Below are 133,511 nucleotides of genomic sequence, written 5' to 3' on the forward strand. Positions count from 1 at the left end.
ACAGAAGCCTATGCGGAGATTCCTTCTGTTCCCTCTGGACAAGAAATAAAAATATTTTCTTGTTCCCCGGATATACAGGGAAGTCGTGCCCTGGCCAAGGTCCCAACAGCCTCCATGCCACAGGAGCGGTGCTCCGAGCAGCCGCCTGATCCACCAGGTAAAGCACACACCTTTTACATCCCTAAAGAGGAGCAGATCTCCCCACCTGGCGATGAAAAGGAGCTTTCCCTGTGCACCCTGGCACCCAAGAGGGGTCAGGACCACCACCCTGCAGTGGTGGAAGGGATCCAGATGGCAGGAGAGCAGGTTGGTGATGTAGCCCTCGCCCTTAGCCCTGAGAGGTCCTCTATTAGTGAGGATCTGCTTGAGCAGCTGTCACAGGGCCACCGCCAGGTGCCCCTGGTGCAACATTCACAGGTTAGACAGGAGGTCCAGCTGGACGCTGAGACTACTGCGCTGTGGACACACCTGATCCCAGATGCCGATTCCCTCTGCTGTGACCCAGGGAACCTGCAGTCAGGTAACATTATTTCTCACAACTACCAGGTAGTGAGTGAGACTGACCTGATTGTTCCTGCCTCGACAGCAGGGTTGCCAACACACCCAGTCCCCCAGAAGGGACAGGGAATGAAAGCCGAGCCGGTTTTCTTACAGCCACCAGCTCAGTCTGTCAGTCTGAGTCTGACCAACAGTGGTTCACCCAGACTGGAGCTGGATGGTCAAGTCACCCGCCTGCCAGTGCAGGACATCGCAAAGAGGGGTGTCAGAATCCCCGCCTGCACTGACATGGGCCTGGTGGGTGATAGTAAGTTCAAAGACAATGAACTAGCTATCCCAGTGCTGGGGCAGCTCCCTGAACCCCTAGCGAGGGAAGGGGGGAGCGAGCAGGTGTCCTACACCTACCCCCAGCGAACGACTGTAAACATGCCGATAGAGGGATTCCTCAATCAGGAAGTGTGCAGGGTGGACCTGAACAGTGAGAATGGGGTAACAATCCCAGATCACTCAGGTGCTCCAGATGACCACTCAGCCGAGGGTCAGGCATGGTCCACCGCTGCACCGCCCCCTGCAGGGTTCCTAGAGCACAGGCATGAACAAATCGAAAAAGCAGATGCCCTGGAAAAGGAGGAGCAGCATCAGCAGCTGCGTCAGATCTCCTCAGATTTCCAGGATGTTGGTGCCCAAGATGCCACATGGCATACTGAGAAAGACACCATGTACACGCTGCGCCAGCTTAGAAAGGCGACAGTCACTCAGAAGGAGATGACTGGGATCAGCCACCCGAAAAGACTTTTGGGAGGACTGATTGCTGCCGCCACTGTTGCACGTTTGCTTTTTCTGGTAGGTTTGTGTGCTACTGGCACTCTCACCCTGACTGCCCCAAGAAGGCAGGTGTCAGAGATACCAGAGGGTAGTGACAGACTGTATCGACAGCATCAAAAGTTGGAAAGCTTAGGGAAAACCCTACAGGCAATTTCCTATGCAACAGGGTTAAACCTTATTCCCCAACCAGTGGACATGATTGTTGGTGTTATACAGTGGGTTTATGCTTGTGTGCAACAGGCCAGAATGTTGACACAAGACCTGTTAAGGGAGCTTAGTGCCACTGTAGCCAGTCTAACCACGGCACAATTCCCAACCCACTTGATTCCACTCTTCTCAGTAGAGGAGTGTGTGACATTAACCCCATCGTTCATAGCTCACCCAGAAGGCAAACCAAGATTGAATTCGGTTCCAAATCTTGAGATGGGAATGGCTACCAAAGCTATCCATTGGCTGTGTCTAAACGATTCACCAATGAAGGGTGTAAAGCTACTAACGAGCAGAGGAAGGTTAATGAACCCCATGAAGAGCAGGTGGGAAGTAAATGGCTGGTCAGCACACCACGTTTAACTGACACTGTGACTTGTGACAGGCATGATGCAGCTACCTAATAAAACAGTTCCTTTAAGTTCCTGAGGAGGCCATAGTACAGCATGGTAACTTAACACTGTACGGTCTAGAACCAGACAACATAAGACCAAACTTGAGGTCATGGATGCCTTCAGGTGCCACACTAAGGAATTGGATAGAAATCCAAGAAACAGTAAGCCCTGAAGAGGTACAGGTAGTTAGTTTGCTTTAATGGAACAAACCTCCAAACCACCCTAGCAGATACCCAACACAGGTGTTGTGGTTTATCGGGGGGCTGGGAACAGGAACTGTTGTTATTGTAACACTACTGCCGGGTAGCTGGATCATGACTGGATGTACTCTGAATGCTGTACTCTCACATCAAGATGTACTCCGGGTAGCATGAATGAGTCAAAGGTAGCATGCCAAAAGAAAGGAAGTGACTTCTCCCCAAATATCTACCACAGAGGTATCAGATATTGACAGTGAACTTCCTGATGTGTAATTCCTAGACTTAGATAATGTCTCCTACCGTTTTTATACATACTCCAGATGTTATTCATCCTGTTTGTATCCAATGCTGGTTCCGGTATGAATTCTCGAGGAGTAATGTAGACATTTAAGATTAATGTTCTAATGGCAAGGGACATCACTTAACTCTGTTTTGTTTTGAAGGCAACAACGCCTCAGGACCTCGTGACCTTCAAAAAGGGGGGATATGTAGCGGCGAGGCTTAATAATAAGGCAGAATTAAGTGTTTCTGAGCTTCCCAAATGAGGCCCCATTTCTCTGTTCATCTCTGTGGTGCAGCCACAGAGAAACTATTCATGCAAGATGATTTAAGGTTTCCTAGGACAGCTCCCAAAGGGGGATGCACTTAGCTAAGTCTGGCTATCATGATCAATGGTCATCCACTGGCGCCTATCAGTCTAGGGAGTGCCGGATGGACATCTGGACTGCATTACTAAGTGTCAGGACTAAGTGACTCATATCTCACCTTGATCAACCAATCAGGGACTGGTAGGGCTGAGTAACCCACGTGGGACTCTGATGCCCATGGAACTTTCAGCCAATCAACAAGCTGAAGTTCCTCCAGGTAAAAACAGGCAACACAGGCCTGGAGATTCAGATTCAACAAGACAGATTCAACAAGATTCAGATTCGGGAGATTCAGTAAGATTCTGGAGAGGATTCTGTGGACTGTTCTAAAGGGAATTCAAAGGAGAATTCCAGGGCAGGACGGCCCAGGAGCAGAAGGCTCCCAAGGGCAGGACATTCTCGCAGCGCGCCTCCTGACCATCCTGAGACTCAGCCCGGACAACCACGGAACGGCCAGTGTGTCCGAGTGCCAGAACTTTCCTTTGTTCTAAGAGTCTAGAGTGGAGGTTGCCAGAGAGTAACCAGCAGCAGGCCTCGTGAACAGGTCAGAACTGTGGACAGCTGAATCACCATTCAGAACTAGCTCTTCATCAGGAACGAACCGGTCCTCTTCCTGACTTGCTGGGATCCACAGTCATCTTTTCTCCTGTGCACAAACTTTGCTAGTTAAAGCCAACACTAACTAGCCGGTCAGTGAGCATCAGCAGCGCACCGTCGCAAGCCGCACAGCACAGCCTGGCACGGAGCCAGAGAGCGCGGATTGGACAGCAACAGCCTGCAACTGTTTCTTTGTGCCCGCAGGAGATCTGAATCCCCAGAAATTGGATGAGTATTCAACTTCAATGCATTACAGCTCGAGAATTCAATTGTTATCCCAACCAGTTGATATCAATTTAATTCCTAAGAGTTATGTACTTGTTTTGAGTATCTAATGTAGAAGTTATAACCAAGTTCATTTACGAAACGGTCTTAATGAATGATATACTGAACGTATGTCCTCTTGATGTGTAACACTTCGTAACTGATTGAATATATACCTTTTGTATTCTGATAACCCTCTCGATAAGATCTGTTAGGTTTACATGCATATTCTATGTATTAATAAATGTATCCTCGTGTATTAGTACCTGTGTGTGTGCGTTGTTTGAGTTATATCGCATGGTTGGATTCTAAAGCCATCAAAAGAATCAATTTTGTGATTTACTGCTACAATTAATAATTGTCTCAGTAAATGCCCAAACCCTACAGAACTGGTGCCTTCAGAGAGCCACTATGATTACATATTTGGCGTCCCTGAACGGCTATGAAACACTACACCTGCGATGGACTTACATAATGTACAGGGTTCATCCTGCCTCCTTCCTGTTGCTTGCCCATCTCTGGCTTCCTCACATCCCCATATTGGATAAAACAGATAGATGGATATTTTGATAAATGAGTTTGTTGCTCAATTAAATCATTATCTGTACCATATTCTATCAAATACTGTATAAATCTATCTCTAATCTAAAAGCTTACTGTATTTACTCAATGCCATATATTATACTAGTGAATGGCTGTAATTACACATGCATCAAATGTATTACCAATGGAGACTACACTGAGCTGTCCCTTGTGAGTAAATTATTATGCAATTAGTTACAGACTTACAGCATCAAATTGACTTTCATAATTCAATTTTGTGAAACTCCTTTTCACAAATATGGCATCTTTACAATTCATTTGCTAAATGAGTAGTATTGTTTGGCAAAATAAATATTTAAATTGGAAAACTACAAAATGTGATTTTTTTGGCAAGGTATTCTGCACACACAATGATTTACACTTTCTCCACACAAACCATTCCTTCTTCCATTAATGAGCAAAATCACTTCCACAAATAAACATATTTATACAATTTATAATAGGGACAGCATTATGTTCAACAAGTAAACATCATTGTCAAGGAGAAAGTTAAAGTGCAAATTTGTGTAGGGCATGTGGGGGTGTTCTAGTACAGTATGTGCTGTAAATGCTGTGATACGTCTGGGAAGGAGGAGACTACTTAGAGTGGTTTCTACAGGAATGAGGCACAAGGGTACTAAGAAAACAACAGGAAATAGGCATGTGTGTTTGGCTCACCACTGGGCCTGGAACTTTCATGAAGCAGTAACTCATTTGTGGTACTTGAGGCAAGTAAAGTACTATATGCAGGTAGAAAGAACATTCATTTTAAATATATGATGGGGGGCATAGATCACGGAGAAGCCATATGTTTACTTTAAGTGTTTATCTTGACTTGAAAGTGTCCACATCTAGGAAATATTGTAACCTATGAAAAAGGCAAAGGTAAACAGGTTAAATTAACTGAAAGGAAAGGTGCAGGATTATGAGATAAACACACAGTACCTTGCAAAAGTAACAAGACACTTGTGTAGTTTCCACATTTTTTGCTTTAAAGCTTGCAGCAATGACACTTTGAAGTAGCAATGAATATTTTTATATGCACAGCCTACTCCAAACATTTATAACAAAGTAAATAATAACTATGCACATAGATAATGGATTAATCTAAAGGAAAAGCATTCAAACCATTTTCTGTGGTAACCCTACATTAATTTAGGTGCACAAAATTACCTTAAATTAAGTATTACACAATTAATTAAGTATCATAATAGTGGTTCTCATGACTTCAAATAAAAACACTTGTCTATGTGAGATTCCTTGATCAGGTAATGAATTTCAAACAAAGACTCAACCATGAAGATAATGGAGCTTTCAAAGCAAGTCAGAAATTAAAGTAATTGAAAAGCAGAGATGTAGATCAGAAGTCTCTGATTATCCCTGGGAGCACGGTCTACTAAGTCATCAAGAAATGGAAGGCCCATTGTACCACCCAGACACTGTCTAGATCTTCTACTCAGCAAGCTACTGGAAAGCTTGTTAGGACTGAAGAAAAATTGGACAGAGCACAGTATTGGCAAATACTGTACTACAGGAAAACCTTTTTTCAGTCTGCTACAGACTTAGAAGCTAAAATTCACAAAAGGTGAAAGCTACATTGTAATGGCTTAAGAATAAGAATGTGAATGCCCTTAAGTGGGCCAGTCAAAGTCCTAACATGAATGTGATTAAGAAACTGTAGAAATACTTGATAGACACATAGCTACTGTTAGAGTGTTACAGTTCCAACATCCTGGCACCAGAGGGCACCCCAACCTCTAGTGCCTACTTCATCTGTGCAGCAGAGGCACAGATCAAGCAGATGGCAGTAACCAATCCCTGCTTGCACAGTGTCGCTACCTCACCATGCCTCCCCTCCCCAAACCTGTTTAAACCCTGCTCTTTGTTCAAGCTGTGCTTAGTATTGTTTTCAGCTCTTTGAGCCCTTGATCTAGCCTTTGCTGAATTCTTCCTGGACTCCTTGCCTGACTTTTGGATTTTGGCCAATTTCCTGACCTTAGCTTTTAGATTGTGTTGATACTAAATTTGTCTTCTGGCTTTGGACTTTCGCTCGCCTCTTGACGCTGGCCTTGGATTTCCCTAATTTTCCATTTTAGGAATTTTGTGACCTTGAAACCTGCTTAGTGTCCATTCCTTGTTTTCTGAGCTGTGGATCAGTTTAACATAGAGGTGCTATCCCACCCCAGCCACCAGAGGTGGGTAATAGATCCCCCTAGATGGTAGCCAAGCATGGGGGAAATCTGTCACATTAGCCCCCATGTAAATTGTTTTAAAGGCAGAGTCTGGACCTACAGTAAGTTGTTGTACAGTATTTTAACCACTTTAATGTTCACACGATCCTTTGACTGGACAAAGTTGTACCTTATGATTAAATAGCATTGGAATTCACCTTAATCCAGTTAATTCCATCTGGCAAGTTTTGAGCCTTTCCTTCTCTTTACCGGTGAGCTGACACAGAAACAACCAAGACTATTACTCCTTGAGAGCTTTCCTGCTCTCATAATCAACTTTAACCATATACAGTATGTCTAGTTGTCTCCCTACTCCCAGACAGCTCACTTCACAAGACAGCTCACCCTGGGAGTCTTCAACCTTCCACTACTAACTATCTCTAACCAGTCTTCACCCCATGAGACTTTTCCTCTGAAACTCCACTGGCTGTCTCACTCACCCTGAATGAATTATCCTCTCAGATTGCCCTGTTTGCTGCCTGGAAAAGACTGTCTCTTATTTTAATCAAAACCTTCTACAATGTGTTGGAACTTTCTCTGTGGACTCCAATAATTTTTCAAAGCTTTCCCTCTCCTTAATGTGGTAGTGTGCAGCTCACAGGAGACTGGACACAAGCAATCACTGGAGCAGGCATCAGTTGTGCACCCAGTTTCAGACCAGATAAATTAAAGCTGAACCAGGAAGCAGCAGGTGACAACCTGGAAAGGAAATCTGAGAACAAATTTTGCCAGGTCATAGCCTCAGCACCGCTGAAAACTTACAAAATCCAGTCTAAAGATTTTTTGCTTATGTTTTTCCTCTCTGCAATCTCAGCTTTAGTGATGAAGAGTGGCACTGATACTAATACAACAGCTTTTTGATGTCCAGCTTTTTTACAACTGTAACAGCCACCTGCTGCAGCACAGGTTGATTGTTTTTCCCAGCTTCAAGGCTTAAGAGCAATTTTGCTGCAATAGAACAGGCTACTTATTTTTACAGTAATTATTTTACAGTAGAGTAGAGGAGTTTATTGCTATATGTACATGTACATTGGAATTCTTATTCATGCTGTTCTCTCAGGTCATGCCCAATACAGCAGATGACACAGCACAACAGACAACACCAGGCAATCTAGGCAGTACAGTACATTACAAAACTGTACATAATATTTGCAAACAATAAATACATGGTAGAGAATAATAAATACATTGTAGTGAACAAGAATACAGGGAAAACCTAGTCAAAAGTGCCAAATGCAGAGGTGCATTAAGTCCTGAGGCATTGCATAGTTAGATGTTTATGATGCACAATGCCATAGAGTAGAAGCTGCTCTTAAGTCTGGTTGTCCATGCTTTAATGATGCGGTACCACTTGCGAGAGCGCAGGTGGGAGAACAGTTTGTGGCCAGGATGGTTGGGATCCTGAATGATGGATTGGGCTTTGTTGCAACAGCGGATGGTGTGAATCTCATCGATTGATGGTAAGTCACATCCAATAACCCCCTGTGCCAATGCCACAACCCTTTGCAGAGTGTCTTTGGCATGCATGGTAGTATTGCTGTACCACAGAGTGATACCACTAGTGACGACACTTTCTGTGGTGATGTGGTAAATGTTTATGAGTAGTTACTTCCCCATACTGTAACTGCATTTCTTTAGGTACCTCAGAAAGTGCAGGTGTTGTTGTGCCTTTTTCAGGCTGGCTACAGTGTTGTGAGACCAAGCCAAGTTAGTGGAGATCTGCAGTCTGAGGGTTGACTATTGATTGGGGTGTGACACCCCCTGGGTCTCCTGAAGTCAACAATGAGTTCTTTTGTCTTGTTAACATTCAGGGCTAGATTGTTGTCAGGGCATCTTCTTGTAAGATACTTCACCTCACTTCTATATGCAGGCACATCATCACATCATTGTTACTGATCAGCCAGATAACTGTGGAATCACCAGTGAATTTGATAATGTCGATGCTGCTGTATATGGCTGTACAGTCATAGGTGAAGAAGGAGTACAGCCTAGGGCTGAGACAGCAGTCTTGGGGACCTCCAGTGTTTAGGATTACTGTAGTTGAGATACTAGGACTGAGACAGCAGGAGATATTGTTGGCAATTTTCACCAGGTGAGGCCTGCCCATCATGAATTCTAGTATCCAACTGCAGATGGAGTTACAGTACATGAACCCAGATTCCTGAGTTTTGGGACCAGCTTGGTGGTAACGTTTATGTTAAAGGCCAAGCCGTAGTCTATAAACAGCATCCTAACATGAATGTCCAGCCTGTGTAAATGTTGTAGGGAATTATGTAGTGCTAGAGATACGGCATCATCAGCTCCAATTTGAGCACTAAGCGAACTGAGCGGGTCAAGGGAGTCTGGGATAGTGCAAAGGAATCATTCAAACCAGTTACCTTATTACTTCTTGGGCAGTGGCACGACTGCAGTTTTCTTGAAGCACTCTGGTATAACTGACAGAGACAGAGAGAGGTTAAAAATATCTATACTGTGTATACAGGAGATACTGTAGCTGGCCTGTACATGTTTTAAGGATACAAGGGGAGATACAGTCTGGACTGACTGCTTTCTGGGTTTTCACTCTCTTAAAAGCTCAACACACTTCGTGATTAGATCTGTGACACAAAGTCCCCTGGTTACAGTCTTGATAATGGGCTTGGTGTTATCAAAGCAGATGTAAAAGGTGTTCAGCTCATCTCAATAGGAAATACTGCTGGTATTGCCTTTATAGTTCATGACAGGCTGCAAGCCCTGCCACATGCGCCTTAAGTCACCCACAAGCTGTTTTTCTAATTTGTCCTTGTATTACTGTTTTGCCAGTTTGAAAGCCATGATAGAGACAGCTTCTGGATGCATTTTTTTGTATTTACAGATGACGCCATACAGCTGGCCGATTGCCACTTCAGCATAGTATGCAGGTAACTGCATACAGTATACAGGTCATTCTAACAGCCCAAAATTCCCTCGGTAGGTACAAAGGGGTGACATTATATAGTGAGTCCAGATTAGATGAGCAAGATTTGTAGAGGATTTCTATGTCAGTGCACCTGAAGCTACTAATAATACTAATCATATAATAATTTTAATCATCACTTACCAGTTTCAGAGCTGAAGACTGGCTGTGATATTCTTTCCCTCAACTGTTTAGTGACAGCCTTGGCCATATCGTAGGATGTCTATATATTTTTACTCCTACCCAGAGCTGTTATACTCATTAGCTTCAGAACTGAAGACTGGCCATGATATTTTTCCCTCAACTGTTTACACATTGGACTAGCCACTGGAACACTGACACAACCACAGCGATTGTCCTACAGCTACCCACACTGCCTCTGCTACACCCTATGCTGCCTTGGAAAAATCAACTACCTCACCTGTATACTACACCGGGTCCAAGTCATATGCTATAAATATCAGCTAATGAATTACTGTTTCACCTTAAATCTTACAGTATGTGTAGGGTGTCACAATATAAATAATATAAAGAAATTGATTATCCTTAGTATTTAACTGGAACTTCATACAAGTATTCAAAATCCTGGAAGATAATGACAACACTGACTCAGAGGGTGGCTTAAAAATGACCTTTTAGAAAATAATCAGTGGACCCAAGTTAAAATTAAGTGGATTTGCAAATCAGGGCAGAAAATAAGAGGCATTTATCATAAAATGAAATGGAGGTGTCTGGAAAAAGCTGCATGAGATCAAACGATCAATCAGTTATATTTAACCAAATAATTTGGGCCAAATTACTTTTTCCTATTTGAAACCTTATTATGTTCTTACGCTGTATGATTTCTAATTTAGTACTATTTGCTATTTGGGCTATAATACGAAACTAACTTTGAAGTTGTGTTAAAGATTTAAAAAATAAAAGTCCTCTAGGGGTCACAAAGCTGGTGAAGTACCCCTTATATTTATACGATAAAATAAGGATATGGGAGGAGATTTTAAAAACTGAGTAGCAGACAATCCCCAAGGGAAATGATGTGACACATTATACACTCATGATATATGCTAATTCAGGGAGGCTTGCTTGAAAATAATTGTTAAAATCTGCTTAATATTAGCGGAACCACAACAGGATTCTCTAGACTTATGCAGTAAGTTTGTTGGGAATTTCTGCCAGGGTTTACATTAGATCAAAATAATTAATTTAGACAGACATCTGGACCTTACAAATGAGTAAGCCTTCCAGTCTACATTTATAGTAATGAATCATACTGCAACCAGTATTGTGCTATTTACAACAGGATTTTATTGCAAAAACAGTTAATTGTGTGTGACATTGCATATAAAGAAACAGCTTAACTCAGTATTCCATTGTCTATATTGCTCAGTATGTATATCAACTTCTTCAGAACCAACAGTGAACGGAAGACGGAAATATAAGAGAAGTGCATTTAAAACAGATAACAGGAGGCACTTCATTACATAAAGGGTTTTGGGAGTCTGGAACAAGTTATAATGTTACTGTGTGTTGTTGAAGGCATTATCATTGCTTCTTCCAGGAAATACTGTAGATACTGTAGATATCAGAAATACTGATGAGATCCTTGGATTACATTGCTGCTAAAAAGTAAAAGAACTAGATGGGGCAAATATTGTTCTCTTATTTCCAGATTGTTGATATTGATCTATTTTGCTTTCTTAGTGTAGTGTGTGGTATGCATATATAATTAATCCTAGTCAACATTAGAAAGGAGGAGTCACTTGGTGTCAAAGTGGTTTGGGAGTGATGGACTTAACTCACTTTGGCATGGTTCCCGTAGCACAATTATTCACTTAGTCATGGTCAGTTCATCCAATGAAGACAGCTTTATATTGTAATAGTTTTGAATATAGTTGGACATTTTTAAAACGTATATGTATATTTTCTACAGCAGCAGTACAATTAGTACAGTAGAATAAAGCTAGTAAAACCTGAAAAAGTTAAAGTTTAATAGACTAAAGCTAGTAAAACCTTGTGCTGCTGAAGTTGGTTGACTAATGAAAGTTATTTTCTAGTATGTGTTTTCTCAACATTATGATATTTTGTGCTATTGCTTCAGTTTTAAGAGGACTGTGGGAAAAACATTTCAATGTGTTCTGATTATTTAATCATTTAAGTTATAGTAAATAAAGGGTTCTCGGTCATATACTGTACATCTTTAAAAATTGTGTAAGAACACAAAAAAACTAATTCACATACTAAGAGAAAAATACACCTCAAACTCTAGACAAATGTGATTTTTTCAGTACCAGCTATAGTAGGTACTTTGGGTAATTGAGTGGGATAACCAAATCTTTTCTGATCCGAGAAGATGTAGAATTAATGCAAAGTTTTTAAAAATTATTTAATTAAATGTATTGTTGAATTATGTACCCAGTTCTGAATACTTAAGTGTATACAATACACTAAAATATAATAAGTGGCAGTGTATTAGGTTATTTGCTGTAAAGAACAGTTTATTTTATAGATATATGCTAATAAAGAAATTAAGAAAGGCATGTATTATATGTGATATTACACAATACATGTTAAGCAAAAATGAAATATGTTTAGGTTAACATTAATTAACATGTTACATCTGTCAAAATGAATTATGAATGGTTTAATACTTAATGCAGTATGGCTTAATATTATACAGTTTATTTTATTAATCATTACTAAGAGCATTTGTAGATTTTTCAGGTCAGGTTTTCTATATAATTAAATCTCTGTTGAGTGGAATGAATTAAGAATTTAACTTTGTGTGTGTCCAGATGCTCCCAGTTTTTTCACTGTGCCTCCTGACATCAGAGCATGAATAATATTTCAGCACCCTCCCCTTTTCTATGGTAAAAAATAAGCCAACACAATCCAGATGGCCATTTAGAGTGTTAAATAGAACCGTTTTTGGATCACTTTCTGCTATTCAAACATTTTCTTTACAGCCCAGAAACAATTGATTTCACAGTTGATGTTGTAAGGGTATAAGTTTACCAAGTTTCTTCATGGAATATTTGCTTCAAGAACATTTAAGATTCTTTTTCCTGAATCAGTACTGACTACAACTGGTTGTAATGTTTTTACCTAAAATATATTTGTACTGTAATGGTGACAGATACCATATTAATATGATTACATTCCATATTAAAAAGCATATAATTAATTATTTAATTATTACTATATATGAAAGGAGCCTTGAAGATGTTTAAATTATTGTTAGTTGTAGCTGTTATTCATAGTCATACTTTAATGTATTTTACTCATTTTAGTAGAATGACTTAAAACTTATTTTCAATGACTTTGATAGGTCAACATGTAATAAACTGAATTGTGTTACTTTATTGCATTAATACCGAGAGTGGCTTGGTGCTGCTTTGAAGTTGGTGAATTGGCCACTGTGAAACATTTATCATTGCTCATGCAACAGCTTCAATAACCTCAACTTGCCACCTTCATGAACTCTAAACATGTAGTTCTCAAACTGCCTGTAGGGAAATGTAAGTGACCTGATATGGGAATTTCATAGTATAAAATCTACTAGAGTCATGTTCTTTAAACTTTAAAGTTTAGGCATGTTCCACAAGCTTAAACTTTAAAGACTTATTCAATCACACATTTGCACAAGCCAAAGATTGTAGATCCTGCATGTTATTTTTTATTTTTCCTTCTGTTTTTCTTTCTCTTTACTTATATGTTGTATTTTGCTCTTATTTCTGATTATTTCTAATTAATTTATGTTGCGTTCTTCAAGAAAAGAAAATCATTTTATTATTAGAATATTTTAGAATAACATTGTTAGTAATATTGTAAAACTACAGTAATTGTATTTTATTACGGTATCACTCAACAAAAACATGTTTTACAATGCTGGTAATGTTTAATGCTAGTAGAATAACAAAAAAAATCAGCTAGCTAAGCTGCGTCCTAAATAAGCCATGAATGTTGCTACTTACATTATTATTATTATTATTACTCCTGTTTGAATTATGCTAAGGAGAACACAATTTCATGCTGTAGGCACTTAATCCAGATTAAACCAGAGCCTTGTCTTAGTGAGTCATGAGTTCCCAAACTTACTATACCTTAATGATTAATTTTTAGAAAAAATCAACTAGCTCTGAAATTACTGAAAAAAAAGATAAAACCATAGATGGATTGTAAGCAATCAACAAGTGAATCCAGTTAATTTCAAACTGAGTTCAGAGATTACCCTTTTCTTAAAAAAAACTGTATGTACATTAAAGATAGAAAACAAAAGCACTTTATTAAGTTTCTCAACAAGGGGTTTCAACAGAATAAATCTTTAGTGCATAATCACAGAAAATGTATCTATGACATTATTTCTTTTGTTTTTTATGAATACTCATAGTGCGTGAAGGATATCATTATGTCTTGTACAGCTTTTTATAAATGTAATGTACCTATTTGCCTGGCAAACTGAAAATTACTTATCACATATAGTGTATACTGTAAATCATGTAAGATCTCTTACGAGATTGGAATTGTTTATTTCCTATTTATGTTAAGCAGTGTAGAAGCACATATTATATTTATAAGTTAAGATGTATACAGTATGTAAAATATTTGAGACTTGAATTATGAGTCACTGTTTAACTATGCATAAAAGCTCTCTTCAATTATGTATCTATTACATCTATTAACTGTTGGTTCGTTTTACCTGTTAAGACATTTTAATTGTCCATAAACAGGCTTTATTGAATAATAGACAATTTATTGTAATATAAATTTGAACAGTCAGAGTAGGAAATATTCTTGTTAAGTATCCATTCTTACTGTGGGGAACAGAACATTGCTAAATGGCTAACATAAACTATGAAAGTAAAAAACAATACAGTTCTAAATGTAACTCAGACATATTACGTACAGTTTCAAAAAAACTTAAACCATTTATCACTCTGTCTCTTGTATATATCCATCACACATCCAGTATAAAAAACAGAATGTTTGAGATCTTATTTTTATTGTTTTTCTTACAGTTTGAATTAATCTAAATATAGATAACCTTATCTAAACAAGATAATGCACAATATTAAAAGCAAAACAGTGTTGATTTTTAAACAAGAAAAACAATGATAGTTCAAGGTGAATATTTTGTTATTCAAGATAATCTTTTTAACTGTTTTACGATTTTCAACCTTGTTTCTTCTGAAGGTGAGATGGACGCAGCATCTCATGACAGCATTCCCTAAAAAAAACCTTATAAAAGTTTGTGAAACGTGCAGCCAGCTGACGTTGATCCAAATGTTCAGTTCATACAGTAGTATGCATGATAGCTAACACATTTCGCATTCTTTTTAGAAAGATTTAATGTACATATGATCCTAGATCTATGTTCTTTTGTGATGTAGTCCTTGCCTTTGCCTAAGATCTGAATATCAGTTTTGTACCTTTCACAGATCAAGTACAAATAACATAAACAGTAGACAACAGAAAGTTGGCAAGACAGATCAACATTAAATTCCTTTGGCAAAATATACATCACGGTATTTAAGAGGGTTGTAAAAAAGAAAAACAATTTCCTAAAAGAAAGGCATTAATATTGCATTTCAAAACAAAATTAATAGGAACAGTTCAGGAAAACTGAGAGTGAACATAATAGTTTGCTTAAAAGATTTATTCAAATCTGTAAAAGAAAACTGATTTACAATAAAAGATTCATGCTCTGTTTAAGTACTGTATATTAATGTACCACAAAGCAGGACATTGATGGGTTCTATAAAATACATAGACATATTTGACTGAAAAGGGATGTTTTCCAGAACATTAAGACACTATGTGTTCAGAAGTTGAACTTTCTTCAGAAGAAATGTATGTAAGCGGTCTGCAACTGGTGTTGCCAACATAACACCAATGCAGCTGAGCTCTTCTTAGAGTTGTTTTCACCAGATTATCCAGTGATTGAAAACTAGTGAAAGGCTTTCATTGACACAATATGGCAAACAAGGAGCAACTCCTTCTTTCCAGTTTATGTAGTCTTTTTATTTAAATGGATCTTACACAATGCCCAGGCTCTTCACAGCATCAAGACTCAACCAGAAGTTCAAAATCCAATTATGATGTACACCAGATCACTGGAATTACAACACCCCATTCTGTAGTTATCCATGATGCTGACCTTGAGACATAGCAAATCCTGGCATTCCTTTTTGATCTCTTTAAAGATATTCTTGGGCTTTGAGGCAAGTACACTGGTGCTCTCTTTTATCCATCTGAATCACTTTTGCACATGCAGTCACATTCTTCATGATGTTCCAATAGTACGTCTGTCATGGATTTTTGCCATCCTCTTCCCCCACTTCTATGTCTTAGTTGGAGAACCTAAAAGAGAACTTCAGCATTTAATCTATGTTTTATTTTAAATCTATGTTTTATTTTAAATCAATTTTAAATTGATTTATTATGATGTAGCAAATAAATAAAATGAATTCTATAATCTAAAATGAGGAAATAAACATTTGGTCATGGGAATCCAAAATCTCTGCCCAACATACAACAATCACATTGAAATACAATGATAAGTGACTAATAATTGCTTTTACTGTATTTAATTAGAAGGAAAGTTTCAAATTTAATATTGTACTTATTATTATTTTGCTAGAATTTCTGTTAGTTTAATGGTGATTTGCTTTATTTAAATGAGGAAAATAATGTACACCCTATATTTTTTATATTTTCTTATTATGATGTGGTTAAATGTGACTTGCCCAATAAACCATGCATCAGTTTATTTCTAAAAAAATATATTTCAGTACTTCTGTCACTGTGCTTTAAAATCAAATGCTGATTTACTGATTTTTTTCAGCTCAGTAGATAAGGACTAATGAGCTATTTTTTAAAATGTTTGCAGCAATCTCCTCAGCATACTCCGCAAATACACCGCAACCAAATCTCAATTGCCAGACCTTTCGGTAACAGTTACTGCAAATAAGTAACTGACTAAGATTTGTGCTGACTAAGAAACTTTGAGACATGTTAATTAAGATAAACAAGTAACCGTCCATCCATCTACTTTCTGATTGCTTCATCTAGTTCAGGGTCACGGGAGAGCTGAACCCTGTAGGATAAGCAACAGGCACAAGGCAGAATACATCCTGGTCAGAACTACAGCCCATCACAGGGCACACACAGACACAAGACAGACAGGCACACATTCATAGCAGGGCAAGTTTTTACAGAAGCCAATTAGCCTATCAATATTTATCTGGATTGTGGGAGGAAACCAGAACAGGCAGCAATGTTAACTGCTGGGCCACTGTGCCACCCAGCAAGTAACTACTTCATCTAAATAAAAAATAATTCAAGGGGAATAGAAAATTATAATAAATCCTCTTGATTTAGGTTCAGAATTATGCTTGATCAGAGCTTGAAAAAAATCAATCAAAGAGTACCTCATGGTATTTCTTGATGACCTTGGTGGGAACACACTGACATTCAAAGCAGTTCTGGGCACAGCAGGCACAGTTTCCGCCACATCGCTTGACCAGAAGACAGTTTGGCCAGAAGATGGTGTCAGTTCGCTTCAGTTCCTCACGGAGAGACACAGAAAAGTTGCGTGGGGTGCAGCTGTACAGTCTCACTTCTTCCCTCAATAGGTTAAGATCCACCACTGAAGACAAAGGTCGAAAATATTAAGACAGGAGGCTTGTGTTTCTTTATCTCTTCCTGGCAAAAGTACTGCATGTATTTATTTAAGATTTTAACATGAACATCATAACATGTCTACTGTAAAGTATCTTACATGATAAGATAAACTAAGCCAAGCCAGGTGTGCAGTAAGGAGATAATAAAGTAATTAATTTAGCTTTGACAGGTGTTTGTTTAAAATGTACAGAATTACACTGGTATGGAAATGGTTTGGGGTTACTTTTAAAAGTTTTGAAACCATAGAATAAAAAGTAAAACCCACTGTATACATAAACCAAAAACATCTCATTTTGAGAACTGTTTATAAGAAAAACGAAAATATTTATGTCTTTATGAGGCACAGATAGACTATCTTTATCAGCCATTTCTTCTTTGAAATGTTATTGTAGGGCCTCCCCTTAAGTAAAGAACTTTCAAAAGGCTTTGGAGTTTCTTAAAAGTTGTGCCAAATCCCAGTTCTTTTCCATGAGGTTAGACAAGACATACACAGGCCTTTTTCAAGTTTCTTGAACACAGAGTCCTTATCATCCATCCATTTTCTAACTGCTTTATCCAATAAAGGGTAGCAGGGGGAGCTGGAGCCTAACTTGGCAAGCAACAGGTGCAAAGGCAGGATACACCCTGCATGGGATGCCAGTCCATTGCAGGACACACACAAAAAAAACACGCACACACTCACACCATTTTCTCAGAAGCCAATTAACCTACCAGTATGTCTTTGTACTTAGGGAGGAAACCAGAGCACCTGGAGTACACCCATGTGAAGATGGGGAGAACATACAAACTCCACGCATATAGTACCCCAGGAACTGAACCCAGTGCCCCAGCAATGCTAACCACGGTGCCACCAAGTCGCCCCCAAGGACCAGTGTTCCGTTCAAAGAACCATTACTTACTTAATTGATCAATTACTTAAACATGCTTTTCTAATTTTTAAATAAGTGATTTAGGGTGACCTATAAGAATAACTGGATCAGGGATCTCCAGGACCAGTGTTGGAGACTTTGATGATAGCCAAATCAACTAATTTAATATGGACACATCTACAATATTGGACCACATCTCCACATAGTAAGTTTACATTTTGCATCTTCAATGCTTAGTTTACAGTTTTTGTAGTCATTCTAATCTTGCTAGTACTGTTCCATTTTTCAATAACAAAATAAAAGTACAACATGATCACTTTATTTATCCCACAGATGTCTCCAATTATTAAAATCGATTTGAATATTTAATAAGCACATAATTTGGAGAGGAATAATGATAATGGATCACTAGTAACAGAATACACAAGCAAAGAAAATCCTGGCTAAAGTATACAATATGAACAGCTCTTTGAACAAATTTATTTTTTTACTGAAACCAATTGATCTTATAAATATATGAATTCAAAGCACAAGATACAATTTCTTAAATGAACAGAAAAAAACATACTATACAAATTGTATCTGTTAATGGAACCGTCAAGATTTATACTGAGAGGAAGTCTTGTACCTCAGCCCAGCATCATTTTGACTGCCTTTTAATACACCTTAATCCTATATTTCTAAGTGCCTGGTCTTGAACCAGAAACTTTCTAGGAGCAAGTCCTCCACCTTAAACCCTTGGATTGTTAAACCACATACTTCTAGTTATTTTTAAGAATAAGTTTAAAGGTGCATAATAGAATAGAATATTAGAATATTGCATTTTCTTATTTTTATTCATAGTATTTTATAATTTTCAAACAATGATGGAGTAGTGATGCTAAAATGTTTGGGGTGTGCTAATGTTTTAAAGTAAAAATGTGCCTAAACTGTATTTCTCACCATCTTTGGAACAGTGGTAGTTCTGTTGTTTTACTTCCTGATCTGAACTAAACTCTACTGGGGAGGTCTTCCTGTAAACAGGATAATTTATCATCTTCATGGAAAATGACAGGAAAGAACTGATAGGCTCAAGAACAGAATAATGGCTATATGTAGAGCTCCAGGTTTATGTCATCTTTGCCTGCAATTAAACGTTTCATACATTGAAGCATTAAACGGAAAATCAAAATCACGGCATTTCTGGGTTTACTAGTGCTGGATATTGTTTTGAAAATGGAAACAGAGAAACAAACTCCCTTATTCCAATTTCAGTTACTAGCAAAGTGACCATCTGCTATAGTAACATAGAGTAATACAGATGAAGTAAAAAATATAATTATTATATAGAAAATAGTATATATAGAATGTAAATTATACAGATCTTGGTTCTTAATTACTAATTTATTTTTATCCTGATCTGGATTTCTTGCTTATATAAGTTCTACAAGAACCCCCTTTGTTTTATTCAACATGCAAGAATTAGCATTGACTCCCTAATGCTTATTTTAAAATCCATGAACATAAGAACGTTAACCATAGGCCTCTGTGATCCCGTGAGCATTGTTGAATGTACTGTATGCTGTGACCCTTATTACTAGACTGAGAAAAATGAGTTTTCATGATTGTAAGATATAGAACATGTACAGTAGATAGATCACAGGCCCAAAATAAATACAGTTAAATTGGGCAGCAAGAGTATTAGGACTGACCATGAAAAAAAGTACATTCAGAGAGGAAACAAAAGTTCCACGTCCAGTGTGTAACACTAAAGCAGCAGCTGTTGTCAATAAACTTTTCATTGTTTCACTCCAGTTCCAAGAGTAATCTTTCAACTGCATTTGGCACATCAAGCATATGGGAGTGTTCGCTGTAGATTTTCAGATAACGTATTCCTAGCTGATGAAAATAATTATACACCAGGGATAAGCCTTTGCTCAACTACATGAAAGCAGGATGATCTGGGAAGAAAAGGACTGAACCTGTTGGCAAGATGGTGCATCTAACTTTCTGGCTGCCTGGAGGATAAGCTATTGATTAGCATAGAAAACTTTAAAAATGAAGTTAAGAGGTCTCTCTTATTGTGAAATGAAACTGTTACAAATATTATGTGCCCTCATGACTATGGTCGTAGTATCCGCTAGTGAGAGTAAGCACTGGGCAGCAACATTAATAGGATAATTTGCTTTGCTTCTGATCTGATCTTCTTTACATGGTTATCTTCTTCTCTGACTCTCTCATGATACACAAGCAAAAGACTATTCACTCATGCACTTTTAGTGTCAGCAGATAACAGAAAAGTTACAGTACTTTCTTCTAGCTGATGAAGCAAAGACTGCTCAGTCTCAAGACTGGTGTAAACTGGTCTGACATCAGAGAAGAGATTACTTTTCAGCAAGTTCCTAATACAAACAAGCCCCTCACCAATCATCAGTATTCCTGGGGAGTCTTTACAAGAAATTAGATTTAAGTGGCATGTTATCTTAAAGGTCACAGACTTTTTTTTTACCAAAATCTGTTCAATTTCATATAACATTAACTCTATAAAAAATGCCATAAAAGCATCAACATAGAATGTAGGGATACAACACTCTTGAAAGACCAGTGTTAATACGGTATGTGGATGTAAGCTTAGCAAATACACGTATGTTAGTTGTGTGACATGGATGGAGTAGTTGGCAGTCACACCCAAACTACTTAAATAAATAGTAAATAGTACCATGCCACCAACAGTCTCATGACAGTTGCAAATAAAAAAAATGAAAGAAAGCATGCCCATTCATTGCAGGGCACATGGAAAAACAGACACATTTACTTATTAACCTACTTACCTATTAATTTGCCAATTAATGTATCAGAAAGCCTTTGGATTGTGTGAGGAAACTTGAGCACCCGGAGGAAACCCAAGTGAACATGAGGGGAACATGCAGAGTAAACACAACACAGATACCACCCTAGTCCAGAACTGAGGTAGGAATGCTAACCGTCGTGCCACCATGCCACCCATTATATATCTTATATTAACATTCATAAAAAATATTTTAACATAATCTTCCATAATAAACATTCAATATACTGTTTCATCCTCTTTTTTTTTGCTTATTTGGAGTACCCAATCCCAACGTCTCCTTCGGAGAAATCTTGATTTTTTTTTAGGACTGCCAGATTAATTTCTCTTTGACCCAGCTATCTTAACTTGTTCAAATTCAAATTAGGGAGTGGCGGTCAATGTTCTGTTTTATATGATCAAGCTGTTTTATACCTAGAATTTATGCAGAAGATAAGCCTTAGTCCTGGAAGAAAGGTGGTCAATTAGGAACACCAGGACTTGATGTGACACTGTTCAAAACTAATGGCCAATATGAAATCCACTGCAAAATACAACACTTTAGCACATGTTACCACTGGGTACCCTCCAGGAAGGTCTATCATGCATCGTAAAAGGAAGTCATAAGAAACACTTTACCTCTGGATTTCCTGGGATGGATGAATGACTTGCCAAGTATGTGCCATGTTGGCTTATACAAGTCGTCCAAATCCAGCTGCCATCTTTCAGGATCCAAGTATTTCATAACTTCCTCCACTGTACTTAAGCCAGAAACTGCTTCAATTAACATGTCCATAGTCTGCAGAGAGGGTGGCAGCACTGCAGGGGATTCTGGTTCAGGTAGGCTCTAAATTTAAAATTTTAAACAAAGAAACATATTTAGAAAACAAAATGACAAAACATCTGGATAAAAGTACAGTGTACACCTGTGGGACAGAGTGGTGGCACTGTGGTTAAGGATCTGCACCTGTGGCTGGAAGGTTGCCGGTTTAAATCCCGTAACCGGCAGAGAAATCATACTTCGTTGGGCCCCTGAGCAAGGCCCTTAACCCCAGCTACTCCACGGGTGCCATATAAATAAATGGCTGACTCTGCGCTCTGACCCCAAGCTTCTCTCTCCCTGTGTGTGTCTCCTGGAGAGCAAGTTGGGGTATGTGAAAGGACAAATTCCTAATGCAAGAAATTGTATATGGCCAATAAATTAGCAAATACAGTATCTTACCTAACTTGCTAATAATCTAACAATGATGTTCTATATATACAGTATGTACTTATTAAAAATTTTCTGTTTGTTTACCAAAGACAACTTGATATAATAACCTGCATTAAACTTCCATGTAATTCTCTAATTCAGAGAATAAATAGTTCTTATTTTTGCTTTTTGGAAAATGGAAAGGACATCGTACAGTATATGTCACACCGTCCAAATTTGGCCCGATGAGTTGTAACTGACATTGCTGTCTGAGAGACAGTAGAAACCTTTCAAAGTAACTATTTTTGCTAAAATAGTAATGATTTTTGTTAAAAATGATTTTGGTGGAAAAGAGCAAATCAAAAAGAGTTCCAAATGTGATAAATAATTGAGATTTTAACTGAAACACCTTTGGTTGTAGTTATCTGAAGCCCATTTGGAATTTTAATGAGAAATGTCAATCAACAGAAGCTTGGGACCATCTTGGACGTTCAGGGTATAGTTTTCAGTCACTAGCAGTAAAGTTCAGAATATAGTTTTCAGCTATTAGTAATATATGTAACACAGGCATCATATCACTGACTGTATAAATGCTGTGTCCATTCCTCAACAAGAAAGCCTATTCCTGTGTGGTGGTGAATGATATTGCAGTTGTAATCAATGCCTAGCTGTGATCTATTGACAGCATATGAGTGACAAGGTCGGCAAGGAAAGACCTTGCAACACCTTGCAAAGAACAATGTGATACTGGAATGCATGTGGAACACTTGAAAAACAGCTCCGGTTAAAAAAAAATCACTGAGTGAGGCCTATGTACTGTTTATACTGTATGTGTTCTCTGAAGACCTGCAGAGGTGTCCAATGAGAGGAGGATATAATGTCTCATATTCACACAGCTCCTCTACCCATCTTCCTTCAGACATAAGGTAAGGGACAGAATGCTTCCTGACTAATATACTGTATATATTATATATATTACTATATAATGCTTCCTGACTATATTTAAACAGCCTTTAAAAAAATCAAGTGGTTGCACATGTTACATAAATTAACCTCTTTATTCAAAGCACTGTAAAAGAAAGAATGCCACAGAGACATATACAGTACATACCACTCAAACAAATTATTTAGTCATAATGGGCTTTTATTGCCTTTAAAGTGATTTTGGAACTCTGGAAATATGAGATAAGATATAATTAGACACAGCTGTGGTATACCAAAGGATCAAATCCATGTAATCAATTTCCTTCAGCCTAACCTGTTGACATTGTGCACTCAGCATTTTCAATACCTGTTGGCAGTCTTCACATCTTGATCGTTGCATTGAAGCTTATACAACTGAACATTCATGATAAAAAATGCTTTTATACTTAATAGGGGTAGTGATCTCCAAGTATAATTGGTGGGTCATGCTATTAACACATGAAACCAGGATGTCTGTAATAATATTGAATATTCTACATTGAGCTTTACAACATACATTTTATATCTATTCCTAGTTTTGATGTGAAAGTGAACTGTGTTTAAGACAGAATACAGCCAAGGAAAAGCTATTTTTGTGGAGACCTAAACAAGTCATTACATAAGAACATATTAAATGGTAGAAATGGGAAAAGGCCATCTGGCTCATCTAAAGCCTTTTGGCTAAAAGTAGCTAGGTAATCTGGATCTCATCCATGTGTTTCTTGCAAAAAGCATAAGTATTGACTTCAACACCATGGCTTGGTAGCCTGTTCCTCTTCTTTTCTAAAAGGTTTGTAAATGGCCTATGAATAGCATCTCACTTCCTTCAGTATAATTTGTAGAATAACTACAGACCGAAGAGACTTGTACTCTACTTATACTTCTTTATATTCTTCAGGCACCAATAACATTTCTGTCACTGCTATGCTAAGCATTTTGTAATTTTAGTGTGTCATGCAGTTTTCCTCTCTCCCTCTTGCCTTTGCAATATCCTTTATACTCAAGCTTGCAATTCAATCTCTTAATTTTCCATTGTTTTTTAATTGATTTATTACACCATTTGGACAATTTTCTAGATTTTGATATACTTGCTCTTGCTCCTAAATCTGTCCTAGTCTCCAAACAGAATCTCTTTACAGTGTTTCCATCCATTCTAATATTTTCATACTACTCTCTTTCTTTTTTTAAGCTCTCTTTCTTTCCTTCAAAAAGCTTTGAAATTTATACCATATTTTGACAGTCCTCAAATGCTTCCCTTGATTTTTGGATGACCACATTGATTTTGAATATGGTGCAGGGCTGTACCCCCTCTTTCACCTCCCCTGTCTCTTTGGAACAGTGTGTTGTATTCATGTTGGAACTCATGTTGTATTCATCACCTTCACTCTCCATTAATCATGTTTAGTATGATAGTACTAATTAAGGTAATACAAGTGTTGCTTCACATATTCTTTATTTACTTCAGTTTCTTTCTTAATTGTATGAGCATATCATTTTCCATTAAATGTGATGCAGTTGCATTATTGTGTATTATTGCATAACATCATTTTCCATAAAAATTGACTGTTTTACAAAATAATGATTATAAAACATGGGTTATGACCAGTCTATGACTGAATTCTACTGATGTGGTTTTTTATAATCCAAATTAAAATATCACAAAGTAAACATTGTAGAATGTTCCTCATTACAGATTAAATACAGTTCTAATTGCATCCACTAAATTAACCTACAAACATTCTATTTAAAAAGAAGAAATATTAGAAAGAAAAAACTGCTTGTTTACATACTGTATGTCTCTCAGACATAATGGATCTTTTGCTCATCTGATGAACTTATTTTATGATGATACTGTGGGAAACTCTAATAATTGTAGGACCTAAGACATACAGTAGGACACTAACATTTTATATAAAGTATATAAAGTATGCAACAATAGTGAGTTATTTTTCTCTGATTTTTCAAAATTCTAAAAAGTACACAAGACTGGGTTTTATGGGTTCCCATTACATGCAAGTAAAATAAATTTGGTTATGAATTGGGTATAAACCAGCTAGACAAATCTGACTGTATGACTGTAATCAGAAGAAACAAATTGATCAATAATACATCAGTGTAGGTGGATAAATAGTGAATTTAAGTTATTGTTGTATTCTCTCTTCCACCATTTAAGGTCCTTGTCTTTACCTACTGCCCTTTCATCACTTCTCCCCCTCATACAGTACATCCAGTCCCTCATCTATCCCATACCACTTTTCAATTTCTTTATTCATCTTCTGCTTGCTGCTTTGTTTTCCTTTTTTTCACTTTCCGCCTTCATGGGCTGCTAATATTTTTACATTGAATTTCTGTGGTGGAACCAGATACCATGAAAAATCAGAACTGCAACATCTTGGACCACCTTAAGTAAACAATAAGAAATGTCAACCCTTCAACTCAACACATGGATAAGGCCATAGTGTGCGGAAGAAGGCTTCAGCTTTCTGGGCCAATGGAAACCATTCCAGGGTAAAGGACATCAGTACAGATGAGATGATCACCAGCAGTCTTGGCACAAGAATCATCTAAACTAGAAAGGAAGGCAGAAGAATCCAAAGATAGTTGAATAGGAAGTTACACAGGGAACAAAGACCAAATGAGAATCAAAGGGAAAGATAAAGTAAAAGATCATCTAAATGCATGCTAATATCTAAGTTCTAGGAGTATGAAAACAGATGAGACAGCAGCCAAATCAGAAGAGACAGAGACAGACGTTAGCAGGCGATTATATTGTTAGTAGTTCAGGTGGGTAGCTGCGTCAGCATGCGTAGGCTGCAAAGGAACAAGTAATAGGTTTATTCCATGCTGAAAAAAAGAAGAAAGAGAACACAACGTTTCGGCCGTGGAGCCTTCTTCAGGTGTGAGATTATATTGTTACATGAATCACAGAAACCTAACTAACCGAAAATGGTGGAGAGAAATGTAACATTAGTAAATATACCAGATAAACAAAATAAGAGGTAACTTTTTATGAGAGACCTCAACTTTCGTGAGAAAGACCTATAGGAATATCAGCAGCAGAAACTGAAATGGTAAGCAGGGTTAAACGACAGCTTTCTTACGCGGTTTGTTAAAGCACCTACAAGAGGAAATGCTTGTATACACATGCAGGCATTGAAAATGCATGAGGTGTCAGTTGGTATACAGCAATAACTGCTGCTTTATGGTGAACACCACCACATAATACCATTATGTTTTTTCAAATAATCTAATGCAGGACTGGACCACAATATAAAACTGCCACATGAATCCTTAATGTATTGCAGTTGCTGTCAATCTTATTTCAATAACTCATACTACAACATGACCTGTCTCACTGAATTTCTCACAATATCAAATGCCTCTTTTTTCACATTTGTCTGTCACTTCCCTCCTTCAGCTACCACTTTGTAACTTCTCATTCTACAGGGGATCCCAGCTTCCTCATCCTCAAAGATGGAAAGGGAGAGGAGGGAGATTCAAGGGAGATCCAAACACATACAGTACTGTATTTTGCTTGGTTACATAACATCACTAATCTTCAATGTGTATTGTTTATTGTTTTTTCAGTGCCAATTTGTTATTTTGAATATTAATTATGAAAATTATATTATACATAGTGGCTTTAATAATTAGTATTTTAGAACAAATAAACAATGTGATTTCTGTTTCAGGGCATCTTTAGATTCCCTTACTCTCTCCGTGCATCCTGGAAATCATTGGGCTGGAGGTCAAAATGACCGGTACAACTGTTTTTAAATTTCCCTATGCCGGTAATCAGACTTTGATAGCTTTACACTATGGAGGTTCATTCATGTTATGTTCATGTCATTATCCCCCAAGAGGCAATTTGTTAAAACTACAACTTGTGCATTGGCCAGGAATTGTATCAGGGTCACCCAAATGTTACTAGAAGCACTAAAAACCAATAAACTCCCCAAGCTTGATGATATCTTACCACTTGTACTCAGTGAAAAGAGAGGTATTAATTCAGAAGCTGCTTACACAACTCTTCCAACATTTACTTAAGACACCGCTGGTGCCCAAGGACCCAAGGACACAATAATTGCTAATAATGTGGTACTTATAAGAGGGTGAAAAAATGAACCAAGTAATTATATGCCAATTAGTTTGATTTCTGTTGAAAACGATTATTAAACTCAATTAGAAGATCACCTACAGTATATGGAAATAATATCCTAAGAAAATGTCAGCATGGATTCAGAAAAGCTAGGTCTTGTCTAACCAACTTTTAAGAGTTATTTGAGCAAGCAGTAACGTTAATGAAGATATACAAGGCATATGATATGGTGTATTTTGATCTTCAGATGGCTTTGATAATGATCAAAGACAATTAATGCTGGTGATATGTCTATAGGGGAATATGAGGGTTATGAATGAGAAATAGGAATTAGTGGAGTACTACAGGGATCTGTAGTAGGACCACTGCTCTTCTTAATTTATATTAATGATCTAGATTCCGGAATGGTTTGTAAACCGCTCATGTTTGCAGTATGTTACCAGTATTTAGGATGACTAAACACTGTAAATGAAATTCAAAAATATTTAGCTACAATTCTCAAATTCCCATTCTACAGATGATATTTAAGACAGACAAGTGTAGGGTATTAATTGAAAACAGGAATTAGGAATGTCAATTATAAATCAGTTGCTATTCATTTGCCTTAATCTTTACACAGGTTCTAGCATTAACACATTTAGGTGTTTCAATTAAACTATATGGCCTTTCATTTAAGTAAAATAGTTTTTATTGAAAAACTATTTCTGTTGAGAGCTCTTTTCATTCTCTTAATGAATATATCATAATTCATTTTTCAAGGCTCTGTTGAAGAATATTTCAAGTACTAAAAATGAATTATTGGCAATACCAGCAAGTTCATTTCTACTTAGTAGATATTTTCAATATTTATGGATATGCTTAAAAATTGTCTTCAGATCACAGGAAACTATTTCATCTTAATAGCTTAACTTACAAATAATGAAGAAGGCTTCATTATCCTTCCTTAGGTCAGCTCATAGGAATTTAAATTTGACTCGCTCCTGAAGTTACTGTATGAACTCAATCATTGTCATTCACCATATATTTAACATTACAAAATAAGGGCTTCATTTTAGAAATATTCAAATATAGGAGTTATTATACTTAAGTATATACTTATTATATGTATATTAGTATTATACTTATACTTAGGTACTGTGATGCTGCATGGGGTGGTTCACACATGGACACAGGTTCTCAGGCAGGTCTCTGTCACAGACACACTCCAACACTCACTCACTGAAGCCCAAAGTGAGTTTAATACAGTGCAAGTAATCATCTGCTTCAGTACAGGAAATGGACCACAGCTCAATAGCTAATAATTAGCTCTTAAGTTATCAAATCATTATTAATAGACACAGGTGGGAATGACAATATATAAAACACACATTTTTAAAAGCTGAAGCCAATTGTAATATATCATACCAAACATATCTTAAGTAGAAAAACAAAATAAATTATGCTATGTTTAAGAAAAAACACATGAGGGGACCAAGTTTGGAAAACAGAAACTCAGAAAGTTCCTGTCTGAAGCAGATAATTATTTTTAGATTAAGTAAATTAAAAGATTGAAGGCAGTAACCCAAACTGAAGCAGAGCAGTGCCCATCTATATAAAAGTGTGATAGAACTGAAACAAGTATTTATTCTTTAGATTAATAGGTTTTACTTCAGTTACAGTATGTGTCAGGTTTTATAAAAACAGTAATTATAACTATACAGTACCTAATTAATTATAACTATACCTATAACTATACAGTACCTTGCAAAAGTATTCAGACCCTTTCTATGGTGACCCATTTTGTGAAGTTACAAAATTATGATAACACATTTGTTTAAACTTCATATGTTATTTAAAACCTAACAGTCCGAAGATTTCTAAGGGTAATAAGTACAGTAAATATCAGTAAACAGAGAAAATGAAATATAAAAATAGAAATAGAAATTAAACATGTTGATTGTAGAAGCATACACACCTGTAAACTCCATCTTTAAACAAAGCACCTCTGGAGGCAATTACAGGTGCAAGTTTTATGGGTAAGATTCTGCTAACTTTGTACTCTGACTTGGTGCAGTGTCTGGCTATTCTTTTTGGAACTTTTTCTTAACCTCTCTCAAGTTGCTTGGAGATCTCTTACGGACAGCAGTTTTCAATTCTTGACACCAACAGGGCAACTCAAGGACATTTGCTTCTTCTTCTTAGGTGTGGCCTTGTGTTTGGATTGTTTTACTGCTAAAAGGTGAATTTTGATGCTGTCTGAGTGATGCACTATGTTGGGTCTGCATCAGATGGAGAGCTTTATATTTACTCCAAAATATTCCACTTGTGTCTTATCTGACTATAAAACCTTTTGCAACATATTTACTTGATCAATTAGGTGCATTTTTGCCAACCACTTCTGGAATTTGAGATGTTTCGTCTTCAGTTCCATACAAGTTCCCTTTGTGGAATGACTGGATATTTTCTCTTGTTGATGCATGGACATTTTCTCCTTTCTCAGCAACCTAATTCTGTAGCTCTTTTAAAGTTGCTACTGGCTTCAGGATGGCTTGACTGATTGATTTTGGGGGACATCCTGATCCAGGGTGCTTTCCACTTCCTAATGATTGACTTTACCATGCTCAAAGACATATTAAGCCTGTGAAATGTTTTTATACCCTTCTCATAAATCTGTGCCTTTATACAATTTTATTCCTGACTTCTTTAGATTTCATGCCTGAGTCTTTGCTTGACGTTTACCACCTTAAAGAGACAGTTGTTTTTATTCTGCAATCATAAGAACTAACATTTGTACTCACAGATGTGACACATTAAGGTAATTTACGTTAATTAAGGTTTTCTACAGAAAAAGTTTGAAATCTTATGTGATCATTACTTTTCCATTTTTCTTTCATATTAATTATAAATTTTGTTTTAGTTTTACTTTTCATACAGTATGTGGTATAGACTGGGTATACAAAAAATATGATTTATACTTCAAAGTATAATGATTGTAAGCTTGAAAGCAACCAAATATGAAAAAATGCAAGGGTCTGAAGACTTTTGCTCTTGTAGGGACTTTTGCTCTTCTGGGTAGATTTCTACGGGGATATCTAATGGATAGAAAAGGTACAGTAGGTCTTGCTTAACTAACTTGTTTGAGTTGTTTGAACAAGCTCAACTACTATGGACACACACAGAGTATGGCATGGTATACTTAGATTTTAAGAAGGTTTTTGATAAAGTTCCTTGTTAAAGGTTCATTTTTTAATTATAAACAGTTAACATTCAAGTAAGATGTAGATTGAGGACACTAGGTCTGTGAAGTACTTTTATACCTTTGTTACCACTCCTACAGTATGTAGTTAAGTCACTGCATTTAAATGAAAAATGTTAGCTTTTCAGTTCAGCAATTTTTGGTAAATCTGTTCATATTTGATATTAATGTTTTCATATATGTTACATTGATATAACCTTCAACTTTAACTGGTCTCATAGGGAGAATTAGAAAATTGTGTATAGTATTCTCCAAAGGTCATAAACATAAGTCACTCAAGAATACATTATATTGTATTCCACTGCTTTGACTAAAAAGTGTTTCAAATTGGCTGCAGGCTGTGTCAATCTTCTATTGGGAAAATGGCTTAGAATGCAGTCACAGGCATGTAAGCAAATATGCTTGCCAGGAACAATTGACAATAGGAACTGTGTAGGCATGAATTTGGAAAAAAAAACTAAATGAAGAGCCAGACAGAAGAGATTTCTGAGGATGTTCTCTGGTCTTTCACAGAGAAAAAAATAAGTACAGTACAAAGTAGTATATTATACTAAAATCTTAAAAGTACAAAGAAACACTTCAGGTAAAAAAAAAAGTTATTTTGAACAATTGTAATTTCATCCATTTAAATAATTGAAATAATAATTACAATAATAAATAAAGAGCCCACTTAATAGCAAATAATTCAAATTGAAGTTAACTGGTAGGGAAATTTCTAACCAAAGGTATTTGTGATAAACTATGGAATACACAATATATATCAGATGGATATGGTTGGTTTTAGAATGATATAAATCAATTTTTAACTTCTATGAACATATGTTTGGGAGACAATTAATGCCAATTGAATTTTCTACATGTCATTAATAACAACGCTAGCTTTGGAAATAACAAATCTCACTACAGAAATTTCACATTTCAAACAGTGCTCAGTATTCTTGCCTTTACTCCGAGCTCTAGTTCTAGCCTTCGGTGCATTCTTCCCTGATCCCTGCTTTTGTCTCCTGTTTTCTACCCTTATCGTTGTTCCTGATTTTTTCTGCTTGTAGCTTCCTCGATTAGTTTCCTTCAGTTTAGTGTTCTCAGCCCCTGATCTTTTGTTTTCCTCCTGGACTTCTAACCTGGTTTTTGGATTTTGGCCTGTTTCTTGACTCTGTTTATTGGACTGTGTTCCTGGACCTGGATTCTTGACTTGTCCTTCTGGTTTGGACTCCCGTTTAGACCCTGGCCTTGGATTTCCCTTATTCACTGTTTGGGATCTTTGTGAGCTTGGAACCCACATAGGGTCCATTCCCTGTTTACGAGCTGTGGACCAGCCTAACAGAATACTGAGCCGCCTACATGGACTCTGCGGAAACTAACGAAATTCGTGCAGTGCTGGCTCAGCATTCGCTCTCCCTGACTCGGCTCCAGACTATGATCCAGCAACTCTCATTTATCAATTAATCATTTATCCCAATTAGGAGTAACCTTTACACCTCCAGTTCCTCAGCCTCCCACGCCTCCTCCTGCTGCACACCGGTCACCACCTCTAATTACCCCGGAGAGGTTTGATGGCACCCTGTCCAAATGTTGTGGATTTTTGGCACAGTGGTCACTGGTTTTTAAACTGCACCCTGTGGATTATCCTACACCACAAGAGAAGATAGCTTTCATTATCACCCTGTTATCTGGACAAGCCCTTGAATGGGTCACTGCCCTTCTGGAGAGAAATGCCCCTGAAGCCTCAAACTTTGAACTTTTTCACGAACGTCTCCAGACAGTTTTTAATCATCTTGTTCCTGGTCAAGATGCAGCTCTTCATCTCAGAACTCAAGGTAAATGCACAGCTGCAGAATATGCTATTGGGTTTTGCACTCTGGTGGCGGAGGCTACATGGAATGATGAAGCACTTATTGCTATCTTTCGTCAAGGGCTTTCAGAGGAAATAAAGGACCATCTCATAGTACATCCTTTGAAGGGCAAATTGATGAGGTTATCAATCTTGTAATTGATGTTGACAATAGAATCAGAGAAAGACACAAAGAATGTACCCAGAGTTCTCCCCCCAACCTATTTCTTCTGGGTAGACCCAGCAAATCCTCTCCTTCACCCCCTAAGGAACCCATGCAACTTGGGCACATGTGGTTATCTGCTGCGGAAAAAGAGACAACAAAGAGAGGACTGCTGCCTCTACTGTGGTACCCAAGGACACTTTTGTGATCATTTCCCAGTGAAACATCAAAGATACCCATGCTCACCAGCAAGAAAGTAGTCACTAGTTAGTGGTACTCCTTTCTAGTAAATCTACTAAGGGTCTCTTTGTTCCAGCCACTATATCTTGGGGTAACATTAAACTTCCTCTTCTTGCCTTTGTTGACTCAGGTGCTGCAGGAAACTTCATTGACTCCACTCTAGCACGCTCCTGGAATATTCCCTTGAATCCTCCTCTCCATGTCCAAGCTCTTGACAGATCCCCTATAGCCACAGGCTTTATTAACTAGCGTACTATTCTCCTCACCCTTCAGGTTGGAGATATCCACACAGAGAACTTTTACTTCTACTGGATACACCATCTCATCCCCTTTTACTTTGTTTTCCATGGCTGTGTCAACATGACCCACACATTTCCTGGGCACAAGGAGAGCTACTCGCTTGAGGATCTCAATGTCAATCTACTTGTGGTCACCTCCCATTAAAACTTGTCCAAACCGCTCTACCACAAACTGTTCACCCTCAGATTCAACCACAATATTCCAATTTAGCGGGAGCATTCAATGAACTGCCTCCACATAAGACTCTGCCTCATATGACTGTGCATCAACCTCCTCCCCAGAACTCTACCAACCACGGGTCGGGTCTATCCACTCTTGTCCAGAGTCTGAAGCCATGGAACAATACATTCAAGAATTTCTCAAAGCTGGAACTATTCATCCATCTACTTCTCCTAAATGTGCTGGCTTCTTTTTTTGTTGAAAAGAAGGACGGAGGTCTTTGTCTTTACATAGATTATCGAGGGTTAAACAAATCACCATCAAGAATCACTATCCTCCTAGCAGCCTTGAAATCTATGCATGGAACAACTATATTCACCAAAGTGGACCTCTGAGGTGCTTATAATTTGATCCGAATTCGTGATGAATGAAAGACGGCTTTCATGAATACTGACGGGCACTATAAATACCTCATGATGCCCTTTGGTCTCGTCAATGCTCCGGAGGTTTTTCAGGCTTTTGTCAGTGACATTTTTAGGGACATGATTCAGAGATCTGTGCTGGTATACCTTGATGACATTTTCATTTACTCCTCTTCTCTGCAGGAACATATCTCTCACATCTGAAAAGTGCTTAAACATCTCATTGAGCAAATGTTAAATTTGCTAAATGTTAAATTAGAGAAATGTATTTTTCATGTCTCTCAAGTGCACTACCTCGGTTACATTCTTTTCATAGGGACCATTCCACTACACTTACCATACTCACACTCTTCTTGACATCTTTGACAACAGTGGTTTGTGCAGGAGTCAAGATCTGTCTCCACTCAACCCTTGTCTGAACGGGACCATAGCGCACTGCTTTACTTTCTTACCGAATGGCAAATCTATCTCTATATGACTTTCCTCCCTCATCTGAAGCGAGTGACATCAGATAAAGATAAAGATAAGGCACCAGAAAAGATGGTCGTTTTGATTGGAGATGCAGTCTAGAATAATGATCTTTCTCTATAAATATAGTACACCATTATACAAACCAGAGATCACAAGTGTAAACTTGAAGTGAGGGTGCATTTACATCCAAGAACAGAAGACACTTCTTTATACAAAGGGATGTGATAGTATGCAATATAAAATATGCTAACTACTGTATATTGTTTGAGCAATGTTATGGCTTCTTTAAACAATAGCTGGGTGAGATCATCATTTCAATAATCTACTAGTAACAAAATAACCATACAGACCAATTAACAATTACCCTAATTCAGAGTAGTTAAGAGCTGTGAAACCACTGAGCAATTTGTAATTCACTTTTTCCATTTTAAGTTTTCTGTGCTTGTTTTACTCCACTTCAGATAACAAGTACAACCCTCCTGTGGTACTGATGACCTGAGCTGGAAACTAGCAACAGCTATACTGCACAGCATGTCATTAGTCTAAAAGCTCCAGTAATCAGAACGCCTACGTAGAAGTACCAGCAGCAACCCTGTAATACAGAGATATAAGAGAGAGTCTGTAACTTATCCCACTCTGTCATAAACCCTTAGTTATCCAGTGAGAAGAAACGTTATGCTAACTCTGAGGAAATAAAAGCAGTTTTCTTGTTTTGGTCCCTGGCATTCTGCCAATTCATTTTCGAAAAAGAAATAGTAAATAAAACTTTTTGATGCTGAATGTTTTTTTTAATATTCCTGACAACTTGAAAAACATGTTTTCAGCTGAGGGAGACTTCTGAGGGCGGTACATTTGCATAGTGATTAGTGCTGCTGCCTCAGAGCTCTTGGGTCCCAGGTTCAATGTTAGCCATGCAGCCTTCTGGAGTAAGTTTTTTAGAAAAACTGCATTATTTATTTCAGATCATTCTAATTAATCTAAAATATAATTGAAAATAATGCACTGATATAGTAATGTGGTATATATATTTCTTAGAAATCAAGACATTTCCCAGACAGAAAATAGCCTTGTCTTGTGCCCTAAATTAACAGAATAGGTCTCAGATTCCCACAACCCTTACCAGTCACAAGCAACTTTATGATAATGTATGGACGGAATACACCCAATGAGCAATGCCTGGAAACACATTTATACAGTATATAACTCTGCCTCACAACATTACAAGACAATCTTGTGACCTCTAAATACTTTATTTCTCCCTCACAGATTTAATACTTTACTTAATTTTAAGGAACAAGTAATAGGTTTATTCCATCCTGAAAAGAGAAGAAAGAAAACACAACGTTTCGGCTGTGGAACGTTCTTCGGGTGTGAGCCTGATCATACTGATCTCTCTGTCTGCGTTCTCACAGAGTGTTTTGGAACTCCTATTGTGGAAAGACATCTGAAACCAAAATTATCCTGAAACTAGAATCACATCTTCCCCTTTCTCTCAATGACAGTCTTGTTTCATTCTAATCCTCTCTATTCATTTGCAGATTTTGACTTCACACCTCTCTTCTTCACACCACCCGAGTGTCGATACTGCTTCTCTCCTGCTCCTGCCTCCTCCCCACTTCCGGCTTTTGTTCTCCCATGCCTTTTCAACTGCTGGTTTTCTTCTCTTCCTCACACCCGAAGAAGGCTTCACGGCCGAAACATTGTATCTCATTTCTTTTCAGCATGGAACAAACCGTTACTTGTTCCATGGGTTGAAAATGTTCAAACAACAGTAAAGGCAAAATCTAGGAAGCTGATTAATTCATAAGTCAGAGCACTACAACAACAGGATTTCTGAGGTAATATACAAATTCAAGGCATGCACCATAAATGATGCAGACCAAGGCTGGTGACACACCCATAAATAACACAAATAAATAAAAAATAATGTTTTAAGTTACTTACAGTATGTGTTTATTTAGTGACTCAAGAATCTAACTAAAGCTCTATACTATAGTACTTGTTTGACAGGTTCCCATTATTTTAGTAATAACACAAGTCCACAGCTTTGACCTTGATGTGCAAAACAGAAATATCTCATGCTTTAAAATGACTCTTTTACAATGATAAGACTCCCATTTACAATATTCTCCCAAAAAAATTCAAACTACATCAGGCTAACCAAACACTACATGGACTGCAGACAGCAATATTCCTTATAAACTCTAATCAATATTTGCCTGAAGAAGTGAATATTTCCAACCTTTTAACATTTTATGCTGTATATCCTTATTTTATTTATGACAGCTTCCCATTTTCTAAGTTTTCTGACGAGACTTAATATACATTAACACACCCAGCATTCCTTAGAAAAAAGACTGCAAATCACAGCTTGTCTTTTCTTGCGGGCAGAAGCCAAATAACAGGACTTAAAATTATACAATGCAAACTATTTCAGACAATTTCATTTCATAGTGCCTAAACAGAACATTCTTAACAACATTCATCTGAGAAATTGTCATACATTAAACATCTGTTCCATCATACAGATGACCATTACAGTAGAAAGCAACGGCAACTAGAAACATGCCTATTGAATAAAATTCAATATGGCTTAATCTCAAAGCATTCCATTGAAGTAAGTTGATCTGATACACTTCACTGCTTAAACATACAAATGTGTAGTTCCAAAAGCTCTTATCAGAACACCAGAGAATATATAAGCCAATTATGAAAACAAGAACTCAAATGAAACATGCACAGCACAATTTATTGAAGAGAAAAGATGTGAAATGGAGTGCAAAGCAATTTTTATGATTGTTTTTTGTCTCTAAATACATCATTTTCAGAGGAAGTTTAAGAACTGTCTATATAAACTTGCTGAATTATAAATTAATTAAAGATATCTAGTTACATTAATCAGGGTAAATAATCATTGTGCAACATAGTTCTTTTTTTTTGCCACCTTACAAATTCTTGCTGAATATGCATTCTTTTTACTTAAGAAAGCATGGGCTTCTATTCTGTTCCAAACAATAGAGAGCTAAGTGTTTATTCTTTAGAAATAACACTTGACTATAAACTTATTAAAATTACATGTAATCAGCATCTTTCTGCTCTTGTTCAAAATTGTTACCATTAATAATAACATTTAAATTTAATTATATCTTTCAAGATAGTAGCAACCAATCTTGTCTGGATAATAAATCACATACACGTTTTATTTTACACATTTTATTGTATTATATTTGTATTTTATGTTTCTTTGTAATCTACTTATTCCTGAACAGGAGTGGCCTACATAACACAAATTATCAACTTAATTAATATATATCTCATTTATGGAGCTATCAGATTAAAAAATGCTTACAATTTAGTTGTATTTTAACAATAGCTTCAACGCAAACAAAATAGTATAAGGTTTTATACTAAGAGCATGAATGCTGTGCATTAAATATACAGATATATTGTCTCATTAAAGAATTCATAAAGCTATTTCAAAACCTGGTCTAGGTTATCAGAAAGTCATTTTATACCACTCTGATTTAAGGCATTACAGACTACTCATTGAGGAAAAACCTAGCTACAGTAGGTTTGGATACCAGAGGACGATCATCATTAGTATGTATGACAACATCTTTTTCCTGGCATCATCTTAATATTTAATGGAAGTTGTACACAGAAAAGCATACCTTTGTGCTGTGTTTTATGGGCCTCCACATGCTCAAGTTCCAATCTTGGAATAAGACCATAAGATGGAAACTGAAAGGAAGGATGGGCTCTGTATGACAGAGCAGCAAAACACACTTCATTCCACCTTTCTTTTTGATGTTGCATGTGGTGGGGTCCTGAGAAACAGATGCATAAAGGCAGTGATTCAGTGTTTTAATATACTATGGAGAGGAAATAAATATGAGAAAAAATAGCATCACTGAGCTCTTAACTAAACTGAATATCTTTTTCTAGCTGCTATCTGTTCAGCATCTAAGGTTACCAACTTTAAAACAAAATACATAGTCGCTGTCCACATTGCAATCTAAAATGTTTCCTTAAATTTTGCTCTCCCCTCTAAGGAAGCAGATTTTTGTAGATTGCTAAGAAGCCTCCACTTGGTGATTTTATACCATCACCTAATCACTTGCCTTCATCAAACTTGTCAGGTGATGACATGCTGCAGGTCGGCAATAGTCACTTGAAGGTCATCTCTCCCTTCAAGTGGGCGGAACAAACTGGGAGCTTGTCATCCTCCAGTGAGGTCCCTGTCATTCACCCATTTCTCCAGATGTTCCCCTACTGACCAGTCAGGCGGCACTCCCCGCGGATATGATTATCCTTTTCTTCTGGCTTGTGTCAGGTCAGTAGTGACAGCTTGTTCCCCTTCCTTAGGCAAGGGCTACGGCAACAACTGTTACGATCCCTGCCTCCCGGCAACGGAAGAGGCAGAAGAAGGCGTAGCCTTACTCCATCAGTTTACCTATCAGTTTTCTTATTCACCACCACACCCCTGTCTCATCCTCTACTTAAACACCTGTCTTTCCCTACCTCCTTGCTCAGTATTGGTTTTCCTTTTGAGCTTCCTGGTTACGCTACTCCTTCTGTCTTGTATCATTCTTGGTTTTCGGATTACGGATTTTCCCCCTTTGACGACGGTTTTTCGGATCACGGCTTGGCTTCGGTACTCACGCTCTGTTTTGGATCTCTGGCTTCCCCTGGACTCTCGGATTGCTCTATTGTCTACGGTTTCGGATCACGCTTTGGCTTCGGTAACTCGTTCCCTGTTTGGATCTCTGGCTTCCCCTGGACTCTCGGCTCGTTTCTTCGACTACGGCTTTCTTTGGATCACGGCTAGGCTTTATCAGCTCCTGCAAGTGGGTTCATTCACTGGTTTCGGTTTCTCTTACCGAATCCGTAACAGCAGCAGCATGTCTTTCTCATCATCATACCCCTCTATGATCATGAGGCCTTGGCAACAGCAACATCTAGTCATTATCTCCATTCTCTTCAGCCTCTAAGATCTCTTTGTGTTCTGCCGGTCCTTTTGGATGATCCTCCACGCACAAACAAGTACTCACAATCAATACTGGATCACAATCAATCCTGTAATCTTCAGTCTTCATAACCTTCAGGTTCTTAGAGGTCCTACAATTCAGCTTTTGGATCACCTCTAACCTTCATGGCCTTCAAGAGACCAGTGTATCTTCTTTAAATTACCTCCTTCTGGAATTTTACATTTTTTCCACAGAAATTGCATAATATTTTGCTGTATTCCTCTGGATGTTGTCTGCTGCCAGAGTGGTGCCCTAGGGTCGCTTATCGTAGTTTTCCTAATTTTCTGGCTTTTGCCACATTTTTTATTGATGTTCCAAAAAAAAATCTTACTTTTGCTGTTGGCTACCATAGTGTGTTGTTCTGAAGAAACAACCTACAGCCCATATTCTTTACAATCACATCAAAACTGAACGAAATAATTTGTTCTGTTGCAAAGCAAACAGTTTTTAGTCAAGTCATATCCATTGAAAACACTGGAAAGATTATGATAGCTAATTTTGTAACCTACTGGCAGTATGTAGAATGAAACAAGCAGAGGTTAATTCCATGCTGGAAATTAAAAAAGAACAAAAAAGTAACATTTCAGCTCTGGTGCCTTCTTCAGGTATGTGGAGAAGAAATATGAGATTTAGTGTGGTAGGAAAGACAAAAGAAAGAGAATGTGAGAACAAGCAGGGGGAGGTAAAATGAGGGTTAAAGACACGGAAATCTGAGAGGCAAATGTGAAAGGCAGCAATCTGTAAATGAACAGAGAAATTCTCTCTCCTCCACAAGCCAGAAGAAATCTCTGTAGCTAGAATGTTATTTTTCTCTTTCTTTTTTACTTTTCAGCATGAAAATAACCTCTACATGCTTACATGCTAATGCAGCTTAACAGCATCTGCAGTTACAGCTCTCAGAGTTATCCCACCTTAATTAGATTTTTTTTCTGTATCTTTGTAAACAAATTAAAATAAAGGCACATTTGCTTTCTTGACAATTTACAGAGCATATTAAATACAGTAAAGGAACAAGTAATAGGTTTATTCCATGCTGAAAAGAGAAGAAAGAAAACACAACGTTTCTGCTGTGAAGCCTTCTTCAGGCCTTCTTCACACCAGAAGAAGGCTCAACGGCTGAAACGGTGTGTTTTCTTTTTTCTCTTTTCAGCATGGAATAAACCTATTACTTGTTCCTTTGCAGCCTACGCATGCTGACGCAGCTACCCACCTTAAATACAGTAGTTCAATTAAGTATAAAATCTAATTTGTACTTGTTATTAACATTTTGGAGACATTTCATACTGTTTGAGGATACAGTAGATCTACTATCAATAGTCTCATTTTGCATTCAGAAAAAAAGTACAATCTCCCTCAATGCAGCTGTTTTTTTTGTTGTTGTGTTTCAGATCACATGAGGGAAATGAGAGTCCTGCATAACATAAAGCTGCTAAAATGTTTTCTTAGTCGTCAGTGATATTTTTGTATTCTTCCTCTTGAGGAAATCTAAGAAAGCACTGTATTAAAAAAAACAGTGCCCATAACTATCTTACATAAATATTCTTCTAGGTTGTGGGCATAATAACTACTAACAATCTGAAGTGGGACTTTGTATTGCTCCATCTTAATCTGAACCGCTCTATCAGAATGATAATCTCTCTGAAAAAGTCATTGGAAGGAAATTGGTTTCCAATACTATGTAAGCTGCAATGAACTAGAAGTTCAAAAGTAAGTGTCAATTTTACCATGGTCATCCTCTGACTTAGAGGTCCCCACAATGTGCTGCCAGAAACTACAATTTCTGATTTCAATATTTTCACAACCTGAATTGAAATTACCTGACTACTTTTTTCCCTAAGTTTCCCCCTCGGCAGTTAAGCCATTGTGGAGTAATAATGTCTGAACACAATGGTTCTAAGCATGGGGGGAAATCAAGGCCAGCTTTGAGAGGTTTCTAAGAACAGACTCCTGAAGACTGAAGTTTTAAAGACAATTTAATTTCAGTGTTTTCAAGTCAATCTTTCTTCTGTGAGCAGTGTTTTAACAACCTTTTGCTTGGCCTTACAGTTTCCAAAATCTCTTCCTAAAAAACACAGCTGGCATTATTTTTTCCTTTCATGGAAGTGGGAAAAAGGAATTATTGCAGTTTAAATATAAACTAACTGCTGCCCTATGGCTGAAGGTTCCAGTAGTTTTGGTTTACCACAGGGAAACAGAGGGCTGCTGTTTGCATGAGCCTCTAGAATGAAGGAATGCACGCACACACACATACACACGCAAAAACAGGCATAGCTTTAGAAATTTGGTTTCTCTCTTTTGTGCATACCAGCAGTGAACATTGGCAAGCTGCCCAAAAAAGAGTGACTTGCTGGTTTACTTCTTCTAATTATATTCACCCACATATATAAAGAAAAGTAACCTCAACACTTGTGTTTACTTCACCTACAGTGACTCTGTCTACCAACCTTACAAGTTACAGAGGTCAAATCAAGAAACCAATAATTCAGCTGAACTAAAGTCTCTTTAGTTAACATAAAAGAAGACTCTAAAATTGTAATTATATTGCCATGCCATGAAGAAGCTTTCCAACAGGTAATAGGAATTTAAAAGCAAATAAAAAAAATAAATATGACAGATCTGTTGCTAAATTAATAGAAAAGCTTTTTTATTCAGCAAGCAATTACATAATAGGCTAAAAATAAAGTGTCTTTTAACCTCATTTGTACCACATTTCTGGAGCAATAAAGAATAGGTAGGAGAAAAATTTAAATGCAGTATGTGGTGCCTGAATTAAAAGTGTGCACGTTACGAATGCTATGTGGTTTGCAAATCTTAAAAAATTGTATACTGATGTCAGAAATGTGCCAAGAAGCTTTAAAAATGTCCCTACTGCAGTTAATTTTTTTTGTTTTAGCTCTGCAATCTATTGTTGCTTATTTTCAGATTTGTGTGGGTGAAAATGCTGTTCTAAGACAACTGATTTATTTGGTTATTTTTAGTTGTTTTCCCAAAGATCTTAGTGACATACAGTCTAAGAATTAAGCTTAGCTTAGAAAGAAGCTGAGACATGTAAATTATTCAGTGGGATTAGTGCACACATGTTACAGTATAAATTCTGCTGTTTACCAAAGCTAATTAATTAATTAAAAAAAAACTGTAAATGATGACCTTGCAGCAAAATACAGAGATGTATTAAACAAACATTAAAGAAAATATTATCTGCTAAAACTACTGAAACTATTGTTTGTACAAAATAGCCTTAGAAAAGTTACAACTGAGAGGAGGCCATTTATCTCATTTGGCTGATGGTTGCTACTTCATTTGATTAGAGGGCCTCACACAGATGATTCTTGAAAGAAGCTGGCAAGCCTGGGTAACTTAGTCTAGACATCCAGAACCCTATGTGTTAAAAAGTGCCTCATGTAGATTGCATTTCAATGTTTTTATTAACTTTTAAATATATACTGTATATCAGATTGAAACTACAGAATATCCGGAAATTAAAGAAAAAACAACTAAACATTGCTCTTCACTAAATATAATCTTGTAAATAGATTTTTCCTGATGGTCTATTTAAAAAAAAACAAAGGTTGCCTCAGTAAAGACAGCTGGTAACTCAAACAGTTATCTTTTTGCCAACTGGCTGGAATGTTGCACAGTTTCAGGAAAAAACACTGATTGAGAGCCAAGGTAAATGAAAAGAATAAAACCATCTAAACATTATTAATCAGTCAGGCTGTTTAAAATTAAATCAAGCCCCCTTGTTCATGCATTTATTTTCCAATAATGCACTAGTTTTTAATGAAAAAAAATCCCTATTCACAACAGACATCACATTTTAGTCATGATGGAAAACAAATAAAAATCAGCAACAAACAAATATATTTCAATGGAATCTATTTAATTGGTATTGGCAGGACAATATAGCTTTCACAGCTGTAAATGTATAGTGCTACAGTAGTACATTATTTTGTACACACTTTAGACTAGCATGGAAATGCACCTTCTTAAGAATCTTGGAATCTATCTTAAAAAAAACTGGTTAAATCACAGCCCTGCCATACAAAATTGGTCATTTGTTTAGTCATTTCTCAATACACTTGAGGCTACCAATAGGCTAAAATAAATCCATAGATCTAAGTGCCGAAAATATAAACAACTGAGTTTAGAATCGTCTTAATAAAATAACCTCAATGTCCACTCACATCTGAAACGCCACTGTGCTTTAATGCATGTAGGGTTTCTAAACATTCCATTTACTCGTGCAGGAAATAGATTCTAACCACCAGATATTGTGGTTTTCAGTACCTTAAATGTGTGGAATGATAAACCTACAATAATAAATATGATGTGGATCAAAGATTACTGAAATACAAAATCAGAGCAAAATTACACAATAATCAGTGGCTTAAGCAGATCAGTGGTTCTTAAACTTTCATATTGCTTTACTTCAGCTCCCTGATGTCCTAGCCTGCATTTTAACAAGATGTGTCTAAAAAATCATCATCATCATAATAATGTGTAAACAGACAAAAATAAATGCAGTTTTCTTATGGTAAATCTGGAGATGGGAAACTTTTCTAACATGAGCAAATGCCCATACATGTCTAAAATTAAGCATAATTTAGTGCACATGAATATTGCTTAATGAAAGCCTAAAGGGAAAAAAAAACTAAAACCAAGTGGCCTTCATAGACTGGAGCATTTCACCTCTTGTTTGAAGGCAAACAAATAAAAGCACACGTACAGGCCAATAACAGGCACTTTAGGGCTAAAAATCCTTTTTTCCAAGTGTACACACTACATTTTACTGTGTACAATGAAGGTAAGTGATGGCACCTCAATAAATTATTTAATGAGAACTGAGGTGAATGTGCTTACATACTTTAAAGTAAAAAATAATGAATTGGGATTTTAATAAATTAATTTAATACATGATACATGATGTGGCCAAGCTATACTTTTAAAGTGCACTCCTGTATAGCAAAGACTTAAAGGGAGAAAAGAAACAACACAATTTTCTGTTATACTATATTTTTTAGGTTATTCTATATAAAGTATAACATTAATCCTACACCATTATTCAGTGAAACCTTACTTTGGGTTGTTAACCAAATTGAATGTGTTGTAAAAATCTATATTAGCTCCAATAGCAGGTTTATGTACAATTTTTCTCACGTATTTTAGCCCACATTGTTTGTTTTTATAAAGTCTTTTACAGAATGTTCTAGGAAATCCAACTGTTTTTAAAGAGACGTATTATAAATTCCTGTGTGTAATAAAAAGCATAAACTATAGCTTCTTCCGCTGCAAAATTTAGGCAAATTTAAAAAAGAAGATGTGTTCAGTCATGCATGACCTCTGTATACCACCAGAGAAAAAAGGCTTTTAAGTTAAGCATTAAATATCAAAGGCAAGAACATCCATTAAACCTTTTTCAGTGATAAAATAAGAAAAGCTTCTCTCAATTATTTAGTAGGATACAGATTAGAAGAAAATGATGTGAAATTTGTTAGACTAATCATTGGTTATATAGTCCATTTGAGAAAGCTAACATTAATTAAACAAATGTAAAGCATTATTCCAACTTGCTGGAAAAAATGAACATACTGTATTTTAAAAAGGCGGTAGGTGGAGACAAGATGGAGATCCTTCTCAAAATCTTATTCCCCAGACAGAACCTGACCAAATGGTGGTAAACAATTGGTCGGGTAACATTTAAAAGTAGGAAGATGAATCAGTAAAGCTACAAAGATAGCAGATACTCTGTTATTTTCAGAGGGAAAAGAGGTCTAATGAAGTGGGCGACCAATCAACTAGACTAGGGACATGAAGCATGGTTTGTGTAGAGTCTTGGAGACTTGTTTTGAAGCCGGTAAACATCTTACTTATACAACTGTCTAATTAGAAGCTCAAAGAAGAGCCTTGTTTTTTTTTTTCTCGTGGTGTGGGTTATTATTTTAGGGAGTGAAGGAGAGGAGAAAGCAAAGAAGTCCATTCCCTGAGATATTTTGGATTGGGGACATGAACAAACTTCCCTAGAGCTACAGGAATAGCAGGAGCAGAATCAAAATGAGCTGCTGTTCTGCCATATAGTACTGCTAGAAGGGGGTTGGTTAAAGATACCCTCAGGTCATTCATTGGACTTACAGCCAGACAGAAAGTAAGCAGAATGTTGAGTTGAAGAAACTGCTTCAAGAGTGCATCAAATATATTTGTGTGTTGAGTGATAAAAGAAAGACTCAGAAAGACTGAAGAGCTAAGGAAGTCCCAGGGCAACAGCAGCTGCCTCAAGACAGAACTGGGCAAGCAAGAGACAACTTCCCTCGCCAAGCTTCGGTTCAAAACAGAAGCAAAAGTGAAGGACATGAGGGGAAAGGTGGACACTTTTCAGTCCCAGCTCAGTCGGGACATCAATAGGAACAGACAGCCGGAGGAAAGAATTCATCCTACAAAGGTTGTGCTGGTGGCCAGTTAGACGAAGAAAAAGGGAAGAGAACCAAGTTTTAATACTTGAGAATCATAATCTCCAACTGAAAGAAGAAATTAAAACAAAGTTCAAAATGCATGATCTAAGTGAAAAAAATTGAAGCACTGTCATCCACTAAAGAAACGTGTGCAGAGAAATCTGCTGAGACTGTGAAGGATGTTGCAGTGAAGCGGCTAAGATGGTGGCAGATAGAAAGATGGAAGACTCTTCAAATATTTTCCCTCAGATGCTCATGCTGTAGATGGAGGCTACAGTTAGGCTGTCATTTTAGAAAGAAGCAACAGACCTGCCAGATCAGACAATTTAGAAGAACAGACATAGTTTCATTTGACTGTAGAAAACCTGTATCAGATTGACTGTATCAGACAGTATCAGACAGACTGCCTTACTCCTGACAGTGGAAGAAAAGGGGTTTAAGAGAGTTTGACTATCTTCAGATAGAGGAAGAAGAGGTTAAATAGGAAAATAAGGTTCTGCTATATACTGTAGCTACAAGACATAGCTCTGGTTCTCCCTTTCTCTCTCTCATTTTTTCCCTCTCCCTCTTTCTCTCTCAAATCTTTATTTTTACATACAAATTCTCTCATAATGCCCAAAAATGTCACATAAGTTCATTCTGCTTGCTTGTACATACAGTATGTATGTTACAAATGAATTTAAAATTGCAATATATAAACTTGTAATAACCAGGCAAAGTATGTGGAAATAATTTGTACAATTGTTATGTTCTGATATATGGGATATGCGAGGCCTTTAAAGGCATCTATATTTTCCTTTATTAATGAATAAAATGGAAACATGTACAGTATGTACTATAGGGTTTGATTTTGAAAATGGAAATATCTGTTCTGAAAAGTAGGCATAATACACTAGCTATTATACTTATCAGTCCCTTGAGCTGTACCCAGAAGTTGCCAAAGTGTGTTGGGCTTCATGCAAAGCTGTATGTCTTTGAAAACATTGAGCTTTTCCTGAAACTGCTACTGTAATGACCATTAAATAGCCACTCCCTAGTCCAGTATTATAAAGAGATAAAATTTCGCACAACCCTGCTACTTACAGAAATCAAGCACTGATATTTTCAAGTAAATCTGCAAAAAAAACAACAAGGATTTTCCACTGATTTTTTTTTTCCTGTAGTTATTATTTTTTCTATTTATACTGCTTGGCACAAATTGAATGAACATGCATTTTTATTCAATTGTTACAATACTGAAGTTTGTAAGACAGCCAACACAAAGTGGACAGCTTCCCACCTCATGCAAAACCCTTTTTTATAGAAAGATACTTTACAGAGAAAAAGTAAAAAGTTCAAAGTGGAAAAGAAATGAGAAACATCCCCTTTATATTATGCTCATATTTCTTTGCATATTCTGCATAATAATTACAGTGATATTACAATAAAATAATATAAAACTAGCACAGGACTGATGTGACAGGAGTTGGACTTTATAACACTATACTATACCATAAATAAATTCTAAATTATATATGTAATATAATATAATATAAAGAGTTAAATATAAATAGTTTAAGCAGGTAGCTGCGTCAGCATGCATAGGCTGCAAAGGAACAGGTAACAGGTTTATTCCATGCTGAAAAGAAAAGAAAGAAAACACAACATTTCGGCTCTGGACACACATATCTTTACATAACACATAACATATCTTCCACCACTCTTCCGTTTCTAGACATATAATTATCTATTAACCGTCAATGACTCTCTGCCTAGGTCTATTACAAACCCACAGAATCACACAGCTATCTCCTGTACAGCTCTTTTCACCCCACTCACACCAAAAACACTCTCTCCTTTTCACAGTTCCTCAGGCTACGTTGACTCTGCAGTGACGACATGGATTTCCAGAACCAAGCATTCAAAATGCATTTTTTTTTCATCAACAGAGGATACCCCACCCAGGTTATCGACAGGGCCCTCACCCAGGCCAAAAACAGCCCTCAGATCATCAACTCGATCAGGAACTCCCAGTCTTACAACCACATTCCTTTGGTGCTTCCCTACCACCCTAACACACTTTCTATCCCCAGGACCATCATTAACAACTACGCCATTTTACAGGACGATCTCTCCATCTGTACCCTTTTCTCCTACCGCCCAATCATCTCTTATCGCCGACCACCCAATCTATGTAAACTTCTTGTTCACAGCTCCCTCGACTGCACTCGGCAATCATCCCCCCTAGGCACCTTCCCCTGCAACAGAACTCGCTGCATCACCGGCAAATACTTATCTAACAACACGCTGATTCAGGGCCCCTCAGGTCAATTCCAGATCACCCAGATGACATCCTGTATCTCCAGCAACCTCATTCACTCTATCTCTTCCAAAAATTTCCAGCTGTCTACGATGGGGAAACCGGAAGAAGACTAGGAGACCGCTTCAGACAACATGTTAGGCCTGTGAAGATTAAAGATTTCTACAAGCCCATAGTTTCTCATTTCACCTCAGACAGCCATGATCAAACTGATCTCTCTGTCTCTGTTCTCTGTTCTTTCTCAACTCCCACAGCAGAAAGACAACAGAAACTAAATTCATCCTGAAACTAGGTTCACACCTTCCCCCTTAGCTCAATGACAGATTTATTTTTGTGTAACCTTCTCTATTCTCATGCAGGTTTTGACCTCATACCTTTCTCCACCCCTCTCCACTTTGCACTTCCTGAGTGGCCCCTCTGCCTCTCCCTTCTCCTTCCTCCTCCACTTTTCCAGCTTTTGTTCTCCTGTGCTATTTAATCCTTGCTGTCTACCCTTTCTTTCTCACACCTGAAGAAGGCTCCACAGCCAAAACGTTGTGTTTCCTTTCTTTTCTTTTCAGCATAGAATAAACCTGTTACCTGTTAAATATAAATGCCTAATGGAATTATTATACTGTAGACATACCTGTCCACTGATTTTTGCCTATTGTGGGCATTGTTACCATAAATTTAATGCTCTATAGATTATATATATTGTATACAGTATATGATCTGGGCTCTCCCTAGTGGCTCAGCTGGAGAGGGTATTTAATTGAACTATTTGATCATGGGTTCAAGCCTGGATCAAGTCACTTTCTGACTGTGATCAGGATTTCCCAAGCAGCAGTGCAATTGACTGAGATATGCTGAGGGAAAGGTAAGGGCTCTCTTGGCTCTCATTGACACAATGACCTCTGCTGGCTTGTTGGCCTTTACTGGTTTATGGTGCTGTCAGTGGAAAATATGTTAAAAGATGAGAGTCCTACAGTTCTACAATTCCTCATTCTCTCCTTTGTAAGGTAGGAGATTGTAGCTGTGATCTGACAGGATGTGTACAACAGAAATGATTGGCATTTTTTAAATAAAAATTCAGGTTGCCCAGTGGCGCAGTGTTTAGCATTGTTAGCTCACAGCTCTGGGGCCCTGGGTCCAAATGTGGACCTGGGGTGCTGTCCCTAAAGTTTGTATGTTCTCGCCTTTTTCTTCAGGGTTTTCACCAGGTGCTCTGATTTCCTCCCAGAGTCCAAAAACATACACATACAGTAGATTAACTGGCTTCTTGGAAAATTGGCCCTGGTGTGAATGCACGTGTGTTTCTGATTGTGTCCTGTGATATACTGGCATCCTGTCCAGGGTGTACTCTGTCTGGCTCCCCTGTGACCCTGAATTTGAAGAAGTGCTTAGAAAATGGGCGGAGAGAAAAAAGAATACATATATGATCTAAATTTCCAGTTTAGTATAATGTCAAACAAAACAGGTTACATGGGCAGTGATAAAGTTTTCATTTATTTTAAAGAGAACATTACCGAAGAGAACATTACTTACACATTTTATGTTGCACTAGTTTAGCTATTTTCTTTTCACTGGCCCAAAAATTAGGAGGTATGATAACTGATGTAAAAAGAAAACAATACCATTCAATGGTCCATCTATCCATTTGTAGTCCACTTAAAACATGACCAATTGACTATAATAATTTGCATAACATTTCTTTGTTTTATGTATTTTAAAGAATAAAGCTATTCAGTCCACCCGGACCCTTCTGTTCCCACTAAAGACAGTTAACTCAATAATGTGGTGAAGTTTTCCCTGACAGTCAATGAAGCCTAACTAACTAGGTGCTTCAATTTAGTTATTTATAATAACTGAATATCTACAGCGATGTTTCTACTTTGTGTCTTCACAGCACATCACAATTCGTAAAGAAATAAAAAAGTTTTAAAAACTATGATACACACAGCAGTTGCGGCTCTTTGGAGTTTGATCATTCTCACATACAGTAGATAAAATCTATCTTTAATCAGAAAATTCTCTTTAGTCTACCTGTCTGGGTGGCTGTCTAGACATGTCTTTCGTATATCCTTAAACCTCAGTATGGGTAAAAATGTTTAAACTGCTTTACATGTGGTATGTATAAACAGTTTAAACATCAGAAACCTAAGCCCATTACAGCACATTTTTGTCACAAATGTGACTCAGTGAAAACTTTAACCAGAAAAGACATACTTAAACACTATGGCTATACTATTTCTGTTATGTTTTTTTATGACATAATTAAGTAGGGTTACAATATATACCATCAATGTCAAGTATGGAAAAATTGAGCTTATATTATACATAGTTTAACATGTATATCAGTTTTCAAAATATCTTTTGAATCCCCTGCAGTCGACAAAGACTGGCGAGTTAAAAAGAGAAAAAGGCAATCTCACAGTCTCAGAATCCTTTAAATGTGTTTCTGTTCAAATACTCATTTTCATCCTTTTGAATCTAACCTTTCTTGTATTTCATACCCTTTTTTTAGAGCAGGAGCATTTACATGCTGAATCACTGATTCCATGTCAACAAAATAAACAAAATGAAAAGAGCAAAAAGTTTAACTTATAAGTTGAATACAAATAGGAAGGGAAATATGAGTTATTACTTGAAATGTCTTATGTTGTAGTGTGACCATTTTTCATTTGCAAAAGCATTAACCTTTTAAATAAGGTGACACAGCTCTGAATGGTAGCAATACCGTTAGGAATATTCTAATCACATGACAAATAATGTGCTGATGAAATGACAATTTAAAGTGCTGGCCTCTGGGGGTATTTTATACATTTACAATTATTTTTTTCTATTACACCCACCTACAGTAAGTTGGATATACCAATTGTTTTAAGACTCAGGTCTTTAGCTATGACTTTGAATCCCACTAAGGTGAGATGTGTGAATGAGATGATCACCTGCAAAATCATTATCTGACACACTACAAGCTCCACAGTGCCTGACAGGAAAGTTTATTAAAGGAACAGTATGTCTCTCATTGATGCCACTGAAAGCCTGCAAACACAAATAAATATGGGTTTCTGTTTGCTGAAAATATGAGAAAGCTGTGGTTGCCTAATCTGAAACATATTTTGAAGGCACTTTCCTAAAATCTGACCTTTGCTCCAAGTAAGTACCATCACTAGCTGAGCTCCTTGGGAGCTACAGTATGAAGTGCTGTTTCTATGCACTCTTTTTAGAAATGTGCTCCCAATTCTCAATAACAGCATTTGGAGTAATGTCTATTGCACTCAACAGCAGCATGTACAGGTACTTAGAAATTCAAGCAATTTCACATCAGATTGTAACCTTCTGTGTCGCAATTCAGGACATTGTAATACTCCATTCCACAAATGATAAATAGCTGGCTTCTAACTGGCTAAAAGTTGTGGGATCTGCCCTTTAACATGCTTGCTGACCTTCATTAAACTTTTCTTTAAATTCCTGGAATATTTGGTAACTGTTTCACACAAAAATGTTAAATGTACCACTCTGTATGAAAATCATTGTTTTAAGGTCAAACACACAGCTTTTGAAACACCACTCAAAATGTGAGCTTCATTACATGTTCAGAGCTTAGTTGTTAAGAGTTCCACCGAAAACAACAGGATTAATTGCGATGAACTGAAAGCAGCATACTAACTGGAGACGATCCAGTGGTTAGTATGCAGCTCTAGTTCTCTGTGCAAGGTTAATACCAATTGCAGCAAACTTGGCCACTAAAATTAGTTCCCAAATGTCATCCTAAAAATGTTCTCAAGTGCAACAAACCCAAAGAAAATGGTGCTGCCCCCTAGAGAATACTAAAGAATGCCACTAAGATAGTATAACTCTTGCTATTGAATAAACAATTTCGTACCATACTAAGAGGAACACTTGATTGTGTTCCAAATGTAGTAGTAGCTTTTTGTTGAACTTATATAGTTAAAACCTAATGTTTTTATGCATCTGACACAGAGAGATATATTTTATTTTAATATTCAACTAAAATTACATTCCAACCACAATACAATACACTAACATCAAATGTTCTAATCTTGAAGGAATGTGAAGTCACTATTACACCTAAAGTACTAATACACACAGAGCCTGTAGTTTGCGATACAGTTCTGAGATATACAGTAGTGTTGAGATAAATAATCTTTGGAGGGAAAAGAAAAGAAATTTAGAAAAAACATATAAGGAAATGGTACATGACTCTTAATAAGTGTGTTCAGTCACATCTGGCTGTCACTTGAGGTATTTGTTCTGATATTTATTGTGAGGGGTTTCCACACTGGTGGATCTTAGAGGCAGTGGGATGTGGAGGAACAGGGGTACAGTGGGTATAATGTGTTATTTTATGTAGTTAAAAAGAAAAGTCCCATGGATTGCAGTCAAGGCTCTAGTAGCTTAATCTTCAGAAAATGAGGGTCTAAAACTGACCCAACTACTGACCTAGGTCAAAATTCACTGATATTAATTAGAAAATACTCTTGAATGTAGTGAAACAAATGTAGCACATTGAAGTGCATGAGGTTTACTACTATGATGATATAGTGCTAGGATGAAATCTATAAATCTATACGAGCAATAGAGATATTCATAGATTAAATGCTATTATACAAATATGGAAAATAATTAGTTAATAAGCTAATTGGTGGTGGCTAATTCAACATTGTCACATGGGGGTCAATTAGTGGAATGTTTAGTGTATAAAGGCCACACGGAATCAGTTGGTGGTTATGTGTGTGATAGGAGTCTGGGGAGTTTCATGAAGAGTTGGTTTGTTGTAAAGACATGAAAGATGTCTTACATAAAGCCTCGTGTTCAGTATAATATTATAGTAGTTATTTATTGTGTATTTAGATCCCTGGAACATGGGTGGAGTCTGTCACAGTGATAAAGATTATACAGCACATTTAACAATTATTTGGGCATTTGTTTGTAATGAGTCATCCATGTGATACAACTAAGGAAAGGACTAGAATCATACAGACAAATCTAAAGCTGAGTGCTGCACAGATAAAATCAGATTTACAGTAGCTACAATGTGCTGATCAAGGGTCAACATTGACAGTTCCTGAAAAAAGTACTTGAAACCTCTGTAAATTAGTCTGTGCTCCTGAAATAGTTAAACTACTCATTTGGGTTCTTAATTTTTGTCGGAGAGTGTACTTATTCTTTCAGAAGTGTAAGAATTGGAACTGGTTTGCCATTTGAAGGTGGCTGTATCTCCTACATAATTCTAGTATCAGTGAATCAAATAACTTTGTCAAATTACTAAAAAAAAAGACACTTATGTTTGCTGCCTGTCTCTCTGTGTGGTCTTTTTTCTTTTCTAAGGAAAGAAAAGTCCAACTTTGCTGTATTATAGTTGTTCCAAAATGTTCAGTCTGCCTGGCTAACCTTTAGCAGAATCTCTTTAATCCTCTTTCTTTCAGGTTAAAATAATTAATCACGGAATTTCTTTTATCCAGGGTCAGCAAGTTAAAATACATTTTGTAGTGTTTATGTAATCTTGTCAATAGTTTTCATGAATGCCAGTATTTTCCCTGTTATTCCAGGAGTATCTTAACAGGAGTACTAGGAAAAAAGCTAATTCATATAATTTAACATATCTACTAACAGTAGACCTTACACTTAGTTCAGCAACACGATTCAAAACAAATGGCTACCTAAATACTGCAAAGGGAAAATACTAAGAATATAAAATTCAAACTATCTTCATGTATAAAAGATGTTTACTGATTTTGCTGTCTTTCAGTACTTTCATATTTGTGGGTAATTAATTTTAATCACACATAGAATACTTGCTAGGTCAACTAGCCCATGCATAGCAATATGTTAAGCAGTGAGTGACATACTTTGTCATACTTCATGAATTTAATCAAACAGCAACATAAAAACAACAAATATCCAATTAAATTGTTTTAAATTAAAAATCAAAACTACACTGAAGTGATCAAAGATAATGGATTGGAATACATTTATTTTTTATTGCTTTATGACTTGTAAGCAGGCAAGCTACCCATAATTTAGTTAGAGATTAATGAAGTCCTGATTTGTATTTTCTGATTCTGCATTACGCCCTATAAATAAATTTTGTACTGCCTCCATGTGTCTTTTGCAACACCACAATGTTTTTAAAGTGACAACAACACTGTGCCACCTCATATGCTTTTACAATACATAAAATAATTGGACTGAGATAGAAAGTCTAGCAATTAAAAATAATATTTAAGAAACACTGATTTCTAAAACTGGAATATTGTTAATAAAACTCTAAATAAATATATTCTAAATGAAACTAAAAAAGAAAAATCGTTTCACATAAAAAATTAAAATAATGAAGTGTATTTTCAATGTCCTGCAGAGTCTTTAAGATTCTTGCCCCAAAGGTTACAGTACAACCTCAAGCAAAGTGGCTCAGGGCTTAGATAAGCATTACAGGAACCAGAAAAGACTTTTGCGACTGGATTAATTTCTCTTAGGCAGAAACAAATGGAATAATAAATTGTCTAATTACTATTCTGAACATCAATTCAGTGTATAATAAGTGTTTAGAGAGATTGTTTTCCTTTTAATTTATTGATAAGACTGAGAAAAGGTGCTTACCCTGGGAAGAAGGGAGTACTGAATGCAGAATCCTGGCTCTGAAGGAAAGTATTCATCAGATTTAAAGCGTATCCTAATCTGGTTCCCTTTGGATACCTGCTTTCCTGGGGCAGATTGGGATCCACACCACCGACCCAGAATATTGCCTTCTGAAGGCTCTTCAATTTCTACAAAGTCATACCTAAAATGGACAAAGAAAAAGGTTTGTTTTTGAAAAATATTGTTGATTCTTCTGATTACTTTATTATACATGTGTTGAATAACACATGACTAACATCATGATATTAATAGTGATTTAAGTAAGATGCTAACTGATGAAACTTGCAGCATTCCCCTTAACTACTGTACATACATTTTGTTTATTTTACACATGTAATTGTACATCTATTGCTTTAAAAGTGAACATAGTTCAACCAAAAAAAGGAGGACTCTATTCAGTTTTAAATTCAATCCCTTAGATGTGTCTTTTATCTTTCATTCCACTCTAGATATTTATTTAGTTGTTTAATGGGACAAAATTAATCACCAGGAAATCAAAACGTTACACCGCACAGTGAATAAAGGCCCATATTTTAAATCAACTTTAAAAACCTTGAAAAATCTCACGTTTTGTCCAAATGGTCAAACATTTACATTAAAAGAGACTATAAGCAATAACATAAAGCTAATTCTGCAATTTTTCATTTCAGTAGATCTGTAAAATTCTAATAATGATAAAGCTAGCCAATGAATGACAACATTGGTCGAAGATTAGCACTATTACAATGCCCCTCACTTACGAGGAATGAACCAGGGGGCTGCTGCAAAGGTGCAGCTAAAGTTGAGGGAGGGGTAAACAAAGATGCATGTAGACTTCTGGGCAGCCAGTGAGTATTGTACTGTAAGTATATAGTGAGTATGTATTGTAGGTAAGCGGAAATGTGGCATGATTTCACCTCCATTTATGTTAACTCCATATTTTTCACATCTGATTAATTTATAAGATGATCATATAAAGTATGACACATATAGATCTTCTCTTCTAAAATAAGATCTGTTGCACGAATTAACTAAAGGTTGGAATAACATACATAGTATTTGTATACTTAGGTTTTTTAGATATTTATTCTCTATTCTGCTACAGCCGTCTTCACCAGTATTGCCACCATCTTATTTTTTACAACAGGTAAGGTCAACAACATCTTCTGGAGACCTTTCTTTCCCAGAGAAAGGTACAAAAGATGCATCTCTCTAAGCATTTGAGGCACCGTCCTCTGCTCTGGAATCTGGAGCCCCTAACCACTACTCCACACTGCTGTCTGTTGATGTTTACAGAGCATCTGAAAGTAAAACCTCAAAAAGCAGCCATAACAATATACATGTACAATTGGAAGCAATTCTCATGTCATCTGTTCCTATTTGAATCAAAAGAGGATTTCAGTGGAAATCTGGGCATGCTTCTGCTCACAATAACTTGTATTTAGCAGAAATTTAATTACACACATAAACTTAACAGTGCTGCAAGAGAAGACAATAGCACAAACCTCTGTGTGTATACTGTAGTATTTACAAAACCATCCTGTAATCCATCCAAGTACCCTCTGGGCAATGTGACATTGTTAAATGGCTTATAGCTATTGTTTCCATTCCCTTATTTTCCTCCAGGGAACTTCTGGGTTTATTTCCAGCCTTAATTAAATTTGAAAGAAAAGCTCAGCATAATAAATGAAACCTATAACCTCAGAAAGGAACTTAATATTAAGTACTACTGTCCCTGTTTATTGATAAAGACGGTGTCTTCTACTAATACGCTTAGTACTACTATTATGATTTATTATCAATAGTAATTAATAGTACTATGATCATTTATTATTGATTATTATAATTATTATTATCATAACTATTATTATTATTGAACAAGTAAAGGTTTATTCCATGCTAAAAAGAGAAGAAAGGAAACACAACGTTTTGGCTGTAGAGCCTTCTTCGGGTAAAGCCTTCCAGAAGAATATGCATGCTGACGTAGCTACCTACTTGAACTACTACTTAATAATAATAATAATAATAATAATAATAATAATAATATTGTTATTATTATTATTATTATTGGAGGGCACTACGTTTATTCCTTGTTGTTGGGTCATGGCTATTGTGCTTTTCATTCCATCATGGAGTCTTCATTACTTAATTTGAATTTCACAAGTTTTTATTTAATTGGTCTGTATCGTCATTTTTTCCAAATTGCCAATAAAACCTGGCCTGTGGGCTGTGGCCCTCCGGGACCAGGACTCACTGTCTTAGATCATGGAATTTTCCTTATTACTGTGATTAAAATTGTACATTGACAAACACAGGGGAGTTTTAATTCAGTCATTAAACATGTGAGGTCCTACACGTGCAGAGAAGTCCATAAATTTCCTGGAAGAAGCAACAAATGAAAATTTAAGTACATTAGCCTATTGATTGAATGTATCAAAAATTCCAGCATTTTCACCAAAGTTTAAAACTATTTTAAAAGTGTTTTTATTTTCTAGCTCTTGTTACATTATTCATATACTGCATGCTTACAAAAATATTATAACATTAGGATGATGACTACTCCTTTAAGAAACAGCTGGATAAAACTTCAGTTTCATCTACTAATAAACTACCCTTTGGGTCAGAGGACCCTCCCTCATTTGCAGAAATTTTTGTTCTCTTTTTTGTGTTTTCATTGACAAAAATCAATTCTACTTTCAACATGAACAAAAATGTTCACATTTTTGTATAATTTCTAGTCCTAAACTACTGCACCATACTGTACTGTATATACTGCTGTGACCAAACATTGACAATTTGAATTTACACCAAAAATACATAAGTTCAGTAGCGTTAACATTAAATTCAGAAACATCTGGTAAAAACCCCCAGTAATATTGAATATTTTGGACCATAAGAGTGTTTACTTTTAGTGCCATTTAAATGTGTGTATTAATGGTTGTGTGCAATATTAAAACAAATTCCTAGTGCATTCTGTGACACTTGGCAAATAAAATATTTGTATATGTATTAAATAACATAATTAAGTTTAGGTTCATTATACATTTTTCTCTTTGAATACTTCTTAATGTGCTCTTTAATATTACTAATAGTACCTTTAACCAATGAGCTGAAGGTACTATTACCTTAATTAATTTGTGCATTTTGTTATATACACAGCCTACTCCACATATTCAAAACCAAAAAGAAAGAAGTCAAATTATTATTATTAAAGAAAATTAAAGTAAAAGTCAAGATGGTATACATATTCAAAATCTTTGCTGTAGAAAACCTAAATTAATTTAGTTGCAGAAAATGGTCCTAATGAGCCGCTATTAAGTGAGCCGCCTAACGATTTAAGCGTCTTTTCTCTTTGTGCAATTACAGTGGTTTTTATGACAGAAAGAAAGCCCTGTGGGACCTTGGTCAGGTAGTGAGTTTAAGGAGCATTCAAGGCAAGTCAGTGGTAAAATAATTAAAAAGAACAGATCATGAGAAGGGTATAAAATATCAAAGTCTATGAATATTCTTGTGAGCACAGTCTGCACAATCATCAAGGAATGAAAGGTGCCTCATACCACCAAGACATTGGCTAGGTAGGGCTGTCCCCCCAAACTGAGTAGCCAGATAAGCAGGAAGCCAGTTTGATCGTGAAGCCATAGACACTTTTGAAAAAGCTATGGAGTTCAATGGTTTTGTGGTCACTCCACAAAGCTGGTCTGCTATCTCATAATCCCACCTGAACTTTTTGGTGTACAGTAATCGCAAACATATACTGTAATGTCATAAAACAACACTGATAATAACTACAGATGCTTCTCAACAGCAGGGACTGTAAAGCTTGGTTAGACTTAATGAAAAAATGGATGGACAAACATACCAACTCTAGAGGAAAACTGTTTCCACCTACTAAAGACTTAAAACTGAGATGAAAATTCACTTTTCTGTAGTATAATAATTCAAAGCATAAGAACAAAGCTACACCGGAGAGACTTATTAGCATAAGAAAGTGCATATCCTAGAGTGGCCTAGCCAAAGTCCTGACTTGAATTCTATTAAGAATCTGTGAAAAGACATGAAACCTGCTCTTTTTAAGACGTCCGCACGCAACAGGATGGCAAAATCCAAGCCAATGTGCAGTACTGGTAGAGTCCTACCCTAAAAGACCTGTGGTTGTAATTGCTATCAAACATGTTTCTACCAAAGTTTATGCAATCAACACATTTAAGTTGTTTTTGTAGCTTTTTATGTTTTTGCTAACATTTACTGTGAGATATTTTAGCCTTAGAAGTCTTCACTTTGAGCATTAGGTTTGGAATAAAGAATTAAGTCTAAAAAATGCATATGCACCACTTTGCAATTCACAAAGTGGGACACAGTAGGGAGGCTCTGAATACTTTTGCAAGGCACTGTACAGAATTCCCCTCTGTATTGGTAATAAATCTAATGTCTTAAGGTGTTGAGTCTCCTGAAGCCTGTAGGAGTTGATCTAACTGAGATATTTTGAAATGTAACTTTGCAAGAAATGTGTTTTATTAATCCACTATATGAGTAGGGCTGTCACATGTATTATAAATGGATCCAATATTTTTGATGTAAGTGACATTGTACACAAATGGGTATTTGCTCAAGGAACAGTTGTATTTCAAGCTGCTTAATCCAGGCAGGGTGGTTTTTCCTCTAAAATTTTCTTGTTTACTTACTTTAGGCCATCGCTATGTGGTTGATGTCAGTAGATGGCAGCATTATATATGTGTACACAAACTGATGTCTCATCACAACAACTTTTAGACAAAATATAGCACAATGATGTTTATTTTTGAGGCACACAACAAATAAGAACACAACTTATTTTTAATAAAACTCTCACACAATTTCATTTTTTGGTCAATCAATTATAGTTCATTAGTTTTTTTCATTGGCATGTAATATTAATTTATACACAATTCAAAAGGTTATGCAATTTAGGCAGTGAGACAAGAAAGGTTTATGTGGTAAATGGTTAATTCCCAGTCTGGCCATGACAGGGTGGAGTTCAGTGTGGATAAAAATGCTGGCAGTGATTCCTCTGAGACTGTGATTTTTTTTTCTGCAAGGCACTGTGACTGCTGATGTAAAACATCTACAAGGTAAAGATTTGAGCTGCATTGTTGCCTTGTTTTTTTAGGTTTAGTTCAATATTTATGGGTAGGTCTGTTCATTGTGTTAAGTTAAGAGAGATTGTGGCACAGCTGTGTCTTGCTCCACACATCTTGAATATCTTGTTGAATAACTGTTCTGGTTTTTGGACCCTAACAAAATACGTAAGAGTCATTGTAAGCAAACTATTCTAACATAAGGGAAATTGCAACAAACAGGAAAAAGTGATTTATGTTTTCTGAAGAAACGCTTACTGAATTAGCAGATCACAGAAGATGTATATGCACAAACACTTTAAAAACTATTGTCAACTATCTGAACACAAATTGGAGAAAACTGTATTAATGAAGTGCTTAAATTTGTCTGAATAATCTGTTTCATGCTCTCACTGCAGAGAAGTTAATTCTGCATTCAAGACTTGGCCAAGACTTGGTCACCTCAGGGCATAGTCTACAATCTAGTTCTAATTAAGCCACATTAGTTAGTATGGTTTGTCAGAAGTGTGGAGATGATACCAATCTATATTTTGTCTTTGTTATAATCCACAACCCCATATTTGGGACACCGAAAATGCAATTACTCACATTCTGTTTATGTATAAACCACCTGTGTTTGTACTGCTGCTGCCTTCATATTAACTGATACCTTGTGTTTTTAAGCAAGAATGTCATAATTAGGAAATGTACACTGGTGATCCCATAACGTAACAAAGGTTACAAACAAGAGGAGGCCATTCAGCCATTTGGTTTTCTTTCATCACAGCTTGCTTACTTTCTAGTAGCTAATTGAGCCAAGGATCTTACCCAGGCATTTCTTGAAAGAAGCCAGGGTATATGCATTGTCAACATGGCTGGGTAGCTTGTTCCAGATTCAAATAACCCTTTTTGGAAAAAAAGTGCCTCCTGTTCTCAATTTTAAATCCACTTCCTTGTCATTTCTACTTGTGTCGTTTAATTTATGTTTCATTTGCTCTTTCTGAAGATATCTGTTGGCTCGAATCAGTTCGCGTCTGAAGATTTTGAATATTTGAATCAAACTGAATAAGATCCCCTTGGACTCTTCCCTGCTAAAGAAATAAAAGATTCAGTTCTTTTAGTGTGTTAACGTAAGATACTTCATTAAGTTCTGGAATGAATGTGCTAGCTTTTGACCTGACTCATTTCAGATGATGTCCTACAGTACTATCCAGTGTAAAAGAACTATTTTGTTTGTAAATATACACATTAACAGGAAAGGGGAAAAAGTATTGCAGTGTAATTAGACTACTGAGTCCTCAAAATTGGTTACGTAGTATAGAAAGACACTTAGGATCCTGGTGTATACAGTATGTGCACAGATTGTTATGAAAAGTCGATGAATAGAAAGCAAGCAAAATCATTCTTGGTAGTTTGTATGCCATTGTATGTTTTTTGTTATCACCAGATACTACATTTTATGAATGTACTACATTTTATAATACCCTGAATTGTAAGCAGTGGTTAGGAAATGGATAGATGGATTTATTTATAAGCATTTGAACAACAAAATAAATTTCATTTATTGATATTTTTCTAGCTAACTTCCTCTATGTTGTGTTCCACTATCTGTTACATTATGTAGAGGTCTTGTAGCCTCATTAAACAGGAATATTGTTTATGTTGTAAATTGTGTTCCCTTCTTTATTTCAGAACAAGATTAAATACAATTTTATTTAGAAAAAGAAAAACAATGAGTGTTAACCTGAGTAACAGTTAACACCCATGTAGTATAACTGTAGTATAACACCCAAGTAATATTTATAAGACAAAAATACCTGTGTAAAGACTTTATTTCCTTATTCTTTTATTATCTCTTTTTCCCTAAATTACAGGACGTTGTTGTTCAGAACAGTCATGATAGTTATAGGCAGATATTAGGTATTTATCTGTAGAACAAGTGATTAGGTAGAACACAAACTGAAAAGGTGAGATTTATGCTGGCTTATTCTATACTTGACCTGAATGACTTGAATGACTAAACAGGTGTTTTCACCTGGCACAGAATGAGGTATGGAGTTCTTCTCTTCCTAGGCTTTGCTACGGATAGCTGCTGCCTCACTTCAATCCCTCTCTGTCTGAATAAAAAACAAACATCACTTGGTGCACTTTATATCCCCTTGGAAACTGAAACCTATCCAGATACTGTTTACACACAAGCCAGGTGTTCCTGCAGTAGCAGGAAATGGAGCCAACTCAATATACTACTGCAATTTGAAAAACACGGAATACAGCCAGTTGCACACTTTGGTGTAGAGCGATAGCAATTGATATCTTAATTTTAAGTTCGACAACTGCAAATGTAATACATCTACAATACTTACCTTTTAAGAATACTACACTAATAGTACTTATATCATAGATGACTGTCCAGGTCAAAATTCATTCTCTATGACTTAATGGCAACTCTTCACTCCCAGAGTACTGCTTCAGCAGAATCCAATGATTGATTTGAAAGTTTACATTCTTTTGAGGAATTCTGCTGTGATATACACTACTTGCAATTTCAGCTGACTCTGGTTCACATGCCAAAACAAATATAGTAAACTTGGATGAGCTCACATAATGGACCTATTTACAAGTCAAGCAGTGTGGCTATTTAAGCCTTTTGAGCATATTTTCATGACACTTTACGTTAATTATAAAGCTTCTAACATTTCTTTAGAAACCTTCTTTATTCTACTCAGCATTTTACAGAATGTGTGACTGCACCACTCTCTTCAGTTAAAAATAAAATTAGTCCTTGAATTTCCTATACCTAATTATTACAAAGCAGACTTAGAGTTTTTATTTATAATTCTATATCCAGAATATATCCATATGAGACCAGGAATGGTTATAAAACCTCTTTACCTGAAAAGCCAGTTCATGTTCAGGGTTAATTTAGCTGGGAGTTTCATGATGCCATTAAAAGTTCTTTTAATAGATCTGTCTCCTGAGCATAATCTGTCCAAAAACACAATTATATTCCCTAATTGTAAAATAAATGGGATAAATGTTAGTGTTGTTATAACTGCCAGACTGCATTCTGATCAATTTATGTAGCTTTTTTGTTAAGAGGTGTTATTTAGGCAAAATAAGCTATTTAGTAAATCATCGCTTTTATTGTAAACTACAGTTTTTGTTCTCTCATTTTTTTCGATCTTTATAAAATGCAGAGATTACATTCAATGTGATATGCACTTAAGCTTGGATTTACTTTAGAACTCGTCATGCATTATTTACTTTATGTCTGTGATTCATTTTCATGAATCACAAATATCAGAATAATCACTATTAGCTTGTGCAGTCCGCAATACAGAAAAACGTTATAAAACAATGACATGCCCTCAGTCAGTTTGTAATGTTCTATTTAATGAGACTGTCACTACCTTGTAAAACAGAGTTAAAAATATTACTATTAAACAGAGACTGTGGTAATTGGGGAACATAATAATTCATATCATGAAAACTGCTGATAAAAGAGCTTGATTGTATTAATGTCAGACTTTTGTATATTATGAATGCGAAAGATTATGTTTGCAGAGAAATACACACTTTTTCTGTATGGTCAAAGTCAGCTCTGAAGAAGATCCTGGTTTTAATCATAAATAATTTTGCATGTGAACAATTCTTAAATCAGTGCAATCAGTATGGTAATTCCATTTATACATTTGCATTAAAATGGTAAGAGAATTCTTCCACTACTGAGAATTCTTCATCACTCTTCAAATCATCAAAATAAATCTCTGCAAGCATTGCCAGTTTTCTGTGTTTTTGGTGATTCTGTGAAGTGCCTTGAAAGAATGAGTTGCTATTGTTCAGTTGAACAGGGTCATGAAAATCAAGTACACGAGCTAATGTGTGCATCTGACCATGAAACACATACAGTGTGACCTCGTGTTATGGGGCAGGACAGCTTCAATAAAAACAGATATTAGCCATTAGATTTTTATGATGAGGTGGTTGCACATCCTACATATCTTGATAAATACCCTTTCACATTCTTTAAAGCTTTCTATATGTTAACCTCTAACAAATTATGTCCAGCAAGATAGTGTCCCTGCACTTACAATGCCCTCCAGATTTATTCATACCCCTGATGAAATGGGGAACGACTTATGGATTACATACAAATTCAAAATCAGGGAGGCACAGTGGCATAGTGGTTAGCATTGCTGCTCTGTCTCTGTTAATCAAAGAATATCACGAAAGATCTACCTACTTGCATATGCCATCTTCTGGGTCCTCGAGCCCAAATCTTTCATCAAATGTTAGCTGTATCTGCATGTTTTCATCTGCTGCAACTAGTCTCCAGACTAGCACTTTATTCCGAGGATAGGTATGGGGAAATTCCGGACTGTGCACAACTCCTTCTCCTGTAACTGTAATGACTTTCTCATGCTGAGAATTTTGTACTCCTTTAAAAAAATAAAAAAAGGAACATTTAGTTACCACTCAACAAGGACATACTAGTGACAATTTCAGCAGTTAAATCAGATCCTAATAAAAGCAAGAGAGATGAGATATGCAGAGCATATTTGGCTTAGCTCGCCTGTCTGAGGGAATCGGCAGTCTTGCCAGATGTGGCGAGGCTGCCCAGATCCTTCCCCGTATTGCAAGGATTGAGCCAGGGAGGTGCTTCATGGGTGTAAATGGGGTGGTGGGAAGGGTACAAGAGAGACGTGCTAAAGGAAGTCCCAGGCAAATGCATGCAAGTGAAAGTGAGCAAGATTAGGATACAAATTTCCTTCTGAATTTCACATCACAGCCAACAATTTCAGTTGTTTGAAAACTGAATTACACCACAATCTTCTGAGTTCAACACAGAGTTCACTGAAGCACATTTTCTTAAAAAAGCTTTAGATCCTCATGAATGTGACAGAGAGATGAAACATAGAGCATTTTGCATGACTCACTTACAATAGGCGAGGGAACGGCAGTCATGCAGATAGGCTGCTCACACACCTACTCACTATTGTGAGGACTGAGCTACGGAGTCTACTGCAACATTGTACAGTAGATGGGGAGGTAGATGGGGAGGTGGGGAGGGAATGCAAATGCGATTTGCAAAATGTAAGACCTGGGTGCAAGACTTATATACAGTACATACAGTAGGTGAAAGGAAGTGAGGAAAATAAGGACCCAATGTTCCTGCTAAACCTTTGTTACAAACTCCAGAAAATCTACCTAACAATATAATTTTAAAATAAAGTAGTTCACTTTAGGGAAAAAAATGAAAAAGAAAACATGTCTAAGCTTCAGTTTGATTGAGGTTGGTTTTCCATCATGGTTTTTCCTTTCTCTACATAATTTGTAATTCATCTGATCTTTCCCTTCTACTTTGGTATGCTAGAACGCAGAAAGGATTGAAGGAAGAAGGGATAAAAAGCATAGGAGAGGAAAAGATATAGAGTCCTTTGTTCTACTATGCTTATATCCCTGCTACCTTCCTCTATTTCATACCTGAAGAAGGCTCATACAGGAAAAAGATTGTTTCTGTTTTTCAGCATGGAATTAATCTTTACTTGTTCCCTTTGCAGCAAATGCACACTGACACAGCTCCCCAAGTCAATTTAAGACTTAAATTGTCTTAAGAAAAAAGTAAGAGCATTATTGGATTGTTTCCAATACTAACATACACTGCACAGTCTTTGATATGTGTAATACTGTGTATAACTTAATTTTTAAATTTAAATGTATTAGACAATATGTTTTGCAATTGAAAGCATATTGATTTTTAATAAAGAGAGCTTCTGGCCCTCATGTGCTAATGTTATACCTGAATATGAAACCATTTTGAAGCAAAGCCTTTTCTTTGTCATGTTCCACTGTATTATTATGCAAAGTGGCTAGCTGGAACAGAAAAACTCATACATATTTGATCTTACAACATTTTATAGAGTTATAATTATACTGCTACAGCAGCTTCTGTTGTTACAACAGCTATAGTATTTATTAAGACTACTGCTGCTAGTGCTCTGAAAATGGTACTGTTTCCTATACACTTGGTGCTTGACAATAATTCACTCTTGTTGTATTAGATAACAGTTTAGCCATTTTTAAAAATCTTTTTTCAACAACCTTTTATGATATATGAGGACATTATTAATGATGTAAACTGACTATATCATTGGTGGTCCTTACTGCTTTCTCCTTTAAATAAGTTAAGGCAAAATATTTGCTGCATATACTGTATTCGTTTCTGAAACACCCCTGGCACATATGTTTACAAGATCTTCACACTAAAGTCATAGACAGGTTTTAAATCACATATGTAGATCATTCAAAACAGGATCTTAAGGAACTGAAAATCTTGAGGAAGTTTTTACAACTGACAGTCCTTCTTGTGGTGAAGACAGAAAAAGATTAATTCATATTCTTGGCACATAATAATAACACAGGGTAACACAGGTTAACCATTAAGTTTAATGGTCAAAATATCTGGTGTACTGCATGAACATCAATGAAACTGTCAGACATATAAAAGAAAATGTATAGACATAAACGTGTAATAAGAAGCAAGTTAGATGGTGGAATCAAACAATATTAAATTGGAGCTTCTGAATTACCATACAAAACAAATATCTTAGAGATACTGATATATTGTAATTATTACAGTTTCAGAAACTTTGAATTCTAATAATGTTTTCTTGTTATGAGTTATTGCAATAGTTTTTGCAGGTGGTTAAAGTTAACGTTTAATAGAAGTCAAATTATTACTTATTTTCTTTGGATGTTTAACTGTTCTTAACGTGAACGTGAGAGATATAGAATAATTAACTCATTATCTATACATTTAAGTACAGTATATACTATACTGTTCTGTAAGCTTTTCTATGTTAAAACAGAAAAAAAATGAAACACGTATATTGATTCAAACTATAAATTATATAGAAAAGAATACTTGAAAAGTGACTGAATACCTTGAACTGCATAAAATAGAATCATCTGTTCATCAGAATGAGATGAAACCAGGTGAGTTTAAGACATTTCTGTCCAGGTCTTCTGTTTTTGGAAATCTGACTGTAATTTTCGGATAATTCTATGGATTGAGTTTTGATGTATGTAGCAAGAGCTCTTGATATTAAAGTCATTTTAGCCTGATAAAAGAGTTTTTTATTGATAAGCGTGATTGATGAAAATCATCCCAATCTAATTTATCTATATTTATATAAAAATACGTCAAACTACAGCATATTGGTATCTTAGATTCCTTACTGTTTGGTGTGTTCTGTGCCACAAAGTGAGATATATTCATGCGTTTGTTTTAGTTTCTACTTATTGATTAATATTAATTTTGGTATTGGTGGCATATTATGTCTAACACTCTATATACAGTGTGACTTAACAGATGTCTGGGGACAGGCCAAATTGTAATCTTGCACTTTCACTCTCCTACAAGTAAATACTCACTGGCCCCCACCACTCAGCACATATCTTTTCTAGCTCCCCTCACTCCAAGCAACTGAACTCTTGCAGCAGCTTCCTGATTTGTTGACCCGGCCAGCACTACATAATTAAGTGAGTTAACGCAAAACTGTCAAGGACACAACTCCTTTACTATATTTGTTGGCTCGTTTCATCATTATTACAATTTGACTGAACTACTGGAATAATATGCCTAAGTGTATACAGTATACTACAAATGAGGTAAGATTAAGAAAGCACTTACCTGTACAAGACTATTCTTATACAACATACAGTATACAGTATAACATGTTAATGAACATTTGTGCAATAATAACTGTTAGTTATGTCATTAAACCACACAGCCTGAGTAGGGACCTTTAATGTCCTTGGGTTATATAAAAACCCATGCTTTTATAGTTTTAGTCAAGAATCTTTGGATGTTTTTTCATGATGGAGCCTGTAATTTCATAGAGCATTTTATAGCATTGCGTTTGATCAGTTCTCCTCACTGTTTTGTTTTCTACTGTACTTTCTGGTAAAATTGGAATGTTTAAAAAACCACATACACACAGTTTTCTTTACCACAGAAGCAACTGCAGTCATCACAACAGTATGTTTTTAATTACCTCTGAATTATACTAATGAAATAACATTGCTTATAAAAAACATAATGATTAATGTACATTTGAATTTAAGACATATAACAGTCTAATCCATGTGGTATAAAGAATACACATGGTTGTTAATAAAGTGCAGGCCTCTGCTTAGACTCTAGTTCAATTATGAATGAAAATGCTGGAATACATTCTTAACTCTGGCATCCAGAAAAAAAACTGTGCTAAGTACTTAATTGAAATCATGTTCACCTAAAATTAAAGTTTCAATATTTTAGTCATTTTACGAGGAAAACAAATTAACAGAATGGTAAGTCCTCGATTAGTTAGGCAAATTTTCAGACAAAAGCCTCTTACCTAAATACCTATCAATGTATTATGTTCCAAAAAATTCTAATGCTTTTCAGGTTTATAGCGAAACTTGCTGTGGAAGCACACAGATCTCCATCTACAAAATTATTGATAAAAAGGAAAGGAAGGTCTGCAATATGGTTTAGGTTAGCAATTTGATGTTGAACTAATTTTATTTGCATTAACATACTTTTGGATTAATAAAAAACAGGAAGACACCCCAGTCTGTATTTTTGGAGGATGGAATGAATACGCTTATCATTTTCAGGTACGGTGCTAGATAAGGACTGACACATGAGGTCAGAAAAACAACCCAAAGGATTGTTTTTTTTTCTATCCTTCCCAGATAGTTTCCAACATATATTTGAGGTGCTAGGGTATTTCCTGCTGTTAGGATGTTTTTGTGTGATGTGCAGACTCAAAGTATGACCCCACTTTCCTGGCAAATCAATATTAATGTTAAAAACAGAATTTGGTCATCAGGGTTAATTACATTAAACATTACTTTTCCTTGACCTCATTTTCTAGTTTTTCATCAGAGATTAAGAGTGAACTGGGTTACAGTAAAAGTACAGTACTGCTATTGTATTTTGTTACAGATTAGTGAGGGTACCCCTCAAACCACATAACTAATTTCAATCACTAACTTTTTACATCCAAAGATGTAAGCGTGTCTTATTTTAATGCATATTGTGTCAGGAATCTACTTCAATGGCAAAATCTATCCAGCATAAAATGATCATTTTGTCCATGAGGACACAAACAATCCATAAAAAACATGAACAAGATTGTGTAATTTTATACAGTATGTGAACTTGGGAATAATCACATTAACAGAACAATGTTAAGTACCACCAAGTACCAAAATATGTTTACTGTTTAATCAAAGTTTTAGATTTCACTGTATGTGCAAAAAATCACATCCCTAGAATAAAAATAAGTAAATTAATATTTATTTAAATCTTCCCTTCGATTGAATATTGAAGTAACCCACATATTACTCTACTGTTCTAATTCTAAATAATATGAAACTCCAGTTCTGTTATGCTTAAATTTTTTTCATGTTATCTATTATAATCAGGAAATCAATGCATTTAAACTACACCTAATGACAAACTGTCATATATATGAAAATAGAAAAACTATTAATCCTGATTAGAAATACTATTGGCTTTGAGTTGACCACAATTGTTTTAAAATAAAATAAATAAATGTCCCAGCATTTGCTTTATTATAATATAAAAGTAATGTATAAGTATTTATAATGGTTTTTAAAAAATGCACCTCTATTACCTTTGGAAGTTATTTACCAGCAATTGCATACACTGCTTTTCTTTTAAAAGACAACATCCCATTCTTTATTTTGAGCAAAGAAGTCAAAGTAAAAGCTTTTGCCCTTGGACAGCATCCAAGATTTGTCTAAGATAGCAAGGTGTTAGATGGCTGCAAAATGGGTCCACAAACTTTAGTCACGATTTTTTGGACACTATGCACTATAATACAGACACTATAGTATGCTGATAAACCAGTCATTGAATGCAATTTATCGAAGCAGAAAATGCACCATTCATTCACATGGCAAATCTGTGCAAACTGCAGATTTGCATTTGCTTTTATTTTCAATCCTGCTCTCACTTGACTCATAAGAAAATGTCATACTATTTATTTTTTAAACATAAGCACAGAATTAACTTTTTTCTGAGAATAAAAAACTAGAGAACACTTTTTTCTGAAAACTTGTTTTAGAAAATATGAACATGTTGTTGACATGAAACAAGCAACCTAATAGTTTTTCACTTTGGCTTAATCAAAGTTATCAAAATGTTCATGTTTTTCATATATATGCAATAAGCAATGTATTCAGTTTTCCTAAGTCAGGTAATTTAATTTCCTATTGCACACTCACATTTAACCCCTAAAACAATGAAAAAAGATTTCAGTCTACTAAAAACTGTGTACTTGTCTAAGAGATTTTGTCAATTCATTTAGTATGTACAACAAAACATAAAATGTAATGCATTTAACATAAGAGAGGGCTTTAATGAAAAATATTGTTACTTTTAGTCAAGATTTAAGAAAGCTGGCTTTTCCAGCCACTAAAAATCACACACACACACACATCTGTTACATATTAAAGCTTTTGTAGTGGTTACTACAGGTGCAGTAAATTCCAAGCCTGGTTTCAAATATTTATTACTTTTGGGTTTACAGTAGGTCAGAGAAGATGGTGAATGGTGCATGTGAATTTTTCTTAGCTTTGAAAATAATACGGCTTTATGAGAATATCATTTCTTAACTGAATCTGTCACACAGATGGTTGTGAAGATTTGGGACACTTTGTTCCCTACAATAAATTCTTTATCAGGTTATTTATAATATAACATCAGAGCAAAATCATGCAATATTTTATTTTTAATACACAAGTCTGAAATTTTGACAACATAAAAAATACAAGATAGTCACATGTGCTTCCTTCTTTCACTGTTTTCCTTATTCTATTTAATAATTTCTTTCATCCTTCTGCTGTGCGACATAAGCTGTGTATGTGTTGAACACTAATCAAGCCAAACCGCTTTCCACATGTCTGCAATGCTGTCATATGAAGCTGATGATTATGTTTGCATTTGCAGTTGTTCCCTTCCATTTTCTTATTTTAGTTGTATGGCCAACAAGCAGTAAATAACAGGGAAAAACTCAAAAGTACTCAATCACGGAGAAACCCATCAAACTGAGAAACCCAATATTGTATATTTTGTTCTTATTTTGGATTTATGACTTAAATGTCATTACTTTGTTTACATTTTCCATACTATTTAGTAATGTTACCATGCCATAAAAATGTTTCCCACAATCCTGAAATCTATCCTTTAACATAATCTATCTTTTCTGTGCCTAACCTCTAGCTGGTGATGACACTTGTTTGCAATGTCATCAGCAGCTTGAGCCAGAACCTATCCTGGCAAGTAATGGGCACAAGGCAGGATACACCTGGATGGGATGCCAGTCCATCACAGGGCACACACAGACACATAAACACACACATACTACACTAGGGTCAGTTAACCTACCAGTATGTCTTTGGACTGTGGGAAGAAACCAGAGCAACAGGCAGAAACACAAATGACATTGGGAGAACATACAAACTACACACAGACAGCACCCAAGGTCCAGAATTGAACCCAGGGCCCTGCCGCTGTGAGGCAGTAATGCTATTTGTAGAACTTACTGTAATATGTAACACATAAAACATGTTGTAACATTGCGGGAAGTAGTGACAGTATTCTTAATGTCGTGCTTTCATGATTTAATATAGGGATGCAGGAATATGATTTCATTTGTGACCATTCCAATATGTTGTTTTTATCACCAATAAAACATTGGATACAGTGTTGATGACTTTTATTACTAAGACATTTCCCTGATTTCAGTCAGTGCTAAAGCACCTTTACAAAAGAACCTATACTAAGGATCTTTGCACTGATACAACTTTACATAAATGAATGATTTCTGCTCTTGCTATTATTGTGATGATATTCTGTCATGCTTTTCGGCATGTTTTGATTCCCATAGTCTCTTGCTAGTTTTATTTGTACTTGAGAAAGTTTTTTAAGGCAAGAAGGGGGATTCTGGCTCTTCCAGGAAGCTCAAACTAGAAGTTCTAACTCTGCTGTATACTTGTACTTTCAGGATGGTGTCAGTCTTCCTCAACTCTAGGGGGCACTGGTTGTCATGTCATCATCATCATCATCATGAAAATCATTACTTTTTTTCTGTAGTTCAGACAAACTCTAGCTGAAGGAAGAATTAAAAATATAATTTGAAATAGTATGTTTAACTTGTCTGAGGAAGAGGATACATTACCAGGCTGTTGGAACCCACAAAAGAACAAAGCAAGAGACTCCATAATGCTGACACAAAATTCCTAAGTTAAAAAGACTAAAATGAGAAAAAAGACAAGGCTATATTTAGTTTATGGAATGCATAAAGGGGATATTAAACGTTGAATGGAAGTTTGAGATGCATTTTCTAATCAAAAAGTGACAGAGGAGAGTTAGAATGTGATGTTTCAAAGACTATTGTTTTAAGCAGGGGTAACTAAGCAGTTAAAATAATAATTACAGATCACGTAACTTTTGCATTGCTTAGGAACTTTGAATCCACACGCAGTCCCCACAAAAGCAACAAACTGATCATAAATTTCAGATGAGAGAAAAAGTTAATTTAATTTAAATACTTATGAAGTACCAGTTTTATATTTTATTAGAAAAAATAAGTGGGAAATACAAGCTGTAAACTCCAAATGTACTGAACCTTAAAGCAGTTATCCTCCTCCAGGAATTAGTATTTTTTCTGGTGGTGTAACCTTAGATGCACAGACATGGACAAAATAGTGGGACATTGACTAATTGCATTTTAATTTGATTTGGAGACAATGCATAACATTGAGTAGATTTGGGTTAGCAATGAGAAATGTTGAAATATGAGATGGGCTGACTTCAAAGTGCTAATGGTTCTAGGAAGAAAAAATACATAATATTTATTTGCTTACATAAATATATTTGTTCCTATAGGTATTACAAGAAAGGGTGTTATAAAAAATATGTTTTCATATACTACCATAAGTCTAATTCTGCAGTTAAGCAATAGCTTTTTAAAAATTGAAGGGTAAATCCAGTAAGCATCTCCTTTTATTAAACAAGGTATTGCTACTATCTCTCCTCCAAAGAAGTTTCAATCCCATAACATTTTAATGTAAAAATATCATTATGTTGAGCCTTGAAATTATGAATGGATACTCTCTGTTGTTATAAATGACAATTTATCCCTTAAAACACTTTATTTCATTCTTTAAACTAGTAACAAGTACTGTACTAGGTTACTGAACAGATGATAGAAACAACACCACCATTTTCAGGTTTTTCTTTCTACTTTTCAGTGTGGAATTGATACTTACTGGTTCTTTACAGCCCTCACTGTCACGATCGTAAACCCCTCCTCTTAAGGACGCTCCAGCCCTTCCTTGTTTTATACACATCTCCCGCACCTGTCTCCAGTTCCAGCCCCCTGTGCTATATAAGCCAGACGTTCCTGCCTATTGGGGCTCAGCTTTGGAAGATGGACGCCCGGAAGCCCGCCTACCCGCGAGTCCAGGAGCGACTCGACGGCATAGGCTTCATCACGGCGTGACCTACTGAGTCCGGGATTAGGGAGCGTCTGGTCCCGTTACCCCCTTTATTCCCCCGACCCTCTGCCAGATCCCGCTCCAGTTTTTAACTCTGTTTGTCTGTCAGGATGGACTACCCGGTCTTGGACATTTGCTTCACTCATGGATTTGCCTCGGACTCCCTTGGACTGTTTGCCTCAGCCACATCTCCCCCTGAACACCAGCGCACCGTGGACACGCCCCCTGTTTTCCTTCCAGCACCTTGCATGCCTTTTTCCCCGTGTTTTCTTCACTCCCCCCGGATTGTGTTGTCTGCATAGGGCCCTGAAAGAATGCTTCGTGACACTCACACTGACACAGCTTCACTCAATTCTTTAAACTACAGTAATCCCTTGTCATACATGTTTAATTTATTCCTCAAAAACTGCTTGTAAGGTGGGTGAAATCTGGTAAAACTAAATTTAAATCCCCATTACTGCCAGTGTTATAATCTCCTGTTGATTCCAGAACTCAAAAATGTTTCCTCAGACACCCAAACTTCACCTTAATACGGCACAAAATGTTGTCTAAGTCTGAAAACAGTAACTTTGTGGGTTAATTATTTGAGTACTGTAACATACTTAAAGTTAATTGTTGATATATCAACAATACATAGGAAACCAGTAACACTCTTGTACAGTAGTTACATTGTTAAAGTGATTACCAAATTAATTAGCATAAAGTACTATTCTGTACTATATGCACTAAACACGTACAGCATAAGCCTTTATTATAAAAAAAGTTCAAATAAAATTAAAAAATTTGCTTGTTAAATGGAAGGAATTACCATGTGTCTTATAAACAAAAACATGCATAACGGTGGCTCATATAGTGAGGGATTAGTGCTCTTTATAATTTAAATCACTATACTTTCAATCACCATTCAAATGCATCAATGGGAAATATATCAATGCTCTTGTCTTGTTTAGATGACAAATAAATGAAGTAATTAAGTAAGTAATTAATTCTAAAAGTACTGACAACATTTACCAAACCAAACTATCTCACTTTAATGTTACATCATTGTCCATTATGTTTTAAACTCTTATTTCAGAAATTGCATGATTTGTTATATAGTTATTAAAGTTCTTCAATCCATCCTTGTTCTATATTGCTTTATTCAGTATAGGATTGCAGAGCCTAACCTGACAGGCAATGGGTGCAACTCAGCATACTCCCTTGGTGGAACTATTTAAATTATTTTTTCTGTATACAGTATATGCTTAAATGTATCAATTATTTTAAATATCTGACTACCAACTAAAGCAATATTTACATAGCCTATAAAATGTATTAATTTACATTTACATTTCTGCACAGCCCATAATAATTTAGATCTATAGTATGTACAGTAAACGTCTTGTTCTGTAGTGTCATGCTTGGGCTGACTCAATGGAATGGTGATTGACTTCTAGGAATCCAAGGAAGTCCTCTGACACAGGAAGAGTGGCCTCTTCGTGTACCTGTACTGGCAGGGCTCTGTGGCTCCAGGCTGGGAATATGCTGGAGAGACAGCAAAAGAAGCCCTGGTGATGGGCAACATGTATATACAACACTTTTATCTGGCAGCCGTGTGTGTTAATTTGGTTCACAGTATCAAGTTTTTCAAATCTATATACACAGTTAGTGTCAACCTCCAATTACCACATGCCCTTCAATGTGCACATGCAGAAACCTGTGTTAATATACAGTAATATAAAATTGGTGTATATTTGATACAGAAAAACACTTTTTTTTAGAATTATAAACTGATAACCAGAAAAATATGAACAGCAATAAACCTATAAATCCCACTGGATTAGAATGGCAATCTATTTTTAAAATAAGAAATGGCTGGAGGTTTATTGGTCAAACTAAATGTAAAGGTTTAACATTAATTTTCTTGAATATACAATAATATTAAGGAATTCATGTAATTATAATTCATAACTAACCTACAGTAATTGTTAGACTTTAACTCTGTGTCATCATATACTGTACGCTGTCTTTTGACACATTGAGCTTGAAGATTTTCACAGTAGATTTGTATTTGCATGCACAGCACCAGTGGTTACATCCACTTGACTTCCACCTTGGACTTCTTGCCTTAACTTAGATATGACATTATCTTTGGAATCTTGGTATCCATAACACTGCTCAAGAATCAACAAATATGTACTGTACCATACACTGAAAATGACAGAGATTTTCAATAGGCTTCTCACAAAGTTATTTAGTTTAATGTAAAGTCTTCAGAGTTACAAGAAAACATAATTTCCAGTTTATATTAGATTTAAAATAATCTGTTTGGAAAGTACAGTATCAGTGTAATGACAATGTTAAAACTCAATACACACAGATAAAAGAATATACGACATTACAACAAAAATAATTCAGAAAACCATCACTAATATATGTAGGTGTTTAATTCATCAAGGTATAGTTACATATTGTATAAGCCAAGATTATTGTAATATAATACATCCTGGATTTTTGGTTTAGCAGGATAAAAAAAAATTAAAGTTACTTCCATATCTTCATCTCTCTAACCTTGCCACCTAGCTGGCTTAAATTACTGATTAAATAATTTGTTTGAAAATACAAAATCTAACAGAAAACACAATATGCGTCAAAAGTATTTTAATGGAAACCTTGCTCATCAAAATAACCTCATTAATAATCACCACTGCACACATTCAAGATATCCTGTCATACAAATAGAGCAATGCATCACTGCTATTTTTTGTTCATACAGCCTGAATACTGTGCAAGACTACATCCATGCTGATGGTACTCCTTTGTTTTCTTCAATGAAGCTCATCTTTCAACAAGATGTTAAAGGTCAAGGTAAGTTTATTTCAAAATTAGTTTTTTTTGTTGTGATTTATTTTGAAGTTGGCTTTGCATTTAGAACCAGTCATAATCCTGAAGAAATAATTTTATCTACAGATCATTTTCCTAGCAGTAACATGAAATGTGAAATAATAATATTTCCTCACAAACATACAGTACTATCCACTTTTACTACTTCTCCTATTAGTGTACTGGCAAATTAACACATCTGCATGCTGCCATTTCAGTATTTTAATGCAGGTGCCAACAATATTTCAACAATCCCTCTGTTTTCCATCTTAGATTCTATTTTTATTTCAAACTGGCTATTTTTCAAATCTGCAAATTACACCCTGCCCCTAATAATACATACTGTACTAATACATGTTGCTCTTTTGATCAGTGTCTATAGTTTATTTCCCATTGTAGGACAATCAGACAGTTTCCTCAATTGAGCTCATGCTCAATGGTCAACAATCACTTATACCAAATTCCCAGAAATATCATTTTACTCTCCTCATTTAGAAAGAGAGATTTAATGTTTAATAGCGAATTGAAAATGTACCTTTTTGGTATATGTTAAATGTGGTATCCCTTCAATAATGTAAAACTGAGTTTTTTGTAGTTTGTTACTCCCATACTCTCCATTGTAAAAAAGATATGAATATCCTTTTTGCACCTAGTCTAGTCTCTTGAACGTCAGTAAGACTCACAGGCATAAAGCTCCTTATTAAAGTGCCCATCTCAATACAATCCCAAAACCTCTCCACCACACACAAAGAACAACAATCACATATTTTCGAAGTGGGGTGATACACACAAGTATCACAAAAAGAAAACTCAAGGTTTATTATAGAAAACCACCATATATGCAGAAACAAATATATATATATAAATTACTGTATATGTAACAGTGTATATGTTACTTTTACATAATGTGCAATTTTACTTCATACAGTATATTGTGTAAGAAATGTCTTCCAAAAATGTGTAACAAAACATTCAACTGGCAGCTTTTCAGCTATTGATGGACATGTCACAGATTTTCAGAAATTACCAAGTAATTTTCTTCACAGCTGTGGGGTCTTACATTGGAGGGAGTTCTGTGGCCTTTGTAGTCACATCTGTCAGACACTGGCAGCTGGAACTAGGGAGCAAATTACAATGTTATCCAGCCTCGCCAAACTGGCAGACAGCTTACATTGCAAGATCCAGATACTGTTATTAAGACTGATTAAAAATCCAGGTCTTTAAAATTCAGGGATAAAATTTCATTGATGACAGACATTCTAAATACTGGACTTTGTTGTGGTCTGACTTTCAGATCCTAAAACGATTGCTTCTGCAGAGCCTGAATGGATGAAACTTATAATTTAGAAAATACAGATAGATCCCTAAAATATTTGCCTTCCATCTGTAAACAGATACCTTACTCCAGCTCATGATGTCAGAAGAGTATGGATAAGTAGAGCTTTCATGTCTAGATGTAAAAGAAATACAGGAGGAAATACTTGTCTGTATTACCTTTAGTTGAAACCCCAAAGGTCTCTATTGCAACTACAAGTTCTCATCTGTATCTCAGGTTGCTACTGTATACATTACATTCACAGTAGCAATGAATCCCTTGTGCACTACAGCCAAATATACTTCTTACACCCCAGTCAATTATTTCAACTTTGGAAATGAAAAGAAAATTGTGATTTCTCACCCAAAATATCTCAGCTTGATCCTTGGCGCGTAGTGCCTTGCAAAAGTATTCAATCCCTTCCAAAGATGTTCAGTTTTGTTGAGTTATAAATTATGTTAACAGATTTTTTAAAGTGAATATAGTTTATTACAGCTTAAGTGTTCAAACTAAGTTAGCAAAAAGTGCAAAGAAAAATCAAAATAAAATATGCTAATTGCATAAGTATTCAACCCTTTTGCTATGGTAAACCCAAATTAATTTTGATGTACAAAATAACCTTAATGAGCCACACAATTAGCTGAGTGTCTTCTGTTTGTGTACAATGATAGTGGCTTTCAGAATAAATACACCTGTCATTGTAAGGTCCCTCAGACATGTAGTGAAGTTCAAAGAAAGATAAAAAAATCAATGTAGAGCAAGAGCTTCCAAAACACAGTGATAAATTTAGAGAAGGGCACAGAACATGAGAAAGGTATAAGATTTTCTCTAATTCAGTGATGTCAATCATTAAGAAATGGAAAGCACAACATACCTACTAGACACTGCCCAGATCAAGTCCTTTCATACTGAGCAGGAAAACTGGTCAGGGATACCATTAAGAGGCGATTGATAGCCCTGAAAGGGCTACAGAGTTTAGTGGTGACATGCAAGAAAATGCATGATACCACACCAGCAACAGAAAAACAGACAAAACAAAACCATTCCTTCCTCTTATCTTTACTTCCACGGCTCATTGAACACTTGAGAGCTGTAATTCATCAGCTGTTTGCTACTTTCAGATTTAACGTTGTCTGCAAACTATATCCATTGTTGAAACAGAAGTAGGTGTTTAAATAAGTGTTTCTCAACTGATTTCTAAAACTCACAAGGCCTGAGTGAAATAAAATCAGGAATGCAATATCAAGAATATTCAATTAAATGTTAATATTGGACCTCATTCAATGTTTTTATATTGAATACCAAGTTTTTAAACTATAATAACTCCCCCCCACCACCAGTTTACAGTGGTGTAGTCTGTGTTATGCAGTACTGTCAATGGAGAAATACTAAGGGTATTACAGAGATCTATGAATTGAGTTGTGAGTCTTTGGTTCAAATGAAATCATTGAGATAAAACACTGAGATAAAACTTTTTTCCCTCTAGCCTGGCAGCTGTGCAGCAGTCCTGTGGGAATGAGCTCAGATTGTTTCTTTTGAACTGTCAGCACATATGCAGCTGAGGAGCAGCAAGAGGCAGCCTGTGGAAAGGGGTGAACACTCCTGGAGTAAGGGGTGAAAACAGGGGAGGGAAAAAAATCTGTTAATATAAACAGCTTCTGGGTGCTGCAAATCACAGGGTTCAAGTTTGCACAGTCTTTATCCATTGGAAAAGCTAAATGTATGCAGAAAAGGTGGAATTCTATACAGTACTGTAGATACAAGTGTGAAAATATTTACAAAGATGTTCACTCTGAGTTTTAATCTCCAGTGTTGTCTTTGTTAAATAATTGTACACAGATTGTTTTTTTCACCAAAAAGTAATATATAAGGGAACAAAAAGAAGAAAAAAATATTTTAAAATGACTTTTTTCTTAAAAACACCTGAAATCTGTGGCCCTGGATTTAGATTCATGGTTTTTCAGCTAGCCTAGTACAGACAGCCTTCAGTTTACAAGGACATAATAATCATAAAAGTCACACTGTGACCAAGATAACAGCCAAATTCTAAGCAGATACCATGGGAAGAACCAACTGTACGTGTTAGAATTTCTTACTTGTTCTGCAAATCTTTCTGTTTTTTCTGTGTTTTACTTGGAGATCAGGGTCCCAAGAAATTGCATTTGCCGTTGGTGTGTTGGTGTGCTCCATATTCCTTCAGTAAATTTTTAACGGCACACTTATATTGTTTGCATAGCTATAGATGAACTTACATAAGGTTAATATTTTTTTGTATTTGAAATGTCTATCCTTATTATTAAGCATGATTCATTCCCTGTAGGGCAAAGGCTAATCTAGAATCTACAGTACACTAAGGAAGACAGAACTAATCATAACAAATTATTATAGTACACTGCTTATTATAATTTATCGGAGACAACAACTAGTCTCTCATTTCGCATCAGTATTCTTAATAATGTACAGTTTGTTCTTTCAGGCAAAGTTAAAAAAAATAAAACCTTAGTGGCAGCCATTCATGCTTTGATATAGCCATAAATAAACTAGATGATTATGATTTGACATCCAGGTTTACAATTTCTCAAAGGCAATGTGTACTATCACTATCAATATTCAAATTATGTTTAGTCTGTTGTCTGTCAAACTAAAGCCTGCTTGTATATGATGCTTCTGTTGGAATGTTGGTTTTCATTGCTAGGAGAAGGACGTAGAGCTAATGTACCTAATTTCAATGCAATCCCTAAAACGAAACCAACAAAGAATCTGTACAGTTCTCAGGCTCTGAACAGATTCCTGTTTCCTTTAATTTTAACACATAAGATTAAAATCTGTGGCAAATTTGGGCAAAACAGTGCTAGGTAAAAAAATGAAATTACCTTTGACACCTCCTAACCTTGTAAACAGGCTCATCTCAGCAACAAAACTGAAAAGTTGTTGAAAGTTGTTGAAGTTGTTGAAATTGATATCTTGGAAGGGCAGCCGATGACTCAGTAACTTATACTTACATAGGACAGATGAACGGTTATAAATGAGATTGCAATTGACCATCTAACTGATTTAGTTGCTATAAATTTATTGATTCAATAAATCATTCAGCTGTTTCTTCAAAGAAGCCAGGGCATCAGCTTCAAAAACATGACTGGGTAGGTTTTTTTCCCCCAGCCTTTTACAACCCTTTGTGTAAAATGTGTCTCTGTTTTAGTTTTAAATGTACTTGTGATCACATTTGTTAAGCATGTGATATGTATTCTACTGACACTCCCTGAAATGATAGCATTGATTTCTCAATACATTGTGAGCCTTACTGATACACTTGAAGCAAAATAACGATCCTTAGTTTTGTACATATTTCTTTTCAATATTTTGTGTTTCATGTATGTTTCATTTGTAGACTGTCAGACTTAAGCCAGGTTATATATGATGTTCCTTTTAGAATACTGGATTTCATTATTAGAATGCGGGAGTAAATCTACTGTGCCTCAGTAAAAAATGAATTAAATGTTCAATACAAAACTAGAGGGAGCTGAAGCCTAGCCATAGAGACAAGGTAGGATACACCCTGGCTAGACCCCAGTCCACTGAAGGGCAAATACAGTATACAGTATCCACAGGACAATTTAGAGAAAATAATTAACATACATAACATGTGTTAGGGCTATGAATGGAAACCAAAGCACCCGGTAAAAATCCATGTCATCACAATAGACCATGCAAACTCCACACAGACATCAGTAGGCCAGAATAACTCAGGACTGAAAAGCTACGAGGTTGTAATGCCAAATGCCATAATGCTACCCTACTTTTGTATGGCTGAATTAAAAAAAAATTAACACTTAAAATAATTCTCCAGTATGTTTAATTAAAAGTTACGGCTGCATGTGTCGGCAAGCCACATAGATCAGCTCTATTTGTTTTCTTTTTTCCTCAAAACAGATTTTTCAAGAATGTTAAAAAACAACATGGATGGGTATGATGATAAGTGTGCTCTTCGGTCATCTGTTCTTGCTCCTCAAACAAACTACACAAGTTCACTTAGAGGTCATGGGTCAACTTTATATTCATTCTTTCACTTTTCATCCTTATTCAAAGTACAGTAAGAGCAGTAGTAGTTGTAGTAGTACAGTACTGGTAAAAAAATGCTTTCGACAGAAAATGTCTATTGAACTTTAACATATTTCCAAGCAACCTCTGCACGATTTAAGGACTTCAAATAACTTTACATTCTGTATTTGTGATTACTGGGAATAAATTACAAAGAAGTCATTTTCACAAGCACCATTACTGTTGAAGCTGCTTCATGTAAAAGGTGCCAAGTGACACAGAATGCCTTAAGAAATGGTGCTAACCATGATTCTAAGCATTGCTTAGAATCCATGATACTACAGTATACTTGTACACAAACATTACATTATTCTTTAATTACCAATGGATACAACTGTACACACAAATAACGTAGACTATTACCTGTACTAATAAATTACATAAGCCAAGTACAATGACAACGATTGTACTGCTGCTGGACAAAACCTGTTCCTGCTTTAATAGACCTACAGCATCTGCCAAATGGAAAAAGCTGAAACTAGTGTTGGGTTCAGTGACCTTGATCAGCAGGAAGAGACCCAGATTCAGTGTAGAGTGTAGCAGGCAGTGATTAATTTGTGCTGGAACTCAGCTCCAGTACTGCACCTTTAAATTTGAGACTGCTCATATTCCAGGACCTTATAGCACAGCTCTAATACCTCCTTGTGACATGAAAAATTTAACACCCATGTATACAATTTAAAAATAATTTTAAACACAGTTGATATTTTATCTCATTGACTCCTCGATTACATTTCCACAGGAAAAACTAATTATTTGTTCAGAGAGCAAAATGAGAAAAGGAGAAGTGACAAGCAGACATTACCTTGTTGAGGTTTTTTCAGGAGGAACAAACCCAGTAAACACATTGCATATCTCTTTGAATAACACACCTGCTCCAACTTTTTAAACCACAAATGTGATTGAATCATGCTTTCATGGCATTCATGAAAAAAAATGAGAATTATATCCATAACATTAGTATTTTTAACATAACCTCATATTTATGTCAATAAAGTTACCCATGGGCACAGATTCTGAATCATTATGTACTAGACAACAGTTCCATCTGAGACACTATCATATGTTTTGGTATGGCATACTGTATGCTATATAAATTGTTTTTATTAAGTCTCATTGTTAGCATGTTATCAGCAGATGTGGCTTAAAATTCATTGAAGTTAAGTGTTAAGCATGTCACTGTTAGGCACTCTTGTCTCTGTTTTCCCTTATATTTTTACTCATTCAGATTGAGTTCCAGCTATTCATGAGTTATAAATTAAGCACTGGTGGTAGGGGATGTCAAATGACAGCAAATGATCTTAGATCAAGTGGATATCTGCATCAGCATGCATAGGCTGTAAAGGAACAAGCAAAGGTCTATTCCATGCTGAAAAGAGAAGAAAAGAAACCCAGCATTTCAGCTTAGGAGCCTCCTTCGGGTGTTCCTACACTTGTTCCTTTACTTGTTCCTATGATCTCAGATGCTGTGCCAACTTTAATAAATTTCCTTGTGTCAGAATTCAAAACCATGCTGAAGCAGAAATGGTTAGAGCACTGAATAATGTGTCAGAAGAAATTATCACCAAATGTTTTTAGCTGTCTAAGGCAAAACAATTGCTTTTGTGCTTTCTTCACAATGGGCACTGATATTGCTGACTTATGATTGTTGGATGTAATTGTACAGATCAACTTGAGATAGCCAAAATTATTGGCACAAAGGTTCCAAATAAACCTTCTTTTTCTCTTTTGTTTGCTCTAATTGGTTTTGTTTTCCCCACTTGTAGTTAAACATTGGTCCACCAGCTCTTCAGCCTCTAAACGAGATACATCTCAATCCCTCAAAAGTGGCGTTATCCATTGTTAGCTATCAACTAACATGTTTTTATAATTATGGATGGAAACACAGGTACTAGTAAACAAAAAGTACAAAAGTAAATTACACATGCTTGAGTGGTATCGATGTTCAGTGAAATTGTTTTTTGTTGTTAATCTGTTGTTAAATTTCACCACATGGAATGTAGAAGAATCCAAAGTTATATAGAATGGTCAAAGCTGAGAACTTTGAAGCTGAGAAGGTTAGTTTCTAAAGCAGTTTCTACAGGATGATCACTTTAAAACTAAAATCTACAAAAAGACTTCCATCATAGGCATTAGTGCATTCTAGATGTTTTGGAATGAAAAATAGTTCCTAAGACACATCATCGTCAGCTACTGTAGCCTACTTACATAATAGCCAAGTGGTCACTATCAAAATGCATTTGTCAATTTCACACCAGTAATCATTTTGACGAAATAGTATCCAAAGGAAATGTTACTATGAATGCTACTGATGTTCCCTACAGCAATCCCTGATCTTGAGACAATGTGATTTATATATTCAAGAAGCTTTTAAAAATGCTCCCCATATCTGGAACAAACAACATGATAAAAAAATAGGCAAGAAAACTAAGATTTAAGTACTGAAATATAAAGAGCTTATTGATATAAAAAATAATTGTATACTAATAATCTAGAGCTTACACACATTTTTATGGCAACAGGTTTAGTTGTTAGTTATTGTTTGTGCTAAAAATACCTCCTGATTCAGATTATTTACCCTGCATGACAGATTTAAGTCTAGAAGGATTCATTTTATTAGCAGGGATGACATAAAAGTCTTGGTCAATTGACTGCATTTTCCTTCAGATTGAAGAATGTCAGTTGGTTTGCCCCAGTGAGTCACAACCACACTATGGTTTCTTCCTGATTATTTTACTGTCAGCAGACAAAAAAAAAAACTCCAGTAATTATAAGGAATGCACTGCTTCTACAGAACATTCCTAGAAAAAGAGTCCAACTTTTAAATGAGTTCCGTAAAATTTAAGGTTGTATTTCATTGTAAAAAACAGTCCAAATATTATTTCATTTTAAATTAGACCCAATGGGATTTATACGACTTCTTATACAGGAAATTTGACCCAGCAGCAGTCCTTCACAATACTCCATCAATATTGAATGTCATTTTTAAAATAAATGTTTTACTCAATATTCAGAACTTGCTTATGAACACTGTAAGAGTTCACTGCTTTAAATTCAGAAATTATATTTCCAGTCACCATGAAAAGACTTTGTCTATACAGTATAAAGCAAAAACCATTAACTGACATTATTATATGTGAATTATGTTAATTGTATTATGCATCACATTAATACCATTCATTGAAAGAAAAGGGGAAATAGTCCCTAAAATGGAATCTAATGCATATGTGAAATATTATAACAAATTAAAACAAAAGAAAAATGTTAACATCAATAGAATCTCATTAACCAGCAGGGGTCTGAGATAGTGTTAATGCTGAAATGTATAAGTGTTAATGAAAAACAGCAATGCAAATGTTCTGAAGGAAAATGATGTAGTGGGAGATTATACCTCACCAAGAGTAGGCAATCCCATTGGGGCTACAATTATGAATGGGATATCACTCCAGGTATATTATGCAGCTTTTTCCTTAAAGCATTCCACAAAGCTGCACTGCAACATCATTTTCTTGCATTGTGCCAGTGGCAAGGTTTGCTCTCAAGAGAGAGGTACTGCTGTCAGTTCTTGTCTGCAAGCCAGTAATTCTGCAGCAAAAGGCGCATTTATACTCTTTTGTTGATTTTACTTTGGAGCCGTACTAGGCATGATAAGCTTAGGGAAAATGCAAAAAACTAAAAAAGTCTACAAAATTAATAAGATCCAAAACACACTCATTTCTTCTTAAGCCAGTTTTCTATGCATGAGCAGAGGGACAAAGATTATGGCAGTGAGATATTATCTGGCAAATGAGATGTCTGATGTTGCTTTGTGTATTATGTTTCACTTCACTCTTTGACCTCTCATGCCAAGTAGCAGGAGATTTTGATGAAAATGTTAGTTGAGCTACTTCTTATTAAAGACAACTCTGCCTATTGCTGCAGCCCTTAGGCTATCTTAAGAGAGATACACATATCAACTGAAAATGTCAAAGTTATATTCTTTACCCAGTATATGCCAAATAATATACTGTATGTAACACGTCTAAGGTGCTAAACAGCAGACTGACTATGATCTTGCTTCTAATACAGGCACTCAACAAGTTACAGGGTATAATTGTTGTGCAAAGATCTGAGAAAACCTTGGCTAACCTTGTACCCCTGGCACTTTGCCAGTTGCATACTGCTGTCCGCAAGTTTCCAGTCACAGTGATCTTTTGATGTAGTCCAGATTCAAACTAGGAGCCTGTGCAGTACTGGGTCCACCCTGTTCTCCGAGGGAAGGTTTTCACTGACCAAGGCCTTTACCAGCTCTCACCTTGAGAGCCCCCTTTTCTGATAATGTTATGATTTCAGATCTGGATGGCAAAATTATGTACCTATTCCTTAATTAAAGACTTTTCATTAATGAGTAACACTTTAATAAATACAACTGTTCAGAGCATCTGAAATAGTCCCCATTTTATAGGGCTGACATCTCTTTAAATTTAAAATATATGTGTTGCTTTCACAGGGTAGAAAGCTAGTAGTACCCCTATAATGTGTAAAGATTCTTTCAACATATACACATTCAGAAAATTAAGCCATTCCAAGAGTAAATCAGGAAAGCTACAACAAGAGAAGATGAAGACAAGCAAGTTTCATGCTGTCATCAGATTTTCATTTTCTGCGTGTGTTCTGGAGAACATTAAATTACAAAAAAAGAATTAACCCATTATGTAAAAACACATCACAAAACAGTCAGCACTAGATCAAACTAATATATCAAAAATTGTTGTAACAAAAAGTAAAAGTAAATAACACTCACTCATTTAGAATATTTGGCTGTGAAGAACATTTTATTTTCACTTTTTCTTTCAATATTTTTACCAGTTTCTGAATGTCTAAAGGAAAAACAATGCTATTTCAAATTATTTTTAAATTCTTAACATTATGTGTGATATGTTTTCATATACAATAGACCCCTGTTTTAAGTACATACAGCACTCCTGGGTTACCTCTTGTATGTCAAATTAACAAGACTCAAGGTTTCCATAGGAACTAATAGATGAAATGGGGAGATGTGTTCCCTGGACATCAAAGATACCCAGATAAGGCTTGTCATGCAATACTTCATTTAGGTTACAAAAACATATGGAAAATACGAATTCCTTTAACCCTTTGAGTGGTGCAGATGGAATTGGAAGTTGAATGTTCAGTTGCCTCTTTGGAGCAATGACGGTCTTGCACATTTTAAAAATGTTAAACTTAATTGCTAAAATTGCAAAGTAGCTTGATTATCCACATTAAAAAATATAGATTTAAATAATCCTTTTCATCAGTCTTTCATCCCATAGAGAGCTTTTTTTTCTATTATGTCAAGGGTACTTGAGAGAAAGCTCAATCTTAATAATGTAAAAAGGTTTTAACCATGTCTGCATACCAGCAAAAACGCCTGTCAGAAAAAGAAAGTGTGTAAAGGGGTACAGGAAATTATTTTAGAAACGTCTTGATATGGGTTTATTGGATGAATGCATACAACCTATCCAAAACATCTGCCACTTCTAGCAGCTACCATCTAAACCTCACCAAGCAGATGCTAAGCTCATAACTCAGACAGAAGGAAAACATGTGTCTGTACATTTTTATTATTTTTATATCTGTTATCATTTGTTATTTTTTTCTCCTTACCTTACAACTGTTTTATGTGTCTGACATTCCTGTTTACAACACCTTGCTCAAGGAAGGGTCAAATATGGTGTAAGAGGGAGATGAGGTAAACAGTAACGGTCAATTTGCAGGTCAGGGTAAAACTGACACACAAAGCATCCACAAGGTAAAGACAAAAGTGCACTTTTATTTACACTGCAAAGAAAAGACTTCAAAACCAAAACAAAACACTAAGTAGACTATGTAACAGCCTTCTCTAATGGTAGCCAAACTGATTAGCAGCTTCAAACAAAGTCTCTCTGACTCTTCCGAAAATTACTGTACATCAAAAAGTGACAAAACAATTTCAGTCAGGTTCTTCTTTCTCCCTTTGGGGCAGCTTACATACTGTAACAAAAGGATTTGCCCTCTGTCTCCAGATAGCAGATGTTGACTGACCCAGAAAGCCTATGCTTCCAGATTTTTTAAGTGTCATCCGACCAATTGTCTTCCCACAACTGGACAGGTGACCGAGGGCAGCAACTCATTCCCCACTGCATTCTGAGAAATTCAGTTCAGACAAGGATCTCCATCTTGTCCGAACCTACTGCACTCTCACAAATCCAATGTCATTAATGCCCTCATAGACAATAACTGCTGGGTTTTTGACTGCCCTAACTAGCAGACTATCAAATATAAGGATAATGCCTTAGAATCAGGGAAAGAAGCAAACTGTTGCCATCTCAGATGGCATCTGCAAATCTGGGTTGTGGTATCCTAGACAATGGCATGTGCAATAATCACCAAATCTTTTTTTGTATTCTTAGTTGTGACCAGAGATTAAGTTTTCTTGTCAGTGATGGAGCTACCCTGTCCTTGACCCCTCACATCTTATTCCAGGTCCTGGAGTTCAGAAAATGTGTTTGGCGATGTAATGCTGGATGGTATTGTTTGAATGAGCCTGTGAAATTCATTAAATTTCAACACCTGCAACCAGCTTTTCACAGTTCATTTCTCCAAGCTATTTCTTCTACAATACAGGATGCACATCTCCCTAAAGTTTGTTTTAATCGATCAATCATCAATCTCTGGAGCCCTTCGAGTACCTTTCATACATAATCCAGTTTTCTGTATCCTTTTATTTTAAAGGATCTGGATTTTGTAGACATTACCAGAGATGTACTATAGCTGTTACGGTTCTTCCAGAATGCTCCACATGCCACACAAGCTACAGATTACTTGTTTAAACTTCTTTTTTGAAGTATTAAATATGTAGTTTACCTCATGCAAAGAACTACATGTTAGAGATGTAAAGCTGAGAAACAGCTGTGTTGTTTCTCTACAAATTAAATGCTGTCAGCCTTCCCACCTACAATTAACACCTTTCCAGTTCTTCCTGAAACACTGACTTGGTAGTCTAATGCTCCTCAATCATTCAAAAGAAAACATAATTTACTTTTGATTAACAGGAAACTACTGGCTACAGTAACAGCTATCTGACAAGCAAATTCTTACCCAAGTAGAAAATAGACTTCACCTTGCTCTGTGCTCCCTCTAGGTTCTCCCTCCAAGTATCGTGAAATACCTTTCCGTGTCTTTCTCTGTTTCAGAGAACATCACAAACTGACTGAAGCACTACTCATTTTCCAATTTGCTCTGCCTTACAAAAAAATCATGTTAACAGGAAAAATATTTCTTTTATGTCTTTCCATACCTCTTTCCCTGTTATCCTGGAAATAAATATGTTCATTCATTTGTCCATATTAGTATTAATTTATTAAGCTAATGCTTTTATTGAAAACAACAAACATTTTAACCTGATCATAAAGTGGAGGATTTACAGTAAGTAGAGCAATTTCAGTAAAGTACTTTGATCGAGGGCACAAATGCAGTGTCATACTCGGGATCTGAATCTTTGTTTCTGTTGCAACTGTACTGCACCTACTGTATTCACAATGCTTTGTGTAAAGAAATTGGTATTGATTGTAATTTCCAAGAAAAAACTACGTTCTTTTCCTTCACTACAGATAACATGGTTTATGGGCATCATTGATATAATTTTTATGGACAAGTGAAATGAAAAAACCTTTACTTCCAAGAACCCAGTTCACATAAAAATACAAAATGTACATACTTTACATCAATCTGCAATCCATTTTTCATCAACGTGGACCCTAATCTTCATGGAGGTTGGACCTACCATAAAGTAGCAGCAACATCTATTGACTGGGGGTGTGTGGCAGGCCACCTGAAGAAAGGGCTGTAATTGTTGTAATTACACTGCATATAAATCTCTTGTAAATAGCCATACTAGAAGGAATTGTTTAATTACTAGTAAATTGGTCAAGGGTTTAAGAATGCACATTCTTACAATGGTGTAATTACATGATGGTATTTGGTACTGTATATATTACGGAATATGAAGTGTTTGGTATATAAAGGAAATGCACAGTATGAGTGGGGTTGGGTGTTTTTGAGTGCTGTCTTTGTGTCTGTTGTTTGATGCCTTAAAAAGACATAAAATAAAGACTTTTGGATTGTACTGTTTTGTGTGTGCAGAGCCTGGGACTTGGGATGAACTGACTCTCACCAGAAAGTGGAGTGTCATGAGCCAGTTGATTAAATTAAGAATGTAATGTTTCCAGAAAAAACGTGTACAAGGAAGACTGTACTAATTCTCCCTGAAAGGCTCAGTGTAGCAGGCATCCTTGGCTTCCTTCTACACACTGGCAACCTCAGCACATCTTTCATGACTGGGGTCATTTTTGTCAAAGAATGCTAGGTAACCATTAGACATTTTCAATGCACCATCCATGCATTTAATCATGAGAACTTGGAGAAGGGCCTTTAATTTTCTTTCACATGCCTTCCTCTTTCTGATACTCCTTATCCAGCTGACCTGTTCCTTCCTACAGTATGTTAATCAAACAACCCTGTAATGTGTTCTACCTTGACCTACTCTTAGCCCGCAAAATTAACCTTCTTGACAATCTCATGCCTTTGATCACTGATTAATTCACCTGCAACAAAACCTTACAAATCATTCACAGCAACAGGCAAAATGCATTTTAGTCACCTTTAAGGCATTGATCCATAACACCATTCCAGGTTTCTCTGAACATGTCAGTAGCCATCATGATGTTAAATGTCTACAAAATTCTTTAATATTTCTCTTTTCATTCGATTCTGCCATATTCATAAAGCTTGAATAATGCCCTGATCCATGGGACAAATGAGGAATGCTTTGTATGGCAGCAAGAATAGTACCATAATGTTCGCATTGATATCAAGATTGAGGCATCACACACTTGGTGGAACTGGAGTATTATCAAGAAGTAGTGGAATTCTAAATACCAAATGCCTAAAAAAAAATTCAAATTGATCTGAAAAATAATCTTTAAACAATGCTCCAGTAAACCAGCCTTTTGGTTGGCTCTTCAAAAAAGTAGAAGGTGATAATTTGTAAAACCTTTAGTTTCTGGTGAAATAAACCATCACATTTGATGTCACCAATTGCATTTACTCTAAGCAACAGTATGCATTGATCTTTCATGGCCTTGAACCATGAGAGTATTTCTCTCCAAGACTGAGAAACGTTTTCACATCAGTTTATCAATCCATCTAAAACTTATTAGTACCTAGTAGTCTAGGCAATGGGGTTATGGTACTCCACTGAGCTTCTTTGTGGCTTTGCTCTTTACTTATTCACTTTTTGTTTTTTTTGCTGTTGACAGAGGTTGCTTCCAATAAATCTTGCCGGGGATTTGCAATGCAAGTAAAGTATTTGAAATGCTGTCTAAAAAAGACGAGTAATCCTAAAAGCTTCTTTTTTCACCCACCATCTCTTTAAAATTGGTTTATCTTTCAAAGCCTGTACCATTGCTGGATAAAAACACAGATTTAAATAAGTCTGACTTGCTTAGCTGCACCTTAATTCCATACCATCTCAGCCACTGTAATTACATCTTTACATCTTCTACAAGGCTCTCACATTTTTCTAAATACAAAGGTGTCATCTACACATAGCACGCAGACCTCACCCCTTATTCAGGAACTATAATGTTGTTGAAATACTGTTGGTGTCTTCATTAGTCTCTTTGTGCAATCCTGAGAGTGTTACACAAACTGTCATGGGCCTGATTCCTTCTGACATGAAGCCTTAATGGCAGACTTTCCCTTGGTTCAACAATGAATACCAAGCATTTCCATATCCTGCACTCAAGGATGAGTCGGTAGGTTAGGAATGTTTTTTTCTGTTTGAATCTCTATAATCTATACACAGCTCCAGGCAACATTTTTTTTTCTCAAAGGCAGACGTACTGTATTGGAGGGTAATAGGGGGATAACAGAGACATTTAGGGTTAGAAGGGGAGAACAAAATTATTATTTTAATGAACTTAATATAAACAGCTGCACCACAAATGATCCAGAACAAATACCATCACAAATACCTATGCATTGTGAAACATTTAACCACAATTTATATTAATGTGTAGTTTGTAACAAAGTCCATTGATGTTTTTCTTAAATGATTAGTACTGTAAGTTAGAACTATCTTTGTAGATCACAATGAATGTAACAAACTTATCTTTGTAGAACAGATTACACATTCAAAAAATCAAATTTAAACAAAATCACCAGTAAATAATAATATAGTACTTAAATAAGAATCAAAGGCCTAATTATGTATTAATCTATTTTTTCTCTTTTTATATGATGTCATGTTATTAATACTTTGTTGCCATTTTGTTCAAAAATTCCATAAAACATATCCAATATTTGTCAAAATATAAATATCAAATACCAAATTGAAACATCAAATATGTTTGTATTATGGTATTTAATTCACAAGCATTAATATTGTATTTGAAATAACAGAGAAATTCCTATTAAAATAAAATATCAAAATAGTTTAATGATGGAATCTTACTTTTTTCTCAGCTGCTTAATAGAATGTCTTATTCTTATCTAACCTATGAACTTCTATTACAGCAAAGACATTTTTAGGTTTTTTATGCTATGATCTGTAGTCAATTTCATGTTCCTTTTCTTTGTAAACTCAGTGATTTGATTTTAATGGGGGAAATGCTACTACTTCATTATATAATTTTTGAAATATTTATATAAATATTAAACAAAAACCTGAACTGAAGAGATTCTATTTGTATTGTAATTGACGCTTTGTACAGTATGTAGAGCTTCTTATTTTCTTCAATATGAATAAGTATTTCATTAGTATACAATCTGAGGTCCCAAATAGCACAACAATTAATTCACAATGGAATTCTTCTAGAATACCTCGGTCGACTAGATATAAACCTATGGAAATCAAACATTTGCTTAATTTCTATATGGAAAGTAAAAATATTTTTTACAAGCTGACACTTGTAATTAAAACTGCATTGCAAAGCCTAATATTATCTGTGAACAAATGTTTTCACAGTTACAAACAACATTTAAATAAAGAACTCCAAACATACAAAATACAAATAGAATAACATTAGTACAGTACATTTCGCAGAGAAGATGTTTTTGTGATCAAGGGACTTACAGTACTTCCACTAAGTTTTTGGAACCAAACCAAAACTTTTGGAATGGAGATAAAAAATGACAACATAAAGTCAAAAAAATTAAAACATACACAAAGACGACAGCAATATTAAATTTTCCTTAAAGGAGAACTGCATTCTCCATTTCTCAGGCAATTAATTAAATCTTGGTAACAAAATATATTCACTGACATTCTAAAAAAATAATACAAATTTCAAATTCAGCACAAAACTTTTAACTTTGTGAAAGTACTGTAAGTCACCATGTTGTCAGAAACCCCTGGTCTCTCGCCACCACAAATAGCGATGTGATGCAGCCCTTCCTGCTTGCTGGCCACTGTAATGACTAATGTTATGCAATGTACGAGTGAATAAGTCCAGGTTGTGCAACAGACATTTCACAGCAGAAATGTTCCAATGTGATTTGCAAATTTAAAAAGTAAGTAGTATTTGTCCACAAAACTGTTATAAATAAAACAAGAGCGATATTTATCTCTTTTACTACAACATCTTAATGATTTAAATCCAATTATACAGGAATATACAGTATGAAGCTGTAGCTTGACAGTGAGAGGGGAGCAGGAGCAAACTTGTGGACTGAAGCAACATAGCACAACTACAGTTTGCTTAGGGAGAAATGTACAGTGACAGCTTGAATGCTTTTAATATTTACACATTGAGCCAGTTTTTTTGCATATTTTTAAAGAGATGGCATATATGATTAAAAAGGAATATAGCCAAGAATAGATGGTATCAACCTGCTATGTCCTTGGGTTCTAAAATCTTGAAAGATCAGAGGAAGGAAATTAAAGAAGAAAGATAGTCTGCATTAGTAATAACATTGATCCAATCTATACAGCATATTTTCTGCAGGAGTGTTACAACATTTTTTGTTTGCTATCATGCAAGGACTTAAAAATATGTACATACTGTACAGGCTAACAACTGCAATCAGAGAATCAGAGTCTTCCTACATTATATGGAGTGGATGAGCAGAGTGGATATTATAATAAGGGTAGTGGACTGGAAGAAGGCACAGAGTAAAGAACAGGTATTTATTAAGGTGTCTTATAGTCAGAGGTGGATTTACTTAGAAAGTGGCTATCTTGGCTCAAAACTCAGACCCTGTGATGTGGCCTTGAGCCAAGATGGCTACCTGGTAAATTGGGAAAACAAGCAAATGAGGCACAGCTGGTCTGAATTAGGGAGGGACACATAGATGGAATGGGTTTCCACATAAGGAAAAAGAGCTGTTAGAGTAGGCTCTAACAATAGGAATTTAACAATAGGAAACCCATTCATAATTCATAAAACAAAGTTAATGTTCAGAAAAAAGAACATAATTTGTGATAGAGTATCTAGAAAGCACTAAACACTAAAGAACTATCATACAAGTGCTAAGATTAAAACTCATAGTTTGCAGTCTTCCATAGGATAAATTTCTCCTGCTAAGGTGGTCTTAGGTGATACTGAGGTGGGAGGGGCAACTAACAATAGGATTACAATGGCAAGACTTCAAGAAAACAAGGTCAAGGTCCTGCATTGGTCACCATTTTTCCTGACCTGAATCTAATAAAACAGCTGTGAGACCAACTTGCCAAAGCCATTAACGTCAGACATACGAAGGACGGCAGCTTTTAAAGTATAGTGTCCCTGTCACTATACTGGGGCCTTAGGACCCACACAGACCACAGGGTGAGCACCCCCTGCTGGCCCCACTAACACCACTTCCAGTAGTTTTTCCCAGGAGGTCTCACTTCCAGGTACTGACCAGCCTCACACCTGCTAAGCTTCAGTGGGTTGCCATTTGTGAGTTGCAGGTATTTAGCACAGTTCCACAAACTCAAAATATGTGCCTTATACCTGAGGGGGAAAACCTCAAGTCCATTCTTAATTTTATAGGGAGTGCAATTGACAGTTATGCACTTTTCATTAGTAAACCAGTCAGAATTCTGGCTATTTAGAACCTTAGAAAGTATTCCAAAGGAAGGAGTTATGGTAGTCTTATATTGAAGTGAATATTTCAGCATCAGTGAAGGCCTTAATCTAGAAACACTATATAAGAGGAAGGATTATGATATAAGATTTCAGTGATGCATTTCTTTTATGGATCTGTCCATAACTGCAAAACCAAAATTAAATCTAATTCTATTCATTTTCATGATACATGTAAAGCTATTCAGAACATCACTAAAGAATACTATACTGGCATATGCACATAAAGTAATTCAGCTGCAATATGAATTCATCATAAGGCTAATGTTACAACCCTTCATGGGACGAAACGGTTATGGATAATGGCAGGATAGATGGATTAATGCTCAGGATACATATTAATTTCTTTTAGTCCTCCCTCAGAATATAATGGAGATTAGGTCCTACTGGGAGGCTTTTTTACCTCTGTATCAACAGCCCAGAATCACCAGCCTGGGATAGTTTTGCCATCTTTTCCTCAAATCAAACCTGGACTTTTTCTCAGCCAGCTTTGGTCAGACTCGCAGTGTGTGTGTGTAGAGAAGATTTTAAAAGCAAATTCAAACATTTTCTAAGATGTAAGGTATTTGAGAAATACTGGAGAAAATACATTTCCAACAAACCTCTTCAGATACTCCAAAATTTCATAATGTCCATGTCTCAGTCTAAAAGAAAATGTCATTATGACAAAGAATACAATGAACCTCTGCGTCTGAGTTTATTTATTTTTTTACAGACTACTAACTGATGCAAAATAAAATACGGCTGTAAAAATCAAGTTAAGAGACACACACACTGAACAATCAAATAGCAAGTCTTATAAATTAGTTTAATGTTCATTACAAAACTATGATGACTAACCTGTAAAACACAACACTTTGTATCTATTTCCATGTTATACCCACAAAATAAGTTTACAAACCAACCTTCCAGTCAGGTTTTGGACAAAAAATTTCAACTTTAAGGATTATTCTAAAGAAAAAAACATTGCAACCAAACTGTATTTTTATCTACTCTCTTTTCTTTTTCAAATTAATGTTTCTATTGTACTCAATAAATCTTGTGGAACTCAACTCAGCACTACAGCCCCTCTGCAAGCACAGATGGCATGCCTTTACATGTATGGATCCTGAGAAATGTACACTGCATTTGTCTGCTCCGTTATGTTAATGCAGACTAATGGCACAAACAATACAGTCCACCTTCAGTTGGAGGACAAGCACTGCTCTCGGTGATCATGTTGCAAGTTGATAGAGACTTGGACACTACCAAAGGGTTGTTGCAGAACACCCCTGTACACAATACAGCGTTGCTTGAAAAAGAACTTGCTTAAGCCCAGAGGCACTTCCCAATCTTAGCTGGCTAAAATTTCAAACAACTCTAGTGGTTTCTGGGCAACCTACAATTGTATTTCAAGAGCAATTCTGTTTTTGCAACTTGGGAGATAGATATAATTTTTTAATTGAAAAATGAAATGTTTTTTTTTTAGGAAAACATATGTATTTACTATATAAAACTGTTTCACAGTAGTTTTCTAGTATGCATGTGAAAAAGAATAAAAATCACTATTTTACCACATATTCACCATAAGTCTTTATGTTCAGAAAACAAGCAGGAAAATACATAATTTTAGGCTGAAATACTTGAGACACCCAGTTTGCTTGATAACTTCAAATTAAAATGTCTAACACAACTAGATTTTAGCTTTAAAATATGTATTTTATTTAATAGTTTATCAATATTTTCAACATAGAAATAGAAATGGTCTATATCAGGAAACAACTTGCACTTTCAATATAAAGCTCTGTGTATGTACAATTTTGAAATGTACACTGCATATGTGCAATGTAAAGTATGCGGTCCATCAGGTGCTGCTGACATACCTCCATCATAAGGCCATTTACTCCTGAAGAATTTAAAGCAACTGGCACTTATCTTAAAATAACAACCATGTGCTAGTCTTTCAGCTATACTCACTATATCATCAATTATTAGTACGCAGATCTCAAAGATCATGTTTTTAAGATTAGAAAGTGGAAAAGAAATCCCAAGCCTTGTCAATTTTTTTAAATTCCTCTTCCGACAATCAGAATAATGTATAGACCAACTGTTTCTGCTTATTTTTATAATTTTTTATGCCTAGGAGCACCTTTCTGTTCTTGTCTATATATAACATGTTGCCGTAATTGCAAAAGTTGGAGAAAATAACAACTTAAGTACAGCTTCATTTTGCCTTCAGACTGACATATAAGGCCAACATTCCAGAAAAGGGCAGTAAACATATGGTTTTATATTATGTTACCTGCAGTTACATGCTGAAAACCTCTAATTTCCTACACAGTAAAGTACTGGCAGCAATACACAGCAAGCAGTCTCATGATTGCTTGCTTTTTTAAAGGTTTTATCATTGTTTACTCTGGGGCCTCTGATCACTTTGTCTGTCAAGTAAAGGTAATATGCAAACAGTGCACATGCATGAATAAAATAATGAGCAGAAATAGGAAGCTTTTAAGAGATTTCATTGTCAAAAAGTGATGAAATCCAGCAAGGAATGTAGGTGTGCACTCTGCAAAAGCTTGTAGAGACAGAAAGAAAGCTCAACTCATCAAAGCTGTCTGATGTCAGAACTATACAGATAAAAGAAATTAACCAATCCCCAAAACAGCAACATGTATATATCCATACTTCTTTGTGCCCTTGAGACTATATGGATCATGGCCCAGTTCATTTAAAAAAAAATCAGACAGAATTGCCAATAATCCATCAGTTCAAGTCCTGGACGTTAGGGCTTAAATGGGGATCAGAAACCTTGCACTTAGTAATGTGTTTGAGTCTCTAGTATTGCAAGTTTGAGCGTCTAGCAAATTACTCAAAGGTATTTATCTTATCACAGAAACCAACTATTCTCTCTGAAACCTACTTCTATTTAGATGACAGAGTGAAATGTCTCTTTTGTTAAGGTGTCTATATACCTAGACACTTTATATTAACTGAAGAATATAATTGTTCTGAATGTTAATTTTAATCTTACAGGTTTTGCATATAGCACAGAGAAAAAGCCTGTGAACTCCTAATATACACTAATTATGGGCATTCCAACTTCATGCCCTGATACTATTGTTGATCACGGCAACTGGTCTTTTCTGAAATAAAAATTAAATTTATCGATTCAGATGTTTTCAAAATGAAAGGCTGCATGAAGTAGAAAAAAATGAAGAACCAGTGTTTATAAGAAATGATTAATGAACCACTGCTTTACTAAGTACAAATAAGGGAGTAATTAAAATAAGAAAGTGATTAAATAATTGGACAGCAAGGAAGCAGGGGGTACTGTTTGGCAGACGTCTCCTGTATGATGGTCAGGAATGTAATTAATCTGGTCTTTATCATACAGGGTAGGGGAAAAAAGTCATACCACAATCAAAAGGATTTCAGAAAATAAGTCGTTTTAAGCACATATATCAGGAAAAGGTTACAGAACCAGTTCTAAAATGTTGTAGCTCCACTGGAACTACTCAAGACCACAGTGATCTACCCAGGACTGGACGTCCTGCCAAGATCTTCCTAAGAGTAACCCAGAAAATCATCCGTGAAGACACAAAAAACCTCAGGTCATGATGAGGCAGCAGCCCCAGTGGGGCAATTTACAAAGCAAGCGGTGCAACATACAGTACAACACATAACAAATTAAACACCATTACTAAGAACAAAAATATACTTAAAAACCAGCACATGAACAAGAGACATTTAGTCAAGCTTTCAGATAAATACTTAGGAAAAACAAGACATGCAAACTACCAATTTCTGTTTTCATTGTCATTCACTAATACTTTGTTTTCTCTTTTCTATCCATCCATTCTGAAGTGGACTGTTCGGTGGCCCAGGAACAGAATCCATCTCCTTTTACCGGTCATAAAATCAACAGCCGATCCTCCACAAAGCCCTTCGCAGAGAAATCTCAATTGAAGGAAACCAATTGAACATTCCAAACGCTGTTGGACATTACCATACATGATTGTGCTTTTCCCACAATGTAATAGAATATAGACGACTTTCATATGTGTTTATTTTAATTTAATCTGGTACTGGCCAGAGGAGGATAGGCTCCCCCTTTCGAGCCTTGGTTCCTCTCAAGGTTTCTTCCTACTTTAGTCTAAGGGGGTTTTACCTTGCCACTGTCGCCTTACGCTTACTCACTAAAGGTTCAGGCCTGGAAATCTGTAAAACTGCTTTGTGACAATGTCCATTGTAAGAAGTGCTATACAAATACGACTGAATTGAATTGAAGGTAAGAGTGTGTAGTATTTAAGAAGATATTACATGAACATTTGTAGAGGGGGCTCTATCCAATTTAGATCATAGTGTTAAAACTTCTTTACATTCATTGCAAGCCTGAAGACCTCTAGAATAAAGATAAAATGTCCCTTTGTCTGACAATGTGGACAGCAAAAACCTTTTCAGGTCGCAGAAGTTCAAAAGACTGATTAAGGATATGAGATGGGTCTTCAATGTTGGGATAGACCTTCTTCCGGATCTGCTGGGCATACAACTGTGCCAGGAGTCTTAAAGGCTCACCACTGACTTTAGAGCTGAGGTTTACAACATTCTGAAGACATTTTTTTGTCTTTTTGACTGAGTGAGGTGAACCAGCAGATAAAAGAAAATGTTAAAATACTTTTGATAAAATGTTATACAATTTTATTTGACACAATTTTAAAAACCTTTAAAATGTTGATAGAATTCTTTTTTGAACTCCAAAGGCACTCTCTTTTCTCAGACCATATAAGGGCTGCTGTGATTTCTTCACAATGACATCGCCATTCTCGGTGAACTTAAGTTTATCATCAAACACAGTGCCCAGATGTTTTTAACTGTGAACTATACCAACAGTCTCACTGGGGATTGTTGTGGGAATGCTATTGCTTTTTTTATTTTTGACACATTCATCTCAAGGTAAGAAGTGTCACACCAGTTGACAAATTTGACCAAGATAGGTTCATTTGTTCGTCTAGGCTCTGAGAGAAGAGTGACACTTTGTGGTATACCAGTATTAAGTAAATTTTATGTTCTTTAGATCATTTGAAATGTGTGATTAGTTTTACAATCAAAATATGTTTCTGCATTGTATTAAAGGCTGATGAAAATTCATCAAAAAGCAGTCTAACTGAAGAATTTGACACACTAAGTGTTTGTAAAGAACATAAAGTTAAAAAAATTAAAATAGTCATCTCCCCTTCCAGGATGGCAAACTCGAGAGCGTCAAGATCTAACTCTATTGGAGCCACAATATGTGACTTGATTATTTTTTTGAAGAGTCTTCATAACTAATGGAGCCAAAGCTATTGGCCTCAAGTCACTGAGAGCTTTAGGTCTATACTTCTTATGGACATTTACAACTGTAGAGTGCTAACAAATAGCTGGAATAGTGTCAGTGTCTAAAGAGAGCTTGAAAAGGTGTTGAAACACTCCACTCAGCGCTTTAGCACACTGCTTTAATGTTCTGCCACATATTCTATCTGGACCTGCTGCTTTGTTGACCTAGATATTTTTAAAATAGTGCTGTTGTACAATTTTAAAATAGTTTGCGATTGAACAGTACAAGTTGAAATTTGCAGTGGTTGTTCCTGGAGTAAGTATTTCTTGGAGATCATTGGAGAATATTGAGTTGAGTGGGGAAAATTTACTTTTCAAAATGAGTTAAAAAATTATTTAATTCATTGAGTAGGGTCTGTCTGCTAATTCCATCCACTATGGTGAATTTGTGGTCCTCATTGATATTCACTGCGGCCATTGTTTTGATGTCCTGCCTGGCAAAGCGGAGACTGCTGTCACAACCACCAGCCAGCGGAGATCAACTCACAAAAGTGCTAACCAGTACCAGCAGCAGGTTAATAATAACAAACGCCGCTGCACGTGTTAATCCATCAGCACACGCTCTACCGTGCGGCAAGCAGCACTATTTAAACCATCCTAACCCGCTTCCTGCTGCTCTGAATCTTGCTTAATGGTTACTGAACTCCCTTTTGCCTCTCAACCTTGGACCTCCCCTTCTGTTTTGAATTGTTTGCTTCTCTCTCTACTTCCTGGATTTTGATCTGCCTTTTGCCTATCGACTACGATCTCGCCTGATGTTTCGGATTGTTCGCCTGTCTCAATATCTACTTGCGCCTGTGTCTGCACAGGATCTGTATACCTTTTCATTGAGGATTCCTGACAGCTACCTTGCCTAAATTTCTCCTCTATTTTGGAGAAGAAATTATGGAGGGCTTAAACAGGCAAATGAACAATGGACAAATGGGTCACCATCACCAAAATGTCAGGCAACATGATGTACAGAAGCCAAACCCAGCAGCAGAAAAAGCAAAATCACACATGCACTCCCAAAATCAATCTCTTCAACAAACACTGATTTAAAAAAAAAAATTTTTCTATGCTGTATAAGCTTTATATATAAATGCTGCCTTCCAACAAAAGAACCTTATCCTGAACATGAAGCATGGGGATGAGAGTTCTTCAGGGCTGTTTTACTGCCTCAGGACCTGGAAAGCTTGAATCAAGTTGAATCCAGTGTTACAAAAGCAAATAAGAGGACTGTGTCTGCTCATTCATTTATCAGCCGAAGCACAGCCAATTATAGGTCATATAACAAGACATGTATAAACATATAAACAGCTCTATAACAGAATGGCAGAAGAAGAACTTTTGCATTTTGGATTGGCCAAGTCAAAATCCAGACCTAAATCCCATTAAAAAGTTATGGCAGGACATGAAGCAAACTGTTTAGAACTCATTTGATAATATAAAAAAGATGATTCAAGTCACAGAAAGTTTGGAATTTTTTTTACTTTTTAAACTTTACACATTGTTGGTACATTTTAAATGGCAACCTGGTACAAAGTTAAAGTGCGGGCAAAGAAAGCAGCAGATGCTCCAGAGAACACTACCTCATCTATTAAGCATTCTGGAGGTACTGTCATGCATGGCCTCTGGAACTGTGCAACTGTGTTACAATACTTGACCACTTGTTTTTATTGACACTTGTTCACAATACTTGTTCAAATATGATGAAATTTAGGCATGGAATTGGAATTGTAAAAGGCATTTTACTTATCAATCATCTTAATCTCACGATCACAAATAAAAAAACTCACAAATCTTATACTCCCATTTGGCCAACGTATAGGGAAATACACTACATCTGCAATAAACACAGATCATGTTACTACAAGAAAGATCTAAAGACATTGAAGATTTGAGGTCTGGCCTTCAAGCAGGCAATAGATACTACACATCCTTCTGAGTCTTATCTATTATCTTAATTACCTTTAGAGCAGAAAACGTACACACAAAAAATCATCAGAACTTTAAGAAAACTCACTTTCAGCGCATTAGTTTGTAAAACATGAAAATAGCCGTGTTAAATAATGCTATACCAACTGTTACGACCCCAAGTGTCTAGGGGAAAAGGGGTGTAACATTTAGGATAATTCTTTTGGAAGCAGGGGGGTTTTGGTGAGGGACTAGGAAGCGTGATAACAAGGGTAAGGAACTAGAGTGGTGCCAAAGGAAAGAAAATAACAAACAAAATGGAGCTGGCTAGGACAGTGAGGGAAAGCTAAACTGACTACAAAAGAAAACCCGAAACACACGGTCTTCGGCGTCTTCAACACCCTAGCTAACCTGCACTGACTACCCAAAACCATACAAGACAAATGGCACTCACCCGTACTAAACTAGTGTACTAATACAAAATCAACTAAGTGTGTAAGTGTACCCAACAACCTAAACTAACCTTATATACAAAAGTTCACACAAAAACACAAGTGTACCAGGAAGACAAATAAGGGAAAACAAGAGTAATAAACAGGAGCAGGGTACAAAAGAACACAAAAGTTGAACATGTAACACTGGGGCAAGGTAATGACAAAACAAGGATGAACACACAAACAAACGAAAATACAAAGAAACAAACAAAAAAAACAACAAAACAACAAAGCCGAAGCTATCCGAAAATACACACACACAAAGCAAAACAAACCAACAAACGAAGCCGAAGCAATAACCAGAAGCGAAGCGAAGCGATAACCAAAACCAAACGGGACCAAAGTCAAACGAAAGGCCTCTTCTTGCTGAAAACCTCCATGTTATATGCTGAATAAGATGTGTTCTGATTGGCTGAGAGCTAATTGATGATGACATCATACTGAAAGTGTGGTGTAATGGTGGGCCAATGGGGAAGGGAGAACAATCAAGGGTCAACAGTGTGGACATAACAGAAAAAACACACACAGAACACACACTGAGACGTAACACCAACTAAAGGAATTTGCAGGAAGAGGCAGATGCTCATGATAGTCCATGAAATATTGACTTGTTGCGCACGCTACAAAGAAACAAATCAATAGATATACAGTATGATGCATACAGTTAAATGATCAGAAAATGCAGACTGAAGAGTATAATCCTTTAAGATAAGGGTTGCACAAGAGGTGTTGCGCTTTACAAAGAAAATAGAGGAAACATCTGTACTAAAAGGATTAAAGTACAGATTCTTAAAACAAATACATCTAATGTACCTCAGGGTATTTATTCCTATGTTCTCAAACAGAGGAGGAAAGATAACTTGTAGACTTTCACAGCTAGTTTTTGCTACAATTCCAACCTCAGGCAATTACTAGTTCACTGGAAACGAGGTAACAGTGCCAATATGAAAGAAGTTATATACCATCAAAGACAAAAATATTTTCCCACTATAAACAATGAAAAATAATTAATAGATAGTACATTAACAGTCATAATCAGTTTCATTAGTCTATAGTTGTTTAAAAACACGTTATGGACAATTCCTGGTAATTTGGGGGTTTACAGGTTTACAGTTTTTTTTACACTCTATGAATTAGCTAAGATCCAGATTGTATCTGTTCATCTGTACCTCTTTTTGTAAGAACAAAATTAAAAAATGCAACATTAGAAGCTCACATGGAACCCCCCCATAAAAACGTCAGAGAAGACAGAGGAGGACAATGAAGCATATTCCAGGTTCAAAGGGCATGTCTTGTAATGACAGATCGAAAGAGCCAAAGGTAAAATGGTACAATGATCAATCAAGCACCATGCAAGCTCAAGTTAAATACAAATGTAAATTTAAAAAAAATAAACTGTTAGAGATATTTCTCTGTATCTGTTTGCCGACTATACATAATGGTAGAGATAATATTGTGAAATATATGTTGCAATATGGATCCCTTCCAAGCTTCCAACCTTCCAAGAACTCTGAAGTCTAGCACCTCACATAAGGCAGAAGTAGAGGGAACAGCTACAGAGTCAGACTTATAATATTGGAAACACCCCCAAAGAATCTTCAAAGTGTAAATGTAATAGATGTATGAATAGACATGCCTGTACGTTAATGTTAGACAAAGAATATTAGACTAGTGAATAGCAAGTTTGGTCTGTAGCAAAAACATTCAGGAAGAAATTGCTAGTACAAAGTAGAAAAGTATATCATTTTTATATATAAAACGTTTTTTAAAAGACAGAAAGCTGGGTTACTGATTCAAAAGCCACAACACTACCAATTCTGTGCTTTTGGACACTGATCGAGATACTTACAATAAATAAATACAGGGACAGCTGCTGTAGATCAGATTTTGGTTTTGATAACATACACATTTTAATAACCTGGTTTACCTTTCATATAAGTTATAGCATGCAAACCACCATTTAACAGTTAGGGAGATACAGTATTCCTGATATGGAATAAATGGGTTTTAGGTTTAAGGTTCTCATTTCATTAGTTTATAACAACAGAAATTAAGGTTATATACTGTATATAGTACAGGTCATATATACAATTTGGGCTTGTCTCTGCATCCTGTAATAGCTGCTTTGATGTTACATGAGAATGCACTCATCTTTAGCCCCACCTCCCTATTGAAACAGGTAAAACACTAATTTAAAGGGGTAAAATATTTCTTTTCAGATATTGTTTATTTGTCTAACACCTTTATCCAGCCTTGAGTAAGAGGTACAATATGGGTAACTGAATGTTCAATATAAGGCTACCTGAGATTGGGACAAAGGTTCTTAGTATGCAGTCACTGCACTGTTATTACAGGCTATATTCTATCTTGACTAGAGACACTGTCATGTCTGTAGAAATCCACAATGTGGTGCTTAAGTTCAGATGAAATTAATTGTTTGTCCTGCACATATTTTAGTAGAGTTATAAAAAGGCAAAAGTGATGCAGCATTCTGGAGCACTGTGTGCTATGTGTGTTAATACGGTTTATGGAAGACCATCTAATACTACTGCTAATATAGTACTATACAGTACACAACATTCTAAGGTACTGTATATAGCATACCTCTTGCTCAGTGCAACACACATTTATTTTCCTTTTATGACAACTTGCAATAAAAACAATGTTAAAATGTATAAAGTTAAATACAGTACAGAAAGAAAATCCTAACACTGTGTAATTACAATTGTTAATTACTTTGCAACAGTAATTTATGAGGGCAGACAAATCATAAATGAAAATGAAAAGGTAATGGCTGATGTATTAAATGACTAACAATTCACTTTACCAAAAACAAATAGGCAACATGCCTCAGGCTGTAAAGTTCTATATTAAGTAATATTAGTGTTTAAGAGGCAGATGTGTTACAGATTCCAGAAGCACTTAAGATAAACAAATCTCCAGGACAAGTATTCTACAATCTGTATTTACAAGAAATGTTATTCATAGACCATTAATTCTTCCAGCAGTTTCTCAAAGCAGTGGCAATACCCATCGACTGGAAAATCTCTAGTATCCACAAATACAGTATATAAAGGATGACAAATAAGACAAATAAGTCTTACTTCAATTACATGCAAGGTTATTTTAATGATAATTAGAACTAAACTAGAAGATCATTTGCATGGCAATCATTTTCTAGGGGAGAATCAACATTTTAAAGGTACAGTAGGTCTTGCTTAAAAAACCTATTGAAGTTCTTTAAACAAGCAACAGTAATAACTTGATACAAATAGAGCATACAGTATAACATAGCATATTTAGATTTTCAGAAAGCTTTTGATAAAGTCCCTCATAAAATATTGATTCTTCAATTGTATTAATTCAAGATAAGGAAAGCAGTGCAGATAAATAGTAAATGCTCAATCTGGGGTGATGTACAGTAACTAGGGGAGTACCACAAGGATTTGTACTAGTATCACTGTTCTTCCATAATATTGCATTTATGTAATAAATACATGTATTATAAATTCAAAATGAGAAACACTGATAGTGAAAAGGCTACTTATTGAAAATATGTATTTGTTGATACGTAATTCTCAAGGTAGGAAAGCAATAAAAAGACAAGATGTTAAGATATTATATACAGGTAGTAGATTCATATAAATAGGAGAAAATGGGGAATGATCTGCAATCCTTTGTCATCTTCCCAGTGAGAGGAGGACAACTGGTCAGTGAAAATCTAAAACCAAGGAAACAACTTCTGTCAGCATTAACATCTGCTTTCTGGGCAAAGAGTGGATTTTCAATGATGTGCCACATCCAAGAGGAAAACAAGGAAGTGACTGACTGGCGTGTGGACACTGGAAATTGGAGAAAAGGTTTGTTTGCTTTTGGAGCAGGTAAGCATCTGCCTATCCAGCAATTTTTATCTTATGGCTATACCTGTGTCTGTTGCATGATTTCTAAAAAGAACAGACTGCACACAGTCTCCCATTGTGGTGTCAGAAAATATAATTATAAGTATAGAAATTAAATTACAGGATGTTAGAATAAAAATTTGCAATGCACTAATAAGACTTAAATTGCAATATTGTGGTCATTTTCTTTATCTTGGTGTTGCAAAAACACTGCTCTGGAATTCCCAAGCTTAAAGGAACGTCCAGGACTGACAAAAAAGAATCATTTTAGTCTTGAGCTGAGAAAACTATGTGGGGACTTTCTTGAAGCTTCCAAATCCCTAAAGGCACTAACAAAGTAAATCCAAATATACTTCTTCAGAATTAATAACAAAATAAAAAACTACAAAACACAAACCAGAGGACTTAAATGGAAACTACATGAACATAAAACCAAGACCAGAAGGCACTTTTTACAGACAGAGTTCTGCAAGTATGGAACAAGCTGACCACCCATGGTGAAGAAGCTGATATCTTGGCTTCTTTCAAGAAATGGCTGTGTCTCCTTGTGTGGACACTTTGGGTGATCAGTTGCCTTTTTCTTAAGGACTATGATTAACTGTGTCATGTGCCAATCACACAACTAGACAACTCCACTTCCAGTCTCTACAGCTGTGAATTTAACATTCTCAGGTTTGTTTATTCGTGATTCAGCCCAGCTAACAGTGTCTTGGATGTAAGAATAGCACAGCTGGGATGAAACTGAAATGAAGGTTGTTAATCACAACTTTCAAATTAGTGGCGCCACAGACTAGGATGGTGAAACGAATCCAGCTAGTGAGTGAGACTCTCCCTGCCACCTGCCCAGGTACCCACTACTCAACGTCATTATCCCAGCATGGTCTTGTTTTGATATTATAACAAACATATCCAGTTCTGTATCGGATCAGTAGGGAATGACAGGCTGGAGACGACTTTACAGGCTCTCTGAGAGTTGTATTGCCCATTTCATTACAGTGGGGTGTGCTAATCACAGAGGCAGAGAAAGTGCAGGAATCTGCTGAACACAGAGAAGGGATTCATGTCATTTGTTTTAACTGATTACTATAAATTAGTGATTACTGTTGTTTATTTCAGTTGATCAATATTATTTAAAATAACTTATAAACAATGCATTAATACTTTAATTATCATATAATGGAGGGTTACTTGTGTCTTTTAACCATACATACAAAATACTGTAGTACTGTATACATGCGACGGACATGGTTATATACGAATTTGGTTATTTGGAGTGGTTTTCTGCACTGAACTCTTGCAAATGTTGAGACCCTAGTGTACAGTATTAATATAATAAGAAAATTAAAATAAATAATAACCATGTAGTTATGTGTATAATTTATTCAATGTCAGAATTTGTTTTATGTAACTGCAGATATAAGTAGTAATCACATCCAACATTACTTTTTTACAGCTTTGTTCATTACTTTGAATTTTCAAATGCATTTGTATGATTCAGTTTTCTGACTGGCATGTGGTCTAATACCGTACAAGACATTTTTTATGCATACTTTCACTCAGAATATATAGTTTAATAATACTATCATCTATTTCAAAACATCACACATTTTAATAATCCTGTTTGATGAAAATCCTAATCCCATTTAAAGTTGGATAGTTTATAAATCAAAGTACCCCAATTTGTCTTTCGGTTCAGAACACATCCAGAATTAACATAACAGTTCATTTAAAAAATGTTTATATATTTTAGGTAATTCTGCTGTTAAAAACAGGTTTTGTTACATAAAAGCCTTGTAGTTAGTTTATATTTATCTTATGGTTTTACACAGTGAGTTACTGTATACATATGCTTGGGGTTATATTTTGAAAAAATATGCAGAACATTTGAATTTAGATGTTTTTTTAGACAGACAATTCTCAGTGTTCTTCATCTTTGGTCATATTTATAACATAAAAATAACTATGCTGCATAAATTAATTAAAACTACTTAAATTAAAGTCTCTAAGATAATAAAAAGACACATGAGTTTATTTTAACAACTATTTTAGGTTTGTGCTTTCTGTGACTTAATCAGAATGTAAATATTATCTAGAATACTCTGCACTACCTGCAATAAGTAAAGACAGTTAATTTTCTTATCATTTGTACTGTTCATTTGCTGCTCACTAGGGGATAAAAACAATGTTCAGCAAACTGGTGACAATCGTCCTATTAAAGCATAACACTAAACAGTATTTATGTTTCTCAAGGTAAAAGCCACCACAGATGTGGACCACCATGTCAACTAATTAAAACATATCCATTTGCTAGAAACAGTCATCTGGTTTCTGTGATGTTCTTTATGTTAAATTCACTAAGCCTAATATTTGTAAAAAACAAAAGCTAGATCATTAGTCTTACACAACTGCCAATGTGACATTGCTGGTGGTCTGCATTTTATACAGATGGGCACAATATCAACATAAGGGCAATGTCAATCAGGGCAGTGAAATGCACCCCCACCACCACCTCTGAAAATAAAAGCTTTATGTAACAAACACTAGCCCACCAACAAACTAGAATTCTAGAAGACATAATTAAGAGGAAGAACACTTCAGAAACTATGTACTTTCATTTTTGATTTGCTAAGAAGACACAAATATTTAATGTTCTTTCCGACAAGTTTATTTTTGTCTGCTGTGGCTGAAATGTTTAAATTTAATTCTGCCATGAGATAGTATCAGCTAATTGCCTGTTTATGCCAAGGACCTTCCTATTCCAGTAATATTAAACTACACACAGAGACACATTTTAGCTATTTGTGTCTGACTAGGTTGACAATGTTGCCTAAAACAAAGTTTTCGGTAGCTCATCATTTGTTTCTTTTGCACACACACTGATTTATAACATATTTCCCATATAATTCATGTACATATAGATAATCCTCCAGACTAAAATGTACTGTACATGTACTGTACCTTGAGTGCACATACATTAAGGTTTTTAAAAATCACTCAGAAATTGGTATACCATTCCTTGTTGTTTAAAAAGGATATACAGTTTCCCTTGTCATTATGGTATTCTTATTGAATGAAATAATTATAAACCAGAGGGTAATAACAATAGTTTCTTAAATAAAAATCTATTAAAAATAAGGGAGGAGGCATCATACTGTACAGTATATACTGTAGGGGAGTACAGTGGCACATAAGTTAGCATTGCTGCATTGCAGAGCTGGGGTCCTGGATTTAATTGTATGTTCATCTTGGTTTCCTCTCACAGTCCAAAGAAATACTGGTAGGTTAACTGGATTCTGGAAAATCGTGTGCATGTCAGTGTCTGTGTGTCTGTTGTTTGCCAGGACAGACTCCAGCTCCCCCGTGACACTGAATTGAATAAAGTGGTTAGAAAATGCATTGATGGATCACAAATGAAAAAAAAAACAATGAGTGAAATTCCTTTTCCTTCCATTTCTGTTGTTAATACATTTTTCATTGTTAGTTCTCTAACAATGTGTAAGATTATTGTTGGTTCTGATCAAATCACATATTACTGGCATAACGAAAGCTGACTGATTCAGGCCCGATTGCTAGTCTAAAAAAGATACAAAAACCCATTTAAATATATGAAAAATACCTTCACTTTCAAAGTTTCATTTTAATCATACATCCATCCATTTCCTAACTGCTTCATCCAACTCAGTGTCACAGAGGAGTCAGAACCCATCTCGGTAAACAATGGGTACAAGACAGGGTACACCCTAGACAGGATGCCAGCAGTCCTTCACAGGGCAGGCACACAGACACACACACTCACACCTAGGGCACTTTTCCTAGAAGCCAATTAACTTACAGGTATGTTTTTGGAGTGTGCGAAGAAACCCAAGAACCCAGAGGAAACCCACACAGGTAGAACATCCAAACTCCACACAGAACCCAGCATTGAACCCAGGTTTCAAACACTGCAAGGTAGCTATGCTAATCCCTTGTTTATAGGTCCTTTGGAAAACAGAAGGTTGCCTCTAGTTAAAGCCTTGATTCATACAAGCATGGATGAAAGAGTTTGATCATTTTTGACAATATCATATCATATTGCAGTAACTATGTGTTAAAGCTTATAGCTTACAAACATGAAACAGGTTAGTCTATAACCGAGTTTTGAAAATTCGTAAAAATCTGTAGTTACAACAGACCAAGCCACCATCTCAGTTTATGCAGGATCACAACTGTAAAATTGAATATTACCATCCAAAGGATTATACTTACCATGCTTGGAGTTGATTTGCTAAAAAGATCAATTTGTGAATACTGTAAAAAAGAAAAACATGTTTTTAAGATGCCATTTCAAGATTACTATCTAGAAGATCAAACTCTCCTTTACAGCACTATAAATTGGGAAGGACTTTTTAGTAGTTTATTTTTAAAAACAGTTTCTGAGTTTAAACATTTGCAACACAGAAGATGTCCAATGGTATTCTCATCAAGATAAAATCATTTAATGTACAGTATAAAGGAAATGACACTCTAGCAGCACTGTGAAAGACCATATTCTATCAATGGTGACCTCTTTAAAAGAAAGCAGTGTATCGTGTATCTGCCTCAGAGTAATCGGCTACAATGTACACTTTGTAAGCCTTCCTCTTTGAAACAACATCAGAAGTCTCACTACATTCATAAAAATGTTCCAAAAACAATAAAATTTCATTTCAAAAGAGGGAAAATTTTCATTTTCTTGTTTAAATCACATAAATAGTATTACATAAGTAGGTTAACATATACACTTTATGGTTTGGGTGTTTGCTTTATTTTACTGCCTCACTCAGTAAGCACAGAGTGGGCACTTGATTATAAAAAGATTTGTTGTTGAAGTGCATATCCTGTTTAACAGTATCACAGGCAATAAACCCAGCAAAGTGTAGAAGTTAAATAGAAAAAATGTTATACACTTAAGCAGGTCAAAAAACATTTTCTGTCAAAATTATGGGGCTACCTCAAAGTCAATATTTTACTAAGAAGGGAAATAAATCATAAACTATATGTTTAAGCAAAAGATTGGGCCTAATTTCCTTTGAAAAGGCATTGTAAAAGTGAATATGTTATAGTGGTGTTTACCCTAATTACCCAATGTAGAGTGAAGCATTAATTACCTATTCATTCAGATGGCTGAAGACAGAAACAGATGACAACTTACACAAAAAATGTGAAAATGGTGACATGTCAGCAGGTGATAGGCGGGGTAATCTGTTTATGAATCTTTCAACCAGGAAACCTAAAGAAGAGTAGAGGACTATATGGTGAGTGAGTAACCATGGCACCAAGGAAGGACGCAGACTGTGATGATCTCATACCCAAAATTATGAAGTGTGCATATCGGAAGAAGGGTCAATGTTTTGCATTGTAAAATCAACAGATTCAGAATGCGAAACATTGATGCATCTGTACAAATAAAGACAGACTGACCATTCGAAAGACAAAAATCAGCCTCCTGCTAATTTCTAATTCCAAGTCGTCATATACTGTACATACAAATTAAAGTGAAGCTGGCGTGATGAGGAAAGTTGTAGCTTTAAAACTTGGCTGTGATAAGGGAATAATAGCTTCCAAGAGTAAACAGAATATGAAAAGAAAACCAGGAGAATTTTATTTTGTCTTTAGTACAACATGGATCTAATAATATTAGTTTAGGATTGTTTTGCAGGTGCTCAGAGAGGAAATCTAATAAAACAACCAGCAAGCTTGTAAATGAAAATCAGAATTCATGCAATGTCCACAGAAATATTTTGTTACTTGATTTGATAATAACCTTCAAAACAAAGCCGGAAAAAATGTATATGAAATATTTCTGAATGACAAATTACAGTTTTTGAAAGTAATGGGCCTCCCATGTCACCAGACCATAACCGCACAGAAATACTATGTGCAGAGCTTGACAGGAGAGTTGGTTAGGGGTAGGTGACAAACACCATAATTGCTGACCTGGGAGATGAACTGAAAAAAATGAACAATACGAGAGGTAATGTACTGTTTTAGCTTGTGAGTTTGTGTTGCTAAAAGGAGGCTATTTTTTTATGAGAACAGCATTCCATAAAATTACATCAAAAACATTATTGCAAAGGCATCTGCCATCCAGTGCAGAGCATTTTAGTTGTTGTTTTCCTTTGCCCCACACTGGGTCTGACAAAGGTAGCATAGCAGTTCTACCCTCAGAGATAATGGAATGGGGTTTGCTGTTACAGGCAGTATTTTTTACATGGAAAAGTCAATTGAATCAATCTCTCCTTATACCTTACAATGTACAATATATTGTATATTATATTACACTAAAAACGTTTGAGCTAGTACAATGAAATCCACTTTTAGGTTCTGGATAGTTATCAATTTTACAGTATGTGTTAGTGTCTCAGATTCTAAGAAATTCTGAGAAAAAGGTTATGATCAGGTCAGCCTGGAACCATTCTAAACATAATTCTCAACATGGATACGATGATGCCAGTTAAGATTTAGAAATAAGACCATAAAGGGAAATATCCAAGCATTTCACCAGTCAGCTACAAAATGATTTTTTTTATGTGATCGGATAAATCGGAGAAGGTTTATGCTGAAAGAATAATTGGTTTGCTCTTGTGGATTTCCATTTTGTACTCAATAGCCAAAATATTAGGAACCCCAGTTAAATATACAGTAAAAGTCCTTCACCTTTCATTTCCAGAACAATGCCAAGATCTCAGTCCTACTGGGAATTCTTGGAGCCGGTAAAACATGTAGTTCATTCCCCACATACCATTACTTTCTTCACAATCTCAACTATAGGCAATCCAGCTGGAATTGTGGAATGGGATGAACTGTGGCTGCAAATAATTCAAACCCCTGTGTAATAAATGCCCTGACCTTTCTAGTTGCTCCTGTAACAGAGGTCTTACACATTATTTAGTGAGGGTTAAAAGAATATTTTCACTAAAAGGCATCATTCTTTATTTCTCACTCTTTATATTTAAATGAAACATGTATTTGCTGCAATGATTGATTACAACTAAAATAGGTTTTAGATGTTTAAAATACAAAATATTATGAGGGATGTTTAACATAATGAATTCCCAGAACAGCAAGAAAAGTATTCAGCATGGTTTACAGCATACAGCATAAAGGTGGCTGAAACAAGATGTGAGTAAACCACAAACCCAAAAGACAGCAATCCCATAATCTAACTTTAGGATACGACTATTTGTTCTGAGTTAATTCTTGAAGGAGTTTTCACATGTTTGCTTCATTTCAAATGCACTGAAAGTAAGCATGTAAATTGTGAAGAGATAATCTGTTTCTAATACAGTGTCTGCAGCTGGTTCTTTAAATGTGGTCACAGCTATGCAGAACACTCCTGCAGTGGGTGGGCTTTCACAGACAGTGATAGGAGGAGATGGTGGTGTCATGTTTGAGTAATGGTTTTCAACTGCTGAACCGGTCCACTGGTTTCTAATCCTCTCTGTTACAAAGAAGAGCCATAGTTTATTTTGGGGCACTGTTTCATTTACCTCCATGTGTGTCGCTGCATGTATTGGCTCAAGCAATATGTTATTAGATGCACTAAATGGAACAACTGCACTTTTATGATTTATAAGTTATATACTCTGCCTTCGTAAACAGAATTTAATGGTATGTGCCAGATGTTTTTAACAAGTGTAATGTAATATTTTGTTTATCACAAAAAGCAGAACATTTACACTTACTGTGGTAGGGAGTGAAGAAAATCTGTGGTAATCAGCTAATGGAAAGATATTACATAAATAGAAAATCATCTTATCTAACCACTGCAAAAGAGAAAAAAATAAACTTCACAGTAGTTGATCACAGTCTGGTTATCTTTCTTTGCATTTAATCATGGCAACAATAATATGCATACTGTCCATTTACAATGTATACATGATATACAGTACGTATACTATATACAGATGAGGAACAAGTAAAGGTTTATTCCATACTGAAAAGAGAGGAAAAGAAACACAATGTTTCGGCTATGGAGCCTTCTTCGGGTGTGACACTCTTTTCATCATTGAATAAACCTTTACTTGTTCCTTTGCAACCTACGCACGCTGACGCAGCTCCCTACTTGAACTACTATATACTGTATATACAGTATGTGATACTTGAACCTGACTCTTTTTCCTTTTTGATTAATTTTCTATCTTAAGATATCAATCTTAGAAATAAACTCTAAAATAAAGCTTTGGTTTTATGAAGATCTGGTCTTCATTCTATTTCTAGTTTCATCCTTATCTGTTCTCTTATAGTGTATATGAATATACTATATAAAGTAATGTAATTACTCTTTTAAGAGCTGCACAATGAGAAACATGGCATTTAGAATTAGAGACTGATACAAAGCATACATATGGTATTGGCATTGAAACTTACAAAGTTTACTTAGTTACAAATGCTTCCTTTTCCGCCCCCCTTTTCTGTTTATTTTTATTATTGTTATATATATATACAGCAGCCCCACCAAAATATGTACTGTACATAGAAAGCCACTTTGTACAAGTTTGCTATATGACTAAAAAACAACAAATTTGCAAAGATAAAAATCTTTTAAAGATAATGTTAATCACTAGCCCAACACACCAGTGTTTTTCCCAATAGCATACCAATAATAATAATAACAATAACAATAATGATAAAATGTTACTACCCTTGCGTCATGAGTTGAATATTAAAAAATACATGTATCCAAGGAAGAAGAACATTTTTTCAAAGCAATGGCATTGTATCACAAACTATATAGAGGGATATCAGGTGAGAAGCATGAGATTAACACTTTGCATATAAACAGCAATAATAGCCCCTTAACCATTCAATTGTTATGGCCTTAGTGATTTGTCTAAAAGTTCAGATTTATTTCTGCGTTAACATTGTATTTAACTGACAAAACAGTTTCCCAAAGTTACATTCCACAGCTAAGAAGATTCCACATCTTCCTGTGGGTAAACTTTAATCAAGCCAAATCATGTGGTTACAACAAATGGCGTTTAGGAGCATGTAGATTTAGTTTTCCTCTTGGATTGAGAAGTCATACTACTAATTAAGGGACCGTATACTTGGTTTTTGTAAAGAAGCTTCTTTATACAGTATAAGGTCATTTGTATAGGTCACCAACTGTGCATGTACTGCATTGATAAAGCCATCACGTGGCACTTTCTGCATAAATGAATGGAAGTTCTGAGGCCAGAAATTCTGTCTCTACTATGCATGCAGGCCCAGCTCTTAGTTTTCACAGATCAATAGCAGCTTGCCTTTTGGCATCTAATATCAGCCAACCGAAAAAAGAGCACTGCGTGTTCATGTCAAAGGTTACACTCTGGCTGGTTTTCATTCAATGAGTAGCTGGTTTTCAGCTTCTTTTGATCGCTTTCCCCACCCAGCTTTTCCCAAGCCACACTGATTATACATTGATCCTGGGGCAGGTCTTTGATCAGTAGCCCTCACAGTCTGCAGGTGCTACATGTCATCGCATTAACAAACAGCATGGAGTGACAGCATTCATTCCTCCAGCATAACAAGGTCGTCTGCTTAAATAAGCATCTTATTTGTGAACTGCTTATGAAAGGCCACAACAAATTTGTCATGCCACTGATGTTAAAAAGGAAGTACATAAATGTCTTACAGTGAACAGTTCAAACATGACAAAAAACATGTTTTAAAATATAAATACTTGGAACAAGGTTATGCATTATAATTTATATTTTTATTTAAAAAGTCACACTTTCTTTTTGTTTATTCAGACTGATTTAAGCAATAGTCACAACAACTGTTGAGATAAGATATTCCTATTTGAACAAAAACAAAATCAAATGGATTCTTCTACAGTGCTCAAATTAACCTTGAACTAATTAAGAAAACATCAATTTCATATATCAAGGTAAAGGTTTTAATAGAATGAGTACTAGAATTCTGAAGACATGCTGTAAAATCCAGATAGATTTTCCAGATAGAAATTTCACATAAAGTTATCATCAATAAGCATTACCATAAAAATAATATAGGACACCATGTTTATTTACAATCCAACCAAGTGTAATATGCAAAAAATTATCTTTGGAAACAGGTGGATAAATATAACAGTACATACTGCAGTGCAGTGTTTTCCTGGAATTAAACAAAAATCAAGTAAATATTTTGTGCTGTCTCTGTTTTGAAAGTAAACCTTTGATTAAGTTCATACTTGAAAATGAAAACTTTGGCTGTGTTACCTTCAACAATCCATTATACGTGTATGCAGTTACTGAGACACGACCTGATAAATTAATAGAAATTCATTAAATTCATAAGAGATTGGTTGTGTTCACATATGCCTGGGGTGTAGAGGATGAAAGGGATCCATTAACTCTCTTTTAAAATCAAAGTTTAATTAAAGGCAGTAAATTAAATTGAGCCACATGGAGGGCATCAACAGAAGCGTTTTTATGCGAAGTAAATTAAAGCAGAATTAAAATGTGCATGAGTTATTACACTGTGACCAGTCAATGTGAAAAAGAGATTTAATAGACTACTATTTAATTATATACAAGAGTTAAAAGAATTACAAGGGAGAAATTACGGATGAAATATTAACTCAACATTTGTTGTTAGATCATAAATTCACCATAATCTCGATTTTTAATGCAAGATTTACAGTAAATGCAATCCGGAAACAAACTGATTTGGAGAAATAAACTGTTTAAAATAGGAAGGGTTCAAAGGATAAGCAAATTACACACCCTGAAGCTGTCTTCCATGCATGAAAGAAACCTTTCACATCTTTAGGAAAACTTGCTCCTAAGGGAGACGGGATTTGAGGGTTTTGTAAACACTTGAGGTACGCTTGAAAGGTAAATGTAATGTCCGTTTCCTATGCAGGATTATGCTGTACGTAGTGAACAAAAGGTATTCTTTCACATACAATACATTAACGTTCAAGAAAAACTGCTGCCTCTGGTGCTATTTTCAAGCGATAGGATGATTGTTTGAAGGTTTTTGAGAACTACTTAACTTTTTCAGAACTGAGATGAGATTTTGGTAAGTGTTTTTACACTCTTAAAGCAATAAAGACAAACTAAATCTTACCGTTTTGTTCTTTCATACTGGTATGCTGAAACTTGGTGCTGAGGCTGGATTCAGCTTCCGATCCATGTTGTTGGATTGACGATATAAGGAGGAATAAGAATGACAGGATCATTTGGATTTGTTGTAAACAGCACGTATAATGTACTTCAGGTCTGTCGCTTCGATGTTAATTTCAACATGCACAAATTTCAGAAGGAAGAAAGCACCGATCCTGGTTTGGAAACATTGGTAGTAGATAATCGCAGGGTAGTATCCACATAATCCCAACCAAAAGGCTCTGCGTCTACATTAAAAAGTGATCAAAGTATCCCTGACTTGCGCTAGCACCCAGAGACCAAAGACAATTCTCCTGGAATGATGGGTGTTCAAGTCAGGCGCGCATACGAAGCCGGGCGAGATGTTAGTGCAGAGCACCTGTCAACTTTATAAAAACTTGGCACGACTTGGAGAAACTTCAAGATCACTTTCCGAGTGATACAGACAAACTGTTGCACTGCTTTTACAACAGACGAGGTCAATCACTCCCATACAAAAAAAGCACTTTTGATTTTAAAGAAGACTCACGTCTCCTTAGACAGTGATTGTTTGCTATCCGAAATGTTTATTCTTTTTTTTTTTTGGAGTCGTTATAGTCCGAGGCTCAAGAGTGCTTTCCCAAGTCGGGCATTCCAGGCACAGATGGATGTCGCGCCGTAGGTAAAGATTTAACTGTCAGTAGACTAGTGAAATTCCAAATGATCCCGTAAAGAAAAAGGATTCCCAGTGCTGTGTGAAGTCTGATCCCATATACAGCAGATGGAATTGAGTTGTAGTGCTGAGACTGCAGGGTCTGAATCTTGGGTGAACACAGACTGCCAACTGGCGACACAACAGGTGCTATACATAAAGTAAAACTTTCCCAACACAGGAAACTCCCCCAGGGAAGTACTTAACCTTTCATTTGCTGTCCTGAATTCTTTTTATTCTGCTTACAGGGCTTGACACGGGCTTTTTGGATTTTTCGTATGTGTAAAGCTAATAAAAAACTATCGACTCCTAAAGCTGAGAAATTATTATATCATTAACATTTTGAATAACAAAGTATAAACTTTTTAAGGATTAATAGTTGAATAATAAGAGGGACTGAATCAAAAGATCTAAATGGTTAAATGGTAGGTTAAAGGTAAATTCCACTTCAACCCACATTTACTTAAATACTTAATACTGGAAGTTTTTTTTTTAAATTTGTGAACCCTGTGATTTCCCAAAATGAAACTTTTTCTTGCAGAGACAGGGATTATTTAACCTTACTTCCTCTATCTCCACATATCTTTGGAAAAGACCAAATTTGTATAGCATATTTATGGAGAACAGTAAATAATTTACATTAGTCAGACAGACCTCAACCTATTAATTTTATTAGGATATACTGTATATTTCTTCATAGTACTTTACATTTTATTGTTACATTATTGCTGTCTGAGAAAATGTACCTCCTATGCATCATCCACTCCTAACACTCTGCTTTTGCATGTTTGGCACCCAAAGATACATCCCTAAAATGAGCCATAACTACTACTTAATGAGTGCATGCAGCTGGTCTTAATAGATTTCAGGATCCCACTTAAAGCTAACATCTGTCATTTATGAATGATCAATGCCAAACCCAGTGGATCCATTTAACCCACCTGTTTCATGGAATATTGAAGCCAAACTATTTATATATAGGATTATGTTGCATGTTCTACTTTATTCAAATGCAACTTTTCCCTTATTAAAAGTAATATTTTCAAGACTTAATTCTTAAGAATATTTTTGACAAAAAATATGAAGGAGATATTTGTTGTTTCCCAGTGATCATATACTAAACCATTATTTTAACAGCAGATTATACTCCTTTATGTGCCACTGACATTTTTTTTCATGCATTGTTCCATGTTCATCATCATCGTCCAGGCCTGCAACTAGTGTTTTTTCCATATGTTGCCAATTTATGTAAAATTACTATAACTATAACTTCTTTATCCACTTCTAATGTTTTCCCTATTAGTGGATTATCCAAAGATGTGTAAAATAGGAGGGAAAGCACAGACCAAACACTGGGGTGATAGGATTACCTCTGAGCAGATTCTGATACCAATGGTCTACAAATGTATTTCAATTTCAGAAAAAATAAAAAAGATCAAATATCCATGAATTAAGATGATAATTCAGAAGATATTAGAAAGCACAATATTTTGTGAATGATATTTATACTAACACCTCACATTAGAATAATTACAAGAAAAGAACTAATAATTAAACTTAATAATAAGGGACACTAATAAATTCAATGTTGTATAATACACATAGTTTAGCCTTAGAAATCAGCAATCATATTTCAACCTTTCTGTGTCTGTTCCAGGTTTGCACTTTTATGTATAAAAAAGTATCACATTCCTCCCCTGAGTGTGCTGCAAATGTCAGCACTTCAGCATCTAGCAATCTCCTCTCCCCTTTCAATGGTCTTGTCTCCATAACTCAGCATTTTCATTTTCTCTGCTGGTTTACAGATCCAACTGGCTTCCAATATTAGAAAATGAAATTCCACAAATAAAAAAAGACAAATATATTGCTCCAAGGGACATTGTGGACTACCAAGACAGTTAGATCGATGGGGATTTTAAATTCTGGCATTCTCAGAAATGTGAGTTGTGGCTAAAAAGAAAACAATAGGGTGTACTGGGTACAAAGCATACATTTTGGCATGATTGTAAATTAATCTAAAGTGTATAATTGGGGCTATCCTTAAATTTATACAGAAGATGAAATATTTTATTGTATTATAAATTTTATATAAAATGAACACTACAGTACATCCAAAAATAACTCTTATAGGAACAATAATGATTTAAATAAGAATGAGAGGAGTGTCATCTACAGTAGCTCATTTGTATTTAATATCTAATTTATCTAGAGTTCTCATCCATTCTTTTCTTGAAAGAAGTCATGATATCAGCTTTAACGACGAGGCTGAGTAGCTGGATCTATAATCCCACAACATTTTGTGTAAAATGCACTTTCATATAATTACCACTTGTTTCCAATTGAATATGTTTCACTGCTGATTCCAAAGAAGGTTAACTTTGTCAATGCCTTTGAGGATATTGGTGAGTTATCCAGTAAAAATAGTAAATACCCCCTTCATTTACCCAGCAAAATATTATTTATATGATTTATATCTTTTTGCTCTGTTGAACATATAATTTATGAGACTAAATGTGGCAATTAGTCACTGAATCCATCATCAAAGTTGCAGTGTAATTAAAATTATAGTATACATACTGTACAGTACCTCTTCTTCTAATGAAGAAAATGAAGTGCATTAGAACTGTGACATTAATAATAATTGGTTTATATGTATTACTAGAAAAACGTTATTGTTGAAAAACAATGTATTTCTTCACTTTTTCATTATCATTGTCAATGTAAAATGAGCGATAAATGCTTAGCTACCACAATACTGTATATTTACAGAATTTCAAGAATAAAAGCTTGACAACTTGTAAATTCTAAGTTTATTTCATAAGCGTAAAATAAAAACCATTCTAGAGTAAGAAAACATGTTTAGAATAACGAAAAAATTGAATGCTAGTTCTACCAAAACTCACTCACTTTTGCCTGGAATGGTACTTACTCAGTGCTTAGCGCCTGGAGCCACCTGGTGGCTTAATTTTGTCGTAGCATTACTGTTTTCTCTGTGTACCGTATAGAGTTAATTTCGTGAAACTTGCCTTGAATGCTTTTGGACCGTTACAAAAGATCAGGAACTGCCAGCTATGCAGTAAATGTGTACAGCAGGTATACTGTAATTTTTTAGATGTTCTCCAAGATTTTACAGTTTTTGCATAGATGTGAGCATTTTAGTAATGCAGAAAAAATAGTCATACAAAATAAAATGTGAAAAAAACTGAAATACAACTGAAATACAGTATGTATTGAAAAAAGAGAAAAATGATTTAATGCTTTTATAAATATTTGCACCTCTTTCTCCTCCTTTTAATTTCTCTGATAATTTGATTTCAGCTTTTTTTCTGTATTTAGAATTGAAAAAGCTCAACCAAAACACAGTGATCTAGACCCCAGTGTAAATAGTAAACTAGTAAAATTCACACATTATACAAATCAGGAGGATTATCAAACACTGTAGAAGCAAAAAATGAAATAAAAAAATGATAAAATACAAGAATTGTCAAACACCTGGCAGATGACATTTAATGTAGAGAAGTATAGCAAGATATGGCAAAGGTAGTAAAAACAAGAACTATAAATGCAAAAATAGAAACATTGAGCTAGAATAGGCTACTGTAAACCAAAACTTTTTTCTCTTTAACCTCTCTCTCATAAAAATAAAAGAAAACATACAAACTTCCACAACATGACATGACATTTTTTTTGTGAACTAAACAGTTCTATACACATATAATACCGGTGTGGCTCTGTTACTGATTTTTTAAATTTATTTTCATTTTCGTAAGTTAAAAAGGATACAAAGGCAGGCTTCTTGTGCAAAAACACAAAAGTCTTAAGTATTTATGTTGACACATCGTTTACATAGCACTAAGAAGGCCCCATTTAGAATATTGTGTATAAATTTCATCACCACATTTTAGAAAAGGTATTACCACTCTGAAATCAGTCCAGTCAAGAGCAACAAGATACATTCCATGGTGTAAAGGAATGTATCTCCTCACAGGCCAAAAGAACTGAACCTTTTTAGTGTTGAACAGAGAAGACTATTGGGGCAACTGTCACACTAGACGATCCTCAATGGGTAGAGTAGACCACCAGATCTGGATCAAAGTGTTAGTGAAAGTTTCACAATGGAAAGTCAACAGTTAGGTTAAAAAAGTGGCTTTACCCATTTATTTGCAAGTGTGTGTGTGCCAACTGGGACCACAACAACCATAATAACCAAAAAAAACAAAGGATAACAAAAATATCAGTTGGAGAGAAGGTACAGTAACAACAAAAATATTAGTAATTATAGACTGTACACATTGGCTAAATCACTATTCCTAGACCTCTCCTCTTCCCTGAGTAATTATTACTAACTACCTAAACATTGTTCAGCATCCCTTTATATACAGTACCTTTGGGCCATAGCATTCTCCATGGAAAAACATGAATCATAAAACAGACAAACATCAAACATATATTAACAATCTACTGTAGATTGCTACACACTTAATAATAGACCAACAACACAGTATAATACAAAAATATATTAAATCCTTCATAATTCATACAATTTTTATGTGTTTCAGGCATATAAGAGGCCTACTAAAAGCATGTGTCCTTTTCCTTCTTAGGGCCCTTAGGAGAAAGGCAGGAACTAGGCCTGAAATTAGTTGACTCATTAACCTGCTAAAGCAACTTGCAAACCAATACAAAATAAAGTGGGTATATTGTTGCCTTTCCTCTATACTGTACGTCTTAAGGTATTCATCTAAATCCAGTACATTTACACCTGCCTGCCTCTCCAACTTGTGTGTGCACCCACAGCCTGAGGAAACAGGTAAGTGCACTGTAGGTGTTGGGAGCATCGGTGAATCACTAAGGGGATGAGTGATCTCATTTAGGTGAGCCATGTTCTTCAAATTCTCATGAGCAAATCACTGAATTTGCTGCACCTGGAATCTCTAGCTTCCAATGAAAGCACTTCCTGGGGCAGTAATATCCTCAGAGTTAAAAAGAACAGTGATCAGTTTAAAGGAAGATTCAGAGGTTAGAGAGATCTTCTGGTACAACTAATCGCAGAAGGATTATAGCAGGGTAATATTGGTAGCAGCCTCAGTTGTGTTCTGGGTCGGGAGACCGGTAAATAAGAAGATGGTTAATGATTGCACCTGGTCAACCAGAATCAACCGAGTGAGGTTCTTGCCACTGCTATCTGGGGAAATATACAGTTATGGTTCATGTGGAGAACCCCTTGCCATGCTATCAGAAAGGGGGATCTTTCCACAGTAAGTAACTGTGTAAACCAGCACAACAACCACAAAGTTTGCCATATAAAGCTTGCTAATAAGAAAGAAAGCAACAAAATTAGTGGCATTTTACCTTGTCACAACACCCCAAAGGATTATTCAGTGAACAATGAAACCTGACCCAGAGAGCACAAGTAAAAATTACATGGAAGTACATTTAAAACTGAAAACAGGAGGAGCTTCTTTCCTCAAGTTATGGGAGTGTGGAGCAAGCTATCAGGCCATGTTGTTGAAGCAGATACCCTGGTTTATTTGTTAAGATGCTGGATGAGATCCTTGGATCAGTTATTTTCTAACTAAAATAAAGCATAGATGGGTGGAATGCCCAATTCTTGTTTGTAAACTTCATTTGTAAATTTTCATCTGATTTTTAAAAAATAAATCTGTCTCTAAATGTTTTGAATACATCAGTTCAGCTCAACAGGCCTGTAAAAAGATTTGTGATTTGAAACAGGTCGAATTTTTTGAATACTAATAATCTTATAATGAAGAGTTCAGTCAGCTAAGTGAGTGGGAGGAATGTTGTGTGATATTTCAGAAGGTAGTTGTTCTGTGTGTGTGCATTCAAACAGGACTGACTAAGGTCCTGGATCTTGAGAACTGAAGAGAAATTATGCTTTTTTGGGGAGTCTCTGTGACTCCAAATTTCTGTTTTGAAGCTGGTAAGTAGCCTACTGTAGCTTTCTAGTAAGATGTTAGAGACCATAAGTGAGGTAGGAGCTCAGATACGAGCTAGCTTTTTATTTTGTTATAACTGGTTTGTTTCCCCACCTTTGTAAATCGAGTGCTGGTTTGGAAACTTTCAGCTGTGTTGGTGTTTATCCTGGACCTGTCTATTTTGAGAGCCCTGTTGCGACATGCTCTACTGTATGTGCTATATTGCATGTTTGGAAAATATAGTACTTACAGTATTTTAAAAAAACTGTAAATCATTATTAGACAGCACAATGATTAATTCAGTTAATTTTAAAGTAAGTTTGTATAGTAATCAGTGATTTTATATTTGGCATGACATGGTAAAATGAGAGTAATGTAAGAAATAGACAAGCCATAGTATAATGGTAAAAAAAAGCATAACTGCTGCATCAATGACAAAGTAAATACATTGTTTCTGCTCTGTGAAACAAGAACTGAAAACTGTTTTACAAAAGATACAAAGGTATATGATGGTAAGCAGAGTTTTAATAACTGCATTCAAATGATCAGAATTTTAAAATCTCATAATTATATATATGTGAATCCTTTATGTTCTGTATGTTTATATATCAGTTATTAATATATGAATTCAGAAATGTTTGACTGGGCTACTCTCTTTGTTTAAATTGATATCTAACCCCAAATTCCAGTTAAATCAAGTTACACTGGTCGCTGTCATATTCAACCGAGCTACTGTAGGTTACTTAATCAGATACTACAGCTTACTTTGCGAAGTAAGTGGTCAAGATCTCTGACTAACTGCTTGGAAGCAAACAAGAGTGATGGGCCAAATCACTTGTAATATTTGCAATCACTCAGCACTTTTTTTGGTCTTGCTGCAAGCTTTACATATGCATTTCTTCAATTTTCCTTATGTGGCTCAACCACAGAAAAACAGCTTTAGACTGTAGTGTATGCTTAGGGAAATGCCAGGTCTAGTCAATACTCTACATTAGGATTTTTGCTCATCCATGCTAAGAATGAATGTGATATTCAGTCAAGAACTTTCCATTTACATTTTTTTGTAAACAGTCAATTAAATACAGTCCAACTACTATAAATTAATTAACACAGTTTTGAGTATCCCCATAGATTTTTCTGTATACCATTTTTCATCGCATGACTCCCAGACTGATTATCAGTCAAGAAGCATCCATGACATGCAATGCATGCTGGCACAAGCTCTTTTTACAAGAAGAGAGAGCAATCATATGGTCTCGTTCTTTCTCAGCCTCTTTTATTTAGTAGACATACCTGCAAGGTCTTGTACATGCCACATGATATGATCTACATGGGCATTATCTTGATAATGGTAGGAATGATATCAAATTCATTAAAACAATATATATTTTGGAACTATTGTAAAAATAACAGTAAAGAAACTATACTTTGTTATAGGTAAAAAAAATGTATGAGGGATTTTATTAGGTTGAATCATGACTTCTGTTCTCTTAACCTTATTTTTCCCCATAAGGTCTTCAGTTTACCAACTGTGAATCTTGTCACGCTCTCACATAACCAGTCACATAATTCTGATACATGCCAGTGCATTCCCATGACCTCAGTCAATCAGACACCAGCCCCATCCAATTCCCGAAAACGACAACACACAATCTAATCATCCTATCAAGTCTTTCGCCTCTCACCGCGCCTTCTATTTAAACCTCTTCAACCCTCACTTCACCACTTGGTATTAAACAGTCTACTGTTTTCCTAGGCTCTTTACCCTCGAAACCTTTTTTGTGAACCCTCTCTTCAGCCTCCTGGATTTCGACACTGCCTGCCTTCCCGACTCCGACTTCGTCTCACCCTATTGGATTAGTTCGCTACCTGACCTGCATAGGGTTCTTCATACCATTTGTGACAAATCTACCTACCGAGAGGGTTTTCAGGAATGGGAAGGGATTACTGTATAGACAATATGAATTTTCTATATCTTTGATCTTTATATGTTAGATGTGTGGTGGCTATCAAACATTCATCCCCTCCAGACTTTTTCCACATTGTTATATTATGGATCGTGTATTTAATTTAATTCTGCGATTGATCATCACAAATCTTTATGATGTCAAAGTGAAAAGAAACTTCTACAGATCTTCCTAAATTACAAAGCAGAAAATAACTGATTACACAAGTATTCATCTGTCTTGAGGCACTTGGTAGAGGCACCTATGGCAGAAGATCCTACTGTCACAAGTCTTCTAGGATAAGACTCTATCACCTTTGCACATCTGGACTCTGACATTTTTTCAAAATTGCTCAAGCTCTCTTAAATTGGATGGGGACCATTGGTGAACAGCAAATCCTGCCCCAGATTCTTGATTGGATTGAGGTCTGGACTTTGACTGGGCCAATCCATAACACTGACATTTGGTTTTTAAGCCATTCCAGTGTGACTTTGTCTGTATGTTTGGAGACCTCGAAGATTAATCATCTTCCCAAGTCCAATGTCTCTTGCAGATTGCAGCAGTTTTCCTCAGGGATTTCTCTGCATTTTGCTGCATACATTTTGCCTTTTATCTTTAGAAGTTTTTCAGGCCCTAGCTCATCAAAGCATCATGCCATTAACCCAGAAATCCTATCCCAGATTTACTTTGAATGTTCCTTTTGTCTTCATGATGTTTTTTGCTGGGAGAAGTACAAATGAACTGTGGGACTTCTAGAGATACAGGTAGGTGTGTTTAACTTTAACTGCTGTTCAGCACCTTAATTGCACACAGATGGATTCCAGTGGAGTCCAATTAATTGTGACTGCAGAACCTGCAAGACTACAGAAGCCACAATAAAATAATTGTATATTGATCCAATGTACATTAATATATTGTCATACATGCAATAATATTGCCCCATGGAAAGTTTCATTAACCAAAAAACACTCCCTTTTGTGCAAATTAGTAATATTTTCTATACATCAAATATAATTCCCTGTTTATGAGCATTCCTGGGTTAAACATAGGTCATTTTCACAATTTCTGTCAAAGGTAGAAAAGTTACAGCTTTACAAACTTATTGTTAATGTGAAGAAAAATGTGTAGATAGGTTGTTGCCTAATCTATTCAATTTCATTCCAATGACTGATGAACACAATATATTTACAATATAATGTCCAGTCCTGCTGCAGCAGTGAGAGGGAGTCTGTCGAGTCCACAGGCTGGCTGAGACAGCGACAGGAAGAGAGGAGTGAAGCGCATCACCAGCGCCCGTGAGAACACACTAGCGAGCTTTTGCTTTCTTGTAAAGTGGGGAGTCCGCATGGTAATGCAGCTACCCACCTTAACTACAATATATTTATGATGACTACTATAAGTCTTATACCTTCTGTTGGTTTAGAGTAGTTCTATATTTAAGCATAATAGCACAAAAAGGTTTCAGACTATGCTTATATCACATTCATTCAAATTTCGATTTACACAGTAAAAAGCCAGAGAAATATTATGTGAAGGGAGAAGAAACTGACAGAATTGCTGTGTTAGTTTGCACAGACATGAATGTAACGAAATATGGGAATGCAACCCAAAAACAATTCAAGTATGTCAAATTGCTGCAATAGCCAACAAAGTAATGCCTTTATAAAGTGAATCCTGTTGGTGGCGAAGTAAGCAGTATCTCATGTAAATTTGTCTGTTCTTAATGTAGTATCTTTTTTTCAGGTTTATTTACTGTAAGTGTGAATTATTTTAATATGTAACAAACAAAGATCCTCACAGAATTTTAAATCATGCGTATACTGTAAAGAACGAGTAAATGTGCAGAGAATGTATATTAATTTGAAAACTGGTAATTTTATTGTATTAATTATTCAGGTGGGTAGCTGCGTCAGCATGCGTAGGCTGCAAAGGAACAAGTAATGAGTTTATTCCATGCTGAAAAGAGAAGAATGAAAACACAACATTTCGGCCTTGGAGCCTTCTTGATTAATTCCCACATGATAGCAGATACTACAAATATCAGAATCTCCTAAAAGCAAAGTATATATCTAAAGACAATGAGCTACAGTATTAGAATAACTTATTTCTGGGTCGATTTGTATGATAAAACACCTCTCATGCAATTTAACTCCAAACAGCTTTTTGCCAACTGCTGGCAATGTTTTGAGTGAAAGGTTTTTGTGAAAAGTAAAAAATAGACTATTTTCCCACAGAGATCAAATACTTTTTTTACAGTTGAGCAAATTAGATATGATTCCTCTTGTATTTTAGACAAATGTATAACAGTATAACAGTTGATATGAAGACAATACAGCTCACATGAGAATAACATAGTTGACAACAGTAGTTTATTTCTAATTAATATAATTGAATTATAAAATATTAAAAACCTTTGAGAAAACACAACTTTTCATATTTGAGGCGATATGTAATGTATACAGTAGGTTATTTAATCAGTAAGAACAAATAATTCTATAATAACATGTGGCTCTGGAACAAAACTGAGTAGAAGGCTGATTGCTTCAGCTTTCCCCAGTCACATTCCAGCACTTGTTATACTGGCTAAAGATCAGAGAAGACTACTGTACATAAAGAGATGTGAGCTACTGTAAGTGTTGATGATTCTGTTTTTTTGAGAACTGGGAGACTTGAGGGCATTTCTGCTGTCATTTTATCTGCTGTGTCCTTGTCAATGTAAAACAGCTTTGACATATTTTTAGGGCTTGCAAAATGAAATATGAAATAAAAATATTTTAATGATCCACAAACTAGAAATGGCTATAGTCTATGGCTATAGTTAACACCTTACTGAAATTAGCCAGATAGTTTTCATGAAAATATAGGATCAGCAAATTGGCATTATTCTATTTTATCCACGTTTTGCTGTTTTCATTCATTTCAGTGTATGCTGAATAATATATAATATTACTTAAAGCTTATAACTAATGTACAGTTGTTCCCCACTAGCTGTACTCGCCCAGTGCCACCATAACAGATTGTCAAGAAAACTACTGTATGCCAAAGTATTTCTCATTTTTAAAACTATCAAAAATACTCCATAGAACAAATCTACTGTTGATGACCCTGTCTATCCATTGCCTGCAAAAATGACACCTCCCATAAATCAGCGGTTCTACTTATTAGGGTCCTGTAAGTCCCACCAAGCCTTGGAAGTTTATGACTACTTACAGTACTTACAGTACCTTATGTTTGTTCAATAGGAAAGACTGGGCTTTAAGAAGCTGCTTATAAGACTGACAGGAATGTTTGTCTACACATTTTCATCTTACAGAGTCACACCAATGACTCTGCAAAGAAACAAAGAATTTAACTCAACATACAGTATGTTCACTAAGGAATTGTACAACACACTAGCAAAACCTCATTTAGAATTGTATGTACAATTTTTATTACCATACAAAAAGGATTTGCTGCTCTGAAACCAGATGGTCTTCTTTGACAGACTAAAAGAGTTCATTTCTTGAAAAGATGACATTACAAGGGGACCTGATTCTAGTATTCCAAATCCTCAAAGGCATTGTCAGAGTGACACAACAAAACATGAACCAGAGGACATAAGTGGAAACTACAGGGAACAGAAGGTACTGTATTTTTACACAAAACAGTGGGAGTGAAAACTCCAGCCATGTTGTTGAAAGTGATACCCTGGCTTTTTTCAACATACCATACTACTGTATATGTTGAAAGGAGATCCTTGGATCAATTATCTTATTACAACCAAGTGAGCTAAATGGCCCTAATGCCCTCCTCTCATTTGTATACATTCTTATATACTGTACATTCTTAAGAACAGGATTTACTTGTGAGCTTTACTGTTTAATGACTTTAATGAGTCTGAATTATTGTGTTGCAATTGTTAGTGTGTAATAAAAAGAATAATCTGTGCTTTGACATGCTCTCATTAACCAAGCAAAGCTCTTTGAAGGTATGAAATATTTGCTAAGCGTACAGTGAAAAATATTCTTCGCTACTAAAGGGTAATAAAGATTAGAGTTCTTTAGCCCTGATCCTTGTTGACCCCCATTCCAGCAGGCTTTACAGGTAACCATTAAATCTGTTTTTTCGAGACTTGTAACAAATGTCCAAAACATTTAAATAACAGGTGATGTGGAGTGACCAATAAGTATAACTGCGTTGGTGCTCGGAGTTCTTTGTTCTAGATTTTTTGCCAAGTCAGATTTCTGCCTGCAATACTTATTATTTAACCATATAGACATTTTATATGTTTTATATGTTATAAGGTTAGGAGCTTAACCTAGCAGATGCTGGCATCTTTGCAGGGCTGTATTTCTTACAATAAAGTTTAAATTTTAAAAGTAACATCTGCACTATATTCTAACAGTATCCTAAAGCCAACCAGGTTTCATTATCAGAAACATTGTATCTTTAGAATAAGAAGCTCATTTTATTCAATGTTTCTAATGTTTATATACTGTATGTATTACAGACATTTAACTTTCAAATGTAATATATGAAAGTATATTCTATAGAATATATGAACTTTTATGTATTGTTCTATATTTATATTTTTTAGAGTCAGTTTTATACAGAAACATTATAAAGAATCCCTACATAATGTTGTGTATAAAATAAGCATTTTCAGCACTTTAGTTTAATGAGATGCTTTGATTAATATAAATTCCAATGTCTGCCCTAATACTCAATACGATAATGGTAAACTCAGCACTGCCTTATGTTCAATCAATTAAAAGATCAATTCATATATTTAGCCAGGAAAATCCTTTGAGAAACTATTCATGGTATCATCCGTCTTTCTAAACTCAATTTAAAAAAATGTTAATTTTATAATAAACTGTTTGGACAAATGGAGTTACAAAGCCTAAACTATTAAATATCTTTTATAAAATATCTTTAGAAGAATTTAAATGTCACCATGTTTGAATGCAACTTCTTTATATTAAGAGTAACTCAACTTTAATATACCAGAAATCAGCTTTGTTGAGATAATCCATATCAGGATAGGCAGCTGATGATGCTGTCCAGATCAAATACATTCATTTACTGTATCTAGGGATTTTTTAACCACTGTGGCAACATCAGTGGAAACTGCGATAAGAAGCACTAAGCAAATCAGCAGAATGATTGTAGAATGCTATTAGCAGTACTGTATACTTGAGAACCATTCAGTTGAACATCATAATCACTGAGTTTGGTGGACAATGCAGTATCTGAAGTGATGACAAAAATCATGAGTGTTTTAATTGCAGATGAATTCTATTTTGCATTCTGTAGACTTGAAAGTAAACCAGCTTTTGGAGATTTCATGGCAAACATAGAAGCCATTTGTTGGGGTTATGAAAGCATACTGATATAATAAGCATGCCATAAACATAAAATACATTTGACAGTCTTAACTGAAGCAAAATTCCAATCATGAAAGTGACATAATTTTTGTTGGAGGTGCACTGACATTTAATTGAACAGACATGATATATGTAAATTCATTATATTAATTAGTATGAGGAAGCTTGATCAACAAGGGGTCTAGTGTGAAAGTCACAGCCTAGCTCTATGTGTGGCCACTGAATGAAGTAATACGTCTGTGATACCTGTTTTACACTAGGCAATAGATACTTAGTCTGGCTTTAACTTATGTCCAGTTTAAAAACTGCTGGAAGTGAACATCCCAGATTGAAAGGAACAGTGCTCTGAGGTAGTGCAGCCTCCAACACCAATGACATCTAAGTGCTTCTCTCTTGAAAAGATGACAATTAAGGCGTATTGGTTACTTTCTCCCTTTTTCATTCTTGATTTTCTTCATGCTTAACATTCAACAGGTTAAATTACTTCCTCACCTGTGCCCAATAAACTCTCACTAATGTTGTTGTGCATGCATAAAAATAATACATTTCTCTTGATACTGGTATCAGACATTCCAGAAATTTTTAAAAGTTACAATGTCATTATTTACATTGCTCAACAGCTAGGAAAAACACTAGAACTACTAGAATGAAACAAATATGTTATGTAAGAAACGTCTATTTTAACAGCCTGTATTATAGCCATAATAAATTAGACAATGGATTTTGACTTTTGGAAACATGCCATTAACATTTGTTTTGCCTTTTTTTTACTACCTTCTCTTTTTGTTTCATTAAGTGAATAAATTGGCAGTTTTGCAAGTTAGCTTTGGAATTGATACTAAGATTTCCTTCCCGTCTTATGAATAGCCACATTATTATATCAAATATACTGTATCAACTTTAAGAATAGGTCCAAATTGGGGGTGACATGATGGCACAGTGGTTAGCATTGCTGCCTCGCAGCACTGGGGTCCTGGTTCTACAGTATGTAGAGCTTGTATTTTCTCTCTGCGTTCACATGAGTTTCCTCCAGGTGCTTCGGTTTTCTCCCACAGTCCAAAGATGCACTGGTAGTTTTATTGGCTTCTGGGAAAAGTGGCCCTGGTGTGACTCTGTGGATGTGTCTGGGTGTGGCCTCAGATCGACTGCTGTCCCATCCAGGGTGTATCCTGCCATGCACCCACTGCTTGCCTGGATAGGTTCACTGGGCATTTTGTGGACATCTGGGTCGGAAGGGTTTAGCAGTTTGAAATTGAAAATATTATATCATACTCTTATGGTCAATTACAATATTTGTTTTGAATGTATTGGTATTTCTTCAGAAAACATCTTACTCATCCACGTTTAATGTTTATACTGTACCTCAATGCTAGAAACATAAGGAATAAAATACCTCAACATGAGCCTGCTGCTTAAACTGGGAATTACTGTATAACATTATAGGAGTAACTGAAACATGTTTAGGTGGGGGTGACAGAGATGAATAGGACAGAAAAGGTGCTGGTGTGTGGCTTCTGTACATATAAAAAATAACCAGCAAGCTAGAAAACTGAAGTACGTTACTGTACGATAAGATCATGCAGGTATGTAATACAGCTGAAGTTATATTGGTAAGAGATCTCATCTTTCCAAACATAAATTGGGAAATGGTGAAAAGGAATGCAGAAGCTGAAATTAAGATGGTTAAAATGGTTAATCATTACTTCTTAACACAGTTTGTAAAAGCACCAGCTAGGCAAGATGCTCTTATTGAGTTAATCTTTTCAAACTACATACTGTACAATTAAGTTTGTAGATGTGATAAACCCCTAGGTGATTATGATCATACTATGGTATCTTTTGAAGTATACTTTAAAACTCAACAAGAATAGTCTAAAATTAGAGTTAATAATTATAGAAAAACAGATTATAAAAAAATAGTAGATAAGGGAGCACTCCACACAGTTCATATAAGTGTCCATGATTCAGACATAGAAAAAGAGTACTGTACTGTATATACTTTAGAACTACAGGAGCAGCTGACAAAATATATTAGAACTGTCAAGATGTAGACGAAAAATAAAGTAAAAAATACAGCAAAGTGCTTTTTTGCTACTTCAACAGCAAAGTAACAGTAAAAGTAGAAGTAAATAGTCTACAATATAATAGGGGACTAATAATAGATAATGATGAAGACATGAAATATACTTAAAATGAATATTTCACTCAGGTGTTCAAAATAGACAACATCTTAATACTGTACATATTGTACACCACATTACAGATCAAGCTCCAAGGACGCAGGGTCACAATTCAAAACCTAGGAGGAATCCGTTTAGTACATTTAGGATGTACAAAAAAGACTTGTTTACTTAAATAGTGGTGGGTACAGTATCTGAAACAGGCTTCCAAGACAGGTGGATGAGGCCCAAACTCTGGGTACTTTCAAAAAACATCTGGAAGAAATTTGATTCACTTAGCTACACTTACCAACCGATCAAGATGGGCTGAATGTTCCCCTCTCATTTGCAGTCCTTTCTTAT

At 35.7% G+C, this 133,511-nt stretch overlaps 1 protein-coding gene across 1 annotated transcript; it reads right to left on the minus strand.

The window, feature by feature from the left end:
• Positions 1-13,644: 13,644 nt before the first annotated feature.
• On the minus strand, positions 13,645-117,873 carry pdgfc (platelet derived growth factor c). Its single transcript, XM_088917220.1, has 6 exons — positions 117,016-117,873; positions 63,544-63,739; positions 54,190-54,370; positions 21,376-21,583; positions 16,809-17,026; positions 13,645-15,738 (listed from the first exon to the last, which is right to left on the minus strand). The coding sequence occupies exons 1-6, from the start codon at positions 117,125-117,127 to the stop codon at positions 15,622-15,624; spliced, it is 1,032 nt and encodes a 343-aa protein (XP_088773346.1). The 5' UTR covers positions 117,128-117,873; the 3' UTR covers positions 13,645-15,621.
• Positions 117,874-133,511: the final 15,638 nt, after the last annotated feature.

Source organism: Atractosteus spatula, chromosome 1 (assembly GCF_055471065.1).
Source record: "Atractosteus spatula isolate fAtrSpa1 chromosome 1, fAtrSpa1.hap1, whole genome shotgun sequence".
Classification (NCBI taxonomy): Eukaryota; Metazoa; Chordata; class Actinopteri; order Semionotiformes; family Lepisosteidae; genus Atractosteus; species Atractosteus spatula.

Excerpts from the sequence above, each read along its gene's own strand:
- pdgfc (XM_088917220.1), bottom strand. The coding sequence starts at position 117,127 with ATGATCCTGTCATTCTTATTCCTCCTTATATCGTCAATCCAACAACAT. Across the intron at positions 54,371-63,543 it reads CCAGAAGATGGCATATGCAA|GTATGACTTTGTAGAAATTG; the intron begins GTAGGTAGATCT and ends TGTCCATTTTAG. Across the intron at positions 21,584-54,189 it reads AGTACTCCCTTCTTCCCAGG|AGCCTACCTGAACCAGAATC; the intron begins GTAAGCACCTTT and ends TTTTAAATTTAG.